Source organism: Pelobates fuscus, chromosome 8, assembly GCF_036172605.1.
Source record: "Pelobates fuscus isolate aPelFus1 chromosome 8, aPelFus1.pri, whole genome shotgun sequence".
NCBI lineage: Eukaryota > Metazoa > Chordata > Amphibia > Anura > Pelobatidae > Pelobates > Pelobates fuscus.
In genome coordinates, this window is record NC_086324.1 from 14,761,804 (window position 1) to 14,905,982 (window position 144,179).

The 144,179-nt window shown below is 41.4% G+C and overlaps 3 protein-coding genes across 3 annotated transcripts; all 3 read right to left on the reverse strand.

Annotated features, from left to right (window-relative positions):
* Nucleotides 1-11,937: 11,937 nt before the first annotated feature.
* On the reverse strand, nucleotides 11,938-30,170 carry LOC134571156 (sterol 26-hydroxylase, mitochondrial-like). The gene is made up of 9 exons (XM_063429282.1): nucleotides 29,753-30,170; nucleotides 21,942-22,132; nucleotides 20,933-21,132; nucleotides 16,701-16,898; nucleotides 16,456-16,619; nucleotides 15,183-15,349; nucleotides 14,319-14,400; nucleotides 13,677-13,877; nucleotides 11,938-12,161 (listed from the first exon to the last, which is right to left on the reverse strand). Exons 1-9 carry the CDS (start codon nucleotides 29,990-29,992, stop codon nucleotides 12,030-12,032), a joined length of 1,575 nt encoding a protein of 524 aa, XP_063285352.1. The 5' UTR covers nucleotides 29,993-30,170; the 3' UTR covers nucleotides 11,938-12,029.
* Nucleotides 30,171-38,374: 8,204 nt separating this feature from the next.
* On the reverse strand, nucleotides 38,375-61,437 carry LOC134571153 (sterol 26-hydroxylase, mitochondrial-like). The gene is made up of 9 exons (XM_063429278.1): nucleotides 61,023-61,437; nucleotides 54,705-54,895; nucleotides 52,388-52,587; nucleotides 50,685-50,882; nucleotides 50,409-50,572; nucleotides 48,265-48,431; nucleotides 48,024-48,105; nucleotides 47,064-47,264; nucleotides 38,375-38,988 (listed from the first exon to the last, which is right to left on the reverse strand). The coding sequence occupies exons 1-9, from the start codon at nucleotides 61,263-61,265 to the stop codon at nucleotides 38,851-38,853; spliced, it is 1,584 nt and encodes a 527-aa protein (XP_063285348.1). The 5' UTR covers nucleotides 61,266-61,437; the 3' UTR covers nucleotides 38,375-38,850.
* A 20,016-nt stretch (nucleotides 61,438-81,453) lies between these two features.
* On the reverse strand, nucleotides 81,454-103,634 carry LOC134571157 (sterol 26-hydroxylase, mitochondrial-like). Its single transcript, XM_063429284.1, has 9 exons — nucleotides 103,320-103,634; nucleotides 96,424-96,620; nucleotides 95,679-95,878; nucleotides 85,826-86,023; nucleotides 84,912-85,075; nucleotides 83,884-84,050; nucleotides 83,129-83,210; nucleotides 82,374-82,574; nucleotides 81,454-81,755 (listed from the first exon to the last, which is right to left on the reverse strand). The coding sequence occupies exons 1-9, from the start codon at nucleotides 103,584-103,586 to the stop codon at nucleotides 81,627-81,629; spliced, it is 1,605 nt and encodes a 534-aa protein (XP_063285354.1). The 5' UTR covers nucleotides 103,587-103,634; the 3' UTR covers nucleotides 81,454-81,626.
* Between the last annotated feature and the right edge of the window lie 40,545 nt (nucleotides 103,635-144,179).

The window sequence follows — 144,179 nt, forward strand, 5'->3', positions numbered from 1 at the left end:
TTTGCATGCAGGGGGTTGTTTGGATGTAGTGTTGTGTTTTAAATGCATATGTACATTTGTGTGTAGTATTGGTGTTTCAGCAAACTGGTGTGTTTGTATGTAATGTTTGTGTTTGCAGGGCTCTGTTTGCATGTTGTGTGATTTCTATAACACATATACACATACACATTAACACGCAGATACACACATAGGCACACTGACACATGCTCACACCTTGACACTGTCACGTTTAAACATTTCATATGAAGGAACACAACTGCAGATTTCTTATAGTTCGAATATTTATTAGAAGTAATTGGTATTGACTTTTATTCCAATATACAGGTACTGTAGCATTAAGCAATAAACGATAAATGAAGTCCACAGTTACATGCACTGTAGCTTTAAGGAGTAAACGGAACTGAAGCAGCAAGAGTCCTTTAGTAGTATTAGTTAATTAGATGATAAGAAGTTACAATAGCTGTTCCATTGACTTTAACTGAAGAAAGATAGATGCAGCTAACTGAGACAAGTATGTGTTGAAGTTAGCTGTAACGGTAGGCTTTAACGAAGGACTTTGGAGACAGGAAATAACAGCTTTAGATGCAACGTTTATCAGAGAAGTTTTACTTAGCTTCCGGCTTATAGAACACTGGTTCCCGAGATTCCTCAGAGGCAGATTATCCTGCATGGATAGAGTTCAGCTTTAGCCGTGGATGAGGAGAGGCGAAGGGAACTTGAAGTCTTCTATTCCGGTCCGGTAACAGCAGGATTTCACAACTAAGTTGCAGCCAGTTCGTGTGTACAGAACGTAGTTCATTAATCCAGCCTCGATCAGCTGGTGCGGTCAGATTAAATAGGGAGACCGAGTCATGAAGAGGTGTGGCTAAGCTCCGTGGAACCAGGAAGTAAGGGGATATTATAGTTAAGGCATGACAGTATCCCCTCCTTAATGAGCAACCTCTGGGTGCTATTGACTTGGTTTAGAAGGGTAGCGTTTGTGAAACTGGGAAACTAATTTGTCAGCATGAACGTCAGAGGAGTTTTCCCATGTATCTTCATCAACTCCATATCCTTTCCATCTGATGAGATATTGTAAGGAGCCACGATGGAACCTTGAATCCAGTATACTTTGAATCTCGTATTCTTCTTCACCCTGGACCAGTATAGGGTCAGGAGAAGTAGTGACATTCCTTTGGAAAGGGTCAGGATGATGAGGCTTCAGTAATGACACATGAAAAACAGGATGTAGCTTTAAAGTAGGTGGAAGTTTCAATTTAACAACATTACGGTTGATAATCGATAGTATTGGAAAAGGACCAAGGAAAAGAGAACTTAACTTCTTTGATGGACGGTTTGTAGAAATGTTCTTTGAGGAAAGCCAGACAAGATCACCGATTTGATAAGAAGGTGAAGGTTGTCGTTTTGTATCAAAAAACTTCTTTTGAGTGGAGGAGGCCAATTCAAGATTGTCATGCAATTTTTTGAATAAAGAGGACATATGAGAGATTTGATTCGAATCGGAGAGATTAGATGAAGAACTTGTCTGAGCAGGAAATGAGGAAGGATGAAATCCATAATTGGATAGAAATGGAGTCATTTTACTGCTGGTATGAAAAGAGTTATTGTATGCGAATTCTGCCATAGGTAACCAAGTTATCCAATCGTCTTGTAAGTGAGAGCAATAACATCGTAGATATTGTTCTAAGCATTGGTTGACTCTTTCAGTTTGTCCATCTGTTTGAGGATGATATGCAGATGATAGTTTACGTTGGATATGAAGAGTGGCACATAAGGCAGTCCAGAATTTGGAGGTAAATTGAGTTCCTCGGTCTGAAATGATTTCGTCTGGCAGTCCGTGAAGTTTAACTATGTTGTCAAGAAATGTTTTCGAAAGTTCAGAGGACGAAGGTAACTTCTTTAAAGGAATGAAATGAGACATTTTTGTGAAGCGGTCTACTACCACTAAAATGGTAGTGTGATGATGAGAAGGAGGTAATTCTACCAAGAAATCCATAGAGATGGATTGCCAAGGTCGTTCAGGAATTGGTAAATTCAATAATTGACCAAATGGTTGATGATGGACATGTTTTGATCTTTGGCATACAGAACAAGATTTAACATAAGATTCAATAGTTTGGTCTTGACGAGGCCACCAATAGTATCTTTTGGACAATTCAAGGGTCTTCTTTATACCTGGATGACCTGCCAGAGGAGAATCATGAATAAATTCGAGTACTTTAATTCTGAAGGATGGAGGCACGTAAATCCGGTCTTTGAAATAGTAGAGACCGTTTTTCTTAGATAATTTAATTGATTTAGGAAGTTCGAGAGCATCTTCACTGAGATCTTTAATGTCGTCAATAAGAGAAGATAAGATTCCAATGACTTTAGGCGAAGGAGGTTCAATCTCAGTGTCCTTATGGATCCTGGAAAGGGCATCAGCCTTTTTGTTTCTAGACCCAGGTCTAAAGACGATTTGGAAGTTGAACCGGGAAAAAAAGAGATTCCATCTTACTTGTCGAGCAGACAGTGTTTTATTGGAGTGAAGATATTCGAGATTTTTATGGTCAGTATAAATGATTAAAGAGTTCCGAGCGCCTTCAAGAAGGTGTCTCCAGGTTTCTAAAGCCACTTTGATACTTAATAATTCTTTTTCTCCTGTAGGATAATTCTTTTCAGCAGGAGATAATGATCGTGAGAAGAAGGCAACAGGATGAAGAGGGTCTTGAGGAGTTTTGTGTTGAGAGAGGACAGCTCCAATTGCAAATTCCGAAGCATCCGTTTCAAGGACATAAAGATATGAAGGATTTGGAAGTTGAAGAATAGGAGCTGTTGTAAACTTTCTCTTTAATTCGGTGAAGGCAGTTTGAGCCTTCTCGTTCCAATTGAAGGGATAATTTTTTCTGTTAAGTTGATTGAGTGGGTGAACTATCTCAGAGTAGTTTTTAATAAATTTTCTGTAGAAATTGGCGAATCCTAGAAATCGCTGTAATTCTTTAACTGTAGAGGGAACAGGCCAGTTGATGATACAATCGACTTTTGCATTGTCCATACCTATTGAATGAGGGGAGATGACATAACCTAAGAAGGTAATTTCTTTGACATGGAAAAGACATTTTTCAGGTTTAGCGAATAATTTGTGAGTTCTGAGTCTTGATAACACCCATCTGACATGTTTTCTATGTTCCTCAGGAGTGTTGGAGTATATGAGAATATCATCTAAATAAATGATGACACAGACGTCCAATAGGTCTCTAAAGATATCATTTATGAAGTGTTGAAAAGTTGCAGGGGCGTTGCAAAGGCCAAAAGGCATTACCAGATATTCAAAGAGGCCATACCTTGTTCGGAAAGCAGTCTTCCATTCATCATTAGCCTTTATCCTGACGAGATTATATGCCCCGCGAAGGTCAAGCTTAGTGTAGATGGTAGCAGTTTTCAATCGTTCAACCAGTTCATTGATGAGAGGAAGAGGATAACGATTTTTAACTGTTATTTTATTTAAGGCTCTGTAGTCAATGATAGGACGAATAGTCTGGTCTTTGTTTCTTACAAAAAACATACTTGAGGCAGCAGGTGAACTAGAGGGTCTAATAAACCCTTTCCGTAGATTTTCATCTAGATATTCTTTGAGAATTTGTAATTCAGCCTCAGAGAGAGGGTAGATGTGCCCAAATGGTACTGGGGCACCAGGTATGAGGTCTATAGGACAATCGTAAGCACGATGAGGCGGGAGCGTTTCAGCTTCTTTTTTACTGAAGACATCTGAAAATTCTGAATAACAAGAGGGTATGGTTGGTTCTTTAGAGATTTGAAGAATAGGAATTTGTTGTAAACATGTTTCTTTACAATAATGTGAGTTAAAGGTGATGGAGAAAGGAGACCAAGAAATTTGAGGGTTGTGGTTCCTTAACCAGTTGATCCCTATTATAACGGGATAGAGAGGTGACGGAATAACATCAAATACTAGAAATTCAGTATGTATGTGATTTGTGGTTACCTTTAGAGGGATGGTTTCATGAAGAATCGGTCCCGAGGATATAAAGGAGCCATCAATCACTTTAATAGGAACAGAGTTAGCTTTTTGAACACAAGGAATTCTATTCTTTGTTACGAAGGTTGAATCGATGAATACTCCATGTGCACCAGAATCGATGAGAGCTTCAGTCACAATTCTCACCTTATCCCACTGTAAGACAAGGGATACAGTTAAGAACGGATTGGTTGATGTTGAAGGGAGTGCACTGAAGATAGCAGAGGTATACGCTTGTCTACCGGCCTTTGTCCGTTTTAATAAGGGACAAACAGCAACCAGATGATCTTGAGAGGCACAATACATGCATAGGTTTAATTGACGTCTTCGGTTCTTCTCTGCAGGAGTAAGAGGACTTCGTATTACCCCTATTTCCATAGATTCACTTGGTAAGGAAGTCTTTTCTGGAGCTTTTGAGGGAGTGAAAGGCTTACGGTCTTTAGAATGTAAAAGGGCTTTTTCTGCCTTTCTTTCTCTTAATCTTCTGTCAATGCTGATTGATAAGTGAATTAGAGCGTTCAAAGTAGTAGGGAGTTCTGTTCTAGAGAGTTCATCTTTTACAGCTTCAGATAAACCAATTCGAAACTGGTTGCGCAATGTGATGTCATTCCATTGCGTTTCAACAGCCCATCTTTTGAATTCAGCAATATAATCTTCAACGGGTCTATTTCTTTGCTGTAGTGTTCTGATTGTTAAATCAGCTGTAGCTTGTTTATTAGGATCTTCATAGAGAAGAGACATGGCTTCAAAAAATTCATCCAGTGAGCCTAAGATGGGGTCATCATTGTCCAAAAAGGTATGGGCCCAGAACATAGGTTCACCTCTTAGAAAGGAAATAACTGAAAAAACCTTAGATCTTTCTGTGGGATAAGCTCTAGGTTTTAAAGCAATCAATAGTTTGCAGGAATAAAAAAACTCCTTATATTTGGAACGATCACCATAGAATTTTTCAGGGTTACATACAGCAGGATCACTAGCCGAGAGCAGAGTAGTATGAGGAGTACGAGTTTGTAAATCTCTGACATAGGTGAAAAGTCTTTCGTGAGTAACTTGCAGTTCTTGCATACCTTGGACTAGTGTATCAACTCTTTGATGCAGCGTAGCTATAGTAGAATCGAAATCTGCTGGATCCATTACAATGGCCTGGATTAATCTGTCACGTTTAAACATTTCATATGAAGGAACACAACTGCAGATTTCTTATAGTTCGAATATTTATTAGAAGTAATTGGTATTGACTTTTATTCCAATATACAGGTACTGTAGCATTAAGCAATAAACGATAAATGAAGTCCACAGTTACATGCACTGTAGCTTTAAGGAGTAAACGGAACTGAAGCAGCAAGAGTCCTTTAGTAGTATTAGTTAATTAGATGATAAGAAGTTACAATAGCTGTTCCATTGACTTTAACTGAAGAAAGATAGATGCAGCTAACTGAGACAAGTATGTGTTGAAGTTAGCTGTAACGGTAGGCTTTAACGAAGGACTTTGGAGACAGGAAATAACAGCTTTAGATGCAACGTTTATCAGAGAAGTTTTACTTAGCTTCCGGCTTATAGAACACTGGTTCCCGAGATTCCTCAGAGGCAGATTATCCTGCATGGATAGAGTTCAGCTTTAGCCGTGGATGAGGAGAGGCGAAGGGAACTTGAAGTCTTCTATTCCGGTCCGGTAACAGCAGGATTTCACAACTAAGTTGCAGCCAGTTCGTGTGTACAGAACGTAGTTCATTAATCCAGCCTCGATCAGCTGGTGCGGTCAGATTAAATAGGGAGACCGAGTCATGAAGAGGTGTGGCTAAGCTCCGTGGAACCAGGAAGTAAGGGGATATTATAGTTAAGGCATGACAGACACATACTGGCACATACACACACACACTCAGATACACACCCTTTGACACACAGATACAAGCACTTTGATACACACACACTGGCACATCCACACACAGAGATACACACTGACACAGGTATGTACACACACACTCAGATACACACATACATAAAGGTATAAATGCAGGGGTGTATACAGGGGCGTACCTAGAGCATTTGGCACCCGGGGCGGACCCTCCCCCCCCCCCCCCCATAATAAAAATGTAAGAAAACACCCACATATTTTTTCAATGTTTTCAATAATATTTATTGCACAAATTTGTAAACTGCTTGTACAATTTGTAAAATGCGCCAGTTTTGTAGAAGGGGGAAGACCAGTGCTTTTGTAGAAAGGGGCTGGTGAGAACCTTCTAGAAAACTCCTGCCCTGCCCCTTTCTACAAAGCCCCTTGTCTCGCCCTTCATATAAAAACCCTGCACCCCGATCACATAAATTTCATACACTCCCTACACATAAAAACCCTGCACCCCGATCACATAAATTTCATTCACTCCCTACACATAAAAATCCTGCACACCCCCTTAATAAAAAACCCTGCACACCCCCTTAATAAAAAACAAAAACGTGCACAACCCCTCTTAATAACAAAAAACCTGCACACCCCCCTTATAAAAACCCTGCACACCCCCTTTAACAAAAAAACTGCAGTGCACATCCTCCCTTAATAAATAGAATACTGCAACCCCCTTAATCAAAAAAACCCTGCACCCCCATTATTTAAACCTCCCCCTTTAATTCTTTAATCCACAGACCCTTTAATTAATCCACACCCCTCTTAATTAAAACACCCCCCTTAATAAATCCTCACCCCCCCTTAATTAATACACCCCCCTTAATCCTCACTCCCCCTTAATTAATACACCCCCTTAATTAATCCACACACCCCTTAATTAATACACCCCCTTAATTAATCCACACACCCCTTAATTAATACACCCCCTTAATTAATCCTCACTCCCCCTTAATACACCCCCCTTAATTACTCCACCCCCCTTAATTAATCCACACCCCCTTAATTAATACACCCCCCTTAATTAATCCACACACCCCTTAATTATAATACACTCCCTTAATTAATCCTCACTCCCCCTTAATACACCCCCCTTAATTAATCCACACCCCCCTTAATTAATCCACACCCCCTTAATTAATACATCCCCCTTAATTAATCCACTCACCCCTTAATTAATCCACTCCCCCCTTAATTAATCCTCACTCCCCCTTAATACACCACCCTTAATTAATACTCACTCCCCCCTTAATTAATACACCCCCTTAATTAATACTCACTACGCCCTTAATTAATACACCCCCCTTAATTAATACACCCCCCTTAATTAATACTCACTCCCCCCTTAATTAATACATGCCCCTTAATTAATACACCCCCCTTAATTAATACACCCCCCTTAATTAATACACCCCCCTTAATTAATACTCACTCCCCCCTTAATTAATACATGCCCCTTAATTAATACATCCCCCTTAATTAATACTCACTCCACCCTTAATTAATACACCCCCTTAATTAATACACCCCCCTTAATTAATACACACCCCCCTTAATTAAACCTCCCTCCCCTTTAATTCTTTAATGAATCCATTATCCACACCCCCCCCCCTTTAATTAATTTAGCCCCATCACATAAAATGACTACTTACATTTTATTGATGCCTTGACCGACTGGGTGCCTCACCGCCTGGATCCTTCCGCTGAAGATCCGTGAAGGCGGGCTGACGGCGCTGCGCACGACGTCATCACGTTGCGCGACGCCGCGGCCCGCAACACTCCTCCCCTCATCCATGTAGTAAGTCCTGCCGGGCCGCAAAGGTGCTGCGGCTGTGCGCAGCGTAATGATGGGGGCTGGGGGGTGACACATGACACCGGACGTCATGGCACCCCCCTAGTCAGTGGCACCCGGGGCGGGCCGCCCCCCCGGCCCCACCCCCTTAGTACGCCACTGGGTGTATATGTGTACAGTGCTAGAGATGGAGTGTATTTGTGTTGGCATTAAAATGCTGGGATGTATGCATTACCACACACTCAGATGCACACTTACACGCACCGACACATACATACATACACAAACACACACACAGGTACACATACACACTGACACACAAGTAAGAGCAGCAACGTTTCGACCTTCACAGAGGTCTTTTTCAAGCTTGAAAAAGACCTCTGTGAAGGTCGAAACGTTGCTGCTCTTTCTGTTCCATTAAAATCTGCCTGTGGCTTTCACACTTGAGTTCCTGGAAATGATTTTTTTTACTGTCTTCCCAACACACACAACGATCACTATCACCCTAAAATGCATAGTGCATAAGATACATTGTTCTTGTTCTAAATAGTCACACAAATTATTGTTAATACGTCACCTACAATTTCTCAGAATAGCCCCATCGCATGCCACACTCCCATTCATGTGCCTCTATAGCCAAGTTGAAAAATTGGGAGATATATGGAGTGTAGGGACAGGTTGTAATGTTTATTCCCCCACATATGAGCTCTATTTTAATAAAGTGTGTTGTTATATAAGGCAATTCACAGTTTATACACTATTTCAGAGTGATGTGTTTGTTCTTACATATTACACAGACCTAGTGTATTAATTGTTGGAATACAGCCTCATTTATTGCTCCTTATCTCACATTACAGAGCACTAGACATGTGCAATTCGTTAATTTACGAAGTGCCAAATTTTGGAAATGCCGAACCGAATGGAGAATTATTGAATTGCCAAATTGCCGAAGTGCTTCGGATTTCTGAAAAGTGGCAAAACAAGAGAGGGTGGGAAAATTACGTGAATGATGACAGGAATCTAACCCTAACCTTACCCCTACCCCTAAATGTAGATGTGTAAGTGGTTGTGGTGGTTAGGTGTAGGGTTTGGGTTAGGGGTAGGCATAGGGTTAGGGGTTACGGATACGGAATTGCCAAAGTGACGAATTATCGAATTGCCAAAGTCCCGAATTGATGAAGTCCCGAACCGAACCAAAGTGCCAAAGTCCCGAATTGCAGAAGTCCCGAATTTCGGAAGTGCCGAACAGAACCACATTTTTTTGCCCATGCACATCCGTACAGAGCACACTGCAACTGGAAGGGTTAAAGTTTGCACTGTCTCTGAAACAGCCAAACCTTTAACCTTTAATGTAAACCTTACACTAGGACGTGTTTTCAGATATAATTAACAAATATGATATAAACATCAATTAATTAAAAAAAAAAAAACACAACTACAAACCAACCTAAATTGTCCTTGTATGTTTTAAGTTTTTTTAATAGAATATTTTTTTAACAACTATCAATATTTATGACGTAAAGAAACCGGATAATCAGTAAAGATCATCAGAAGGAAGTAGTTATGGTATGAGGAGGACCCGGGTGCTGGCTTATCTTCAGGCTTTAAACTATCCCGGAATGGTTCAACTCCAGTTTTCAATATCGGAAAAGTCAAATCTAAATGAGACCAGGGTTTGTTCAGGGTAGACAGGGCCTGGAATACACAAGGAAGCTGTCGCTGGTTCTATACCAAATGAGGAGGTCCATTAGCCATAGGTGAAGAAAAGGCGCTTGACCGTCTCGGCTGGACCTTCTTACAACAGGCTATTCTAAGTTACGGCTTTCAATATCAAGGTAGTACACCAGATCTCCACACCCACTGCTCAGGTCTCACAAGCAGGGTTTCTATCCTCCCCATTTTGGGTTTCCAATGGTACAAGGCAGGGCTGACCACTGTCCCCCCTCCTTTACATGCTGGCGCTGGAACCACTCCTACAGCACATAAGGGCTCATCCATGAATACACGGGCCCATGATACTGGATCGACAGATAAAAATTAGCGCATTTGCGGATGATATATTACGGTACATTTCTGATCCCTTAGCGTCCCTACCGGCACTAAATCAGCTCATCAAGTCATATTTGGCACTGTCCTATTACTCACTTAGTACCAGCAAAACTCAGGCAATGCCCATAGGTATTCCAGCCTTAACACTGCAGTGATTGAGATCCACTTATGATTTTGATTGTAAGAGAGACAAAATCAAATATCTGGGGCTAATTGTTACTAAGAACCCCGCTGATTTGGCCCCTGCAAGTTATATAGCAGTATGGAAAACATGTCAACAACTACTGAAAAATTGGACCCCCTTATTCCTCACTTGGACAGAGCGAGTGATAGCATTCAAGTTGTCTTTACTCCCCAAATTATATCTCTTCAGAACGCTCCTAATAGCCCTTCCCCTCTCCTCTTTGAAAACGGTCAACTCTGACTTGAACAAATGAATCTGGCCAGGGGATAAACCCAGAGTGTCATGAAAGCTAATAGGCATGTGCAATTCAGGACTTCGGCAATCGGCACTTCAACACTTCGGAAATTCTGCAACTTCGGAACTTCGGCAATTCAGCACTTCGTAACTTAGGCACTTCGGCACTTCGGAACTTAGGCACTTCAGCACTTCGGAACTTAGGCACTTCGGAACTTCGGCACTTCAGCACTTCGAAACTTAGGCACTTCGGAACTTAGGCACTTCGGCACTTCGGCACTTCGGAACTTAGGCACTTCGGAACTTAGGCACTTCGGAACTTAGGCACTTCGGAACTTAGGCACTTCGGAACTTAGGCACTTAAGCACTTCGGAACTTAGGCACTTAAGCACTTCGGAACTTAGGCACTTAAGCACTTCGGAACTTAGGCACTTCGGAACTTAGGCACTTCAGCACTTCGGAACTTCGGCACTTCGGCAGTTTGACACTTCGGAAATTCTGCAACTTCGGAACTTCGGAACTTCGGCACTTCAGCACTTCGGAACTTAGGCACTTCGGAACTTCGGCCATTTCGGAACTTCGGCATTTCGGCATTTCGGAACTTCGGCATTTCAGGACTTCGATACCCCATACATCAGCTAAAGGCTGATACCAATGTACAGAAAAATTACAAAACGAGACTTACATCCATATTCCTCCAGAATAAACTAACCAGGGAAACATGGAGTATCTGGGATGCATGGAGATTGGGTAACCCAAACCAACTGTAAATGATTGGGAAATGGCAGCACCGTATGGCAGGGGCTGGTTGTTGCAATGTGACAAGGAACACGGTAGGATGCCAAATAAGCTACGGCAAGCCTCAAACAGTTGAATGGATAGTCTTTACTACTGTCTAGTTAGTATTATGGATGATATGTTGTCGATGTTACCCCTGTTCCCCCTTCCCATCCCCCCTGATTAAACATAATTTAAAATGGAAATCTTTTAAAGTTTGAGATGATCATGAATTCCAAATTCAATGACTTCCTGAAATGTTTGACATATATTAAAGGAATACACTGGGCACAATGTCACCTTCATCTCAATGTTGTTATGGTGTCTCTAAAACCTGGATGTCTTCTTACCATAACAGGTTAACATGCTTAACCCCACAAATTGTGAAGATGGTGTCTGTCAGCTCGTCCCCTCATCTTCGGTCCAGTCTGAGGCTGAAGCATTGCAGTAACCAGGTCAGGAAAATACACATGTAGGATTAATTCACCATATTTTTTTGAAATTCTTTATTTTGGTTGTGCATATATTAACACAGAAGTTCGCACTGCCACAACAGCTTATGCGACTGATCATTAAGCATTTTATAACATTTGCATGGCGTGACATGTCTTGCACATTTTTAGTTTTGATTGCAGTGGACAGGGTAATCTCTATAGCTTGGGGTACGTGCCTGGTATCTTGTGGGAGCTTGTCATCCCTGATGTGCACCTGGTGAGGTAAGGCTTGGGTTGAATATTAATTCACCATATTTAATGTATACATGTATACATTATAGTGTTCCTTTAACAAAAGTGTTTCTGCACTTGTTTGTATATGGAAATTGTGAAGACATTTCTGGTCGAGATCATGATGAAGATAATGGCATCCTCTTCAGGAATTGCAAATTTATGGGTTTATTTGGAGCCAAGGCTATCCTGGCCATGGATCTAATGTTTCCACCCTGGAAACACACAGGTAGGCTAAATTTACTATTTATAATATATATAGTATTCCTTTAACAGAGGTGTTTCTGTGCTTGATTGTATACAAAAATTTTTAAGAAATGTTGTTTAAATATTGACCAGAAAGGTGGTCATCATCATGATGGAGACAGTGGCATCCTCTTCAGAAACTGCAGGTTTATGGGTTTATTTGGAGCCAAGACTAGCCTGGCCATGGCTCTAATGTTTCCACCCTTGGGGTCGGGTTTCACCTCATACTTCTGCATAATCTGTCAAAGAAAGAAGAATTGACAAACACTCAGATATTGACCAGCGTGGGTAAACAGCGAAGACAACAACCTGGAATTAAAGGGTAATACCCACATAAATTTACAGAAAATAATCAAAAATATGTCATATGGTTTAAGATAAACCAAATTCTATACTGTATTCAAAATGACTCTTAGATAAATATCTGATGTCTTGACAATTGAAATTCTCAGAAGTCCCATAATAGATAAAATTATGTTTATCTAAATTATCTCAAAGTACAACATATATACACACACAGAATTATAAAGCCCAAAGAGCTTCCAAAACAAGTACAGTTTTAGTTCAGGACTAGAACCAATTGGGGTTAAGTTATAAAAATGTGATTACAGTACATCTATCCAAAAAATAAATATCTTCCACTGCACCAGAAAACATCTATCAAACTAAATCTGGCTTGGTTTCTGCTAATAAGCAATGACGGCAGATCCAGATAAAATATCACTCCACAACAAGAACTCTTATGAAACTTTTACCAATTACTGACTCAGGGAGTGATTACTTATTCCACCCAAGCAAGCTCCGTTATGTTCTCATTAAATTTACATTTGTTAGACATAATATGTTAAAAACCAAAGAGAATAATATGTCGCGAATACATACAGCTTCTAAAGGTGAATAAATGTACTTTATTTTTGGGACGTAATCGTGCTTGGAAATAGTTATCAGATAGACAGTAAGAGTTTGACGGAGTTCACTATATTAATCTTTACACGCCGCACCTTGTGGACAGGTATCAGTTTTCTTAGTGATAATATTAAGTGAAAGAGCAAAGTTGCTGTTAGTATGTGCGGATTGTAAAAGCAGCATATTGATTAACTAGACTGATCTCTGACCCAGAGACAGGTTTAACCAGGGAAGTTTCATAAAGAATGTTTTAACACAGCAGAGTTACAGCCTGCAAGATGTTGCTATATGGTTCAATATCATGTTTATTATACACACATATTTTGATTAAAGTGAACGGTCTTTGAAAACAACATGAAAAAACATTTATAAATCACTTAGAATGTCATTTAACCTTTTTTCATGTGGTGCTCTGTTTTCATAAAAATTTTTTTAACAAAATTAATTTGTAATTTGCAAAATACATCACATCCCATTTAAATAAGGCACAGCCATGGCACACAATGCAAATGAGGAGGAGAAATAAAAACATTGTGTCATTCTTTCCTCTTCTTTATGTACTTTCTCTATGCTGACTGCCAGGTCAAGGTAATCTTTCATGATAATGATTGACATGGAGCTAAGGATGGAGGAGGTGTGGATCTCTACATTTAATAAATAATTTTTTTTTCAGAATTATAAATATAAATATAAGGGATAAGTAAATCTAATAATGATTGTTTAAAGATACATTAAAACATTTTTGCAGATACAATATTGCATATATTATGTCATTGTGTTTCATGAGAGACATAACAGTTTAGGTCGGTATGACCTCAGCAATAAATATGGTCGTATTGCGTATTTACCCGAGATAACGCCAAATGCATTTCCAGCTCTGCTATCCGCCGTCCCACGCAGGCTCGAATGCCATAGCCAAAAGGGATTGAACTGAAAGGGTTATTCTTGACTCGTTCGTCCCGAAACCATCGTTGTGGAATGAATTTGTCGGGGTCAGGAAAGTTGGCCTCCTCTCGAGCTATGAGATAGTGAGACAGGGCAAAGAGGGTCTGCAACGGAAAGCCAAAAAAAAACATGTAAACGTGTCTGAAGGGGCAGCATGGCTTTGTACATTTGTCAATGCCTTCAATTACAAGGAATATTTCACAGATGGGAAACTCCCTATGGAGTGTCTCCATTCCCAAGACAGGGAAATGCCTAATCTCATCATACACTAATCATGAATAAAACTACTTTCACATTGTATTGCCACGCTGCATGTCTCTGCAGTATAGACCTCCTATAGTATGCTCTGAAATAGTTGTACAGCGGGAAGCAGCTGCTGCAATACAAATGCTTGGGGCTCCTTTAATGTGCTCGGGGGACCTTTTATGTTAACAGAAGGTATGAGATGGTAACAATAACTACTGGCATTTAATGTGATTCTACGTGGGAGATGCCTCCCTTGTTGTGGGTGTGCCAGTCACTGCACATTGATACATTTCACTTACTCCTTTTGGGAAGTAGAAATCCCCCAGGGTTATATCGTTCTCAACGGCAATTCTGGTATTGGTTGGCACAACGGGGTACATCCTACAAAGGGAGACCAGAATGGATCAATCCGTTCTCTTGTAAATATTACTTTTAATCATTCTTTGGATCTCTATCATCATAACAAAACATTGTGTCTGGGAATGTTTTTTAAAAAAACAATTTTCTATTTTTTTTTTCTTTCAAACATTGACTGAGAATGCTATGAGTTTATTCAGTGAAATCAGAATTGTAGTGAATTCAGATACGGATGCCAAAATCCAAGCGGAAATAGCTGATTCCGTACAATTCTCCTAGTTTGGCTATTTTAGCTTGAATTTTGCCATTCGTTCAGTTCACAATTCAGACAACTGTGAAAAATCCGCTATAATTTTATTACATCGAACCAACCCCCCAACAACTATTTCTCAGCAATTTAACGTGAGTTAAAATGGCCAAGTATTCAAACTAGAAAAATTCAGTTATGCTTCTAGTTCAGCCACTCTGGGGTAAATGTTAAAATTCCCTTTGAATTCCAGACATTCATGTTAGTAAATAACAAATGGGTTTGTAAAAGCATAATATGGTTATATGTTCTGGATAAACAGCTATCATGGCCAAACTGAGATCAATGAACCAGTACAGTAAAAGGCCGTTACAGGAAGCGGCTGTGGGAGGTGAACGACGTTCAGGTGGAGTTCCATAATGACTACAGAAAGATTTTAAACTTCAAGTTCACTTTTTTTGCAACAGTACATATTTAACTGAGGTAAAATATGTGATATTTTACCTCAGTGTTCCTATTATGGATACGGGCAGCGTGACTACATTCAAAAATAAACTACCTCAATGTTTCTTTAATTACAGCCCTCAGCAGTGGCATTTTCGAGATGTCCTCTACAGTGGGTATAGTTTCTCCAGAGACAATCCCTGTAACCTCTTTATAAAGCTCGTCCTGTATCCCCGGGTTTTGTGACAGATGGTACAGAGCCCAGGACAGTGTGTTGGAAGTCTGGAGAGAGAGAAAGGAATGTTATCACAGCGCCACCATGTGGTGAGGGGAATACAATGGCACATCTGGGGCCTGAAGCCATTGTCAGGTAAGAGGAAAGGAAATGGGAAGCGGGGGAGGTTACTACCTGCATCAATGGCAATGCCCAAAATGGACATGTCTGTCTGGAAATTGAGCATGTCTGCCCACTGACAGACTGTGTGGCTGGCCCCCAGCATGGTTCTAGTGCCCGCTAGCGCTCATGCTGTGCTGCCTGGGGACAATTCCGGCCATGAGATGTGTTTGGTTGCTACACTGGAACAGTCTTCTATTTGCTTCTCCAATAATGTTATAAGTTCTGGTGACTTTTGTGGAATCAGTTGCTTCTCACGGGATCTGATTGGATGTGCTCGATATGCATGTGTTCAAAGCATGGGTTCAGCATTATTCACCAAATATGATTAGAGAACTTTGTAAATTAAAGATCTTCAGTGAGGAAATACCTGTAATGGCTGCCAGTCTGAGACTACTAGAGGCGTGGTTTAGGCAAAATGTAACATTGCTGTTTCTCAGATATGCAAATGGTTTTCATTGCAAGAGGATCAGGGTCATTGCACCAAAATATATCAAGATAATGTGTTTTTGGTCCTTAACGAGGAGTCTGGGCCCTGAATAATTATCTAGAAATCAGATTTCAAGGATACGGTGTTCAAGCTCCATAACCAGTACAATAAACAGCAGTTGTTATGGTATTTGGAAGGTAAATTAAAACATTAATTTTCAAAAACAAATCTCTGAGATACTTCCACTTTCATCAAAACTATTTTTTATGTGTTTTTTAAATAAGCAATTATTATTTACATACAGTGTCCACTCCAGTCAACAGCACTGCCGTACACTTCCTTAGGCGTTATCTCTGATTTTGCCGAGGGTGTTCTCCCTGATGTACTGTGAGAGGTATTCTGTCTCTTGGGGTTCCCCATTTTTGAGTATAGTCTCTGATTAGAGTGGATTGTCGATCGAGCTGCGAGGAGCAGAACTAGAGCACGTCCATTCAGCTCCGCGGTAGGCAATGCCCCAAATTTTTTTTTTCCATTTTTGAAAATATTTAATTGTTATTTACTTACAGTGTCCACTCCAGCCAATAGCAGTTCAGCCACACTGCCATACACTTCCTTAGGCGTTAGCTCCCCACTGGATAGTAAATACGTTAAGTATTCACCCTTTACTTCTTCACCACGGTCCAAACGATCCTGTATGGTCTGCATCTTCTGGTCAATCAACTTTTTTGCTAAATTGAAAAATGGAAATTATCCATGTTATCAGTACAAGACTGTAACGAGGAGAGAATTATTTTAATAAAACTGCTCACCAAAGTTAAAGATATTGTCCCAGCTTTCTATGTAGTATTTAAAGAATGGCAATATATCTTTGCTCCAGCGTGGAAGGAGAACTATAATTATATTGTACTTCATCATGTCAGCGATGGAATTTATGAAGTTCTGAGTCTCTGCAGGTATCTGATTCTTCAAGCAACCGATCCGAGTCTCAAACAGAATGTAAGAAATACCTAAAATAAGTGAACAAGAAGTTGTGTGACTTCTGAAAAATAAAATTGCTACTCTAGATATAGTTCTTGTAAGAACATGAGACGTAAGAAAACATGTTCAGATGCTATCATTCATGACTGACCAATGTTGGACCCAGTGATTGCTGTTGGACCTACCTTAATGAAGCAGTCCAATCAATCAGATGTTTTTCTTCACTGGGTCAGGCCAGTACATCTCAAAGCTGTCCATAGGAGCCAATAACAGGCCAACATTTTATGATATCTCCAACATCTCTAATATCCTGGGTTAACATCTTAACACAAGGGAGTTTATCAGTGTCTCAGACAGTTCCACTGATGTACAGTGAATCATAGCTATAATGTCCTCAAATCATGGTCTCTTGTAGGATCCTGTGAACAGGTTTCATGAACACTAGTAATGAATAAAGACAAGTCTACTTGTCCTCCAAAATCAAAGAACCAACAGTCATAAAGAAAAAGATAACAATAATGTAAACATCAACCACTTTCCAAAATCTTACTGTAGACATCATCTTGTGTGATCATTGCAAAAACATAAAATGCAATGGTGAAAGGTTAGGTTCCATTGGTGATCCTAATGGTGTACTTCTTTATAAATATAATGTATTTAGCAGATCATATGAAATATTTATCTTGGAGAATAAGTATTACTATAGGTCAATATGTGCTAATCTTTCAACAATTCCACAAACCTAATCGCAGTAATTCACTAGCGGAAAAATAATCAGAGAATTGAAGATTTAAGCCAAAATAGCCAAACTGTTAAAATTCTTCAATTTAGTTATTATGACGAATGGCCTATTTGCCTTTCTACCTTCAAGCCCTTACAGCGCCATTTTGCTGCCATCGCTAGTGAAGAACTAGAGTGTATGTAGCTCATAATGCCACTTCCCTGGCTCGCAGAAGCAGGGCAGATGAATGAGGATCTCAGGACAGTGTTACTGTGGCGGAACCCGCCTCGCCACTGGGCATTGGAGAGGCCTGGCTGCCGGCCTCCTACCTGCTGACTATGGCCCCTGGTAAAGTTGTACTTTTGAATGCAATATTTGGGCATATTGTATTTTGTTGTGCGGCTACTGGCCCTTTAAGCACCGTGAATGGACTTTTATTGTACTGTGCTGGCCTTTTAAAAACAGTCTATGGACATACTGAAACTTTTTGGACACTTTCTCTTCCCCTCCCCCGGATCCATTGTTCTCCAGCAGGGTGTTGTCCCAGGGACACTGCCAGACCAGTGGGAACTGGCTTGGGCAGGAAAAGCCATGCCTGCAAGTGAAAACAAAGGCCTTCGACCTAACCGTTAAACCCCTGAACCTATTCAAGTGAATTTTGGATATGTTTGTCCCCAAGTTATACTGGTTAAAATAATATAAGTTTTATGTATGAACGATGTTAACTCACAAAGTTATAAAAATGTATAAAAAGTGTAACTTTTCAGCTTGGAGATAATTGAGTAGATACAGTAATTGACTCAATTATCTCCTAAGCAGAGGGGAGGAATATGCTGGGTGTGTTTCTATTGTCCCATTGTGTCTGATTGGCTGCTGTACTTGCATTGTATGTGTTGTAATGTGTTTATTGGTTGTTCTGCAAAACCCTGTGGGCCGTACTATGTTTTGTGGATTGTGAATAAAAGAGGCTGTATGTGCCAGTACAGTCAGTTCCTGCTTAACCCTCAAAGTGAAGTGTCGTCTCATTATTGGGGGAGGATTTATTGTATGCTGTTCCAGTTTGATTGCTAGAAGTATAAACCTATTCGCATGGTTTGTCCTATTCGGCTGTATACAGCATTCAAATGCTTGAGAGACTTTATATGTGTAGCAGACTGGACCCTGCACCAGAGTCTGCCCCAATTTCCTGGAGGGGACTGCTTGCTCGCCTCCTGCCCAGTGATTATGGTCCCGGGAAGAGGGGATCCTTTAAAGAACTATATTTGAGCATCATGGGGTTTATAATGCTGTCCCTGGCCCTTTAAATACTCTGGAGCAGTGTTTGTACTTTTAAACTGGCACTTCGAATGCAGTCGAAGTGCCGAAGTAGTCGAAGTGCCGAAGTCGTCGAAGTGGCCGCCATTTCGGGACTTCGACACGTGTTTGCGGCCATTTTAATTCCCGAACAGCTGTGTTTTGCCGTCGAGTGTCTGGAACTAAAATCGGACACTCGGGTAGGCGAACACCTCCAGACCTCCATAAATCCGTACCGAAACAACCGAACGTCCCGCCGTTCGGTAGACAGACTAAGTGAACTATGGGGATTCATCCGAACCTCAGGATATCCATGGATAGCAAGCCGTTCGGGACTTTTAATACACGAACAGAGACCGACCGCAAGGCCAAAACTTATGGAACTGTTTTGGGCATGAAAATGTGCCTGCGGTCGGTCATAAAGGACTTATACCTATCTCCCGAACGGCTGAACGGATTCAAATGATTTTTGGGTATGTTGGTATTTGGAATGTGCTGATTAATAATATGTAACTGTTTATTAGTATTGGATGTATGGTTTTAGAGTTATGAAAGTTGGGTAAAAAGTATGTTTTAAACTGCACGTATAATTGGGTTACCTCTCAGGCTAAGGGAAGGAGATGTGTGGGATGTAACCATTGTGTGATTGGGTAATGTACTAATTGTTGTGGATCCCTCCCTTGCATGGGAGAATGTCTTAAAAGGAGGTTGTGTGAATAAACCTAGAGTTTCTGTTTAACCCTCATTCTTGGGGGAGGATTTATTGTATGCTGTTCCAGTTTGACTGCTAGGAGTGTAAACCTATTCGTATGGTTTCCTATTCAACTGTCTACAGCATTCATGTGCTTGAGAGGATTTATATGCTTCTTCGGTTCGGGGATTGTGGTGTCTGGCAGAGTGCTTGGAGTCCTCAGGAAACTCTAGGAGCATCCTTTAACGGAGGTACCCAGTCAGGGTGCCAGGTGATCCGTTAGAATATGTTTCTCCAGTTCGGTGGTTGTGGTGTCTGCTGCAGTGCTTGGAGTCCTCAGGAAGCACTAGGAGCATCCTTCAACGGAGGTACCCAGTCGGGGTGCCCGTCGATCCGTTAGTTACATTTTAGATCCACGTTCTACCTTATTGTAACAAGCAGGAGTATAAAAGGGCAATGGAACAGCTATGTTAGTTCTTCTAAAGCCCTGCGGAATATGTTGGCACTATGTAAATCCCAATAAAAATAGTGAATGTGTAATGTGTTCAGTTACTCTTGGTCTCAGATAGCCTCCGCTAGCTGCCAGAATGTCTGATGGCATTTGGAAATGTAGCTAGCAATCCATTGTAAGATTACTCCTCCCTGTATTATGCGAACAAGTGTGTCATGTCTGTAAGTGTAGAAAAGCTGTGTGCTCATACAATAAACCAGTTCATTGGAGTTTGCTTTTACATCAAGTTCTGCCTTGTCTCTTTCTGTGCTGTAACTATCTATGGTCTGCTATAGGATAATCGCTAGCAGTTTTTAGTTAGATTGAATATCCTTTAATACCCTGAGCAACTCTGCAGTGTATCCTGCTTAGCCGGGGGATTAGTGACTCGGGTACCAGAGTCCTAGTGGTCAGGGTAGAAGCTCACCAGACGAGCTAGTGGAAGTTCCTCCAGGTGATACAAGGCCCAAACTGTTGTGCCTTCGGTAACAGAAACACCAGGACCATATTGCTTCCAACTTAATCACCAGCTAGGAGAGACGCATTCGCTAGTGGGAAAAGTACAGACTAATGCAAAGAATCCCATTATACTAGTCCTGAACTGGTCCACCTTAAGGGCCAGAGACGCCAGGGCCATATCATCTCAGTTGTGTTTCCAGTTTAGCAACTTATATGAGTAATTCTCTTGTCAATTCTCCACGATTTCCATTTCACTCCAATGTGTTTGCAATTTATTGTATACTAAAGTGTGAGTGTGTAATTTGATCTATACATTGGCTAGCCCTCATTTCACTCCAATGTCTTGCATTAAGGCAGCATGGCTGTATACAAACAGGTTAGTTTCACAGAGTATTTTAAAAACTACAACCTTCAAAGGCGAATCTGTAGAGGGCGTTTGGTAGGTCATTGACCATAACTCCTGAAGGAGATTCTTTTCTCATCTCATCCAGTCTGAGCAGAAAGTCTGTAACCACTTCATTAACTGATCCCGCGTACAACACCGCTTCCTGGGGCAGCAGCATTCTCTTATTCAGCACAGTCCGCAGCCTGTGCCAACGTTGGCCTTCCCTGAAAGCACGGAACATGGGGTTCATCTTATATAACCGTAAACAATCAAGCGGTAAAACAGAAGCAACAAAAATAATGGAAATTACCTAAAAGTACACAATAGGTTTACTAAATATTTTTTTTGTTTAACTAAGAATATTGGAGGTTCTGAGGCCGGGGGGATACATAGGATCAGGTGTTGTTACCTTAAAGTAAAAAAAACTATCAATAAAACACTACTAAACTATTCAAAATGATACAAAGAGCAATGTGTAAATTATATACACATTATCCATGTATAAAGTGGATATTAAGGGGACACTATAGTTACCCATACCACTTCATTCATTGATGTGGTCGGAGTACTGTGGCACTGTCCTCAGAACTGACATTTTTTTGTTGTTTTTTTTTTTTTAGAAAGAGCAATAATTACATTGCAGGGTTTACTCCACAAATAGAGCTGTCTTCCACAAATGATGTCCACGTGCCACACAGGACTTGATCCTTTAACACCTTGCTGTTTGATATAATGCTGGCTTGTATTGAAAGCGTTCAGAACTAATTGGCACCTCTGGAAACCAGCAGTTCGGTCTTTTTATATGACCTTTTTGTTTATTCTGCTGCCCTGAAACACAGTGATACTGGCGGCAGGGTGTTTTAGAACGTCTTAGAGATTCTTTATATTTTTCTTCATTTCTCTGAATGAAGTTGATCAATATTGAGAAAATGTAGCACAGCTAGAAGAACATGGTTTAATGGAGTTATCTTTTGAATTGGTTAAAAATGACGATTGTAAGCCAAAACGTGGCAATTTGGGAAAGTAAACTCACTCTGTAAATGGACCATAGGCCAGATCCCTCATATGTCGATGCATTTTCCAAAGATCCATATCATTTCTCATTGGATATTTTCCCTCCTGTCTCAGGATGGTTTCCACTAAATCCACGTCAGCAACATTCACCATTTTGTATGGGCCTATTGACGTTTTCCACACAGGGCCATATTTCTTCTTGAAAATCATCTAAAATGTTAAAATGCTCAGCATAGTAATGGTAAAAAGGAATGGGGTGAAGAGTCAGCGCTACGTAGCCACAGAGAAATATAGTTTAGAACGGCTGCACACCTTAAAAGGGGAGTTCCCCTAATCCCCTTATATAAGTAACATAAAACACGAAAACAGAAATGAAAAGGGTGCGCCTAACTTACATAAAAATAATATTATGCATAAATAAAATAATAATAAAATAATAGTCCAAAGTCCTACAATAAGTCCGAAGTGGTAAGTTCCACAAAGTATGGAGGATGCTTGAGGATGATGTCAGTCTTTACGCCTATGCACTTGTAGTTCGGTGATGATATGTGAAGATAAAAGCAGGAAAACAAAAATCCCAATGGTACAGTATGTCAGCAAGGTGAAAGGGGATAAAATAGTGATAATGAAAATTACTCACAATTTTCAGAGCTAAAATCCAGCTCTGATATTATATGCGTGAAGTGGAATGATCCCCACTCAAGGATATATAGGGTGACGCTGGTCAGCAAGTAGTGCAGGTGAAAAGTCCAGCGATGATCCAGCTCGGCCGATAATAAGAGAAAATAAAATATAGTGCTCTCTGTATGGCAGATAAAAATGCTAGAAGAAAATAAAAATATACTCACAGTATATAGAGCAGGCTGAACTGCTCGGTGTAAGCGTATGGGTGGTATAATCCCCACCTATGGATTCTTTGCGCTATTGCGTGGGTTTATAAATTATAAGTAAGGTCAGGTTAAAAAAGGTAAAAAAAAAAAAAAAAGGATATTTAAAGGAATATGGCAAACAAGATATTTTGGTGCCAAAAATTCCTTTATTACAAATATAAAATATAAAATATAAAATGTATAATATCTAGACGCGTTTCGCCTAAAGAGGCTTCTTCAAGTAGATAATAGAAAACATAACCTGACATACATGAACTTATATAGGGTACAATAGTATTAGTAAAATTTGAATATCCCGCCAAAATGGCGTCATTACCATAATTAGCATAAAACATAAAATATAATAAAAGTGTTTTTTAAACACAATAGGATAAAATATTATAAGAGGCCAATCTTATGGGACCAGAAAGAACAGGAAAAGAGGCTTTAATCCTGTAAAAAATGATATATTAAGAACGAATTCGGAAATTAGCATAAAAAAATAAAAATGACTTTTACAGGTATAGAAGTGAAGCTATAACCCAAACTAACTGAGTGGTAATATTGGTTTATAAAAACGAAGCTTGTAGCTTGATAAATTTAAGAAAGAAAACGGGTCATGTGACGCGCGACTAGAATACTTCCGCGTCACGTGACTGATGTTTAGATAAATTAACATACTCCCTGGAGGGGATAATGGGGATATAAACAGGGAGGGGGGATAAAACTTAGGCACAGTGAGGGAAATTATAATTGTCAACAAATTTGATTAAGGTTAACATCATATATGCATATCTTGGGGAAGGTTAACTAAACTGTGAAATACAAAGTTTATAAAAACATAATAAATATAATAAAATTAATAAAAATATATATGAAATGTAGTTAGTACATACTCATATAAGTAATATTTGTGTAGATAAACAATGATTGGAATGAGGAGCAGAAAGTAGTAGAAAAGTTATTGTTGCTGTGTAATAAAAAGTTATTGTTACTGTGTAATAAAAAAATTATTGCTACCATCATTAATATCATAAAGGATTAGAGGGGCATTTTTTATTTTTATAAAAAGTTAAAAAGGTCAAAGTCTATATTGAGACCTTTTGGAGTAAGGGTTTTTAGGTTATAGACCCACTCCATTTCTTTTTTTCCCAGAATCTTTTTGATGTCACCTCCTCTCCATGGGACATTACATATATCTATACCAATGCATTTTAAAAGTTTTGGATTTTTATCGTGTTTCAGAAAGTGCTTAGATACCGAATGGTTATCATAGCCTTTTGCAATGTTGCGACAATGTTCGGCCAGTCTTGTTTTTAGATCTCTAGTGGTCATACCTACATATTGTAAGCCACATGGGCATTCTAATAGATAAATGACGTTTTTTGTATTGCAGTGAATAAAGTGTTTTATCTGATAGTTTTTTTGTGTAATTGATGATTTAAAATAAGTAGTTTTAGACTTAATAATGTCACTGGTGCGTTTACATACTATGCACTTGTTGCATTTAAAAAAACCACTAGGTTTAGGTAAAAAAGTAAGAAGGTTAGGAGGGGGTTTATCGTATTTTTGTTTGGTATAGTTAGTTGTGAGGATGGACTTAAAGCTGGGTGCCCCTCTGAATATGACATGTGGATTATCTGGGATAACGCCAGCTAGAGTTTCATCCTGTTTTAATATATGCCAATGTTTCTTAATAATCTTCTTCATAACATTGCTTTTGTTATTGAAGTCGAAAATAATTGGCAAAGATGGTGCATCTTTAGTGTCTTTTTTATTTTTGTATTCAAGAAGTTCTGATCTGTTTTTATCTTTAATATTTTTTAGAGTGAGGTCTAAATTTTGTTTGGGGTAATTTTTCTCAGAAAATTTGTCTAACAGCGTCTGAGATTGGGCTTCAAAGTCTTGGGTAAGGGAGCAGTTCCTCCGAAGACGGAGGAACTGGCTTTTTGGTATGCCTTGGAGCCAGGGTTTATGATGGCAGCTAGTAACATCAATAACATTATTAGTGCATACTTTCTTAAAAAAAGTTTTGGTGTTAATTGCATCATCTTTAATAAAAATTTCTAAATCTAAAAAATGAATGGAAGAGTTACTGTATTCCCAAGTTAAAATAATACTTCTGTCATTTTTGTTTAGATGCTGTAAAAACTGGTTCAAGGAATCCTCCGTTCCTTCCCAAATAAAAAACAGATCATCTATATATCTAAAATATGTGACCAAGTTTGCCCGCCAGTCATGCCCTCCCAGAATGGCAGTGGATTCCCAATCTGCCATAAAGAGATTGGCATAACTAGGGGCAAACCTGGTCCCCATAGCCGGCCCCTAGTTATGCCAATCTCTTTATGGCAGATTGGGAATCCACTGCCATTCTGGGAGGGCATGACTGGCGGGCAAACTTGGTCACATATTTTAGATATATAGATGATCTGTTTTTTATTTGGGAAGGAACGGAGGATTCCTTGAACCAGTTTTTACAGCATCTAAACAAAAATGACAGAAGTATTATTTTAACTTGGGAATACAGTAACTCTTCCATTCATTTTTTAGATTTAGAAATTTTTATTAAAGATGATGCAATTAACACCAAAACTTTTTTTAAGAAAGTATGCACTAATAATGTTATTGATGTTACTAGCTGCCATCATAAACCCTGGCTCCAAGGCATACCAAAAAGCCAGTTCCTCCGTCTTCGGAGGAACTGCTCCCTTACCCAAGACTTTGAAGCCCAATCTCAGACGCTGTTAGACAAATTTTCTGAGAAAAATTACCCCAAACAAAATTTAGACCTCACTCTAAAAAATATTAAAGATAAAAACAGATCAGAACTTCTTGAATACAAAAATAAAAAAGACACTAAAGATGCACCATCTTTGCCAATTATTTTCGACTTCAATAACAAAAGCAATGTTATGAAGAAGATTATTAAGAAACATTGGCATATATTAAAACAGGATGAAACTCTAGCTGGCGTTATCCCAGATAATCCACATGTCATATTCAGAGGGGCACCCAGCTTTAAGTCCATCCTCACAACTAACTATACCAAACAAAAATACGATAAACCCCCTCCTAACCTTCTTACTTTTTTACCTAAACCTAGTGGTTTTTTTAAATGCAACAAGTGCATAGTATGTAAACGCACCAGTGACATTATTAAGTCTAAAACTACTTATTTTAAATCATCAATTACACAAAAAAACTATCAGATAAAACACTTTATTCACTGCAATACAAAAAACGTCATTTATCTATTAGAATGCCCATGTGGCTTACAATATGTAGGTATGACCACTAGAGATCTAAAAACAAGACTGGCCGAACATTGTCGCAACATTGCAAAAGGCTATGATAACCATTCGGTATCTAAGCACTTTCTGAAACACGATAAAAATCCAAAACTTTTAAAATGCATTGGTATAGATATATGTAATGTCCCATGGAGAGGAGGTGACATCAAAAAGATTCTGGGAAAAAAAGAAATGGAGTGGGTCTATAACCTAAAAACCCTTACTCCAAAAGGTCTCAATATAGACTTTGACCTTTTTAACTTTTTATAAAAATAAAAAATGCCCCTCTAATCCTTTATGATATTAATGATGGTAGCAATAATTTTTTTATTACACAGTAACAATAACTTTTTATTACACAGCAACAATAACTTTTCTACTACTTTCTGCTCCTCATTCCAATCATTGTTTATCTACACAAATATTACTTATATGAGTATGTACTAACTACATTTCATATATATTTTTATTAATTTTATTATATTTATTATGTTTTTATAAACTTTGTATTTCACAGTTTAGTTAACCTTCCCCAAGATATGCATATATGATGTTAACCTTAATCAAATTTGTTGACAATTATAATTTCCCTCACTGTGCCTAAGTTTTATCCCCCCTCCCTGTTTATATCCCCATTATCCCCTCCAGGGAGTATGTTAATTTATCTAAACATCAGTCACGTGACGCGGAAGTATTCTAGTCGCGCGTCACATGACCCGTTTTCTTTCTTAAATTTATCAAGCTACAAGCTTCGTTTTTATAAACCAATATTACCACTCAGTTAGTTTGGGTTATAGCTTCACTTCTATACCTGTAAAAGTCATTTTTATTTTTTTATGCTAATTTCCGAATTCGTTCTTAATATATCATTTTTTACAGGATTAAAGCCTCTTTTCCTGTTCTTTCTGGTCCCATAAGATTGGCCTCTTATAATATTTTATCCTATTGTGTTTAAAAAACACTTTTATTATATTTTATGTTTTATGCTAATTATGGTAATGACGCCATTTTGGCGGGATATTCAAATTTTACTAATACTATTGTACCCTATATAAGTTCATGTATGTCAGGTTATGTTTTCTATTATCTACTTGAAGAAGCCTCTTTAGGCGAAACGCGTCTAGATATTATACATTTTATATTTTATATTTTATATTTGTAATAAAGGAATTTTTGGCACCAAAATATCTTGTTTGCCATATTCCTTTAAATATCCTTTTTTTTTTTTTTTTACCTTTTTTAACCTGACCTTACTTATAATTTATAAACCCACGCAATAGCGCAAAGAATCCATAGGTGGGGATTATACCACCCATACGCTTACACCGAGCAGTTCAGCCTGCTCTATATACTGTGAGTATATTTTTATTTTCTTCTAGCATTTTTATCTGCCATACAGAGAGCACTATATTTTATTTTCTCTTATTATCGGCCGAGCTGGATCATCGCTGGACTTTTCACCTGCACTACTTGCTGACCAGCGTCACCCTATATATCCTTGAGTGGGGATCATTCCACTTCACGCATATAATATCAGAGCTGGATTTTAGCTCTGAAAATTGTGAGTAATTTTCATTATCACTATTTTATCCCCTTTCACCTTGCTGACATACTGTACCATTGGGATTTTTGTTTTCCTGCTTTTATCTTCACATATCATCACCGAACTACAAGTGCATAGGCGTAAAGACTGACATCATCCTCAAGCATCCTCCATACTTTGTGGAACTTACCACTTCGGACTTATTGTAGGACTTTGGACTATTATTTTATTATTATTTTATTTATGCATAATATTATTTTTATGTAAGTTAGGCGCACCCTTTTCATTTCTGTTTTCGTGTTTCAGCATAGTAATGGACTAAAAGTGAATTTCAAATTGAGAGGGACACTCCACTGCCTAAATAATACAAACATAAAATATAAATCACTGTTTAGTAGATATACCCCCAATGAAATCTGAGTTATATCTAAAACAGCTAGTAAACACTGTCAGCAAGCGAAAGTGTTCTGGAGCGTCCTTTTAGGTGACTTAGAGAATTTAAAGTTCAGCTATTTTGACTATCAAGTTGAAATTCACTTTGAAGTCTCACTTCAGTAAATAAAGCTGTCAATTTGGGTAAACGTGAAGAAATAAAGGCAAGGTATTCATAAGCAGTTGTACAGAGCAGGGATTCTCAAAATCCATGTTTTGTCAGTATCCCCACTGAAACAAAGTTAGGAAGTGCCTAAATCCTGAATATTTAACCCCTTAAGGACCAAACTTCTGGAATAAAAGGGAATCATGACGTGTCACACACGTCATGTGTCCTTAAGGGGTTAAAGTACCTTGAGGAATGTATTGGGAACCAATTGTGTAGAGAAATCAAATAATCAGACTTGGCAGAGCTGAAATCCCGTGAAGGTATAACAGTGTGTGACATATTTTAATTCATTGTAGAACTTATGGTTAACAACTAGATCGAAAATAAAACTCAAATATTTGTTTCTCAAGAAGTAAATATAACAAGCAAAATCAAACACAATTGCACTGCAAGATACAAACAGTGGCAAGGATATATTATCATGATACAAAAGAAATGGACTCATTGGTATGTTTTGCCTTTTTGTTGTGAAAATAAAAACAATAAAACAATCCACTTTACTGTGAACAAAAGAAAGTAAAAATTTAATAAATACCTACACAAACAAAACATGAATTATGTAGACCGGAATTGTACTTGAAGCCTTTTTAGCCACATATAGAAATGATTCATATTTCCCCAGGAAACTGCTGTACATCTCTGCATTCACACACACGTACTGATCTCCTGCACAAGTACACCCATGCACACCCCCTAACACTGGGACATCGGGGTATTTGAATGCCTCAATTCGCTATGGGAGCATGACAGAGATACTGTGTGCATCACTGGAGATGCGCTAATGGGTGAGTCTTGCCCAATAACGTTGGAATGTTTGCATGCTAAGCTGGCTGCCTGAGCCCATTTCATGGTTAAAATGTTCTTGTATGAGGGATGCGTTACCTAAGAGCAGTTTGCGCAGTGACTGTGCGTCCAAGAGTGCTTTCGCAATGTGCTTATTGAGGACTTGTCTCTGCTAGGTATGTCCATGCACACACAGACACTGACACAATGCACAAATGTAAACCTCATTCACACACTATTGCCAGTGGTAAGCATGCGCGGTGGTTGGTATGTCTAGTGAACAGTAGGACCACCTGTAGGAGATTATTGTCTGCTCTACCTTTTCAGGTAAATTGAGAAGTATGAGAAAAATCTATTTTAAATAGGTTTTTCTCACAAACTATACATTTGCTGGCAAAACTGCTCGCACAATGTATAAACAAACTTTCACCCACTTTAAAAAAGCGCATACGTTATAATAGTGATTACAGGTATGCTTTAACTAAGTAACCTTATTAAACTGACCACACATAATAGAAGTATGAAGATTCTGTGCAAGAGAAGAACGCACATATGAGAAAAAAAATAGAGCTTCTTTTTATATAACTGAAGAAAACGATAATTTGTATCACTGACTCAATCCAAGTTCATTGCCCTTCAGTTCAGGTATTGCTGGTGTCATTATCTGGTTCCCTGAAACTTAAATGATGGATGGCACTGCAATGCTCCATCTCTGTGAGCCTGGAACATAAAGGTTAAACGTACCTGTAAGTCGTGTGAATACAGCAGGTATCCTCTCAGGAAGACCCAGTAGATGTTGTTAAGAAGTGACGGTCCAGGCAGATCATCAAATGTCTTCAATTTCTTTTCCCCTTCTGCTACCCCCGCTGCAGCCCCTGTTATGGTCCTGCTCTGGGTCCCAGTCACCCTGCATGTCTGCAGCAGCAAGAAGCCCCTTCTCCTGCCCAGAGACTGCCAGCAGCGCAGGGATGCAGAGGTTAACATGTCTGGGTATTCAGAAGCTTTTCCTGATTAGTTACAAGGTGTTCCAGCAATCATGGCGTCTACCCTCTGACTGACAGTAAATAGAAACTCCTACTAGTTAAATAACATTGTCACCCCTCCCACAGTGAAAATGTCCCTTATTCCAGTGCACAGAATCCAGCGTTTACTGTGTGAGGAACCGGCACAATGTATTGTTTGTTTATTATTGTTTAATAGATAGAAGACATTCAGAATCAAACTTCTCCTCCCCTCCTAGCCCTCAAATAAAAAATGGTGGGGGTCTATTCACTAAATATTACTGTAGGTGAACGTTTAGGATCCAGTGATCATCTGTCAGTGTGGTTTAATATAAGAACAGTTTAGAGAAACAGACTTTTCTAAAATTAGAATATGTGTAAAGGAGTCATTTTCAGACTGGAGCAATTTAAATGGAGTCCAAGAGAAATGGGATTATTTAAAAGTTGCGCTGCTGGAGGCAACATAAAATTCCATTAAGCTTGTCAGTAAGAGCAGAAAAACTAAGAAACCACTGTGGTACTCCACAGAAGTGGCCAAAATAGTAAAAAACAAAAAGTTAAAAGTTAAAAAAAAAACAGAGTGAGAAAGATTGACAGATCTATAAGATTAGGCAGAAAGAGGCTAAGCAAGTTATAAGAGCTTCCAAATCACACACAGAAGAGAAAATAGCACAGTCAGTAAAAAAAAAAGGGGGGGACAAAATATATTTTTAGATAAATAAATGAGAAAAGAAAAGTAAAACAAGGATTAGTTAGATTAAAAACAAAAGAAGGAAGGTATGTTGAAGAGGATAAAGGTCTAGCTGATTGTCTCAATTAATATTTTTGTTCCGTATTTACAGATGAAAATGAAGGAAAGGGGTCTCAGTTGGGAAAAAGGACAAATGAGTAATTTGTTACATGTGAGTTTACAGAGGAAGAGGTTCTATCTATTTCAATATACTCCATTGACTACAATCCTCTGTTGCCTGTCACTCAGCCACCACTAACCCTTTTAACAATATTGGAATCCAAACTTAAAGATTGCGGTTTATTGATAAGCCTTCTATGTGGAACAGTGTCAAAAGCCTTACTGAAATCTAGGCAAGCAATGTCCACTACACTACCCGGATCTATTATTTTAGTTACCCAATAAACAAAAAAAAAAATCAATAAGATTAGTTTGGCATGATTTCCCTGAAGTTGTCTCTGATCTTGAAATCCATGTGATTTTAGATGTTCACCAATCATATTTTTTAACATGGTTTCCATCAATTTCCCCACTACTGAAGTAAGGCTTACTGGCCTATAGTTGCCGGACTCCTCCCTATTACCTTTCTTGTGAATGGGCACAACATCCGCCAACTTCCAATCTTCTGGGACTACTCCTGTTATCAATGATTGGTTAAATAAATCTGTTAATGATTTTGCTAGTACACCACTAAGCTATTTTAATAACATTGGGTGTATTCCATCAGGCCTCATTGACTTATTTGTCTTTACTTTTGACAGCTGAAGTAGAACCTCTTCCTCTGTAAACTCACATGTAACAAAAGACTCATTTGTCCTTTTTCCCAACTGAGACCCCTTTCCTTCATTTTCATCTGTAAATACGGAACAAAAATATTCATTGAGGCAGTCAGCTAGACCTTTATCCTCTTCTACATACCTTCCTTCTTTTGTTTTTAATCTAACTTTTTCTTGTTTTAGTGGAGAGTGGATTAATGCAGGGAGGGGAACTGTCAGGGAGGCAGGGGGAGAGTGGATCTATGAAGGGAAGGAAACTGTCAGGGAGGCAGGGGGAGAGTGGATATGTGCAGGGATGTGGACTGTCAGGGAGGCAGGGGGAGAGTGGATCTATGCAGGGAAGGGAGGGGGATTGTCAGGGATGCAGGGGGAGAGTGGATCTATGCAGGGAGGGGGACTGTCAAGGAGGCAGAGGGAGAGGGGATCTGTGCAGGGGAGGAAGGGGGAGAGGGGATATGTGCAGGAGAGGCAAGGGAGAGGGAATCTGTGCAAGAGAGGCAGGGGAGAGGGGATCTGTGCAGAGGGAGAGGGGATCTGTGCAGGAGAGGCAGGGGAGAGGGGATCTGTGCAGGGGGAGAGGGGATCTGTGTATGGGAGAGGGGATCTGTGCAGGGGAGGGAGGGGCAGAGGGGTTCTTTGCAGGAGAGACCCCCTTACTACGCCACTGCCAAGGGCAGAGTATAGAATACTTTATAGAGTCCTAACCTCAACATCTGAGGAAAGGGATTTAGGGTTGATTATTTCTGATGACTTAAAGGTAGGCAGACAATGTAATAGAGCAGCAGGAAATGCTAGCAGAATGCTTGGTTGTATAGGGAGAGGTATTAGCAGTAGAAAGAGGGAAGTACTCGTGCCATTTTATGGGGCTCCCTTTTTCCCCCTTCAGCAGACATTCAGACCCCAAACAGGAGGGTGAGGCTCCCTTTATCCTCCTCTGAGAGGAGCCAATTACAACAGCCAGGGCCATCTTTAGCGTGGGGCTAACAGGCAGCTGCCCAAGGCCCTGTTACGACTCATAAAGTAATTTTTATCGCCCATGAGCCAGGGGACCGCACACTAAGGAGGCCCATGCTCTTACGTCACTCGGTGGGTATGTGTCAGCAGGGGCCTGATCGGGTGCTGTGACCTTTTAATAGCGCGACTGGGCCCCCTTGAATTTCGGCAGCATGGAAGGAAGTGCAGCTGTGAGTCACTTCCTCCCACAGAGAACACAGAGCCACGCAGCAGGGTGGAGGAGGCAGTGAGGAGGAGGCTGAAGAGTCCAACCCTAACTCCCAACAGCCTCGGGCACCACGCCAGAACCGAGGAAAGCCACCCTTCAGCAAAAGTTAGGAAACAACCAGCAAAATGTAGGGTGAGTTTACAAATGTACATTTTGAATGTGTGTCAGTATGTCTGTCATTGTATGTGTCTGTATGTCAGTATCTCTGACAATATATGTGTTGGTGTATCTGTATGTTGTCATTATGTGTATCTGTATGGTATGTTGTCAATGTGTGTATCTCTATGTTGCCAGTAAATGTATCTGTGTGTGCATCTGTGTATCTGTATGTTATCAGCGTGTGTATCTGTGAATCTGCATGTGTGTCAGTGTGTGTGACTGTGTGCTGAGTATCTGCATGTGTGTCAGTGTTTGTATCTGTGTGTCTGTGCATCTGCATGTGTGTCAGGTTGTATATCTGTCTGTATGTGTATCAGTGTGTCTGTATCTGCATGTCTGTCAGTGTGTATATCTTTGTATCTGCATGTGTGTCAGTGTGTGTGTATCTGTGCGCGTGTATGTATATTACAGTGTGTGTATGGCAGCGTATGTGTGTCACGAATGCACCCTACTCCAAGAGTGTTTGTAATGTAGTTGTGATGGTAAAAGGGTTAAAGTTCACTATTTGTCTGCGCTAGACTGGAAATAATGATAAAAAATCCCCCTTAACACCACACACACTTAACCATAATAATATAAATATTACTATTTTAACGCTGCCACCACCAAGACAATTATAATTGGGGTGCTTTAGTCCCCCAGGTATCTTAATAATAAAAACTCACCAAATACAATTTAACACAATAATGCCCAACGGCGTAAGTTATGCAACTCATGTTTAGGCTTGATTAGAAGGCTGTGCTTGTCCTATTCTAAATATAATAAAAATAAGCCTTAATTATTATTCTGTGTTTAACCCCTTAAGGACACATGACATGTGTGACATGTCATGATTCCATTTTATTCCAGAAGTTTGGTCCTTAAGGGGTTAAGTATCAATGTTTCTTTTGGATATGACACTGGAACTCAAGGTTTGTTTATTTTTTTCTTGAAAGCTAATGATCATTAACATATCAAAGAAATTAACTCATTAATTAAGAGGTACAGGCCATATGGTTAAAGTCAGTTAGTTTACATTGGAACTAGACATCCAGGCATCTCAAGTGTAGAATTTCACACCTTGCAGAGCCTTTGATTAATCAAAAGATCAAGCCATGTTGCAAACCATCTGCCCCCTTTCACATTCCTATACAATTTACCCCTTCTGTCGTCTGACCTCTACCAAGTGGCCAATTCATATATGCACTACACAAATTACATTAAATGTCAATATTCTATTGTGCAACAATAGATTATGCACCCTCGGCGTGACAATGAGTATATGTGCATACATCTCAGCATTCGAACGCCAACACTACACACAAATATACCTCTGCATTCAAACTTCAACACTACATACAAACATGCTCCCGCATTGTAATGTCAACACTACATATAACACACCTCTGTGTTAAACACCAAAATGATACATAAACACACCACTGCATTTAAAAACCAACACTACACATAAACGCATGCTTGCATTCAAACACAAACACCACATACAAACAACAAACACACCCCTACATTCACACAAACATACGCCATACAAAAGCATGCTTACATTCAAACACACAAACACTGCTCAGTGCTACATACAACCCTGCAAGCATGGGAAAATGACAGATCCCCAGCTGTCCATGCATTGTTGATCCCCAGTTGTCCTGCCCCCCACGGGCCCCACCTACTGCCAGGGAGGGAGAGGGAGCAGGGTCCAGAGGGCATAAGCAATTGCTTGTCCAATCAATATTAAATGACAGCTTAGGGCCGGATTTGCTATACAGCCAAATAAGTCATAGACTCAGGGCAACACGACAAAATGGGATCTACGATTTGCCCATCCTTGCAATATTGTATTTAACACTAAGCAGTGTTTGTGTGTTTGAATGTAAGCATGTTTTTGTATGGAGTATGTTTGTGGGAATTTTGGTGTTTGAATGCAGACGTGCATTTGTGTGTTGTTTAAACACTGCCACACACAATGATACACATGCATGCACACAACTGACACGCATACAGATACACAGACACACACTAACAAACACGCAAATACATAGATACACACACATACACATCAACACAAATTTACACAAATAGCTACAGACATTGATACAGAGTTACACTTACTGACACAGTTACACACGGATACACACACTGACACATAGTTACACACACAAATCCACACACTGACAGATACACACAGATACACACACATATACACTTACACACAGAAACAAACAGAAATTAGAAATCAGTCTGTGTAATTAATTGTTAGCCAAGATACATTGTTAGCCAAGTTAAACAATTGGGAGATATATGTAATAGTGTAGTAATAAGTTGTAATGTTTATTCCCCCACATATTAGCTCTATTTTAATAAAGTGTGTTGTGATATAAGGAAAGTCACACTCTTTACACTATTTCAGAGTGATGCGTTTGTTCTTACACATTACACAGATCTAGTGTATGAATTGTTGGCATACAGCCTCATTTATTGCTCCTTATCTCACATTACAGAGCACACTGCAACCTAAAGGGTTAAACTTTGCACAATTTCTGAAACCGCAAAACCTTTAACCCCTCGTTTAAACTTTGCACGAGGATGTGCTTTCAGATATGATTAACGAGTGTGGAATGTACTTACTGATTTCTTTCTTTTGTGTATTTTTATTTATTTATTTTTATTAATGTTTATATTAAAATTATATTAAATGCTTTATATAATAGGCTGCCATTACTTGCTTTGCCCTTTACATTGCACCAGGGGTACATGTGGAAGGGCTAGGATGGGCAGTAAAATAGGCAATACAGAGTATTTTAGGAATTGCTGAATAATGCAAATTACACGAATCAATAAAAAACATCCTCATATATAAACATCCACTAAGCTAAAAATAAACACAATTACAAACCAACCTAAATTGTCCTTGTAAGTTTTATTTTTTCTAGAAAATATTGTTTTAACAACTATCAATATTTTATGATGTAAATAAACAGGATACGCAGTAATTGGAATGTTTAAAGGACCATTTTGAGCACCATATCAGGATCATCAGAAATAAGTAGTTATGGTGCAAGGAGGTCCCAGATGCTGCCTTATCTTCTGGGCTATCCATGAATGGTTCAACTCAAAAGTCTTTAATCTAGTGCTGTCAGCTCTCGGAAACTAGACCAAAACAGCAATTTTACATATTTTCATGGATTTCTGCTCCTTTTAGGGATATTAGAGAGTTATAAAGTATTTTTGAATTAATGGTATCCCTCGCCTTGGAATCCTCACGACTCGTAAAAGGGCAAGTATAATTCACACATTTTTTTCATTACTTTCCGTTTGCAATATTGTTAGCATGTAACATGAGAAAATTCCGACAATCTATATTAAGCATATGCTGTATCTACAATGGATTATGCTTCTAGAATTTCCATTAAATTACCCAGGATTCAAAGCTGCCGTCCAGCTTGAGAATACGACCTCTTCTTCAGGTTCTCCTTCTCTCTTGAGCAGAAAAAAACTCTGATACCCCTAAGCAGTTTTACAAGATTCCATGTATTATAAGGGAACATTTATCCGAATCAGCGCTCAGCATATTGTGGGAGAATGTGAAAAAATAATAGTAAATGTTCTGAGTTGGCATAAAATTAAACTTTTCCAGATCTACAATTTCTGCATATTTACAAGATCATACTGAGGACTTGTTCGGCATTTAAACTTGATTAAAACTATTCTTCAATTAATATCACCCCTTTGTCACATGACTGGTCACCTATAAAGAAAGCTGTTTGCTCGGTGGTTGGGACAGGATGTATAAACGAGGGGATATCTATTTACCTCCTTGGGCCTTTATACGTATACAAGAGATTAGACTTATGCATGCTGGAAAAAAAGATATTCGGACCAGTAATTTTGTCAGAAGAAAAAATGTATTCTGTGTCAGTTTGCATTGGGAGAACAATTTGGATGGACAGGAAGGGTGCAGAAAAATGTAGTGTATATTAGTATTCTGCCAAATATACACATAATATTTATAAGTATCTATAGCAATTCTGTATCCACTGAAGCTAATTCCGGTCAAATTTTGATCAACTGAATTCCGAGTTAATAGTATTTAACCAATTAAATTCAGTAAACATTTGGTTCATATTCCTGTTTTTGGAGTGTTCCCTACTTTTGAGTATTCCATTGTAACTTTTAAGTGTTTACTCCAGCTGATTCCTTGTTTATTTATGGTTTATTTTGTTATCTCATTTAGTGACTGTTAAGGACATCACTCGTGGCTTTTTTCGAGTGCCATGGGCAAATCACAAATAACTGAACTATCTCATTTCAGTTGGTTTGTGATTTGGCCATATGACCTTTCAGTGTTCAGATGGCCTGTCAATTGCCCAAAATTTTGGATGACTACAATTTGGCTAAAAACGAATGCACAAAGAGTATAAGGTTACCAAACAGGAGTCTGTAGGAGATCCATAGAAACATAGAATGTGACGGCAGATAAGAACCATTCGGCCCATCTAGTCTGCCCAATTCTCTAAATACTTTCATTAGTCCCTGTCCTTATATTATATCTAGGATTGCCTTATGTCTATCCCACGCATGCTTAAACTCCTTCACTGAGTTAACCTCTACCACTTCAGCTGGAAGGCTATTCCATGCATCCACTACCCCCTCACTAAAGTAATACTTCCTGATATTATTTTTAAACATTTGTCCCTCTAATTTAAGACTATGTCCTCTTTAGTTTTTCTTCTTTTAAATATAGTCTCCTCCTTTACTGTGCTGATTCCATTTATGTATTTAAATGTTTCTATCATATCCCCCCTGTCTCGTCTTTCCTCCAAGCTATACATGTTAAGATCCTTTAACCTTTCCTGGTAAGTTTTATCCTGCAATCCATGAACCAGTTTAGTTGCCCTTCTCTGAACTCTCTCTAAGGTATCAATATCCTTCTGAAGATACAGTCTCCAGTACTGCGTACAGTACTCCAAGTGAGGTCTCACCGGTGTTCTGTACAATGGCATGAGCACTTCCCTCTTTCTACTGCTAATACCTCTCCCTATACAACCAAGCATTCTTCTAGCATTTCCTGCTGCTCTATTACATTGTCTGCCTACCTTTAAGTCATCAGAAATAATCACCCCTAAATCCCTTTCCTCAGATGTTGAGGTTAGGACTCTATCAAATATTCTGTACTCTGCCCTTGGGTTTTTACGTCCAAGATGCATTATCTTGCACTTATCCACATTAAATGTCAGCTGCCACAACTCTGACCATTTTTCTAGTTTACCTAAATCATTAGCCATTTGGCTTATCCCTCCTGGAACAGCCAACTCCTGGGGTATACCATCTTTATCAATATTCAGCTTTTGTCACGTTCAACTATTCCTTTAGGCATACATTTATTTATGTATTCATTATTTTATTTTACAGTTCTTATCCAGAGAGCTTTACACAATCATATCAACAGATTTTAGATATTTGTACAGTCAAAGGGAAATAAATTCAGACATATTGCTACAAAAGAGGTAGAATTTTGACATTTTGAGCTCGTTGCATGTAGGACCAGCTTGTAAAGAAAACATTTACATTGAAACCAATATGATTGGACTAAAAAATGTACTTATTTTGGTGTGGGAATTTGAGGAATTGTTGAAATGATTGTTTGATAACAGGTGTTTTCATTTGAAAAAGAAGAAAAGCAAAACTCTACAGAAAAGTGTTGATCGTGGCTGAGCAGAGAAGTATTTTAAATGTTACAACATGGAAAACTTGATTTTAAAATTACAAAAATCTAAAACATTGCATTCCCTATAGACAAAAAGATATATTGCAACATTCTGGTTACGAGGTTCATTTATATAGCTAGAATGTTACATTTTTTGCAAAGGATAAACTGAGCATCCAATTTTGTCTGTGACATCTAATGGGAAAACTCCGGTGATTTCTGAGAAAAATGTCAACTGGTATTCTAGAAATGTTCACGAGGAGTGCGCGGCCCACTGATCTCTGACGTGAAATTCCAGCCTTATAGGCTTGTTAGGGACCAGGGCGAGTCTTGCTACGGATCTGATCTTTGCACCCTTGGGGTCCGGTTTTATCTCATACTTCTGTATTATCTGAGGATGAAACACAATTACATTTGAGATAAATGCATAAAGACCGCTGTAGAATTCATATTGCAGAATAGAATGGACAGTAACCTACTTCTTAAACCTTATATTGTTTGCTGCTTGTGAGACACCGACGTCATTATTAAATAACACTATAGGGAGACTATAGTCTTCTATCAACAGTTTACGTGTCCAGCTCCCCCTAGTGTGTTAAGTAAAAAAGCATTTGTACTTACCTAGCTTCCCTGCCGTGCTGCTCTACTTACCTGCCCCGTCTCTTTGGCTGAGATTATCTATCTTGACGATCTCAGCCAATCCAATGCTTCCCTGTAGGGGCTCGCCACACCACACCAATCTGCATATGGACTGAGTTTCACTCGAGTTAGTGTGTTTTAACCCTGCAATGGAAACATTGGTGTTTTTACTAAACAGCAAAGCTTTACAGGGTTAAAACTTTAGTGCCGCTGCACCCAGAGGACTTCATTGAGAGGACGTGTTCTGGGTGCCAGTAGTGTCCTTTAATATGAGGTATTCCACAGAGTGAGTTGACTGGTGACTAGTGATGTCCCGGACGGTTCGCTGGCGAATAGTTCCTGGCGAACATAGTGTGTTCGCGTTTGCGGCGGCGGGCGAACATATTGTCAGGATCGGGACAGGGATCCAACACGCAGAGTACAAAGAGTGGAAAGGTACGTATACCGGGCCTTAGAATGGCCGGACTAACGTACCGAGAGTAATAGAGAATAGTCAGAGACAAGCCGAGGTCGAGGGAACGAGAAGACAGATAAGCGAGAGACAAGCCGGGTCAAGGGATAACAGAGATAAGCAGGGTAGTACAACAAGCCGAGTCAAAACCAATAGAGCAAACTAGAATACCAGAGCACTGAGTGACTAGACAAGCTAGAACCACGACAGGGCAATGAGCTGAAGTGAGAAGTAAGCTTAAATACCCTGGCTCCGGATGGTAGACACGCCTCTGACAAGTACCGATTGGATATCGGACACTTGAGTGGCAGGTCGCTCGTGATAGCGTCATGACGTCACGTATTGAGCGTACCGCTAGAAAAGGACGTGGATTCCTCGCGGTCGGTGTTTAAGTGACTGGATGAACCGCGAGGAACGAAGGAAACAGCTCGTTTGGACGGATAAACTACTAAGTCTCTACCTCTTTTAGAGGTAGAGACCTCAGGTACCCTGACAGTACCCCCCCTCTCAGATACGCCCACCGGGCGGAAGGAACCGGGACGAGATGGAAAGCAGAGGTGAAATGCTCTGCGAAGGCGAGAAGCATGAACGTCCTCCTGAGGTACCCAACTCCTCTCCTCAGGACCATATCCCCTCCAGTTGACCAGATATTGCAATTTTCCCCTTGAAATTCTGGAATCAATGATGGAGCTGACCTCGTACTCCTCCCGACCCTCCACCTGAACAGGACGAGGTGAGGAAACCTTAGAGGAGAATTTGTTGCAAATAAGAGGTTTCAACAAGGAGACATGAAAAGAGTTAGGAATGCGTAAGGCAGGTGGCAGAGCAAGGCGATACGCAACCGGGTTGATACGAGTGAGAACCCTGTAAGGACCTATGTAGCGAGGAGCAAATTTCATAGATGGAACTTTTAGGCGAATATTCTTAGTGCTCAGCCACACCCTATCCCCAGGAACGAAGACCGGAGCCGCTCTTCTATGCTTGTCAGCGTGTCTCTTGAACAACGAGGAATTATGTAACAGAATTTGCCGAGTCTGATCCCATAATTTCTTCAGGTTGGCGACATGATCATCAACCGACGGTATCCCCTGAGAAGAGGAAACCGAAGGAAAAATTGAAGGATGAAAGCCATAGTTCATGAAGAAAGGGCTAGAGCGAGTTGAATCACAAACAAGGTTATTGTGTGCGAACTCCGCCCAAGGGATCAAACCGACCCAATCGTCCTGGTGTTCGGAAACAAAGCAACGTAGATACTGCTCGATCTTTTGATTGGTGCGTTCAGCAGCTCCGTTAGACTGAGGGTGATAGGCAGAGGAGAAGTTCAATTTGATTCCCATTTGAGAACAAAAGGATCTCCAGAAACGTGAGATAAATTGAGAACCTCTATCAGAAACAATCTCCGAAGGAATCCCATGTAGGCGAAAAACTTCTTTCGCAAAAATCTCTGCCAATTCAGGAGAAGTCGGAAGTTTAGGTAATGGCACGAAATGGGCCATCTTTGTAAATCTATCCACCACCGTGAGAATAACAGTCTGTCTCTTGGAAGCAGGTAAATCTACGATAAAGTCTATGGACAAACAGGACCAAGGTTTCTCAGGAATGTCCAAGGGGTGTAATAGGCCACAAGGGGATGTATGAGGTTGCTTAGTCTTGGCACAAGTCTCACAAGCTGCGACGAACTCCTCAATATCTTTTCGTAGTGAAGGCCACCAGAAATCTTTGGATATCAGAGAGTATGTCTTGCGAATACCAGGATGTCCAGCTACTTTACTTTCGTGAAAACATTGTAAGAGTTCCAGTTGGAGTTCAGGAGGGACAAAGTTTCTTCCCTCAGGAGTGTTTCCGGGTGCCAGATGTTGTGACTTCAAGATCTGGTCAAGTAGCGGAGAATGGATCTTGAGACTGGTATTAGCAATAATATTGCATTTGGGTACAATGGAGGACAAAAGTGGTTCAACTGAAGCAGACGGCTCATATTGGCGAGATAGCGCATCGGCTTTAGAATTTTTTGACCCAGGTCTGTAAGTCAGAACGTAATTGAAATGGGTAAGAAATAACGACCAACGAGCCTGCCTGGAGGACAAACGCTTGGCCTCTCCGATATAAGACAAATTTTTGTGGTCCGTTAGAATGGTAACAGGATGTAATGTACCTTCCAATAAATGTCTCCACTCTTTCAAAGCCTTGATAACCGCTAGTAATTCTCTGTCACCAATGTCATATCTGCTCTCTGTACCAGACAATTTTTTAGAGAAAAATCCACATGGATGTAATGGTTTATCAACACCCAACCTTTGAGATAGGACAGCACCTAAACCAGTCTCTGATGCGTCTACCTCAAGTAGAAAAGGCAGGGAAGTGTCGGGGTGAACTAAAATTGGAGCGGAAGCGAAAAGCTCCTTGAGAGTTTTGAACGCAAGAAGGGCTTCAGTAGTCCAATTCTTAGTATCAGCCCCCTGTTTGGTCATATTGGTGATAGGTGCGATAATTGAAGAATAACCCTTAATAAAGCGCCTATAATAATTAGAAAAACCAATAAATCTCTGTATGGCTTTAAGACCTTTGGGTAAAGGCCACTCTAGAATGGACTGGAGCTTATCCGGATCCATCTTAAATCCTTCCCCCGAGATCACATAGCCGAGAAAGGTTACCTGGGTTTGATCAAAGCTACATTTCTCCAACTTGCAGTACAAGCCATGTTGAAGAAGCTTGTGCAAAACCCTCCTGACTTGCTTGTGATGAGTCTCAATCTCACTAGAATGTATGAGTATATCATCTAGGTATACAATGACGCAATCTTGCTGAAATTCCCTAAGAACCTCATTTATCAGATCCTGGAATACAGCTGGTGCATTGCATAACCCAAAAGGCATGACTGTATATTCATAGTGGCCATATCGAGTATTGAATGCCGTCATCCACTCATGTCCCTGCTGGATTCTCACCAAGTTATATGCCCCTCTGAGATCCAATTTGGTGAAAATTGTAGAGCCCTTCAAACGATCGAAGAGTTCGGTGATCAAGGGAATCGGGTAGGCATTTTTAATGGTTATCTTATTTAGGCCTCGATAATCAATACAAGGTCTTAAAGAACCATCCTTCTTTTTAACAAAAAAAAATCCAGCCCCGGCAGGAGAGGAGGACCTCCTAATGAATCCCTTGTCTAAATTTTCGTGAATATACTCCTCTAGAACTGAGTTCTCTTTCGTAGATAACGGGTATACATGACCTCTGGGCGGCATGGTACCAGGGAGTAGGTTAATTTTGCAATCAAAGGACCTGTGTGGGGGTAAGGTATCGGCTTTCTTTTTGTCAAACACTGCCTTTAAATCTAGATACTGAGACGGAATTTGTGTCTCTGTAGGATTGTCAGAGTTAGTCGAGGTGTTGGTTAAGCAGAGAGGTGAGACCTTCCGCAAGCATTTCTCTTGACAATTCTGTCCCCATGAAACTATCTCCCCTGACTCCCAATTAATAATAGGGTTATGTCTCCTCAACCAGGAGTACCCCAGGACTATGGGAATAGACGGAGAAGAAATGAGCAGTAAGGATATGTCCTCTCTATGTAGGATGCCAGCAGTTAAGTTAATCGGTATGGTCTCACGGAAAATGACAGGCTCAAGTAACGGTCTACCATCGATGGCCTCAACAGCCAGTGGTGTCTCTTTTAACTGGGATGGAATAGCATGCTTGGCAGCAAAACCCTGATCTATAAAGCTCTCAGCAGCTCCAGAATCGATTAGTGCCATAGTCTTGACTACTCCCTTTTCCCATTTTAAAGAAACGGGTAACAGAAGCCTGAACTCTTTGTAGTTGTGAATAGAGGACAAAGTAGAAACACCCAAGGCCTGTCCTCTAGAGAAACTTAGGTGCGAGCGTTTCCCGAACGATTAGGACAATTTAGGCGTAAATGACCTCTGACTCCACAATACATACATAAACCCTCCCTTCTTCTGTACTGTCTCTCCCTCTCTGTGAGATGAGTACTGCCTATCTGCATAGGTTCAGAAATACGTAAGTCCTCGAACTCAGAATTTTGAAAGGTAGGCGCTAGTTTAAAGGAGGGTCTACGGGTCCTATCTCGAGTGTTCTGCCTCTCTCTTAGGCGTTCATCAATACGAGATATAAAGGAAATTAAATCCTCCAAATTCTCAGGGAGTTCTCTAGTAGCAACCTCGTCAAGAATTACATCTGATAACCCATTCAGAAACACATCTATATAAGCCTGTTCGTTCCACTTAACTTCTGCCGCCAAGGACCTGAACTCTAGTGCATAATCCACTAGTGTTCGATCGTCCTGTCTAAGGCGCAACAGTAATCTAGCTGCATTGACCTTTCTACCAGGAGGGTCAAAAGTTCTTCTAAACGCAGCTACAAAGGCATTATAATTATAGACTAGTGGATTATCATTCTCCCATAAAGGATTGGCCCATCTCAGAGCTTTCTCAATGAGTAAAGTAATAACAAATCCAACCTTCGCTCTATCTGTAGGATAAGAGCGGGGTTGTAATTCGAAATGGATGCTAATCTGGTTCAGAAAGCCACGACACTTTTCCGGTGACCCGCCATAACGTACTGGTGGGGTAATACGGGAAGAAGCACCTACAGTGGCTACCTCTAGACCTGAGACTGCAGGAGAAATAGAAGGAGTACGTGTCTCCTCAGGTGGGTTACTAGCACGAGACAAAAGTGCCTGTAGTGCTAGAGCCATCTGATCCATCCTATGCTCCATGGCGTCAAACCTGGGATCAGAAGAACCAAGCTGACTGTTTGTACCTGCAGGATCCATTGGCCCTGTCGTAATGTCAGGATCGGGACAGGGATCCAACACGCAGAGTACAAAGAGTGGAAAGGTACGTATACCGGGCCTTAGAATGGCCGGACTAACGTACCGAGAGTAATAGAGAATAGTCAGAGACAAGCCGAGGTCGAGGGAACGAGAAGACAGATAAGCGAGAGACAAGCCGGGTCAAGGGATAACAGAGATAAGCAGGGTAGTACAACAAGCCGAGTCAAAACCAATAGAGCAAACTAGAATACCAGAGCACTGAGTGACTAGACAAGCTAGAACCACGACAGGGCAATGAGCTGAAGTGAGAAGTAAGCTTAAATACCCTGGCTCCGGATGGTAGACACGCCTCTGACAAGTACCGATTGGATATCGGACACTTGAGTGGCAGGTCGCTCGTGATAGCGTCATGACGTCACGTATTGAGCGTACCGCTAGAAAAGGACGTGGATTCCTCGCGGTCGGTGTTTAAGTGACTGGATGAACCGCGAGGAACGAAGGAAACAGCTCGTTTGGACGGATAAACTACTAAGTCTCTACCTCTTTTAGAGGTAGAGACCTCAGGTACCCTGACACATATGCGAAGTTTGGTCTGCCCCCTGTTCGTCATCATTGAGTAAACTTTGACCCTGTACCTCACATTCAGCAGACACATTCCAGCAAATCAGCAGCAGACCCTCCCTCCCAGACCCTCCCACCTCCTGGACAGCATCCATTTAAGATTCATTCGGAAGCTGCATTCATTTTTTTTTTCTTCAGTGCATATAAATGTTACAAGCAGATACTCACCCCAGACACTCTGTATTACTGCAGATACTCCCCAGACACTCTGTGTTATTTGTGATTTATGGCCCCCACCCACTGCGCAGGGGTGGGGGCCGGGGTGGGGAGGACAGTAGGTCCCCCCCCATTATTTTTATGGCCTCACCCACTGCGCCGGGGTGGGGGTGGGGGGAGGACCCAGTGTGTATCAGGGACCCTGAGGACAGGTGTCAATCCATATCTGCCAAGTGACCCTATGTAGGGGAAACAGTCCCTATTCTGCTCTGTGTCAGTGTGTATCAGGGATCCTTAGGATAGGTGTCAATCCATACCTGCCAAGTGACCCTATGTAGGGGGAACAGTCCCTATTCTGCTCTGTGTCAGTGTGTATCAGGGATCCTTAGGATAGGTGTCAATCCATATCTGCCAAGTGACCCTATGTAGGGAGAACAGTCCATATTCTGCTCTGTGTCAGTGTGTATCAGGGATCCTTAGGATAGGTGTGAATCAATATCTGCCAAGTGACCCTATGTAGGCGGAACAGTCCCTATTCTGATCTGTGTCAGTGTGTATCAGAGTCCCTGAGGACAGGTGTCAATCCATATCTGCCAAGTGACCCTATGTAGGGGGAACAGCCCCTATTCTGCTCTGTGTCAGTGTGTATCAGGGTCTCTGAGGACAGGTGTCAATACATATCTGCCAAGTGACCCTATGTAGGGGGAACAGTCCCTATTCTGCTTTGTGTCAGTGTGTATCAGGGATCCTTAGGATAGGTGTCAATCCATATCTGCCAAGTGACCCTATGTAGGGAGAACAGTCCCTATTCTGCTCTGTGTCAGTGTGTATCAAGGTCTCTGAGGACAGGTGTCAATCCATATGTCAAGGTGTCAATATGTCATATGTCAGGTGTCAATCCATATCCATTGTGATTTAGGAATGTTAGGTGATTTATGCCCTTTATGGATTAAAACCAGACTCTGCATCAACTGCGTAATTTTCCATGGGAGTTTTGCCACGGATCCCCCTCCGGCATGCCACAGTCCAGGTGTTAATCCCCTTGAAACAACGTTTCCATCACTATTGTGGTCAGAAAGAGTCCCTGTGGGTTTTAAAATTTGCCTGCCCATTGAAGTCTATGGCGGTTCGCCCGGTTCACCAGTTCGCAAACGTTTGCGGAAGTTCGCGTTCGCCGTTCGCAAACCGAAAATTTTATGTTCGCGACATCACTACTGGTGACCCAATCACTTTATGGGTATACAACTGTCTTGTTTTATTCCCCACTGGCAGAATATCCCAGGGCGATGCAGTGAAAGTTTAAAAAAAAAGAAATAGGAAAAATAAGAACCAACTTTTATTTAAACATGTGAAAGGTTACAAGCTCTTAATAAGCAAAAAGGTAGAAGTTGCTTTAAATTTAACATGCTGGGTAGTGGCTAATGGTGTCTATGCAGTCAGTGGTGTATTTAGCCCAAAGCAAACTAGGCATTTGCTTTGGGCGGCAATAACCAGGGGGTTACTTCAACGTCATCTTTACCCTGGAGAGAGCTTCTTTATATATATATATATATATATATATATATATATATATATATATATATATATATATATATATATATTTTATTTTTTAATTGAGCAATGCAAAGATTATCAAATTATCTTTGATAAATCTTTCTAAAAATACAAAGAAGGCTCTTACACCTAACATAAATTTAGCATTGTATCACTATAAATATATAATAACTATGTTTCAGTTTAGGAAAGCAAAATTATCATTATGATCTTTGTGATCCCCTCCACCAAGAAGTGGGTTGTGGCGCTCACTTACCCGAGATAACGCCAGGTACATTTCCAGCTCTGCTATCCGCCTCCCCACGCAGGCTCGAATTCCATGCCCAAAGGGGATTGCACTGAAAGGGTTATTCTTTACTCGTTGGTCTCGGAACCAGCGTTGAGGAATAAATTTGGTGGGTTCTGGAAAGTTGGCCTCCTCTCTGGCAATTTGGTAATGACCCAGAGTAAACTGAGTCTGCATATAAAATCCAGAATAATACATAGTGTCAGTTCTCAGGAGTAACATGATTTACACATTTGGCAAAGACTTTAAACACCTTCAAGTCCACTAATAATTCTGATATCTCAAGGAATCTTGTAAGATTGTAAGAAGCTTCATGGAAGGATCCACACATTGACACATTTTATGGAACACTAATTGAAACATAGAATGATGCAACATGCAGATCATCAGCATTGAAACATAGTGAGAACAAACTGAACCTGATTGATGACAAAGGTGAACATCAGAAATATTTCACTCGTTCCCATGCCTCACTTTGTGAACTTTGCCCAAGATGTCTATAAATATATTGATGTAATAAGTAAACACAAGGGCCTCAATTTAATATTGTTGGATAATCTTTTCAAATTATTTAATATTTTAAAATAACTTTTAAAATAATTTTTGTTAACATATTAAAACATCAAAAATATCATATATATAAAAATGACTAAATATCTACAAAATATCAGAACACTACAAACTTAACATATTTGTCAAAATATTTAATCACTTTAAAAGTTTATCCAAAAATGTTAAATCGTTTGGAAAACTTATCAAACTATATTAAATCGGAGCCGTTTTTAGTGTTGTAATTCCTTAACCATTTGTCTCTCTTATTGTTAGTATTTTATGGGAACTCAACGTTTTTGGGTGTTTTTAGAAATGAGCATACCATTACAGTTATGGGTGTACCAGTCCCTACAAAATATATGCACATTTTATACTTACACCTTCTGGGAAGCAGTAGTCTCCTACGACCATTGGTTTCTCGACCACGACTCTCGAATTGGTTGCTACAGCAGGATAAATCCTAAAACCATAGAATAGAGTGAGCCCAACTCCTTTGATACATATCATAAATTAACAGTCCTAGTAATTAAAACAGAAATCAGTAATCACAACATGGGATTTCACCGTATATTTTCTGCAGTTGGATATTTTAGATGATGAAGAGCCCAGAGGAGACTACCTCAGTGATTCTCTAATCACAGCCTTCAACAGTGGCATGTTGTTGATATCATCCGAAGTTGGTATCTTTCGTCCTGGAATTACTGACGATACCTCTTTAAAAAGCTGATCCTGGATCTCTGGGTGTTTTGACAGTAGGAACATAGTCCAAGTTAATGTGTTTGATGTCTGGAGAGAGAAGAGGACATTATAATAGCATATCTCATTGCCATTAGGTGGCAATACAATATCACACTTAGCAGTGCTAGAAGCAGTCATTTTCAGAGTATGAAGATTATCTCGCACCACAACTATTCAGAATGGAGTTTTATAACAACCACACTCTTTAGAAATCAAGTAAGTGTTTTTTTCAAACCCAGTGTAAGTTGTCCTAATTAATATTTAAGAGTTTCCATGCTGGACCAAAGGAATATAATTTTCCAGCTCATGATCAAATAGTTCTGACACTATTTGTGTCCTTACACTATTTGTGTCCTTACACTACAGTATTGGTGTCTTTACACTATTTGTGTCCTTACACTATTGGTGTCCTTACACTATTGGTGTCCTTACACTATTTGTGTCCTTACACTATTGGTGTCCTTACACTATTGGTGTATTTACACTATTTGTGTCCTTACACTATGTGTGTCCTCACACTATGTGTGTCCTTACACTATTGGTGTATTTACACTATTTGTATCCATACACTATTTATGTTCTTACACTATTTGTGTCCTTACACTATTGGTGTCCTTACACTATTGGTGTATTTACACTATTTATGTCCTTACATTCTCAGTGTCCTAACACTATTGGTGTTCTTACACTATTGGTGTCCTCACACTATTGATATATTTACACTATTAGCGTCCTTACACTATTTGTGTCTTTACACTATTGGTGTATTTACACTATTTGCGTCCTTACACTATTTGTGTCTTTACACTATTGGTGTCTTTACACTATTTGTGTCTTTACACTATTTGTGTCCTTACACTATTGGTGTCCTTACACTATTGGTGTATTTACACTATTTGTGTCCTTACACTATGTGTGTCCTCACACTATGTGTGTCCTTACACTATTGGTGTATTTACACTATTTGTATCCATACACTATTTATGTCCTTACACTATTTGTGTCCTTACACTATTGGTGTCCTTACACTATTGGTGTATTTACACTATTTATGTCCTTACATTCTCAGTGTCCTAACACTATTGGTGTTCTTACACTATTGGTGTCCTCACACTATTGATATATTTACACTATTAGCGTCCTTACACTATTTGTGTCTTTACACTATTGGTGTATTTACACTATTTGCGTCCTTACACTATTTGTGTCTTTACACTATTGGTGTATTTACACTATTTGTGTCCTTACACTATTTGTGTCCTTACACTATTGGTGTCCTTACACTATGTGTGTCCTTACACTATTGGTGTCCTTACACTATGTGTGTCCTCACACTATTTGTGTCCTTACACTATTGGTGTCCTTACACTATTTGTGTCCTTACACTATTGGTGTGCTTATACTATTGGTATCCTTACACTATTTGTGTCCTTACACTATTGGTGTCCTTACACTATTGGTGTATTTACACTATTTGTGTCCTTACACTATTGGTGTGCTTATACTATTGGTGTCCTTACACTATTTGTGTCCTTTGCTGTTTTTTGATCTTCACATATATTTTTTATCATAGAGGATTCAAGTGAGCTGTTTATCAAAATATTTTTTCAAAATATTACAGTATATTAAAATATACTGTATATAACATATATAAAAAATATATATGTTTATAAAAATAATTATCAAAATATTGAAATTTTTTTTGGAATATTAAATCCTAAAGGTTTTACAAAAACTATTAATGCATTTAAAATTCTTATCCAGAAATAGTGAAACGAGGCCTTAGCTAGATAATCCTAATGGCTGCTTTTTGTATTGCCATCAGTAGTGAAAATTTGATTTAGCTGCAGATCCTACAACCATTGCAGCTCCCCTCCACACCCCCATGCAATGATTGTAGGATCTGCAGATAAATTTGAGAATGAGTTAGCTCCTACTTTATCAGTTTAAAATAGTTGTGTTCGTCTACATACTCTTTTATGTATAATACTGAAAGAAAGAGTTTCTTTAATATAATTTACGTACTGTATCAACACCAGCCAATAGCAGTTCTGTGACGCTGGAGTAAACTTCCTTAACGGTTAGTTTACCGCTGGAAAGCAAGTATGTCAGGTATTCACCTTTCACCTCTTCACCACGATCCAAACGCTCCTGGATCGAATTCATTTTGTTGTCAATCAACACTTTCCCTACGCAAAATAGAAGCGAATGATCAACCAATGTAGATAAATGCCAAGCTATCGGGAAATAAAGCACAATGTGGAATGGATAAAAAAAAGATTTTACAACGATAATGCTCACCAAAGTGGAACATATGATCCCAGTAGGCTATATAGCGATCCCAGATGGGCAGAAATGATTTGGTCCACTGTGGAAAGAAAGTTACCAAGACAGCGTACTTAAGCGCACCACCAATGGAATCAATAAACCCCTGGGTATCTGGTGAGATTTCCTTCTCCAGGCAGCCAATCCGAGTCTCAAAGAGTATGTACGATATACCTAAAATATATCATTATTATTGGCATTTTTATAACATCAACACTTTCAATAAAAATGATAGAAAGGGCACATTTTAAAGTGAAAAAGGCCCTGCTCAAAAGAGCTTACAATCTATGAGGGTTTGAGATAAGCAGATATATATCCATTGGTGTCCTGCCAAGGGACACTTGCTGGGGGGGTTGTCTGAGGTTGTCCAGGATTTGAACCTGGGTTCCTGTTTGCAAGGTAATGGTAACTATGTTACTTAATTCCGACCAGATTTCTCCAATGTGTGAAGAAAGTGTCTCTCCACCCTGGGTCGGGATCCAAGACTGGGAGCCCAAGCTATATTCAGTCCCCATCGGTTCGAACAGACACATCATATTTGTGTGATACGGGATACGGCATTATTGTAATGGATGTGCTTTACATAATTTATATTATTGTTTTTCTGAAGGAACTGTGTGGCAGCATCTATTTTAAAATATATTCCATTAGAATAGAAGAATGGGCCCCTAAGCTTATTTTACTATTAAAGCATTAGTCTAATGGTGTGTGGTATTTGTGATGACTAGCCTATCGTAGCAGAATGGGCAGCTAGACATACTGGGTTTAACATTACCAGCACTGAATGCTCTCTATGAATAATCAACCACCTACAACATTTTGAGTCACCGAGCGCTCTCTTGGATAATGATGCATATTCTAGACATAACCAGTTGGTGTTTAGAACATTCTGATACTAATGCCTCGTTTCCACTGAGCGGATCGGTTCGGGTCGGTACAGTTTGGAAGGTTTAGAATGGACCAGCCCATTCTGTTGAGCGTTTCCACTGCAAGTCAGACCTTTCATGGCCATGCAGGGTTTAGAAAAAATGCTTTTCCTGTCCACCAATCAATGGATTGTATAGTAGCTCCGCCCTAACCGAACCGTTCCATTTCTTATGGCCCTACATCTGAAGCAGGACCCTGAATGGATCGGTACGGTTTGCTTGTATGGACCACTTTCATAATGGAAACACCCAAAATAGCGAACCGTACCGAACCGAACCGATCCGCTCAGTGGAAACGAGGCATTAGTATCCTTCAGTTAATTAGTGCTAAAACAAAGGGAACATTTACTTTTCACATTTCAGACCGTTCTGACCTAGCATGAGTCCAGGACCAAACTGTCAGACATCTCGACCAAAGAGATTGGTCAACGCTGCACAGTCCCTTAGTTTGGCATCCTATATTCCTGATCAGTGATCTGTAACTCCTCAAAGACATTTTGAGGATGTCTTCCACATAGATTAGATTTTTGGAGACATTAAGAATTTGCAAACAAGCCAAAATATCCATGAGTCACTTTCGTTTATTTTCATATTTTTGGGTCTCCCTACACCTAAAGGTCTCCCTACACCTCTAACTACCATTTCCTAGTGTTTAGTGCTAAAGGGATAACTTTACATGTACTGATTAGTTAAAAGCAACACTCCCCTCTTTCTGTATGGTGCGCACATATCGAGTATATGACATTGTATTACCTTCAAATGCAAATCTGTACATTGCCTTTAGCACATCCTCCACCATGACTCCAGATGAAGAATTCTCCCTTAATTCATCCAGTCTCAGCAGAAAGTCTGAAACCACTTCGTTTATATAATCTGTGTATAAGAGCGCCTCTCCTGGTTTCAGCATTCTAGTATTTAGCACGGTCCGTAACGTCTTCCAGCGGTGGCCTTCCCTAAAGCACAGGTCAGGGTGTTCAATAAAGATATAAACTCTATCACCAACCAATAAAGCAACAAAAAAATCCCATCGGAATGCAGATCAGTCTGCAAAGTATGGGTTTAATTGGGTGCGTGTGCTATACTTTTTTATTTTTAATTTGTGAAGTTATTTTTGAGTAATATGTCCATTTTCAGTTAAAGACTTATAGAGAGATTAAGGGTCAGGTGACGTGCACCCCTGGGTACCAGACAGCTCCCATTATACACGGCAGCTCCTTTCTCCATTACGATCAGTTAACCTCTTTATTGTTAGCGCTAGCTAAACCGCTTGTAATTTAAGTTAATGCTAATTAGGCCTCTGGTTATACCAGTCAATTCCTCTTAAAGTGTCTCTGTCACCAAAAATTCATTTCATCTAATCTGTTTCTATAGAGCTTCTTGTGTCTGAATATATTTTTACTTATTTCTTGAGCACTCTAGTTTAATTAAATACATGAATAAAAGAAGGGACTACTTTTCTTCCGGTATAGCAGTTGAGTTGACAAAACATGGAGCTTAAAGCCAGGTTCTGTTTCAGTTAACCAATCAGATTTACCCACAATCCATCAGTAAAAACCAACCCTTCCACAGGAGCTTAAAGTGGACATCATATATAGACAAATGAGAACAAAATGGCTGTTCCCAGATATAGAGATCCGGCACAAGGAAGAAAAAATTATAAATATAAATGGAGTGAAGTATAATTATTAAGATACAGGGGGCATGAGAAAAAGACAGGTCTACTTTAACTAATCATTTGCAGCCTGGATTATTTTATTATTTATACTCTTTAAAAAGACACTGTAACCAATCCATCTCGCTAAAAGTCCCTCTATTCAGTGTTAAACTATTTATTAGCAGTTTAACATTAAATAAGGGTCCCTGTCCTCCCACAGCCGGCCCCCGCTGGAGGTGTGGCTAAACAAAGATTTATAATTTCCTATTAGCCATACCAATTCATACCTGCAATAGGCACTGTAATACAGCACCAGGGAACTCCAGACACTATAACCACTTTAATAAGATGATGCAGTTACTCTGCTTATAGTGTCTCTTTAGGTTTTATCTTCTATCTAGCCAATAGCAGCCCAGGAATCATATCTCTCTTCCCCTATGTACAACCTGTTAGCTGTGTCTGTTTGCCTTCTCCGCCATATTGTACAAAGCCCTCAGACCTCTCCTGGTTTGCTCCTTCATTAAAAAGCAAAAAAAAAATACCGTATCCACATTCCAGCTAGTCTACACCCTGTTTTCTTCACATCCAACTTGAGGTTATGGGTCTCCTTGTACTACAGTCTATTGCTGGTGTCCCTAGACAAAGTCACCTCTGTAGGGACAATCATTTCACCACCCAACCATCTAGATATAAACGTATATCCAACTAATCTGGAATTCCCTTATTTCTGCCACTATCCATTCATGGATATTCTGAATACTAAGACTTTCTTTAATATTGTCAGAGCACTGGCTTGGTCAACACCAAAACTGTATGTGTATCTAAACAACAAATAATACTGAACCGGAAATCAGGTTCGCAATTTAGGCTAAAATTGGCAAGCTGTGATTAAAGTACAAATTATCTTTCAGGACATTCTTAAATTTCAATTCTAGATGATTTTAGCATTCAAGATCGGTAACTCTCTAAAAACACATAGAGAGTAAAAATACAAAGGGCAGCTCATAGCGTAATTAATGTGATAATAAATAAAAGGAAAAGATTGACAGGGTATTCACCAAAGGGACAATTGTTGAGAACTGAAAGTAAATTTCAAATTTAAGGTTAGAAAATCAGAATTGGAAAAAATTATCCAAGTCAGCTTTGCTTCTCGTTCAGTTATTTCAGCCTTAAATATGAAATTAACTTTGAATTCCTTAAAATTCTCACTTTAGCAAATCACCCTGTGAGTGTATTTTTGCATTGTAACATGTATGACATTTCACCAGAGCAGTTTCCTCTTTTCTGTGAAATTCTGTGGATGTTCTGTGTATTTAGCTTTGTACGGCCGTGACGTGTGTTTTCTGGAATGCCTACCCTGGGATTTTCCAGACTCCAGGACATGGAATGTATACAGATTGCATTTTTTGTACTCACACTGTAAATGGTCCGAGCTCCAGATCTCGCATACGACGATATATTTTCCAGAGCTCCATATCGTTCCTTATTGGATAGTTCCCTTCCTTCCTCAGGATTGTTTCAACTAAATCCACATCGACAACATTCACGACTTTGTATCGACCTAAAGTGGTTTTCCAGATCGGGCCATATTTCTTCTTAAACACTCCCTGAAAAAGAGTTGTCCCATTGGGACTTTAATTTCAGAAGGTTCTAATAACAGATTATAATTGATTCACCGAACCGGCAAACAGTTGCGGAGAACCGACAAAAGAAACTCAAGTTTTAGCCCCAAATAACCAAAATGGGAAAATAGCCGAGTTTGTGGATTTAACCCGTTTGGCTATTTTGAATTTCATTGTTAATTCCCAATTCACAGAATAAGTCTGACAGTTTAATTACTTGACATCAGAATGTATTAGCACGCACAATTTAATTGCTATTTCATTGTTTCCTAAGGGAACATTTTCATTTATTAAAAGTTCTTCCATTATTCAGATCTTTTTTATTTGTTATTTTTTTTTTTATATTTAATATTTTTATTTGTGCATAGCTGTTTTGACATACATTCTCGGGGTGCCCCAATAGCAATCCTCGTGTTTCTATTTATGTTTAACAGTAGGAGCAGTAAGAAAATCGGCACAATTTTTTTGTAATAGCAATTAACAGGTAACTAATAGCGTAATAGCAGGCTAATTTTCTCAGACAAGTGAGCAGAATATGTAGCTTATCACCATTGCCCTGAGCAGTGGGTTGGTGTCAGTGTATAGAGAGAAGTAGCTAGTAAGGACCATAGACAGAGAAAGGCATATAGAAGACATGGAAAGTATTGGAAAACATTGTCCTAGCTAATGACTGATGCAGAGGGGTTATTTAACTCAGCTGCTTCTCTCTTATGGCAGCAGACTTATGTGACAGCCCCCCCCCCCCCCCTCTCGGTTAACCAACTTCAGTCCTTAGCAGAATGGATGTGTCATCCATCGGGCGTTCTTCACTTGCATGGGGACCTCTCCAGCCCCAGGCTTGTTCGAGGGCCGGCATCTGTGTACCACAGACCTGGTTTCTGCAGCAGTCCAAGTCTATTCCCTGCCAGGAGTGATCGGAGGGTCTAGGTGGTGTTCGCCGCGGTGCGCGGGCGATCTTCCGACCTTGTGGGCGATGCGGGGTATGTATGTCCCTTGTGGCTCTCAGCCTGGGAAGGCGAGCTGTAGGTTTCGTGTGTTTCCTCGCTGGAGTGCCGCCTTGAGTAGGTCTCCTCTCAGGCAGTCGCGCTGAGTTCCCGGCTCCTTTACGCTTGCTTGCCTCAGTAGTTTGGGCGCGGTGCTTTAATCGGAGCCAGAAACAGTGGAATATGGCATCCAGCTTTTTCAGGATGTCTGCCATGTGGTCTTTGGTCGTTGCTTGCTTGGGACTCACCGAGTGTAATTGCGAGGGAGTGGCATCCGCCATTTTGCAGCAGCTGTATTTTGCTCAGCGTCTGTATTTCACCACTTGTCACCGCTTAGTCGGTCTAGTAAGCTTTAAGTGGACTGGGTTAACCCCCACCAGTCTGGGGGTGGGGGGTAGGAGTGCTGCGGTTCCAGACCCCGTGTAGTAGCGCGGGTGGATCGGTTGCCTCCCCCACTGCCTCATCCCAGGTAGGCCGCAACAGAGCTCCTGGGCTCTCCGGGTGAGTGAGTGCTGGCTTGCGTTCGGGTTTTGCAAGCCTGGGTCTCCTGACCTTTGTTATGTGGGTTGCTGTCCGTGGAAGCCCCAATATCAGGTAAAATACCCCAAAATCTAGCTTTGTTTCAAGAGCTCTGGCTTTCCACGTCTTGCCGGCTCAGAGGTCAGGCTCCGCCCCTCTATTCAGATCTTTTATTCAGATATTGAAACATTGATCTCTTATTCAGTTTGTAGCAGTTGATTAAGGGTTGAGCCAGTTTAGTAAAACCTTGAACATATGAATAAATCAGTATATACTTTACTGCGATTTATTCACACTGAATACAATGTTTTCTTCTGATATCAGGGATCGAGGAACTGTTTAGTGCACTAGCCTTTTATTGGGTTAAAGGAACTCTGTGTGATGCACGTAGGAGTATAGAAATAGGACAGTAGAGGGCAGTAGAGAGGAGAAGAGCAGCATTAGGGATGTTGAGTAAAAGTATTGTGACAGCAGGAGACAGCTATATAGCAAAGGGGAACTGGTGACAAAAGGTAACAGCGTGGGACAGCACTGATATAGCAAAGGAGAACTGTTGACAAAAGGTAACAGTAGGGGACAGCACTGATATAGCAAAGGAGAACTGGTGACAAAAGGTAACAGCGTGGGACAGCACTGATATAGCAAAGGGGAACTGGTGACAAAAGGTAACAGCGTGGGACAGCACTGATATAGCAATGGGGAACTGGTGACAAAAGGTAACAGCGTGGGACAGCACTGATATAGCAAAGGGGAACTAGTGACAAAAGGTAACAGCGTGGGACAGCACTGATATAGCAATGGGGAACTGTTGACAAAAGGTAACAGTAGGGGACAGCACTGATATAGCAAAGGGGAACTAGTGACAAAAGGTAACAGCGTGGGACAGCACTGATATAGCAAAGGAGAACTGGTGACAAAAGGTAACAGCGTGGGACAGCACTGATATAGCAAAGGGGAACTGGTGACAAAAGGTAACAGCGTGGGACAGCACTGATATAGCAAAGGAGAACTGGTGACAAAAGGTAACAGCGTGGGACAGCACTGATATAGCAAAGGGGAACTGGTGACAAAAGGTAACAGCGTGGGACAGCAATGATATAGCAAAGGAGAACTGGTGACAAAAGGTAACAGCGTGGGACAGCACTGATATAGCAAAGGGGAACTGGTGACAAAAGGTAACAGCGTGGGACAGCACTGATATAGCAAAGGGGAACTAGTGACAAAAGGTAACAGCGTGGGACAGCACTGATATAGCAAAGGAGAACTGGTGACAAAAGGTAACAGCGTGGGACAGCACTGATATAGCAAAGGGGAACTGGTGACAAAAGGTAACAGCGTGGGACAGCACTGATATAGCAAAGGGGAACTAGTGACAAAAGGTAACAGCGTGGGACAGCATTGATATAGCAAAGGAGAACTGGTGACAAAAGGTAATAGTAGGGGACAGCATTGATATAGCAAAGGAGAACTGGTGACAAAAGGTAACAGCGTGGGACAGCACTGATATAGCAAAGGAGAACTGGTGACAAAAGATAACAGTAGGGTACAGCACTGATATAGCAAAGGAGAACTTGTGACAAAAGGTAACAGTAGGGTACAGCACTGATACAACAAAATACAGCAGGTGAATACGGCCCAAAACAAAGGGACAGTGCTGATACAAATGAGAGCCTGTGACATTAATGGATTGTAGGTGACAGCATACCAGGGATCTTAAGCTGACTGAAGAAGTCTAGATTATCAGCGAAACGCGTTTTGGCACTTTGTTAATGCACTTTTATAGTTTTTGTATGTGAGTATTAATAAATATTGTTAAATTTTTAGTACCTCCATAGTATATTTAATATCTCCATAGTATATTTAATATCTCCATAGTATATTTAATATCTCCATAGTATATTTTCATAGTATATTTTATCAGTATCCAGATCCAGCACCTTCATCCACTAGCATACAGCTGTGGGCAGTGTTATCCCATAAGTGACACCAAGCTTACATACCTAGAGTCAGGACCTATCTGGCTCTTATCCTGGTGACACATCCAGATTGTTTGTTTATATCAGATTGGTTTAGATGTCTGCACTATTACTGCCCTTTTTTCTTCTCCCTTTTGAGTGTAGTGTTTCATGAGAAGAAAGGTGTATTGCTACCTGCAAAGGCAAACCTGTGCGAACATTGAGCCTTATTGTTACCAGGCTCTGCTTCGTGTGAGTGCTCCTAGTTATTGGAGCTATACCTCACTTGTGGACATTGTACCATCTGCACTATATTTTGCCTATCTTGTTTTGGCATATGCTGCTCTCCTGCGGATGTATCATTGTTATTAAAGGGTAATATACCACATTTTAGTGCATACGTTTTAACCCCTATCCAGAAAGGAAAATGTCAGCTTTTTACTTCCTCAGCTCCCACCTCTGTCACATTTAGATTGTAATTACAATGCATTCCCTCCCTGACTTGGCTTGAGGCCTCTCTTATCATATAACTCTCTTGTTTACAATACCGCCTCCCAGCTGCTTCCTATCTCTGGAACTCTCTAACACGCAATCCCCATTTCCATACACTGCCTTCAGATTACAGTTCATCACTTTACTTGTTTCTTCATTAACCACAACAACCATTTTCCAGTGATCAATCACTCTAACCAACGCATTTCTCCTTATTATTTGCCCGTTATTTGGGCGAAACGCACCTGCTCTATACTGAAGTGGTTATTCACCGAACAGGAAATTCTGGAGAAATAACTAGGAAACTACAATCTGCAAGCCAAAATAGCCAAGATGGGAAATTCTCCAATCTGGCTGTTTTTCTACTTTGACTGTTGTGGTTTATAATGTATAAAAATCCCTGGTATGGTACATTAACCCATTAGTTCCCCTTGCCCATTTAGTATGGATGTTTACATGCATGTATCTCACAATCTGTATTGGTCTGTTACTATCTGGTCTAAGAATAATAATAACAAAGTATTTAACCAGGAAAGCTACATTCAGATATATTCTGGTTTCCATATATGTAATGGTACATTTTATTGTTACCCTTTACTCAACATATCCAGCTCTGTGATGTGAAATGTGTATATATATTAGGACCACTGTTAGTGGGGTTTTGTGTGTACATATATCAGGACCTGATGAAAGTCTATATGTGGACACTTAGACACCGAGCTGCCCATGCGATCACTCTAAATGTTTATTCATTTTTTTCCTTTTAGTATGGGGAATCCCATGTCTGTACATAATACTTTATATATTGTTATAATAAACATGTTGTAGGATGTATTTTAAAATGTGGATACATATGACAGAACAGTGAGATAATGTTGGTAGTGGGACAGAAAACCCAAATCAACATTTAGCCCTCTAGTCTTAAAGGACCACTCTAGGCACCCAGACCACTTCAGCTTAATGAAGTGGTCTGGGTGCCTGGTCCAGCTAGGTTTAACCCTTTTTTATATAAACATAGCAGTTTCTGAGAAACTGCTATGTTTATATAAGGGTTAAGCCAGCCTCTAAATCCTCTAGTGGCTTTCTCACTGACAGCCGCTAGAGGCGCTTGCGTGATTCTCACTGTGAAAATCACAGTGAGAGCACGCAAGCGTCAATAGGAAAGCATTGATAGCATTGCTCTTGCCGCGCATGCGCATTCAGCCGAAAGGGAGGATCGGAGGCGGAGAGGAGGAGGAGAGCTCATCGCCCGGCGCTGGAATAAAGGTAAGTTTTAACCCTTTACTCTCCCCAGAGCCGGGCGGGAGGGGGTCCCTGAGGGTGGGGGCACCCTCAGGGCACTATAGTGCCAGGAAAACGAGTATGTTTTCCTGGCACTATAGTGGTCCTTTAATGTCAACAAATTGGACCATTCTGGCTTCAAACTTTTTTCTTTCTTGGGTATTTTTAAAACCCCCTCTCAGTACTTTGATTTGTAGGTCCTTGATTGAGTGGTCAGGCTGGGCACCATGTTCTCACAGGAGTGCAGGAAGATCCTTCTTTGTGGAGTTTAATGGGGTGTCTGTGTATATATTTATTACGCCATTTAGTTGCTGGGTGGTTTTTGGAATGTTTAACAATGTTTCCACCTAGGATGCTACATTGGGGAAGCCATGCAGTAATTAAATATAACGTTTAAATCAGTGCTTGGATTATTATACTAAACCTTAATTGTTTAAAGCTGGCTAGGGGTAGGGAGTGTTATATGCCAAACCTCCTAGTGATAACTGCTGTAGCTGTACCTTAGTAGTAAGGTGACCTAATTGTGTTTATATTCATTAATGCTTTTTAAAGATCAAGCACACAGTTAATATTCAGTAAAGGGGTTTTCTTTAAGTTTTTTATTTTGTTTATAAAGTGTCAATATATCCGGCAGCACTGTACAAAAGGTAAACAAAACAGAACCTTCACAGAATACGTGACAAATGGAACAAATACCCTGCCTATATGGACGTCTCAATATAAGTAGCACTCAGTGTGTACAGCAAACATGAACTATTGGATTGAATATCAGAATGATCAGGTGTAAGGTAGATAGACTTCTCAGATCACTTATGGCATTGGCAAACTTGCACATAACAGGTAATATATTCTGGTTCCCTACAGGTGGAAGGGGGTACTTACTTGCAATTCATGTGAGTACTGCCAGTATCCTTTCAGGAAAACCCAGTAGATGCTGGTGAGGAGGTTGGGTCCAGGGAGATCATCAAATGTCTTGTATCTCTTCTCCCCCTCTGTTACCCCAGCTGCAGCTGCCCCTGCTGTGAGTCTGCCCTGGGTTCCAGTGATCCTGCATGTCTGCAGCAGAGAGAGTCCTTTATTTCTTCCAAGAGGCAGTAAACAGCGCAGGGAAGCAGGGGTTAACATGGCTCTAGGGTGCCTATGGCTGTGTTGGGGTGCTGAAGCGAAAGGAGAGCCTTTACATAGCTGTAGTTGTAAGTCTGTTATAACATACACAGACACTGCATGTGAAACTCCCACTGGTAGATTTGACACACCCAACAATACAGTGAGCTGCCCTTAACCTTGACTTTCTCTCTGTACTGTATGCAACGTTGGATCATTGCTGACACGGTGAGTTTTATTCCATCTCATAGATAACACCAATAGTAAATCGCATTCCTTGGACGTCTCAGAAAAAACTAAGAACTGACGCAGTGTACTGAATTTATATTTTATTAGAAGAATGTGAAGAACGCTGAGGATGGAGTGGAACCAGTGATCGGGGGAAAGACCAAGATATTCATTTATAAACTACTTTACCAGGAAGGATACATTGAGATTTCTCTCGTTTTTAAGTATGTCCTGGGATATGAGGACATTCTGTGATCGGCCTGAGAAAAATGTTCGGAACAAGCTGAGAATAGAGTCACACAGTCCACACGATTCCGTTAAATGATCAGTTGAATTCCTTGGCAGGCAAGCATTGGCCTTGGGGGTCAAGTAAAAACAAATGGTCTTTTTTTGCAGATGAAAGTCACATATCGGTGTGTAAGGTCCTCCTCACATAGAGTTTAACCAATAGAGTATGCTGATAACGCAATGGGTGACATCACATATTCCTACTTTTATCAGTATGACCTATGTACGATGAGAAATCTCGGAATGGGACTCAGACCAAGTTTCCTGCAACTTAGTTGCCACTATTGACGATCTGAATGTCTCATATCCCAATGGGCCAATAATGCATGAAGCTCATTGAGACTCCAGTCAATGCACAAAACCACTTTTCCTGTCTGATATCTCACTCCTGCTGTACTCTGCCAGCAGACACCCCAACTCACCTTCTGCTACTTTTAAAGAAGCCCAATGGGACTGTGATGTTTGACCCACAGGCCCTGAACAATACCCCCCACCTCACTGGTCAGCCATTCCAATTTGCAGTATCAAAAGAAACAAAGAGTTTGGGATGGTTTAAGATTATACAGCCGCTCCTATCTCTTGCCATGAATAGTATTTTTAGGGGCAGTTTAGCCAATGTAATTTAACACGTATAATTACAGCTGGTTGTAGTGTTTGTGTTACTAGTAGTCTACAGACCCTATAGGTGATGGGTTAATTGCTGATAGAAACAGTGACTGTGTACTATATTAGTCAAAAATAGCAGTACAAAAAATATATATATATATACAACCAGCAGTTTACAACTAGACAATGTGAAAAGGGCCTGCCACATCGAACATCTAGTTTCATACCCCTGGGAAATTAAAATATACACCCTGTTCCAAATTATTATGCGGAGTGTGAACCTACGCTAAGTGCAAACATGGTATCCATGGTGGTTCCTTTCTGAGGTATATAAAAATAATTTTGAATCAAATAACCTTTACTTAAAAACTTATAAAAATAAATAACTAATAAAGTTGGTTTGGTATAGCTTATGTTTACATATTTTTTTTTCTAAAATGTTGTCTTCTCCCACTACTTCCCTGTTGATGTCCAGTAATATGAGCCATGAAGTAGGTTTGCTATTGCATGGAGGACACCCCAAAATATACCTATACCCAATGTTCAGTATTGTAATGGAGTTTTGCCAGTTAAACTAGGAATTATGTAGAATTGGCAAAGAAACTGTAACTGTTTTGACCAAAATTTGCCAAATTAAAATAATTATCAAATTCAGCAATTTTGCAATGAATCTATTTTGTAAAATTTCTGTTGTCAAAACTTCCACAATTGCAGGTTTAGTAAATAGATCGCAAACATTTGTATTGACCTGTAATGAACTCCTGGTACACGACTAGCTGCAATCTGAAGATGTGAAGGACAACTGAACGAACAGTAAATTTATCTCTCTGCCATTGCTGATTAGAGGTTCAGTGTTCCAAGGCAATGTTTTATGTTATATTTATCACGATGAAAGAAAACACCTGTGCAATATATTTAGTAAACTTCATTCAATGACAGAACTCTTTCTTCCAATCCATAAACCCAGTATATTTTAATATATTTTAACCAACTGAAGCTTATACTCTTCTTGTTTATGGCAGAAATGTGACCCCGACTGCGTGCCTCTGCCAATCGATGCTCCAAGTGCTCGCCGAGGACTCCAAGCACTCCAAAGACACCATCAGCACTGTAGTGGAACACCATAACCACCGTAGACTCCCACAAACTGCCACAGCTTGGTTGGGGATCTCGCCGTCCTCCACCCACCCTGGACCCAAGACCAGGATCCAGCTTCCAGTGGGTAGACCTATCCTAGTCCAGAGAGCGTAGCAGGAACAGCTCTTTTAAAAGTTAGCGATTGTGTGAAAAGATTGTGAAGTAGCAATCCCCAGAGTGTATGTAGTTTTCCAATCCCCCAAACATAAGCCAATACTTCATGAAGGGGTAAACGAATCTCAGTTTAATGGGAGCCACACTTGGCCTTATATGACAATCCCCATGCAAGGGGAACGCCCACATTGACCTGATGGTAGACTGATTTGCAACTTCACAGACCAATAACAATAAGGTTACAAGGCACGGCACTCGCACACACAGCACACAATCCCATCCCCTAGGCATGGGAGATAATTGGATCAGTAACTGTACTAATTCTAATCCAATTATCTCCAAGAACAGAAAAAACATACTTTTTAAAAACACCCCAAAAGTACCCTAAAAATACATAAACCCCCTCAAATATTCCTGATAGCCCTGATCTGGGTGACCAACATATCCAAAAATCACCCAGATCTGTTCAGGGGTTCAGGAATTTCTTGGAAAAGTCTTTTTTTTTTTTTTTTTTGTGCATGGTTTGACAAGATGATATACATTGCCACAATAGCAAGCATAATCACAGCAATATCACAGGTTTCTACATATGTGGCAATGGAGTGTAAGCACATTTTTTAGCATTTTTAAAACGTGGTAAGTCAGTCTAGTGATTCGACATACAAGTATCAGCATTATTAAGCATTATTATCAGTAGTGTATTTAAGCTATAAACAGGTTTGAACAGTTATATCCTTAAGATTACATAGCTATGTCTAGACGCTTTTTACTGTAGGTGTTTAGGCTATTAGGCATGGAAAACATAGGCTAACAACATACTATAGGTACATAAACATTCCGAGTGCAGGCTAGCACCGCCCATCCACTGAGTCGGGTTACGGTATAGTCACCCTGCTTCGGTCTATCAACAAGCTTTAATTCTAATGTGCAATTAGGTCGGTCATTACCCTGCCTAGCTGGCTGAAAGTGTGAACACGGTTCCTTGTAGGCATGGCATTAAATCGGCGACATATTGTCATCAACTAAACATGTAATGTATGCAAACCTAAAATATAAACTAACGTAAGGTAGCATTAGTTCAGGTGCTTCTGAGGGGTGCATACTAGGCAAGACCTGGTCAGCGGTGTCTGCAGGAGAAAGTCCCGGCTTGCGAGTATGCATGGCTCACGTGTCAGTCCTCCGACCTGCCCTCTCCTCACGTTGGAGGGTTGGAGCCTCACCAGTGTGGCCTGTTCAGCCGATGCCCCACTTGTGCGTGGGTGTTGCAGGTGATGCAGGTGTCTGGCTGGGAGCTGTTATGGTCGACTGCTTGCAGAGTAGTACAGTCTCTTGGGTGAGTGTTCTCCAGGGTGCTGGGTGTATTGCGGGGACTCCTCGGTCGGTTCCGTCCCGACCGGCTGTCATGAAGGGGCTGTACCTGCTCGGATCCTCCTGCCCGGGTTGTAGCGGAGAGCACTTCCCTGTGTCCTCGGGTCCCTTTCCCATACGTTGGGGGGACCGTGGGCCCTCCGGAGCCTCGTTCTCCCGATGCTCCTGTGGATATGTGGACGGTGGGTCGGATTTCATTCCGGTATGCTCCCCTGCCCAGAAGGAGACTTGTTACTCCGAGTGGTCAAGCGAGATTGCAGTCGGGCTTGTAGGGGTGGACAGGAACGTATGCTCTGTTGTGCTCGCTTTGCGCCGGCCATTTTGTGCCCACCCTGTGGTTGCGGTGAGGAGTGATTGTCACGCTTGATTTTGGCTGGGATGTGTAGGCGCCGTGCCAGCCTGCGCCAGAATGCCGCAAAGATTTTATTTAGCCTTGCTGTGTAGTCAGCTTGATCAGTGAGGATCGTGTTTGGCTCTCTTGTGCTCTCTCCGGGTTGCTTGGGCGTCATCCTCGCCTCAATCCCAGGTGCTTTCCAAAGCCGTTGTGTGTCAGGCTGTAGTGCGGGGGTAGTCGCCCCCAGCGAGGACCGGGTTGTCCCCCACCGGTCCAGAGGGGGGGGGGGGGGTTGCAGGGCCGTGCTGAGTGTTTGCTTGCGAGCGTGGCCTGTGTCAGGGGATCGTCCGTCTCCCCCAAGTTGCAGGCTCCGCTCCAAAGTAGGCCTCGTGGCCGGTTCAGGCATGTTCAGGTGATTTCGATGCGGGTCAGGGATCATTGTGTGCCCCTTGTGGTCCTGTCTCGTTCTCTGGGCTCCGTTTGGTGTTAGCACCAGTAGTTCGTGCAAGATTGGTGTTTTTGTGCCTTCTATTGCAGGAGCTCTCAGAAAGCACGACCGGCCATCTTCGCTGTCCGGCCCCGCCCCTCGAAGTCTTATTTTTGACCGACTACACGCATGGTCCCATGCCGAAAACAGATCCAGAGAATTAGGGCTAACAGTCGGTCTCTCTGTCTGGAGTACAAAAGTACATACTTCACATGAACAGAGCCTTTTAACCCCTTAAGGACCAAACTTCTGAAATAAAAGGGAATCATGACATGTCACACATGTCATGTGTCCTTAAGGGGTTAAAGTGCATGGGCCAGCAGGCCCCTCCAAGAACCCGTGACTCATCACAAGAAATATGAATTCTAACATTATGGGGATTATATGCACAGTATAGATAACAAACAGATTAACGCATATATATATAGATAGATAGCTCTGTTATTATGAGCATTGTCCTTGTAAAAAGTTGAATACATGCTATTTGTTCAATTTGTTTTGATTGCCTTTCATTAGAATTCTGTCCTTTAAGGAAGGTTCTGAACATTCGAATACAGTAAATTGCAGAGAGCCCTTAACCCTATAAAAGTCAGATTCCATAGAGAGAAGGTTTCGATTTTCATTTAAAAAGGGCTGGTGGACAATTGACGTGGGGCCACTAGTGGTTTATGAAATTTACCACATTCTTCTGCTGTAATTTAGGTGCACAGGGCTGTCTGCCAGTAAAGTAACGCAGGAGAGAGACAGCAGGCGGGAATTGGGCTAACATCTTCCTATTGGCTTCCTATTCGCTAATGTGCAATCCTTTTGTGCTCGTCCATGATGTCATTGCTAACCAGGACTTCGCTGGGTCAGTGGGATATTTTTCTGTGGATTGCTGTATTGGGGGCTGGGATAACTTTCAGACTATGATGAATATCATATTATGTTTATTGGGAGAAATACAATGATTCAGTCTCAAATAAGGACATATATTTGTACTTGCCCCATGACATAACTCCATCATTGCCTGTTGCTGTCTAAAACCAGAAGTGAGGAAAGTTGACTGATACAATGTTATGGTCAAAATTTACCTTCTTACACTTTAGTAAGCGTGAACCAGTAACGAATTGCAGAGTCATATATTCCAGGAAAGGGATGTCTTCTGCTGAGATTGTTTAGATAAATTCCATTAAATTGAACCTGACACCACTTACCTCCGCTTCTGCTCCCCTGCCACAGAGGTCGGTGTTACGTTTTTGACAGATTAGAGAAAAAATTATTTTAAATACGTTTTTCTCCCAATCTTTACATTAAAAAAAAAACAAGCATTATGAATAGATGACATTTTAGGAGTCTTAGGTGCCCTTTAACGTGGGTTAATAAAGCAAAACCCCAGGAAGTTCTCGGAAGCTAGTAACTGTCACGTCCTGCTCTGTTCTGTGGAGATGTCTGGCCTTGGCTTCTGGCAGGGCCGCCATCAGGGCATGACAACCGCAACGGTTGTCATTGGCCCGGCGGTCCTCCGGTCGTCCGGGCCCCACATTCAGTGGGAACATACCGGGTCGCAGGGGGCCCTGCGACCCCGGTATGTTCCCACTGGGCCAGCCTCTTCTCCTGGGGGGTCCAGCAGCCGGTCACCTCAGGGCCCCCCAGAGGCTGGCCCTGCTGACACTCGGCGGGCGTGCGAGGGAGCACTCTCCTCTGAGTGCTTCCTCTTCAGCTCCCTCGCGCACCGTACTGATGCCGGAGCCGGGAGAAGAAGGAAATTGACGGGGGTAGGGGGAGAGATTGACATCCATCACACACACACACAATGCACCCCTTGCACACAGAAAAACACACAATGCATTACACACAGACACACATACACAAGCAATGCATCCCTTACACACAGCAACACACAATGCACCCCTTCCACACACTCAGTGCATCCCTTACAGACACACACACTGCATCCCATACATACACAAACTCACCTTGCAGCCCTTACACATACAAACACAGATTCACACAATGCATTCCTTACACACATCAGGACATCCCCCACACACACCCCTGTGAACAAACTAATTGGTGGAACATGAAGGTGGACCCTGGGACCCAGACCTTGAGCTGTGTAAAGGGCCCTCAAAAAATGGAGCTGCTTCTCGTTCTCCCAGAACATTGATTTTTGTGACCACAGTTACAAACCGCCTCCAGAGAGCCTGTTCTACACCAGACCAGTGGAGCCAGACGGCAGCTGAAGCCCATCATCATCCTCATCTGGTTGTAAGTAGGCAATCTAGTATATTATTCGTGGCACTAATCTCTAATTTACCTCACATTAATGGGACGCTATAGTCCCCAGAACCACTGCAGCTTAATGTAGTGGTTCTGGTGTCTATAGCCTGTCCTTGCAGGCCTTTTAATGTAAACACGGCGGCACTGCAGCACTGTGTTAGTTAACATGGCAGATCATATGGGGGGCGGAAAACTTTACTTTTGCCTAGGGCGGCAAAAATCCTTGCACCGGCCCTGCAGACACTGCATGCCTGTGGGCGGACTCGGGGGGGGGGGACTCGGGTGCAGGCGCCGGGGGGCCCAGACCTTGAGCTGTGTCAGGGGCCCCAAAATTTCTGATGGCAGCCCTGGCTTCTGGTATTCAGTACTCTTTTTGCTATTCTTGCTTGGTTTTCTAGTCTATGCTGGGATTTCTGGGTTCATTCCTATAGTTCGTCCCTGGATTTCCCAGTCTTCAGGTTTCATTTAAATGTTTGTTTTATTTGCCACACCCGTATGTTTCCATCTTTCATTATGTTTCAGTGTTCCTGCAGGCAGCTGCTCATTGCTTCTGTCCTTTCTTGCAGGTAAGTGCTATATATGTGTTCTGAATTTGTGGCTGTTTTGGCATACATTAGGCAGTTTAGGACCTGCCAGATATGGGGTACATTGGCGTTGTTGGCAGGCTTATGCAATGTATGATCATATAGTGTGACTAAATCCCCATAATTTCCATATGTAGTACTTAGTTAATTCTCCTCTTGTTTTGCCTATGTTAACTTGTCTTGTTTTAGTTTGTATACCCAGTCCATGTACAGTCCTGTCCAGTCTTGCCCAAGTTATGTTCATGTTTTCCTCATGTCTTGTGTATATGTTCTGGGTTTAGCTTACTATCTTTCTCTGGTTCTGGGTTCTATTAGTTCTGTCTTGTTTTTCATGTTTGGTGCCTATCTCTAGTCTTGCCTTGTTTCTAGTACTGAATACAATCTTGCTGCAGAGCCTCCCTATTCAGCTCCTGGGAGGTCTGCTAATTTCCATGCTCCTAGTTCCTGGTATCGGCTTAAGCTGATTCAGGGTCTTGGTATGTGCCTGCACAAACGCTGGTGCTCAACACCAGGGGGCGTGCGGTTACCCTGCACCAGACCCTGCTAATCCACCTCCACGCTGTGACTCCTACTCTGAACATCAGGCATACTGGGTCCCGGTCCTGCACCGCCGCCCGGACAGTGTCTGGGTCCCGGGCATCGGACTGCCACCCTGACAGTAACAGGCAGTGCTTGATCTAGGTCTCATGGCCCGGTGCTGGAAGCTGGGTGGATGGAATGAGAGAAGTTGAATCGTCAGTTGTTATGGTAGCTGTTACAGATTCTATGTGCGACATATAGCAAAAATAATGCTGGTCCACACTGACATTGAATTTTTCCTCCTATTTGATGGCATTATTACATTTCTGGGTTTGAGGCTGCACACACGACAGGCACAGTACAGTATGACAGCTAAGTAGAGACGGGATACAATTAATAAATAAAAATGCAATTCCATTCATAATGAGTGGAGCATGAACTAGAATGGGAAAAAAAAAAACTGTCCTTCTAAAAATTGAAATACACCTTCCATGATAAATATTTTCATTCAATATTGTAGAATGACTTGTGAACTGCAATAATAGATAATAGAGCATCAGTTGCTACCTATATAGCCGTAGGTATGTAATAACGTTAGAAAAACGTGAGTTGGTTAATAAGAGTGGCATTGACTCTTTATAAAGAATGGTGTATGGTGGATCCGTAGGGAAAAAGAATATCGACCTCACGTTCGTTAGAGAGAGGCCGGTCCAGGTATTTCCCAGTCTAGTCTATACATAGCTGCTTTTAAAATTTTCCCTGTGAACCGAAAGTGAGTTTATAATCCAAAAAGTGACTTCCTCGAGATGCTGTAAACTATGGCCTTGATGCAATACTGGTGGATACGTTTTTCAAATGATTTCATGTTTTTGGTTAAGCTTGTAAAATATTTTTTTTCAAATTACTAAAATAAAACTCCATCTATAAAAAATATATATTAATATATCAAAAACTGTCAAAATATGACAACATTATTTGTCTTAATATTAAATCATCTTAAAAGATTAACCAAAAACATTACATCACTCGGAAAGCTTATACAAAAATATTAAATAGTGGCCATAACAATATATATTTGCATAAATATCTGATGGGGTTTATTCAGAGCTATGTAGGACACCCTATAGGAGGTTAATCATATAGCACAATACTGAATGGTAATCACATATCATCTTATCGAGTAAGTACATCATACAACATACAAAGTGGGAATCCCCCATTACATATGATCACAAGTCATATATAACAAAGAATACACTGCTGATTAACATTCCACAAAAAGCATTCAGTACATCAATAAATATTCTAGGCATATTATAGCATAAATAGTATTTCAACAAAGCATGATTAAATATCAGAAGTTCCACACTTAATATCAGAAGTTCGAGTTACAATAAAAATTAAAAACATACCAATTTTCTAACTCCGTTTAATAACAGAATATTATATTGTCTAAGCACTGGAATTAGTGTTTGTTGGAGCCATTTTATGAACTTGAATTGCCAACGTTACCTACCACCACTTTCTCCAGCTTAAGGAATGTCTGGAATGTGACTCTTGGCCAAGAATCGTACAAGATATCTTATATAGCATAAAATGTAACCGTGTTTCCAGTTCATTTTATGAGACCCATTACTTTGTAAAATAATAGCCAGTTCCATCTCCACTGTAGATTTTCATACATGTTACATATTTGTTGCTGTGGCAGACCCTATCCTAGCTCATTCGGTTGCCTGTACTTATTCTGGAGTTTCCCAAACATACCCTCATGTAGCAGACTGGGTCCGCTGTATACCCTATGAGTAAAGCAGAGCATTCATTCATTGTATTGCCCTGTTAGAATTACATTTTAAAAATGATCTGTATCGGATTATGGTTCTTCTTAGACTTCATAGAATTTAGAAATACCATTCATCGAGTTGTTGACGATGTCATAAAGAATTATGAACTATTGACCACATTTGGTGGGACTGTGAGGGAATACATGATTTGAAAAGAAAACTGTTTCTAAAGGAACCAAGTCAAAAGGGTAATTCAGATGTGCCTAAAGGCGTATCAGCTACACCTCGCTGACAAGGCCCAAAAAAGGCCGAAACAATTGTCTGGGGTTGCTGTATCTCTCATTCAGAGAGAACTTGCTGGCATTTTGGTTCTGGACTGACCTTATGGTTGGGATTAGTCTGATATGCCCTGGACCTGGTTCTCTCTGTAATGGCTCAAGTGAGCAAAAACTACTTTGAGACCTGAGCAGGAAGTTACCGAGGGGCAATCTACGGAGTTCCTCTAAGCTTTTGTCTGTTCTCAGAAATGTCATATTCTCTGTTTTTGTTTGAGACAATTAGTATCTGGTTTCCTGAGGTTTTGTCAATTTTCCCATAACTCTTTCTATTTAATACCAGTATTACCTCTCAAAATAAGACTTATTATATTTAATCACTCACATGCTTTTTGCTACTAAGATCGGCATAGCGTGTTCATTTGGCGAGAAATCCAATACAACACGGAACAGTTTTATATCACCGGCAGGCCATTTTATTCCTCATTATGATTTATGGTTTCCCAGGATGAAGAGTAAAGGCATTGGTGTATCCTGGTTTTGTGCTGCCCTAGGCAGGACAAAACTCAGGCGTCCCCCTCTCCCCCCGCGCCACCCCCACCCAACCCTTCCCCCCTGCCCCGCCTTCTAAATACACACACACATTAACTGACAGATATGCATACACTAGGCTAGCTGACACACACACACACACACACACACTAACAGACACACACTCACTCACTGACACACACACACACTAACAGACACACACACTCACACTCACTAACAGACAAACACACTCACTCACTAGCAGACACACATACACTCACTCAATAACAGACACATACACACACACTAACAGACAAACACACACTAACAGACGCACAGACACACACACTAACAGACACACACACTAACAGACATACACACACACTCACTCCCTAACAGACACACACACACTAACTAACAGACACACACACTCACTAACAGACACACACACTCACTCACACACACACACAAACAGGAAAACACACTCACACTCACTAACAGACACACACACACTCACTAACAGACACACACACACTAACAGACACACACACACACTAACAGACACACACTAACAGACATACACACACTCACTAACAGACACACACTAACAGACACACACACTTACTCACATTAACACACTCACTTTTTTGTATTTAGCCCCCCCAGCCTCCTTACCTTTGGGAATGCTGGGGGGTTCACTTTCTCCCTGGGGGTCCAGTGGCTGCTGGGCAGTCGGTCAGGCGGGCGGTCAGCGAGGGAGCACGTTCCACTGAGTGAGGCTGGGAGCCGGAAAATGACAGTGCTCCCTCGCCGCCCGCCCGGCCGCCCAGCAGCCTGCCTGGTTTGTCAGTTAGCCGCAAGGCTAACAAGGCATTTGCCCTGGGCATTTGGGGGCGGCTTTTTTTGCCGCCCCCTGGAAAAAGCCGCCCAAGGCAAATGCCTTGTTTGCCTCACAGCTAAAACGTCCCTGAGTAAAGGCATACTGTTATAATCACTTATTGAATTATTTATTTCATTTTGCCCCTGTGGGATAAGTCCTGTGCCGTATCCTAAATGTGTTTTTGTTTAGTATTGTATGTATTTATATGGGGGTGTCATTTATCTCTTTAATAAGCTTATTATATTTATATGTTTGTCTTTGATGTGTTTGTTTGATGTTATTGTATGGAAAAAAGTTTTTGTTCTAAATTAGATTTTTTTAAAAACAACTTTGATCAATATTGCTGAAATTGACAGATTTTATTATCAGCCAAACTGAATGAGAGAAATTGGAGTATCGTACACAGTACTGGAGACCGTATCTTCAGAAGGAAATTGATACCTTAGAGAGAGTTCAGAGAAGGGCTACTAAACTGGTTCATGGATTGCAGGATAAAACCTACCAGGAAAGGTTAAAGGATCTTAACATGTATAGCTTGGAGGAGACACGAGACGGGGGGATATGATAGAAAAATGTAAATACATAAAGGGAATCAACACAATAAAGGAGGAGACTATATTTAAAAGAAGAAAAACTACCACAACAAGAGGACAAAGTCTTAAATTAGAGGGGCAAAGGTTTAAAAATAGTATCTGGAAGTATTACTTTACTGAATGGGTAGTGGATGCATGGAATAGCCTTCCAGCTGAAGTGGTAGAGTTTAACACAGTGAAGGAGTTTAAGCATGCGTGGGATAGGCATAAGCAGGCCCGGACTGGCCATCGGGCACACCGGGCAAATGCCCGGTGGGCCGCGATGGCCGTGGGGCCGAGGCCGGCAGGGGAGATCACAGGATCTCCCCTGCCAGCCCCAGCAGGGCCAGCGCTACCCGAGTGCCGGCCCTGCTGTGTGTCTCCATGGGCCGGTGGGGAGATCAAAGATCTCCCTCACCGGCCCAGAGACACTGACAGGCGGCTGCCGGCTGTGGGGTGTGAGGGAGGCAGCAGAGAGGACCGGCGGAGCTCTATCCAGCAGCTCCGCCGGGTCCTCTCGCGAGGTCTGAGCGTTGCCGCGGTTACCGCGGCAACGCTCAGATCTTGCGAGAGTGAACTCTAGCCGGCAGGTTAGAGTTCACTCTCACCACTGGACCACCAGGGAAGGAAGCTGCAGAAAGGATCCCCCCCAGGCAGAACGGCTCCCCCCCTCCCATGCTAAAGGTAAGAAGGGAGGGGGGGATATAACTTTTTTTTTTTTTTTAATTATTAATAAAAAAAAAATGTAATAAAAAAAAAATCACACTAACAGCCCCCTCACACACACACACATCACCCCCAGACACACACATCACCCCCAGACACACACAGCCCCCCCCAGACACACACAGCCCCCCCAGACACACACGGTCCCCCCGACACACACGGTCCCCCCGACACACACAGCCCCCCCGACACACACGGCCCCCCCGACACACACAGCCCCCCCGACACACACAGCCCCCCCGACACACACAGCCCCCTCCCCGACACACACAGCCCCCCCAGACACACACAGCCCCCCCCGACACACACAGCCCCCCCAGACACACACAGCACCCCCAGACACACACAGCCCCCCCAGACACACACAGCCCCCCCAGACACACACAGCTCCCAAACACACACAGCACCCCCAAACACACACAGCACCCAGACACACACAGCCCCCCCAGACACACACAGCCCCCCAGACACACACAGCACCCAAACACATACAGCACCCCCAGACACACACAGCACCCAGACACACACAGCACCCCCAGACACACAGAGCCCCCCCCAGACACACACAGCCCCCCCCGACACACACAGCCCCCCCCAGACACACACAGCACCCAAACACACACAGCACCCCCAGACACACACAGCACCCCCAGACACACACAGCACCCCCAGACACACACAGCACCCCCAGACACACACAGTACCACCAGACACACACAGCACCCCCAGACACACACAGCACCCCCAGACACACACAGCACCCCCAGACACACACAGTACCACCAGACACACACAGCACCCCCAGACACACACAGCACCCCCAGACACACACAGCACGCAGACACACACAGCACGCAGACACACAGCGCACGCAGACACACAGCGCACGCAGACACACAGCGCACCCAGACACACAGCGCACCCAGACACACAGCGCACCCAGACACACAGCACCCTCAGACACACAGCACCCTCAGACACACAGCACACATCACCTTCAGACACACACATCACCTTCAGACACACACAGCACCCTCAGAGAGACAGCACCCACAGACAGACAGCACCCTCGCTCACACACATGCACATATATAAAATAACCCTCAGTGAGTTAACAGACAAAGAAAATTAGAAACCTAGAATGTGACGGCAGATAAAAACACCCTCACACACAGCATCCCCCTTAAATACACACACACTGCGCCCCTCACACATACAATACGTCCAAATATATATATATATATATATATATATATATACACACACACACACACTACAGCACCCCTCACACTGCACCACCACACACATTACGCTCCAGATACACGCTAGATCCCTTACCCTATATGCACTCTTAATCCTCTATATATATATATACACACACACACACACACACACACAATCTCCTATACACACTCTGGGTCCTTTACACACTAGATCTCCTACACACCCTCTCTACAACCCCTACACACACTACATCACCTATACACACACACACACTACAGCCTGTATGCACACACTCGCTACATCCCCTATAACACTATGCCCCCTATACACACACTATCTACAGCCCCTAGCCACACATATTACACCACAAACACAAATTAAATTGACCTATTTACACAATACCACACCACACTCTACACATACGCAATTTCACAAGCAGGCTCCAAACACATGCACCATACACTTTCCTGGCCCAATTGTCCTCTGGTATCCCACTTGTGGAGACACCGGAGACAATTTAAAAGCAAACACAGCGCAAGCCTTTTTCTAATGCCAGAGCTCTTCAGCAGGGCTCTGCGCATTGAACCAACTTGCTCACTTTGAGATGGGGTGTGCTTGTCATTAGTGATGACAAAACACACCCTCTCTGGCCCCGCCCCCTTCTTAGGGGGCCGCTCTGATTGAAAAATGCCCGGGCCTAATTTTTTTCCCAGTCCGGCCCTGGGCATAAGGCTATCCTAACTATAAGATAAGGCCAGGGACTAATGAAAGTATTTAGAAAATTGGGCAGACTAGATGGGCTGAATGGTTCTTATCTGCCGTCACATTCTATGTTTCTATAATATATAGCGCTAGCATATACCATAGTGTTAAATTTAAAAAAACTGAAAAATATTCGTCCTGCTCAGACAAGCTTGCTTTCATGGAAGGAATGAAAAAGGCTAGTATCTTTAAAAAGTTATCACCGGGGTAAATGCTTTTTAACCTTTGCATCTATATTATCACCTTTTACTCAGTCATTATCAGATTAATACTTGGCTAGTGCAGGGTTTTATTATAATACATGCGATTTGTAGATAACAATTATCGCTTTGCTAATAATTTTCTAAAATATTTTTACATCTGTATAAGTGTTATCAATGCTGTTCTGTTTGAAAATCACTTTTTTTCAGAGATTTCCCTCCTCCATTATTATGATTAGTATTAGTATTTAAATCGGGCAAACATATTCCACAGCACGTTACAATTAGAGAAAGGGGAAGGCGTGAAGAAGACCGTGCTCAAATGACCTTTCAATCTATGAAAATTTGAGCCCATTCATTTTACAAAACACATTAAATTCTCATCTGACGTCACTGCTATACAAAGCAATATTGAGAAAAATATAAATGGACGGCTCCCTGCCGCGATCTTTATATAGTAATATCCCAAAGAAGAAGGGGAGTGAAGTTGTTTTTTTATTTTTTAAAACTTCAGAAATGATTTCAGATACACAAATACAATGTATTGGGGAATTCCTCTAATTTTATGAAAAATCTGCTTTTGACAACGGTTCTTTTTGAAGATCTTGAGAATGGGCACCAAAATGGTCCTTGTTTTACCAGTCTCTTTCTGTCTTTTTTGGGGAAATCACTATTTCTTTCTTTCTTTTTTTTTTTTTTAAACGTTTTTATTGAGCATAGGCAAAGGTTACAGGCAATACATCGATATGGTTGGTGGATACATCGGGAGTAACAGTTGGAGTAACATTTGTAACAACGAGTAGTACAATTGGCATCATACATAGTAAATGACAGGGAGAAGTTAGGCAATAGCTCGCTCATATCTAAGAATAGTTACTTGGGCGATGTACCGGTATTTCCGGTCCTTCCGATGGTGGCAGTCGATGAGTCGGTGTGTCGAAATTGTCAATGTTGTGACCTCCTACTGTGGGAATCACTATTTCTGTGTGGAGGGCAAGACTGGGTAAGAAGATTGGCACATTGTTCATTTTATTTCTAGAACTATACACAAACATTAGCACTAGGACATTGATGTACAAAGGTTAAAGGAATACTATAGCATTAGGGCTACAACACCCTCAATGTTTTCCCGAGTTTTTTTGTCATTGTTTGTGTTTAATAGCAAAAAAAAAAAAAAAAAAATATGCTTTGGTTTGTAAAAATAAAAATCTCTCTTATGTAACTATAAACATTGTGTCTGATTTAGAACATTTCTACAGGAGTGAAATATCCTGTGTCTTACTTTTGCAGAGATTGAAGCAGTTTAGATTTTGCTAGAATTAAGGTAACACCCTTTCAGTGTCAGATCTATAAAAAAAAGTCAGTGTGTAGCTTACACTATTGTCACCAAAACAACTTTAACTTAATGAAGCAGTTTGGGTGTATAAATCATGCCCCTGCAGTCTCACTGCTCAATTCTCTGCCACTTAGGAGTTAAATAACATTGTTTATGCAACTCTAGCCACACCTCTCTGCACATGACATGACACAGGCTTCCTAAACACTTCCTGCAAAGAGTCATATGATGTTTACACTTCCTTTATTCCAAATTCTGTTTCATTAAGAATTTATTTTCTCCTGCTCGGTTAATAACTTGCTAGACCACGCAGGAGCCTCCTGCAGGGTCTAGCTATTTCTTTTCAGTATGTTTGTATGTTGTTTATTTCATTTTTGTTGGTGACACATTTTGTCCATGTTTTAAATCAAGAAGAGAATAATAATATTAATAGGAGTCTGTGAGAAAGGATGTAGAAAAATAAGGTGGTGGAAGAATTTTATTTTGAAATAATGAAAAGAACTTAATTTAAAAATGTTGCGTGGACAATATCTCGCTTCTTCTTTTAAGTTCGCTGAAGAACATGGAAAATTGTTAAAGGGACAGTTTAGGCACCATAACAACTTTATATAAATGAAGTTGTTATGGTGCCAGAAGACCGCTGGGCACACTCTTACCTCAGGGGGCTAAGCCATTCTGAAATGGTTTAAGCTGAAAATGAGCCTCCTGCACCGATCTCAAATCAGTGACCCCCCATTCTTAAAACAGGCTTAAATAAACAAACATTTTCCAAGCCAGTTTAATGAACGAGGAGTCACTGAATCTGCAGTGCCCCTCCCGGGTGGCTCTCCACACTTCCTGAAACTGAAAAGTGAGAAACCAGATGCCGCCTGGGGGGAGATGAGATTGGCACTGTTCAAGACCAGTTTAACCCCCTGAGATAAGAGTGCATCCACGGCGCTCTTGGATTTAGATGAAGTTGTTATGGTGCCTGGAGTGTTCCTTTAAGAACATTGCAAGATAATTTATGCAAAGTGATGTAAATATAAAGAGTTAAATAATGTGTCCTGCAGATAAGTTTCTGCTAGAAAAAAAGGGATAATGATTTTACAGGTCCATGAAAATGGAAAAAATGATTTTGTCGTAACAAAGATTTCGAAGAGTTTATTAGACTGTGATGGGGTTTTTGGACTCACAAATCAAGGATTCGTGAAAAGGACAAACAATTACAGATGAAAGAATTATTTATAGACCAACACAGAGAGCACATTTCTAAGAACTGTGAGCTTTGGGTTTGGTTAATTGGTTACTTTTTATGTGTCCTGTTACCATTTGCCAATTGGTAAACAAAATGTTCCTTTCATGAGGTCAATAATAGTGAGAATCAACGATGGAATTGTAATTTTACTTATTTTTTTTTCTTGTGAATCTTTATTTGTTGTGCAGAAAATATTACAAAGAATCTTGAAATGCCACAACAGCATCTGCAAGACCGTCTAATAACATAGTAAACCAAGTAGCATAAAGCGTATATAACAGGTAATGTTGCGTTTGGTGGCATTTCGTTTATGCGAACAATTTTTTGAAGGTTTCATTAGCGTTAAGCAAACATGACTAAGCACTTGGGTTAAGACTAAACATTTAGAAGCTACTGACTAGTTTCTCGTGTTAAGTTACTCTCCCCCTCCTAATTAAGAGAGTGCAAAGCAGCCTTTAATTTACCACTTACCCCATAGCTAGCAACCTAGACCCTCCTACCCAGCAATGGCACGAAAATTAACCTGAGCCCAGTTAACGAAGGTCCCATACTAGTTACATACCCACCCTGATGTGCCTTGGTTTATGCTACAAGTAACGTCTCGATACTAAGCCTATGGGCACTTACTGCTATAAGTATGCACCCCCCCCAACATATATTTGACCTCCCCCTCTGGAATGAGCGAGAGAGGGCTGAATAGGCTTTCAAACATTAAAATTGGGTAGTCCCTATTTGCGTGTAATAATTGTTATTATTTGTAAAGCCAAACACGTGATAATGTAATCACCGTGTTGCACCCACAAAAATAAAGAATAAAAAAAATATAACATTTAGTTAAAAGAGAATTACTAGGCATGTAGAAAGTGAAAAGAAAATAGGCATTAAATGACTTGTTAGTTTGACTCTTAGATGCTTACATTGACTCTCTGTTAACCACTCAAATTTTAGACCTATCTGTATCACTGCACCCTATGAAAAATATTAACAATAAAAAGAATAATTATAAAAATGAGTTGCTTAGATAACATTGCAAAGACCAGATGGCGTCTGCATCCATTAAATACAAGTATATGTCAAGCTATGAACTCAGAACTTGGATCAACCAATCCCCACAGGTGGCAAGATTGGTGCGCGGCGAGGAGAGCACATGCAGACTGTACCGTGTCACCAGAGCTGGGACTCCCTCCAGCCCAGAGCTTGTATAAAAGTCAGCATCCATAGTCCACAGATTTGGAGACTCACAGGTACAAAGTCTTTCCCCCACCGGGGCAGTCGAAGAATCTAGATGTTCAATTCCTCTGTCTGCAAATTAACTTTGGCCTGTGTGGTCGATGCGAAGAGGCAATACCTTGTGAGGCTCTTGGCCCAGGTAGGTTCACAACAGAATAGGGTAGTGCTTGTGGACTTGATTTACCCTGAGGGGGTGCTTTCTTCCTCGCCAAAATGCTTCTCAGTCTGTACTCTGATGGCTTAGTTAGGGAGACTCTCACACATTCCTGTAGTTTATGCCAGAAGGTCCTTTCAAACGCTGTATTCAATGGTGCTGCAATACGGATGCCAGGATGGACGCAGGCCCTGTGAGTTCATTTGGAGTGCAGTCACCATCTTGTATGGTCCTATTAGACGAAGTGCATCTAGTGAGCAATGGGAGCAAGAGGTCAGTGTAGCAAAACCAGCTCGATTGGGTTCAGTGGGGACCGAGATTTCTCCTTCTAGTCCAGAGTGTAGATCGGAGAGCAGTGGGACCATGCAGTGAACTTAATTGCGAGGAGATAGGGCACCTATCTGCAGATCCGTCCCCAGAAGGTGGAAACAAAGATTTTCGGGCTCCCGTGGAGTTAAGACTCAATTAACTCCAAGTACTCATCCAGGGATCCTTGACGTTGATAGTGCACAATTAGGAGTTAACACGAGTAACTAAATTGCCCACTTTTTAATTTTCCAGATCAGCCCATATAAATAAGTTGCATGGTCGGATTTGCCCAAATAAATACATGTATAGCCCTCACATTATAAGACTTTGAGATAAGCGATAATGTACCTAAACTTGTTAGTAAACCAAGTCATCAGTTATTTGCAAGTTGATAGCATTTTCATGGATCATTTGTTGTTTGCTGAGAAAAAATATCTCCCTACACTATTCACTGGATAATTGCAAATATATCTATAGGTTACGTTCCTCAATAACAAGAAGAATCTAATAATACTTATTTAGTACATTTTTATGTTGAAATTGAAGTTTAGGCATTTTTGGGGGAGCCTAGTTCATCTGAATTTTAATAAAACAATAGACAGCCTACCTTAAGTACGGTTAAATTTGAATATAAAAATACCCACGGCTGTTAATAACTCTTGGTTTATAATTGAGAATATAACAAGATTATTCCGATTGACTTACAAGGGTAAAATTATGCTTACAGATGCATATTCAGGCCTTTGCAGACATTAGATAGACTCAGCCTAATGGAACATAGCAGCAATATTTCGTTATTGGCACAAAAGGACACATTAGGCAATACTCTGATATTTAATGTAGCTGTTTTTAACTCCAGCCAGATAAGTGCAGGTAACTATTATGTAAACGCATTAAATCACATGAGAAACTCTCCGAATACTCGATTTTCGACTGAAGATTTTCGACTGAAGAACACTCACTGTCCTTGAAAATTACATTATTTAAAAGTTATATTTTTCCTTCTAAAACTGTTTTGTTTTTAAATATTTAATTTGTCTCAACTGCCCCATTTATGACTCTTCCGACGTTTTATTTTATTTGTGAAAGGTTCTCCTCTGTAATACATTCAAGATTTCTGCTAGAGTTGATCTGTTGGTAAATCTGGCAGATCCCTTGACTTGTGTCTTGTGGTATAGTTACAACTGGCAGGAAGTAATGAAGCAAACATCAGTCCTTTTGCTGTCCATTTGAATAATTCACCTAATCATGTGCTTTCTCTCCCGAAATTGCAAGTTGATTGGCTTACTTGGAGTCAAAACAATGCGAGCTATGGATTTGATGTCCCCACCATTGGGATCCTGTCGAAGCTCAAACAGCCGTATTATCTGAAGAAGACAATAGAAGTAAACATAACTTAAGGAGATGTAACAAAAATAAGAAAACTTTGCACTGACATAGTTATTTACTAAAGTGGGAATTCAAAGTGAACTTCAAATTTAAGATACAAAAAAATAAATAATCTGCATATTTCAAGTTGGATTTTGAGAAGTCCACCTCGGGCACAGAAACTCAGGAAATCACGTTTCCTTAACTAACCCAGAGTTCCCAGTTTGATATGTAAATGAGCATAGACAGGTGTCTTCTTTCAGACCTCATGCTACATTTTCACAGATAGCTTTAGGAATATACACTTTTTTTTTTTTTAAACCAAAGAATGGGCTCTGATCCAAAAGGATCAATTACCAGAAACCAGCCATGGACTGCCATCATCAGCATGGTACCAGTTCTTGTGTGGAAGTTGAAGTCTCTCTGAGAGCATATTGTTAGGTTCCAAAAAGAGTGTGGCGAGGTCTAATATGACACAACTCCTGACAGTGCAATTACAATAAAAAAAATAAATGGCTGTGCATCGCCTGCATATCTCAAGTTGGTCTTTGAGGGGCCCTTCTTGGACAAAGAAACTAGAGAAATCGTGTTTATCATCCATGATGCATGAAAATTACCCGTGATAAAGCCAAGTACATCTCCAGCTCAGCAATACGGCGCCCCAAACAAGCTCGGACCCCATACCCAAAGGGAACAGAACTGAATGGATGTTGCTTCATCCCACCATCCCTCAGCCACCGTTGGGCCACAAACTTCTCAGGATCCGGGAAATTAATTTCATCTCTGCTTATCGCGTAATGAGACAGAACAAAGAGAGACTGCAAGAAAAGGAACAAACATGTGAGAAGACTCCAGAGTGGGACATTTCCATATGGTTTTCAAACACAGACCAGGACCTCAGCTAGAATAAGGCGCAAATTATTGATTAACAAAATGTTCTTCATCCGATAGGAAACTTGTCACGATTAGCCAAGATAACTATAAATGAGTAAAAATAAAAACAAAACATGGTGTATTCTCTTCTTTCACAACACAAATGTGTTAGACCAAGCCCTTTAATAATATCAAACTATTTAATCAGGAAATATATATTTAGATTTACTAGTATCAACTATAACCTGGGAACAACATGTTATTATTTCCCAACTTAATTTGTCACTGTATCAACCTCGGAAGGTGTTAGCTGAGTCCACGATGACATGAAGGAACTCAAGATTCTGACATATTCCAGTGATTTCACTGGCTTGCATGATTTATAAGGAGCAAATCTAGAGAAGCCGTAAATGTTTTAAACATTGTTTTTTTTTCATCTCTAATCCACACTCTGTCCAAGATATCTACGTTTACAGTAGAGACATATTGTTTAATTTACATTTTTGGGAAACTGATAGTCTCCGATCACAACTTCTTTCTCGTTTACAATCCTTGCGTTTGTTGGGATGACAGGATAAAGCCTACGAAGAAAAGGAAAAAATAAAATATACTTCAAGCGTCAAAATGATGAGTACTGTGTTTAGTTATGTTACTATGTAGTCGTGTTCCATATAGATACTACTGTGAAAGCGATTTGAGCCTGTCCCTCTGAGGCTCTAATCCATGTGAGTTTGACTATTTAAGACATCACTTAACTATATTATCCTTTGTGGATTTACACGATATTGTGTTTTATTCTTTTGTTTCCCTTGTATGTATCAAATGTACATCTGAGTTTCAACCCTATTTTAGGGTAAGTGTATATTCTTAGCACTCCACTCACTTGATTAGTAGAGTCTGGATGTTATATCCGGATTTTACTAAACTCACTTTGGTTCAATACTATATTTAGTGGGGATAAGAGAGCACCCACTAGAGTGTGTAGCTGCTTTTCTGCACTCAACTATATCTGCAAGCGCACTTTGCACAGTAACCACCAATTTGTGTTCCATATAGAGTCTAGAGCATTATATTTATATCCTACTACATATTTTTCTTTAATAACTCATTGTTTGGGTGTCATTAGAAAATATTCATAAACAACTACTAGGACCTTTTATTTCAATTGCAGCATCTCACATGGAAACAACATTTGGAGAATATTTTTTACAATGGATCTATCAATGTGGTAGTCCAGGTTTGATCATAACCTACCTCAGTGTCTCCTTGATTACTGCTCTTAAAAGGGGCATTTTTGGAATATCGTCAGCTGTGGGAATACGATCCATGGGGGCAGCATTGATCACCTCTTCATACAGAGATTGCTGAAGTTCTGGGTCTCTTGCCAAATGATAAAGTGACCAGGACAGCGTGTTGGAGGTCTGAGGAACACAAGTAAGCTTAATGGATGGTCATAAATGTTTTCCTTTAAATATATTGTATTGTATTGTACTTCAAATGGTTTATTTGCACATACAGGGTGAGTCAAAATTCACACAGGATTTGGCAGGTAAGTAACTTATTTGTTAGTAGTTCGATTTTTTTTTTTTTGGTCTTGGGAGATTCATCATGGGTAATTTCACAAAGAAACAATGAAATATTGCAGATGACTTAAAGTTAGGAAGACAATGGAAGCGCCTCTAGCGGCTGTCAGTGAGAGAGCCACTAGAGGCTGGATAAACCCTTGGTGAAACATAGCAGTTTTTCTGAAACTGCTATGTTTACAGCAGCAGGGTTAACACTAGATGGACCTGGCACCCTTCATTGAGCTGAAGTGGTCTGGGTGCCTATAGTGGACCTTTAACTAATGTTATGAGAAAAGCAATCAAAAGAAACGGCAAATGGAGCTCATTTAAAAGATGCCACCTTTCGTACCTAGTCAAACCAATCTCCATACGTTAAGCATTCATTGTATGTAATATCAATGAAATTGGTTAATTAATGAAAAATGTATTGACTCCTCAAACCCTACTCTGAATTTTGGCCCAGCCTGTATAAGGTCGATAAAGAGCAATCTGTGGCAGCTCTCGAGATCCGTGTCCTTGTATTATATTAACAGCTGACGAATGCTAAGGGTATGGGAAACCAATTAATTTAATTGTTGCCAAGGTTATTGAGAGCTGATTAGTTTATGAGCTGATTGCTCATGGTTCAAAGTCCGGTTCTTGCTCTAGGACACTGTATTGTGAGACGTTACCCCATGTTAGGAATGGATAAAAGTTTAAGGACTATTAGTAACTTACAGTGTCGACTCCAGCTAGAAGCAGCTCACAGACACTGCCGTACACCTCATCATTGGTCAGTTGCCCACTGGAGAGCAGGTACGTTAAATATTCTCCCTCTATTTCTTCTCCTTTCTCAAGCCTGGACTGTATCTCCTGCATCTTCTTATCCACCATCTTCCTGCCTGGAGGAGAGATTGATCGCCCTTATACAGATTAGATTTGGGAATTGCAACCAAACATTGGGATATTTGTTTCTTATATCCAAATCAGGAATGAACAAATATCCATATGTCAGAATTCCACAAACAAATTACACGTTTCATTTCATGCATTCATTCTTGATAATTCATTTAGTTAAAAAGAAAGGAGGTCTGGGTGATTTCTTAAATCCCTATAAAGTGTGCTTGAGTCATTAAGAATCTGAGCATTTGAAAGGCCTGAGCAGTCAAATCGTGCCCTTCACCTATGGGAGCTATAATCCCTTCCACTCATCATATTGCTGAATGTGGATACATAGTGAACTATAGGAAGGGTCTGCCCAAAGTCAGCCACCCAATGTCTTCCAGCAATGAGCTGTGCGTGAGGGGTTAAAAATCAGAGCAGGTGGGCAGCTACAGAGCCCATCCACTCCCTACGACATACCATGGGCTGTGGGATGAGGGTAAAATAAAAGGAGGACCTATCAAAAACTTGGCAGTTGCTCACTCTTCACCTGCTGGGAATTATTAGCGTATATAAATGCATGACAATAATGGCAATCTCCACAAAAATTATTTTAATTGGTGGAATGTTGCCAATAAAGAAAGTAATGTTTGTAGGGAAATAGAGGCAAATAGCAAGTGCTCTCCTATAAAACATCTTCCCCGATTTACAAAAACAGAACGATCACAAAGAAGTGAACAATTGTAAATAACATATTAACTTATACTCACCAAACTCAAAAATATTATCCCATCCTTCGAGGTACAGATCCCAAAATGGCAGAAATCGCCTTGTCCAAACGGGCAGGTATGTGACATAAACCGAATTCTTAAACATCTGGCCAATGGAATCAATAAACGTTTGAGTCTCTGGAGGAGTCTGCTTGTCCAGGCAGCCGATTCGAGTTTCAAACACAATGTACGAGATTCCTGGGACAGAAAAAACAAAGTGATTTGCATTAAAAATAAAGGTAACCATTCATTAACACTAACAGGGTTTATTCACTGAAGGGGGAATTGTCAGTTTATTTCAAATTTATTTCAAATTTAAAGCTACAGAAATCGAACTAGAAGCTCAGTTTTCTTCGAGAAATTTTCTAGTTTAGCAATGTTGGACTTAACATTTGAAATTCACTTTCAATCCCCATTCATTCTCACTTTAGTAAATACGGTAACTCTGGGTTTGAATTCATAACGACTCAGGTGAATAGCCTTGAATTAATGTGGGTGATGACGCACTCATAAAAATATGAGCAAATAAAGGGGTGTTTCAATGCATTGCATGTGCACACTGTACGGACACGTGATTGGCCAGTCACCCAGCCATTCTATGGACACTGACTAAAGTTCCTGAGCTTGCAAAAAAACTACATTGTGTGAGAAAGCCCATTATATGGCGTATACTTGCATGTCTCAAGTTTAGTATTGATAATAAGACTGAAAGGTTGTGGACAGTCCCCACCTGTGACCATTTGTGACCATGCAGGACACTTGAGAGTTTGCTATACTTGTGTTCTGTCTACACATAACTTGTACTGTCTAAGTTTTAAAGGGACATTCCACTTTAGCTTGCAAAAGAGCTTTGTGTGTGAAGACTACATGGGTGTTTAGCTCAGTGGAACTAAACTCAAGAGGCAGCAATTGCCCAGAGCACCTGCCTTGCAAAGACTTCTCATGGAGTTACATTGGGGAGGCTGTGATTGGACAGCCACGTAAAGTCTGGGTTGGGGAAGAATATTTTTTAAATATACAACCCATGAAAAAAATGCATATTTAAAAAAAAAAAAGCAAGTTTTAATTGGCGATGTATTTATTTAACAGTGATTTTTGGGGGCTTTGGAGTGTCCCTTTAAGTACAGCTATTTACACCTGACGTGTGAAGGTCCCTGCCCTACAGACTCAAAGGCAACATTAGCCAGAGCATTGTGTCATGTGAGCCATCATTTCGATATTTTATCAAATAAATCAGATTGCAAACAGGATTTTATTTCCTTATTTCCTTCCTGTTACTGTGTTCTGAGATTGCATGTTTTTAGGAAGGAGCCTTCACATGCTACATTCATGTTAGATCAGACATTTATTTTTCATTTCTCACGGTGGAAAAGAAATGTGGTTGTGTCTCTTTTTTTGAATACACAAATACATAATCGATCAGAACGAGGCAATCTGTTGTTTGTCATGTGAGTTAACATTAACAAATGTTCGGTTTGAAAACAGATTGCCTGCATTAAATCAAACAGTACATATATTTATATCTACTTTTTTTTTTTATATATATTTCAGATTTGTTTTTATTTGTTTTATGGAAAAAGAAAACTAAAAAATATTATTTAGTGAACAACCAGGTATACATACATTTAAGATTTGCCTATATTGCATTTCATTCACTTTCAAAAAAATAGAATAAGATATACTGACTAAGGTAGTGATGGCTAACAACCCAGATATTAGTAAAATATCGAATGATGTGCTCAGAGCCTTATGCCAGCACTTCACTTGGATACTAATACATTCTCTTTAAAGGGAAACAACGTTGAAAATGCACGCTATAGTATAGGGCTGGGGTCAGCAACCTATGGTACGTGTGCCATGCTTGGCACTATAGGGCTACCATAACTAAACAGGCTCTGACCTATCAAGAAACCTAGTGGGACTTTGGTGATCTCAGATCACTTCCTCATAGCACTTTTGAAGATTTATCCACATTGCAGTAGAGCAGTCCGCAGCAGCGATTACATCTCCTGTCCCTGACCTACACTTTGCCAGCCTGGTGTCAGGATCGGGACAGGGATCCAACACGCAGAGTACAAAGTGTAGTAGGTACGTATACCGGACCTTAGAATGGCCGGACTTAACGTAAGAAGTAAGTAGAGAATGGTCAGAGGCAAGCCGAGGTCGAGGGAACGAGAAGACAGGTAAGCGAGAGACAAGCCGGGTCAAAGGATAACAGAGATAAGCAGAGTGATACAAACAAGCCAGGTCAGAACCAAAGAGACAATAGACATACAAGAGCACTGAGTGACTAGACTGGCTAGAACCACGATAGGGCAATGAGCAAATGCGGCAAGCTCTATTAAATACCCCGGTTTCTAGGAGGTAATCACACCCCCGACGAGTCCTGGTTCGTGTTCAGGGTTTGAGTGACAGGTCGAGCCGGCCTGGCGTCATGACGTCGGCTACTGAGCGTCACGTCATAAAAGGGCGTGGATCCCTCGCGGCCAGCGTGTAATCGACCGGAGGGACCGCGAGGAACGGAGGAAACAGCCCTTCTGAACGGGAAAACGTCTAAGTCTCTCCTCTTATCAGAGGTAGAGACTACAGGTACCCTGACAGTACCCCCCCCCTCAGAAACGCCCACCGGGCGGAAGCATCCGGGACGAGATGGAAAGCGGGAGTGAAAAGCCCTGCGGAGGCGAGGAGCATGAACATCCTCCTGAGGTACCCAAGTCCTCTCCTCAGGACCATATCCCTTCCAGTCGACAAGATACTGTAACCTCCCTCGAGAAATTCGAGAATCGATGATGGAGTTGATCTCGTACTCCTCCTGGCCCTCAACCTGAACAGGACGGGGAGAGGAAACAGTGGAGGAAAATCTGTTGCAAATTAACGGTTTCAGCAAGGAAACATGAAAAGAGTTAGGGATGCGTAAGGCAGATGGAAGTACTAGACGATACGCAACCGGGTTAATACGAGCCAGAACCCTGTAAGGGCCAATGTAACGAGGCGCGAACTTCATAGAAGGAACCTTTAAACGAATGTTTTTTGTACTCAACCATACCCTATCACCAGGAACAAAAACAGGAGCCGCCCTTCTGCGTTTATCAGCGTGTTTCTTGAACAACATGGAATTATGTAGGAGAATTTGTCGAGTCTGATCCCACAACTTCCTCAGATTGGCAACATGAACATCAACCGACGGTACCCCTTGGGAAGGAGAGACCGAGGGAAGAATGGAAGGATGAAAGCCATAATTCATGAAAAAGGGGCTAGAACGAGTGGAATCACAAACAAGATTATTGTGTGCGAACTCTGCCCAAGGAATCAAACCGACCCAATCGTCCTGATGTTCGGAGACAAAACAACGCAAATATTGTTCAATTTTTTGATTGGTACGTTCAGCAGCTCCGTTAGACTGAGGGTGATAAGCAGAAGAAAAATTCAATTTGATGCCCAATTGAGAACAGAAAGATCTCCAGAAACGTGAAACAAATTGGGAACCTCTATCAGAAATAATTTCGGAAGGTATCCCATGTAAACGAAAAATTTCTTTAGCGAATATTTCCGCCAATTCAGGAGAAGTCGGAAGTTTAGGCAAAGGCACAAAATGAGCCATCTTAGTAAACCTATCGACTACAGTGAGAATAACAGTCTGTTTTTTAGAAATAGGCAAATCAACAATAAAGTCCATGGCCAAACAGGACCATGGTCTTTCTGGAATGCCCAAGGGCTGTAATAGACCACATGGAAGAGTATGAGGTTGCTTAGTCTTAGTACAGATCTCACACACTGCAATGAAATCCTTAATATCCTTTCGTAAAGAAGGCCACCAGAAATCTTTAGAGATTAAGGAATATGTCTTGCGAATACCAGGATGCCCCGCCACCTTACTCTCGTGGAAACACTGTAAGAGCTCCCTTTGGAGTTCAGGGGGAACGAAGTGTCTTGCCACAGGAGTCTGCCTAGGTGCCAGATGTTGCAACTTCATGATACGGTCAGGCAGTGGAGAATGAATTTTAAGACTTGTGTTGGCGATAATATTGCACTTGGGAACAATAGAGAACAACACTGGCTCAGACACAGTAGAAGGTTCATATTGGCGAGACAAAGCATCGGCTTTATAATTCTTAGAACCAGGTCTGTAAGTGAGTACGTAATTGAAATGGGTGAGAAATAAAGACCAACGAGCTTGCCTGGAGGACAATCGCTTGGCCTCCCCAATATAGGACAAGTTCTTGAGGTCCGTCAAAATAGTAACAGGATGTAAGGTCCCTTCCAATAAATGTCTCCATTCTTTTAAAGCCATGATAACTGCTAGTAGTTCCCTGTCACCAATGTCATATCTGCTCTCCGGGCCAGATAGCTTTTTGGAAAAAAAAACACATGGATGTAATGGTTTATCCACACCTAACCTTTGGGACAGAATAGGGCCTACACCTGTCTCTGAGGCGTCTACTTCGAGTAGGAAAGGCAGAGTAGTATCAGGGTGAACTAAAATTGGTGCGGAAGCAAAAAGTTCTTTGAGGGTTTTGAAAGCAAGAAGTGCTTCAGTAGACCAATTCTTAGTGTCAGCCCCCTGTCTGGTCATATTGGTGATAGGAGCAATAATTGACGAGTAACCCTTAATGAAGCGCCTATAATAATTGGAGAATCCAATAAACCTCTGAATGGCCTTGAGACCCTTAGGTAAGGGCCAGTCTAAAATGGACTGGAGTTTATCCGGATCCATCTTAAACCCTTCCCCAGAAATCACATAACCAAGAAAGTTTGTCTGGGACTGATCAAAACTACATTTCTCCAGTTTGCAGTACAAGCCATGTTGAAGAAGTTTGCGCAAAACCCTTCTGACTTGTCTGTGGTGAGTCTCAATGTCCCTAGAATGTATAAGAATATCATCCAGGTATACAATAACGCAGTCCTGTTGAAACTCCCTAAGAACTTCATTGATCAAGTCCTGAAATACTGCCGGCGCATTGCAGAGACCAAAAGGCATTACGGTATACTCGTAGTGCCCATATCGAGTGTTGAACGCCGTCATCCACTCGTGACCCTGCTGAATCCTCACCAAGTTATATGCCCCTCTGAGATCTAACTTGGTGAAAATCTTGGAACCCTTTAAACGATCAAAGAGCTCGGTAATCAAAGGAATCGGGTAGGCATTTCTAACGGTTATTTTGTTCAAACCTCGATAGTCAATGCAAGGTCTCAGTGTACCATCCTTCTTTTTAACAAAAAAAAAACCAGCCCCGGCAGGGGAGGAAGATCTCCTAATAAATCCTTTGTCTAGATTTTCACGAATATACTCCTCTAGGACTAAGTTCTCTTTAGTAGACAAAGGGTATACATTGCCCCTGGGAGGCATGGTACCAGGGAGTAGATTAATCTTACAATCAAAGGACCTGTGTGGGGGTAAAGTATCGGCCTTCTTTTTGTCAAATACCGCCTTTAAAGGACCACTCTAGTGCCAGGAAAGCATACTCGTTTTCCTGGCACTAGAGTGCCCTGAGGGTGCCCCCACCCTCAGGGACCCACTCCCGCCCGGCTCTGGAAAGGGGAAAGGGGTAAAAACTTACCTTTTTCCAGCGCTGGGCGGGGAGCTCTCCTCCTCCTCTCCGCCTCCGTTCCTCCCCGTTGGCTGAATGCGCACGCGCGGCAAGAGCTGCGCGCGCATTCAGCCGGTCACATAGGAAAGCATTCATAATGCTTTCCTATGGACGCTTGCGTGCTCTCACTGTGATTTTCACAGTGAGAATCACGCAAGCGCCTCTAGCGGCTGTCAGTGAGACAGCCACTAGAGAATTAGGGGGAAGGCTTAACTAATTGATAAACATAGCAGTTTCTCTGAAACTGCTATGTTTATAAAACAATTAGTTAACCCTAGCTGGACCTGGCACCCAGACCACTTCATTAAGCTGAAGTGGTCTGGGTGCCTAGAGTGGTCCTTTAAGTCCAGATACAGTGGAGGTATTTGTACTTCTGTAGGGTCGGTAGACTGAGTGGATGCATTAACTATGCAAAGCGGTGAGACTTTCTGTAAACACTTCTCCTGACAATTCTGACCCCATGAGATTATCTCCCCTAACTCCCAATCAATAATAGGGTTATGTCTCTTTAACCAAGAATACCCCAGGACTATGGGAACAGAAGGAGATGAAATGAGTAACAGAGATATGTCTTCCTCGTGTAAAATACCAACAGTTAAGTTAACGGGTATGGTTTCACGAAAAATCACAGGCTCAACTAAAGGTCTACCATCTATGGCCTCAACGGCCAAGGGCGTGTCCCTTAACTGAGATGGAATAGTGTGTTTAGTGACAAAAACTTGGTCGATAAAGCTCTCAGCAGCTCCGGAATCTATCAATGCCACAGTCTCTACTACTCCCCTCTCCCAAGTTAAGGAAACGGGTAGCACAAGCCTATGATCTTTATAATTATGAGTAGAGGACAAAATAGAAACACCCAAGGCCTGTCCTCTAGAGAAACTTAGGTGCGAGCGTTTCCCGATCGATTAGGACAATTTAGGCGTAAGTGACCTCTGACTCCACAGTACATACACAGCCCCTCCCTTCTCCTGTACTGTCTCTCCTCTTCTGAGAGATGAGTATTGCCTATCTGCATAGGTTCTGGAAAAGGTAAGGTTTTGATCTCAGGACTTAGAAATGAGGGAGCTAGTTTGAAGGAAGGTCTACAGGTTCTATCTCGAGTGTTCTGTCTCTCTCTTAAGCGTTCATCAATGCGAGAGATAAAAGAAATTAAATCCTCCAAATTCTCAGGAAGCTCTCTAGTAGCAACCTCATCAAGTATTACATCTGATAATCCGTTTAAAAATACGTCTATATAAGCCTGTTCATTCCACTTAACTTCTGCCGCCAAGGACCTGAACTCTAGTGCATACTCCACAAGAGTTTGGTTATCTTGTCTAAGGCGCAACAGTAATCTGGCTGCATTGACCTTTCTACCAGGAGGGTCAAAAGTTCTTCTAAAAGCAGCTACAAAGGCATTATAATTATATACTAACGGATTATCGTTTTCCCACAACGGATTGGCCCATCTCAGAGCTTTCTCAACGAGTAAGGTGATAATAAATCCGACCTTCGCCCTATCTGTAGGATAGGAACGGGGTTGTAATTTGAAGTGGATACTGATTTGGTTTAAAAAACCTCGACACTTCTCAGGATAACCACCATAACATACAGGTCGGGTAATACGAGAGGAGGCACCTACAGTGGCTACTTCTAAACCTGAACTTACAGGGGAGATAGAATTATTACGCATCTCTTCTGGTGGGTTATTAGGACGAGATAATAACGCCTGTAGTGCTAAGGCCATCTGATCCATTCTATGTTCCATGGCGTCAAACCTAGGATCGGAAGGACCAAGCTGACTACTTGTACCTGCAGGATCCATTGGCCCTGTCGTAATGTCAGGATCGGGACAGGGATCCAACACGCAGAGTACAAAGTGTAGTAGGTACGTATACCGGACCTTAGAATGGCCGGACTTAACGTAAGAAGTAAGTAGAGAATGGTCAGAGGCAAGCCGAGGCCGAGGGAACGAGAAGACAGGTAAGCGAGAGACAAGCCGGGTCAAAGGATAACAGAGATAAGCAGAGTGATACAAACAAGCCGGGTCAGAACCAAAGAGACAATAGACATACAAGAGCACTGAGTGACTAGACTGGCTAGAACCACGACAGGGCAATGAGCAAATGCGGCAAGCTCTATTAAATACCCCGGTTTCTAGGAGGTAATCACACCCCCGACGAGTCCTGGTTCGTGTTCAGGGTTTGAGTGACAGGTCGAGCCGGCCTGGCGTCATGAAGTCGGCTACTGAGCGTCACGTCATAAAAGGGCGTGGATCCCTCGCGGCCGGCGTGTAATCGACCGGAGGGACCGCGAGGAACGGAGGAAACAGCCCCTCTGAACGGGAAAACGTCTAAGTCTCTCCTTTTATCAGAGGTAGAGACTACAGGTACCCTGACACCTGGTCCCCACTGGACCCCAGAAGATGCCACCCACACAGCAGCTACAAATAATACAAATAGTCCACACACAAACACACACAGTCCCCACAAACACAACACCACTGACAAACCACATACACGCACACAACCCCATAAGTAGCCTCACATGCAAAACTACAAGCAGCTCCACACATACACACACCATCAAACACAATACGTCATCCAGGACACAACCACACACTAACACACTCGGAAAAATCGACCTTAGACACAAGAGACAGCCACATTACCGAACGAAGAGAAAGAGACACATAATACGACTGCAACCAACCACCAGCCAAGGCGACACCCGCATGACATGCCAACCCCACACAACACAAACACCAGGGAACATTCCGAGAGACTACAGCGAACAAGTACGGACCAAACAAGATGAGACAGCGTAACACAAACGCCCCCACACTACCGACATGCACACAGGAGGCACGGGCCGCAATAACGGCCCCTCTCCCACACAATAAACAAAAAACTAAACCAGACTCGCACACTAGCAGAACAATCAGAAACGTAAAAGCAACAGCACGACCAAAGAATGAGACACACCCCGACCCGTGGAAACACACAGTGACAACCCAAGGGCACAAACCCACTCGAAACGCTGGACACTGTGCTGCCCACGGGACCGCAACAGACCCTGCAAAACACACAACATCAAGCAAAAAACTAAGACAAGACAGCAGGGGCTACGACTGAGACGTGCGGGAAATACGCCGACTAAGAGACGGCAACCCAGACGCCCAAAACGCAACAAGCACTCACACCACACACCCATACAATACTCAACCACACACAGCCCTAAGAACGTTTCAAGCGCACACAGCGCGGGCAGACCCCTCTATAGATACGAAAAAAGCGCTGCAACATGCGACAAAACCCAAAACAAGCACCGGAATACGCACGCCATTCATCGAACAACACACACACACAATCCGAACAACATGCAACACGCGAACTATGATAGTTGATAAAGATGCAATTGACTTGCTCAAACCGCCTCTGCGCAGGCAACTAAACGTTACATCTGATGCAATGAGAAACATGCCTCTGCGCAGGCAACAAAACGTTATGATTGTTGCATTGAGAAACACACCTCTGCGCAGGCAACTAAACGTTATGTTAGATGCAATGAATAAAACGCCTCTGCGCAGGCAACTAAATGTTCCGATCTACGCAATCAGAAACACGCCTCTGCGCAGGCAATCGAGTGTAATGTTTAAGTGCAATTGTAAACCACGCCTATGACATGATACCAATAAAAATATTTAAAACAAACACAATACGTGACATATCATGCACACACACAATTCCACAAGCAGCCCAAATTCAGAGGTATCATACACAATACCATAAGCTACATATGAACATATACAATATAAACGCCCACATACGCACAAATACAACCCTACAAAGTAACTGCAACATCCATAAATAACACAAGCAGGATACAGCAACATGCACACCTCGGCTGAATAAAAAAAAGGATTGGCTCGCCAAGGGACTTTAATATCTTGTTTTGGCACGGTACTTCTGGAAGGTTGCCTACTCCTTGTATAGGGCAATACTAAATGTTAACCCATATAATTTATACGTAGCTCTTTCCTTTAGCGGCAGATACAGGAGAACTGTGTCCAAGCAGTGTGGAGTCTGCCATAGGATGTACAAAGTAGATATCGGTGCTGTGCCCCATTTATTGTCTTCTCTCCCCTGTCTACTCCATTCCAGGAATATGCCCAATAACTATAGAGTAGTGGAAGGCACAGGGATTCAATAAATGGTAGCCAGGTATTATCTGTAAATCAATATATACAATAGAGGCAGGGTTTCATCAACTTGTACTTTGAGTACCTTCAAAAGCAAATTTGTAGAGTTCGTTTGCTACGTCGTACACCATGTCGCCTGATGGACTCTCCTTACGCGAATTCTGAAGTCGGTCCATGAAATCAGAAACAATCAGATTGATGCTCCCAGCATAGCTCTTGGCGTCAGCCGGCTTTAACATCTTTTTATTTAACACTGTCCGCAGAGACTGCCATTTATGCCCATACCTGGGGAGCAGAATTTACTGATTTAATAAATAAATCTATATATTATATATATTAATAATCCTACACTCCATGCACATATTATTACTTTTACTGGCCCGGAAATCCCAATACAAATACATTTAATTTATTTCAAAACGGTATGGATAGGGTTAGTAAATAAGAGTATACGGTATCAATAATTATCGAGAAAATGAAAGCGATCAAAAAATGACGTGTCAACTCATTGTCTGCAAAAGTAAACAAGCATGAAGCAAAACTGATTTAAAAAAAATAGATTGCAGTGTAGATAAATAGAGGTTAGCTGCACAGCCGGATCTAGAACCAAAACTGAACATATTTGTATAAATTGTAAATTAATGCTGATAGAGATTGAAGCATATTGGGAATTCTCTCTTCGATTTCCCCCTCCCCTGTTTTATTACAAGATCCAGTACAATATATGATTATTTTTGGTTGCCGAGTATTTCTTGGCCTATTGTAGTTTTTAATTATTGGAGCCTGAGGTCACCTGATGCAAGATAATCCTGACGAGGAGGTTGACTTACTGTGTGAACGGTCCATAGGCAATCTTCCTCTTATCCCGATGTGCTTTCCACAAGTCACTCTCGTACACATTTCTCTGGGGATGTTTACCTTCCTGTCTGACCATTATTTCCAAAATTTCAGGGGCGGCTACGTTTATCATTTTGAATTTTCCCAAAACGGACTTATAGAGTGGTCCATATCGCTTCTTATATATCAGCTGTTAAGATACAAGATGGAGATGTTTGGGGCAATTTGTACGTCTGGCTAAATACTGAGTACAAACCAATAATCTTAATAAGTTAAAATCGCAAGCAAATGCATGGATCAAAACCTAGACCGGGATTCTATTAGCACAGTAACGGTTTGCTCGGCCTACTGAATAGCAATTTTCCTATAAACTTCAATAGAGGAATTACTATTGCGCAGAAGAGCAAATGCTTATCTGCTAAGAGATCCGGTCCCTTCTGTGGCAAAATGTTTATTTACCTTCCTATGCCCGTTACAACCACGGTGATGGTTTAACAAACTTCCTCATGCAATCCCACAACGCGTCGCACATGTATGTTCATCACATGAATCGAGTTATTTTCTGACCAAATCAATTCTTTCGGATGTGGATTGAAAGAGTTTGATTCGCACCAATCAATTTGTTTATGAATGAAACACAGTCTATTACATTTATGACCTGCTAACTGTCACCGGAAGAACCGTTATATTGAAATGTTACGGTATTTTGAATGTATTTAGCTAGTTTTACACCAATTCTACACGTATCTATCACACGAGATGTAATATTATGCACATGTTTTCCGGTAGTGTTTATGATCAAATTAATTCCTTAATATATATTATATATAATTTATATAATAATTTAGATTTAAATAGTATCTAAGCATAATATATATTCATATGTCAATTGATGAAATACGCAAGTGTTTCTAAGTTAAATGCTTCTTTAAAAAAACACTGTTGGTACCATAACCACTTCAATTATCCACAGTCCTGAATCCCTAATATACAGTTTACTCACCGTTCTCTGTTCCCAGCAGCCTGAAGCCTGACCTTGGCCTATATGTAACATATAGAAGAGACAGCGGTATGTTCTGCTTCACAAGATACCAAGGGTATGCCAGTGATTTTCTGAATGTGTCAATGGCAATCACTGCCCCAATCTCTGGCATGAACTGGTATGGCGTGAGGCGGACGTGCACTTCCAGCAATGTCATATGGTCACTGGAGGACGGGCAGCAGTCTTCCAGGGACCGAGAATCTCTTCTAAATGGTGAGTAAACCATTTATTTGTGATGGAGGACCTGGCACCCAATGACTACAGGTACCATATACACTTAAATACACTGAAGTTGTTATGGTGTCTAGAGTGTCTCTTTAATAAGAGCTTAAACCGTTTAAAAAATGCGCGTCATGCCATGCAGCAAAGAAGAGACTGCATTTACTTAATTGATAATTGTGGAAAATTGACAAAAGAAATGTTTTTATGCCAAAATAATCAGGTTAGAACAATTGCTGAATCTTAGTATTATAGGAATAAAATGTGCTTTTTTTAATTTATTTATTTGTTAGCTCTCCATAATTCTTTATTTAGTGGATACATACCAACAGTGTTACTTTGTTTCTTACTGATAAAGATTTCTAAAGCGGCAATAAATAGCCTCTCATCTACAGGGTGCGACTCTCAAATGCAGGAAATTCCTGAAATGTATTGTTTTAGCAGCAGGAAGGGCAGATAACAAGAAGTCTATGGGATTCCAGCTCTGTGCAGCAAAAAAACAACAAACTAACCAAATAGCCATTACTGCTCCTTAGTAATGGCAACAATTGGAGAGCTGGTTAATATAAATCCTGAAACTCGGTTCCCCCAGTGCCCCCGTTCCACTTTTCCTAGTAGTCTAATGGCCATCACTCAGACAATCACAAGCACTGCCTTGTGCTGTCGTACAATCTTTCCAGGACAAACTTTCTTTAAGCTTTTTTTAAGCTACAAGGAGATGCTGATTGGCGAAGCGCAGTGTATTGCCGCGCATGCACAGTAACCTCCCAATGCTTTCCTATGGGAAAGCACTGGATTAGCTGAGATCATACAGGTGGCGTGGGAGAAAAGCTGAGTAAAATAATGTTTCTACTACGATTGGAGGGGGGCCAAGGACCTAAATAATTAGTTTAACACTATAGACACTATAGCGTCATGGATACATGTTTATATTTCTAAAACGATAGTGTTCCTTTAACTATTTCATCATATTTAATCGTAATAGGCCAGACATCACTTTAACGTTAGACATACAAGTTTGTATTTCTAATGTTAGAGTGTTCCTTTAAACCAGATGTCACCATACCTCCAAAGCGTCCCTATTTAGGAGACACAGTCCCTATTTAGGGCACAAATCTCTCTGTCCCTCTTTTCTATGAGCTCCATATTGTTGGTGTGTCTGAGTGTATAACAGAGCTCCACATCAATAATACTCCCTGTAATGTGTCTGAGTGTATAACAGAGCTCCACAGTAATAATACTCCCAGTAATGTGTCTGAGTGTATGACAGAGCTCCACAGCAATAATATTCCCAGTAATGTGTCTCTGAGTGTATAACAGAGCTCCACAGCAATAATACTCCCAGTAATGTGTCTTTAATCTACAATAAATGTGTCTGAGTATGTAACAGAGCTCCACAGCAGTAATACTCACAGTATCTTTAAACTACAACAGATCAGTGGCAGATCCGAGGGAGGGCAATTTGGTAATCCCCCCCCCCCCCCCCCCATACCCCCAGAGAAAATAGTGAAGCACCGAGGCTGGTGGGCCAGCACACTATCGGCAGCACAATTACAGAGTAACCGGCAGGAGGGGACGCACTCCCCTCCTGACGGTCACATAATGTAGCGTGGCCGAGCAGGCAGACGGGGGTAGAGGGACACATGGGGGCTGGGGGGTGGGGGAAACTAATAGGACACCTGGGGGGGGAACTAATGGGACACATGGGGGCTGGGGGGGGGGAACTAACGTGACACATGGGGCTGGAGGGGGATATAGGGACACGCAAAGGGCTGGGAAGGGGTATAGGGACACATGAAGGGCTGGGAGGAGGTAATGGGAACATGAAGGGCTGGGAGGGGGTATAGGGACACATGAAGGGCTGGTAGGGGGTATATGAATGCATGGAGGACTGGGAGGAGCTATAGGGACCTATGGAGGGACTGAGTGAGGATAATAAGGCACATGGAGGTCTGGGGGGTAATGAGACACATGGAGGGCTGGGGGGAATGGATTGAGACACATAGAGGGATGGGGGGGCAAATGAGACACATGCAGGGGGTGGAATGATATGCATGGAGGTGCAGGGGAGTAAAAAGACACGTGGAGAGGCTGGGGAGAAAAAAAAAGACACGGAGGGGCCTGGGGAGAAAGAGACAAGGGGGCTGGGAAAGGGGAACAGGAGACACATATAGGGTCTGGAAAAGGGGAGAATGAGACACACAGAGGAGCTGTGAGGAAAGAGATACACAGAAGGGCTGGTGAAAGGGAGAATGAAGCACACAGAGGAGCTGTGGAGAAAGAAAGAGACACACAAAGGAGCTGTGGGGTAAAAATACACAGAGGAGCTGTGGGGAAAGAGACACACAGAAGTGCTGCGGCCTGGGAAAGAGACACACAGAAGGGCTGGGGAAGGGGAGAAAGAGACAAAGGTGGCTAAGAGACACATAAAGCAGCTTGGTGGAGAAAGACACAAACAAAATGCATCTTATTTTGTGTTTCCTGCTCTCCCTGTAATTTAGAGTTGACCGGTGAGAGAAAGACTTCGTAATAAAGGGACACTATCGTCACCAGAACTACTACAATTTAATGTAGTGGTTTTGGTGTCTATAGCCTGTATAGGCTGATCACTGTAAATGCTACCTTTTCAGAGAAAAGGCAGTATTTACATTGCTGCCTAGGAACATCTCTAGTGAAAGTCACTAAGACGACCACTAGAGCTGCTTCCTAGTCCAGTGCTGCACATTGTGCAGCACTTATGTTGAGCATCTCCACGCTCTGCATAGAGGCGTTGAACGCTCCCCATAGAGATGCATTGGTGCGGTGAAGCACTTGGTTTTGCCACACATGCGTATCAGCCTCCCAATGCTTTCCTATGTGAATTAAATTGGCGTTGTCAGGCAAAGTGAAGGGCACACTCTTGTTACTTCAAAATAAGCAAGATAACGTAATTTTTTTTACTGTTCTGCAATAACATACATTCACAATGTCAGCCCAGTTGCGAAACTTCAATTAATATGTCAAGGTAGTTGGACTGAAACATTGATTATATGCAAATGCATGTCTGCTTACAACAAATCCACTCTTTTGTTTATTTTGAAGCCCTATGAGTGCTTTCTTTCACGTTTGAGTGATAGTTTTCAGTTTTAAGGTTTGTTTTTCCCGCTTCCATATCTGTGCACTATGCTGGCGCGATGCATTATGGGGCTGGTATAGAATTATTTTCCAGGGCTGCTTTTCATTCCCAGTCCGGCCCTGATGCAGGCCCGCACTATCTAAGCGCCAGCCCTACTGTGTGTCTTCACAGACCCGAGGGGAGAACAGAGATCTCCCTTTGAGGCCCACAGGCACTTTGCTGGGCAGCTGGCAGGGTAGGGATAGAGGACCCGGGAGCTCAGAGAGTTGCTGTGGTTATCATGGCAGCGCTCTGGATCTTGCAAGAGTGAACTCTATCCCCAAGGGAGGGATATCAAATATATTTATTTTAATAAAAAAAATTAATATATATATATATATATTTGCTTTAATCTGCCCCACCGGGGGGTAGGTGGGGCAGATTAAAGCAAATATATATATATACACACACACACACACACACATACACACATACACACACATACACAATAACTTCCTACACATTCACATACACTGCCCCCCCACACACACTGCCCCCCCACACACACTGTCCTCCCACACACACTGACCCCCCCCACACACACACTGCCCTACACGATACACATTGACCTACACACACAAAAACACACTGCCCTTCACACACACGCACACTGTACCTCTCACACAACACACACACTGCACTCTTCACACACACACTTCACCCCTCACACATACACACTTCACCACTCACACACATTGCACCCCTCACACAAATACACTACTGCGCCGATCACTTACTACAAGCCCTATCCCTATTACAGCCCCTGTCATGGCAGATCAAATGTAAGTTGTTAAACTGTTCTTAAACGGTTTGACTTCTTACTCTGGGAGGGCGTCACGGCACTCCTGGCACCATAACCACTACGGAGAGCTGCAGTGGTTATTGTGCCTGGATTGTTCCTTTGAAAATAATCTACCAGTGCCCGTCCTGAGATTAGGTTCTGGATCCGCCCCTGCAAGAGATAGGATTAGAAATATGTCTGTGTAAATAAGATACATTGTGCATAAACTGTTATTAGTAAGTCACCTAAAATTTCTCAGAATAGACACGCTCCTCTTTGTCCATTTGAAATGTTGAGAGGTGCACTCTTTATTGACCAGGTCAGAAGGCCTTAAATGACATTTGTACCAGTCTGGCATGATGCAATAATTCACAAACTTTACTCTATCGCATGCAAACACTGCTGAACCCTAAGACCTCTCATACAATCAATATATGGGCTATTACAAGGTCAGAGATGAATGATATTCTATACTACAACCTATATTACAAAGTGTAAAGAACGGGACTAGTGCAGGGTCTAAAACAGGAGTGCCCAAAAGGTAGATCCCCAGGTGTTATAGAACTACAACTCCATAATTCTTTGCATGGCTTTGGAATGCCTTTACAATGGCAAAGCATCAAGGATGTTGTAGTTTTAAAACATCTGGGGATCTACCTTGTGAGTTACTCCCTAAAAGAGAGAATTGTTGGGAACCCGTGAGAATAGAGACACTTTTAGTCCAAAACAGCTGAACTGAAAAACATTCTGAAAAACATGGGTATTTGGTCCAAACAAAATGGTATTTCTTGCTCTCAGGATTATAAAAAAACAAAAAAATAATTATATATATATATCGCTTCTGTGTGTACTGCTCAGTATAATCATTGTGGGTATGTACTAAATAAAGCGTAACACTAGACGTTTACTAAGAATTAGGGAGATATTTCGTTTTAAACGTTTGACGTGGTCCGATGGAGAGTAAAACAGGTAAATAAAATAAACGCACATCACCGTAAACCAACGAGATTGTGTATGCAAACAGTGACTTGTATATCTTACGGATATCTTAAAGTTCATGAAATAAACAAAACAAAAAACAAAAATTAGGGAGATATTTATCAAGGCTCGAACCTGGTGCTATTCAGCGTGGGAATTAATAGAATTCCTAGCAACATACTTTGCCCCAGAATAGCAGCGGCTTTGCCTTGTTTTATAAACATCTCCCTAATTTTGGTTTCTCTTCTTGGGGAACATCTATCACAGCAAAACAGGTCCTGTTCTAGACAAAGTGCTAAATACGGAGAAATCACCATAGAAACCAATAGCATGTTTCGAATATTTACGAACTGCATTCCTGTACATATATTCCTAAACTATAACGATATTAGCACATTGGCCGATCGGACGGTTTATTCGCTATCTTACAGCAAACGAGGAATGTTGGACACAGTGTACTTAATTGAGACTTTTTTCGCACACGGCTACTTTCAATTTTTTTTTCATTTTTACAATAATTATTATTTTTATTTTTTTAAAATTTGTTGGGTTAGTTTTATTTTTACTTTTTTAGTTAGTTGGTTAGGTTTATTATATGGTTTTAGTTAAATAGTTGTATTATTAATTTTTTTAGTTAGTTGGTTAGTAAATGCTTTCCTCCCCCCCTCTCCGCCCCCTGCACCCCCACTCCCCCAGGTGTTTTAGATCAACTTACTTGTAACTGGTGAGTATGCAGAATGTATCCTCTGAGAAAGAACCAGTAGAGGTTCTGCAGCATTGAGGGTCCAGGCAGATCATCAAATGTCTTTAATTTCTTTTCCCCCTCTACTACCCCAGCTGCAGCCCCTGCTCTGGTCCTGTTCTGGGTCCCAGTCACCCTGCATGTCTGCAGCAGCAAGAATCCCCTTCTCCTGCCCAGAGACTGCCTGCAGAGACTGGAGACAGTAGATAACATGGCTGAGCTATGCATTATTTGTTTCATGGGGATAGGAGCAGACAAGGATGTAGAAGGATACTTGTACTAAGAAGCTCCCTCCCACTCTTAAACCTTTAACTGTTTAATGGAACACAGGATGGGCTGAGCTAAGCCAACATGGTATCCCTGCAGCCAAAGTTCAATGTTTCTCTCATACATAGAAAATGTTGTGTTTACCCAGTGCAACATTGTAATTACTCTAAATACTCAAAATTCTATTTACGTAACCCCGTCCAGCCCAATCCACTCTATAAGAATATTGCTTTGGTTGTGATACATTTGTGAACATCTAAACAATATTCATTTATTTCTACAATTTGTATTGCTTTATTTACAATATGTCTATAATGTATTACATGCTACGCAGGTGGACTATGCGGGCTGGCTTAGGTATTTACTTAAATGAAACTTCTTCAGAGTTTAGTAAGTACTGGTTTTGGTCTGCAAGGCCACCTTTTCTGTTCCTGCCTCCCAACTAGAATTAATTCCTTTTCTGCTCCAAAATACGCAAGTAAATTATGATATGACTTGGTTTGTGGAAAGTTGACTATTGAACACAGAGGTGACGGGTGGCTTGGAAAATTAAAAAAAAACGAATCTCAAAGTTGGAAAATCTTTAATATAAATCGAAATTAGAGCTTTCTCAACTTGGCTATGTTTGCTTTAAACTTACAAAATCTGGTGAACAGAATGACACAAACATGAATGGTGAAAGGCAAAATGAAGCAATAATCCACCCACACTGAACATCACTAACACAAGGTGTACAGATGACCCTCCATCCCCCATGAGCTGTATAATATAAAGGGACATGTATTTACTCATCTTCTTTCCAGCCCTGGTTCTCCCTTGGTCACATAATGTCATCCTGCAGGCGTACCTCCAGAATGGGAGCCCAATGGGTCACTGTCTGTGTGTCAGTGTACATATGGGTCAGAATCTGTGTGTGTGTGTGTGTATATGTCAGTGTGCGTGGGTCATTCACCCTGCACATTACTGGGGGCTCTGTAATATACTCACACACACTGCACATTATTGGGGACTCTGTAATATACTCACACACACTGCACATTATTGGGGACTCTGTAATATACTCACACACACTGCACATTACTGGGGGCTCTGTAATATACTCACACACACTGCACATTACTGGGGGCTCTGTAATATACTCACACACACTGCACATTACTGGGGGCTCTGTAATATACTCACACACACTGCACATTACTGGGGGCTCTGTAATATACTCACACACACTGCACATTACTGGGGGCTCTGTAATATACTCACACACACTGCACATTACTGGGGGCTCTGTAATATACTCACACACACTGCACATTACTGGGGGCTCTGTAATATACTCACACACACTGCACATTATTGGGGACTCTGTAATATACTCACACACACTGCACATTACTGGGGGCTCTGTAATATACTCACACACACTGCACATTACTGGGGGCTCTGTAATATACTCACACACACTGCACATTACTGGGGGCTCTGTAATATACTCACACACACTGCACATTACTGGGGGCTCTGTAATATACTCACACACACTGCACATTACTGGGGGCTCTGTAATATACTCACACACACTGCACATTATTGGGGACTCTGTAATATACTCACACACACTGCACATTACTGGGGGCTCTGTAATATACTCACACACACTGCACATTATTGGGGACTCTGTAATATACTCACACACACTGCACATTATTGGGGACTCTGTAATATACTCACACACACTGCACATTACTGGGGGCTCTGTAATATACTCACACACACTGCACATTACTGGGGGCTCTGTAATACACACTGCACATTACTGGGGACTCTGTAATACACACTGCACATTACTGGGACTCTGTAATACACACTGCACATTACTGGGGACTCTGTAATACACACTGCACATTACTGGGACTTTGTAAATACACACTGCACACACTGCACATTACTAGGGACTACCTCAAAAACTACCACAACAAGAGGACATAGTCTTAAATTATAGGGACACAGGTTTAAAAAAAATATCCTGAAGTATTACTTTACTGAGAGGGTAGTGGATGCATGGAATAGCCTTCCAGCTGAAGTGGTAGAGGTTAACACAGTAAAGGAGTTTAAGCATGCGTGGGATAGGCATAAGGCTATCCTAGCTATAAGATAAGGCCAGGGACTTATGAAAGTATTTAGAAAATTGGGCAGACTAGATGGGCCGAATGGTTCTTATCTGCCGTCACATTCTATGTTTCTATGTTTCTATGACTTTGTTATAGACTCATACACACTGCATATTACTGGGGACTCTGCAATACACTCACACACATTGCATATTTTTCTGGGACACTGTATATTATTGTGGGGCTATGTAATTCACTCATACACACTGCACATAACTGTGGGACTCAGCAATACTCTCAAAGGTTTCCCAACAGTACCTATAGTAGGTCCTAATTTTGTTTCCTGGTGTCCTGCATCTGGGGAGACCCAGGGACTGTCGTCTGATAGCACAGTGTGAGCATGTCTTTAGACAGTTTTGCTATTTGAGACAGGCACTAGGACCAAGCAGATAGCACTTCAACCGTTCTTTGCATGGTCCTTTATGTTGGGGTCTGTCAGCCTGGTGTACTGTATAAAGCTATATAAATTCAAAATATCAGAACACAGTGTATGAGGATCGCTGTGATTTAGTGAACACAGAACTACAAAACTTTCTTAAAAACACAGAATATTTATGTCCACTCTTAAAAATATCTCTCCTGTTTGTGTGTTTGCATTTTTTTTCTTAGAATTTATTATCACTTTTCGTTTTATAGGACATGCATCTGCTCTTTAAGTTAAACCATAAACAAAGTCCAAAGGTGTGTTCCACTAATGCTGACATATAAAATGTGCTGAGAATATCAGACATATGAATGTTGGGTTTTCAAACCATGTACCGGAATACGTCTGTTAGTACACTTATTGTACAGCGCTACGGAATGTGTTGGCACTTTATAAACAATAATAATAAACAAGTAGATTTGGATCATCTGACTTTTTTTGACAGGCCACTTTAATTTCCAGCATGTGACTCTGATTTGATTCAATTGTTTGTTGTAAACTCATCAGAACCCTAATTATTATAATTAATTTGACTGGCCTGCTTAACTTGATCGCTGTCACCGAGTCGATTAAATGTCATTTTAGTTATGGAAAATATTCTTAAAGTAACCCATGACCTAATGGAACACTCTACTCTGCTTGCAGTATGCTCTCTGGATATACTGAAATAGGGCTCGCAAAAGCCGTAGATCTGAGGTCTGCAGCTGTTGCAGGCCCTTCCCTTTTCCCCAGCTCACACTTGTAGTCTGCCCTGATGAATTGACCAATCAGAGGCCAGGGAAGTGTTTACAAAAATGCTGATTGCTATTGAAATTCGACATTTTTATAAGTTGTGGAAAACCCCCAAAATTTCAGATCTCAGGAACCGTGAGTGCTTTGTGTTTGTGTTTCTCTAAATTTCAATACATAACATTTGTGGTAGGCCATAAAACATTGAAACCTATGTATTAGTTAAAATTTCACCAGATATGTTACATTTTGGAATACAATTACGGTAAGCAAATAGACAGAATAAAATGTACAGCAATGCAGTCTGGTGGACCTACTCACTTCCTCATACAATATATATCCCAATCCTCACTGGTCGAAGGGCCAACAACAGCGGGTTATGCCTGACGCATTTTACATTCTAAACATTTATATGTGGACTAACTTATAGGAATATAGAACATGCTGTACATACCACATGCTATGAAGTGTGAACTATTTGTTGGGAGATTTGGTGATTGTAGCGTAAATGTAAAAATTAAGAAGCAGAAAGACATTAAAGCAATTTACTACAATGTTTTATCAAAACTTGTGTCATTGTTATTGGTTGGCACGATTAGACTCAACATATTGCCCGTCAGCCATTACCTTCATCCTATGGACCAATCCCAATGCCGTGGCAGCATGAGAGATCATTATATTTAGTATAAATAATTTACACAGTGCCAACTATCTACACAAAGAATAAACTTGTGTAACCGAATAAGTGGAAAACTCTGTTTTAGTTCAGATACAATGTACGCATGAAACAGATAAAGAAAGGTAAATATCGATCTGTATATACTCTGGCCTTGACCGTAATCTCTCTAATCTCAAGGTCTCTGTGACTATCAGGCTATTGCAGTCAATATCTCACAATATCTCACAGTGAGCTTTGTCTCTTAACACACAGCTATACTGCTGAGCCAGGGACCCTTGATCCATTGTATAGATTAGTTTACAATGTCAGCCAGATATTGTCTGTGACTTCTTGCACATTCCTTGTCCTCTCCTTTCAGAAAATCTAAATCAGACTACTGTAGTTACTTAGTAATGGCAGAGTTTGTGTAGCTTTGGTTTAACTCTTACCCGGTGCCCGCAGTCTTTCCAGCCTTCATGATACAATTAAAGGACCACTATAGGCACACAGACCACTTCGGCGTATTGAAGTGGTCTGGGTGCCAGGTCCAGCTAGGATTAACCCTTTCTTCTATAAACATAGCAGTTTCAGAGAAACTGCTATGTTTATAATAGGGTTAATGCAGCCTCTAGTGGCTGTCTCATTGACAGCCGCTACAGGCGCTTCCACACTTCTCACGGTGATTTTCACAGTGAGAAGACACCAGCGTCCATAGGAAAGCATTGAGAATGCTTTCCTATGGACTGGCTGAAAGCACGCGCGGCTCGTGCCGCGCATGCGCATTCAGCCGATGACGACGAGAAGGAGGAGGAGAGGAGGAGGAAAGTCCCCCGCCCGGCGCTGGAAAAATTTAACCCCTTCCACCCCCTAGAGCCCGGTGGGAGGGAGGCCCTGAGGGTGGGGGGGGGGGGGGGGGAGGGGGGAGAGGACTAGAGACCCCATAGAGCCAGGAAAACGAGTATGTTTTCCTGGCACTATAGTGGTCCTTTAAAGCAACTGACATTCTCAGCCAATTAGTGCTGTTTAAAGTTGCACAAATGTGATATATCCAAAGCAGAATAAGACCTTCCACTTGGCTGTATTGTGAAGACTAGAAGGACTGCGGGTACCTGACAGGTTCGAGGTATGAGTCAGACTATTAATAGGAGGATGGTGCCATGGGACTCCTGGCACCACACTTTCTCAAGTGGGCTGTAATTTTGTTTGGTGCTTATAGTGCATTTTAATAATTTTTTTTCCAGAAAGCAGTTATCCTCTAGCATGTAAGCTCATTGAGTAGGGCCCTCAACCCCTCTGTTCCTGTGCGTCCAACTCATCTGGTTACAAATACTTGTTTGTTAGTCCACCCATTGTACAGTGACTAGGTGACTGTGTGTGATTGTATGGAGGTATGTGACAGTGTGTATGGCTGGGTGAATGTGACTAGGTGACTGTGTGTTATTGTATGGAGGTATGTGACAGCGTGTATGGCTGGGTGAACGGGACTAGGTGACTGTATGGATTGTATGGAGGTATGTGACAGTGTGTATGGCTGGGTGAATGTGACTAGGTGACTATGTGTGATTGTATGGAGGTATGTGACAGTGTGTATGGCTGGGTGAATGTGACTAGGTGACTGTGTGTGATTGTATGGAGATATGTGACAGTGTGTATAACTGGGTGAATGTGACTAGGTGACTGTGTGTTATTGTATGGATGTATGTGATCGTGTGTATGGCTGGGTGAATGTGACTAGGTGACTGTGTATGATTGTATGAAGGCATGTGACAGTGTGTATGGCTGGGTGAATGTGCCTAGATGACTGTGTGTGATTGTATGGAGATATGTGACAGTGTGTATGGCTGGGTGAATGTGACTAGGTGACTGTGTGTGATTGTATGGAGATATGTGACAGTGTGTATGAATGGGTGAATGTGACTAGGTGACTGTGTGTTATTGTATGGAGGTATGTGACAGTGTGTATGGCTGGGTGAATGTGACTAGATGACTGTGTGTGATTGTATGGAGATATGTGACAGTGTGTATGGCTGGGTGAATGTAACTGGGTGACAGTATGTAACAGCTAGGGAATATGCACAGGGGATGACAGGTTAGTATAAGAAATAAGACTCTCTGGTAAAAGAGATCGAGTGGGTTTATATTACCATTATGCATGTCATTTACAAGCTGGTTGGATGAGCAACTAAAGAGAATCCACAGAGTAAATTTGCCTTCAAACATAATATGCCTGGGTACACTGCACCCCATAAACCCCCCTTAGCTCCTCCCTGGCACTAAATACAATATATATATATATATATATATATATATATATATATATATATATACGTACTTGGCTAAGATGTGTTGGGGACATGTGTTGATTTATTTGAAAGTAAAGTTCATGTATTGTCTTAGTATCTTTCAGTTGCTCAAATGTATCCTTCCAACTAGGAATATGTTAAAATATGTTTGTCCTCCTCCCTGCTCAATAATGCCCAAGGGTCCTAGGGAACCACCATCAAAAGAGACTGCCCCTGTTACTAGAATTCCCATTCTCTGTGGGCTATATTAACCTTACTGACATGGTACTGCTTCCTGATTCCCTTGCTGGCCCAATTAGCCCTAATATCACTGCAACCAAGTCAATTGTGTCTTCTCTTAGTCACCACTGATATCCTTCTGGCAGAGAATATTCCAGGTGTCCTAGGAAACATCCACCAGATTGATTCAGGCCCGGGTAAGTCCTTTTGTGGCCCTATTGGCAAGAGTTTGCATCTTTGATGCAGCAACTACTCGTTCTATTGTCTCAGCCGTTGGGAGTTTTCTGAAATTTCTGTTGGACCTTACCTGCTCCGCTCTAGTACTAATAATATCATATAAAAAACAAATATTAATAACAAGAAATCTCAAACAAACAAAAGCCCAAACTGACTGACAGTGAGCTGACACGCACGTTATTCTGAGAATTATTCATCTAACGTCATGTTCCTTTCTATATATAACGGAATATTTCCGGATCTCTGCGGGGAAAGAAGGAGAACCAACCAACTGAATTGGAAGTGTTTGTGCTTTCAGAGACAGTTTGCTTTGATTTTCTTGTTAATATATTCTAAGAGGCTATTTCAGGACCTGAGTGTGAAAATGTGTCAAGCTTGGATGAAATTACATTGTCACCCAATACATTCTGGAGAACATAAACCAAAAAAATGACATATAGTGATACAGAATGGAAGAATGTATGTTATAGAACGAACATATAAATGAAAAATAAATAAGTATTTCTTTTCATCTACATTCTCCATTTTAGAAATCATGCAGGACAAAGGTTGAAACCACATGTCAATACTATAAAACCTCTGTTTAGAAACAATACATCACAATGTTATAGCAGTTTACATTTTATATTGAACCACAATAGTAGGAAAAATAAATCCATGTTGAGAATAAGAGTGTGACGGAGCTCCTGTCCTTCACCAGGTCAGCTTCCTCTCTGCTACCAGGGACTTTAGAGCACTTCAGACCCGATGCTGAAGCTTGACAGGGGACTCTGAGGACCACTTCCACTGGACCAGACTGCTGCTATCATCTTCCAGGCAGTGGTCAATACCTCTGCATGCCTTGCTTCCAACTACTGCTTTAACTTGTGGCTCTCAGGACTAGCACTTTTCTCAAAACACCCAGAAATCAGGTCTAAGTACTGGTACTCCTAAACAAGGAAACCATCCAGGACGCACAGTATCTGATGGAATTGACTAATTATACTTTATATTTGAACAAGGACTAACCTTTGGTTTGAAGCATGTGGTGAAAACCATATAAATAGAAACATACATACATAACTTGAATCAAGCATTGAATATATAATACAATCCGAACTTTTCAAATTATGGAAAAACTTAGATATACAGTTGCTGGCCAGTTTTTTTTTTTGCACTTTCCTAATTGGCATATTGTGAGAATACAAATCATTGCATTTTCCCAGTTTCATCAACAGGGGGTCATCACAAATCTGGAAAAAATCCTTTTTAAAACAAGGGTACCCCAAACTTGTAAGAATGGCAAACACAAACTAGGGGGGAAAGCATTTCAAAGGACCCCTGTGTACCTGCCTTTTCAAACAGAACCCCATTCCAGGTCAGGGTCCATAGTCTGTGGGAATAGTGGTGTCTGTTACAGAAAGAAAAAAAGTAGTCTAAGGGTAGAAGAGAGCAAATTAAATTGGAAAGAGCAAGACAGCAAAAGTAAAACCGAACAAGAATAAAACCCACCATCTGGGACTTAAAGGGACATTCCAACCACCATAACCACTACAGCCAGTTTTAATGTTTGGTTTTACGACTGCCCAGGTGCCCTCCCTAAGTAAGTAGCCAAACTGTTTAAGAACAGTAATCCTGCTGCCTCCCTCGCTTCCAGAACTATCTACCATTGAGCTAAGCCCGGGCCATGCAGCAAGGTGCTCATTGGCAGGAGCATATTGTGACCTATTGATAAAAATTGTAATTTAAAAGGCCAACGTATGTTTTCTGCACAGTTTGATTTCTAAATACATTTATTGCAGTGTAAAAGAACATTATTTGATGTCTTATTGCTGTGGAGCTCTGTTATACACTCAGACTCACCAATATTATGGAGCTGTTGGAAAACATAGAAACATAGAAACATAGAACCATAGAATGTGACGGCAGATAAGAACCATTCGGCCCATCTAGTCTGCCCAATTTTCTAAATACTTGTGCATGTGCAAAAAATGTATATATAATATATAATGTCTCTTAGGCACAAAACCAAATAGTGTTAAAATGTGCAACCAGGCAACACAACCTCAATGTGGGGTAATATATTTTGAATCTGGATAGAAAAACTCCGGAGTATGGTAACAATATAGGAGGAAATGAAACAAAAAGGAAAAAAAAAACGTATAGTGTAGTATTTAATACAAAAAGACAGAAATATATGGTATAACTGACACTCACAATGTAAACTGGACTGGTGGGGGCTATCCCAGTCCACACGCAGGCACTGACCTGTTCATAGTCATAAGACCCAGCGGGCCCTCAAAGTTGAATTCCAGCCACACACATTACAAGATGGCTGCGAGGCGAAGCTTCCTACTGAGCCACCACATATAGTACGAGCTAGGGATGTGCATGGGCAAAAAATTTGGTTCGGTTCGGAAATTCGGGTAAGTAAAAAAACGTGTCTGCTTTGACAGTTCGGGCCAAAGGTATTCAGTTCGGTTTGGGCACTTCAACACTACAGAACCTCTGCACTTCAGAACTTGTGGTGGCAGTTCTGGCACTGGGAGGCGGGAGCCCTACAGATGTGTAAGTGGTTGTGGTGGCAGTCCTGGCACTGGGAGGTGGGAGCCCTACAGATGTGTAAGTGGTTGTGGTGGCAGTCCTCGCACTGGGAGGCGGGAGCCCTATAGATGTGTAGGTGGTTGTGGTGGCAGTTCAGGCTCTGGGAGGAGGGAGCCCTACAGATGTGTAAGTGGTTGTGGTGGCAGTCCTGACACTAGGAGGTGGGAGCCCTACAGATGTATAAGTGGTTGTGGTGGCAGTCCTGACACAGGTAGGCGGGAGCCCTATAGATGTGTAAGTGGTTGTGTTGGCAGTTCAGGCTCTGGGAGGAGGGAGACCTACAGATGTGTAAGTGGTTGTGGTGGCAGTCCTGACACTAGGAGGTGGGAGCCCTATAGATGTGTAAGTGGTTGTGGAGACAGTCGGAAGGAAACAAATTGCACATGTCTAGTAGGAACCTCATGTGAATATGCTGTGCAATTTTGGGCACCTGTTCTAAAGAAGGATATCATGGCACTAGAAAAAGTGCAGAGGCGGGCTACAAAATTAATAAAAGGAATGGAACATATCAGCTATGAAGAAAGGTTAACAAATTTAAACCTATTTAGTTTAGAAAAACGTCGCCTGAGAGGGGATATGATAACATTATACAAATATATTCGGGGCCAATACAAACCATTGTGTGGAAATCTATTCACAAACCGGACTTTACATAGGACACGAGGCCATGCGTTTAGACTGGAAGAAAGAAGATTTCGTCTAAGGCAAAGGAAAGGTTTTTTTTACTGTAAGAACAATCAGGATGTGGAATTCTCTGCCTGAAGAAGTGGTTTTATCAGAGTCCATACAGATGTTCAAACAGCTACTAGATGCATACTTGCAAAGACAGAATATTCAAGGATATAATCTTTCAATGTAGGGTAATAACTGCTTGATTCAAGGATAAATCTGACTGCCATTCTGGGGTCAAGAAGGATTTTTTTGTCCTAGCTTGTTGCAAAATTGTGCTTGACACAGAACGAACTTCAACCTGTTATGAGAGGCCCTAATGTAGAGCTAATGTCCTGGAGGAGAAGGAAGGTGCTGGGGAAGGCATATATACAACACAAACCTGACCCCAAAATGGGACATTCCGGTACCAAGTTGCGATACAGGCATCGAGGGATGCGGTACCACCGCACAGAGACCTCTACAAGCCACAGTCCACACACCCATGAGGAACTCCTAACCATGGAGAACCAGAGTGAAAACATAGAATGTGATGGCAGATAAGAACCATTCGGCCCATCTAGTCTGCCCAATTCTCTAAATACTTTCATTAGTCCCTGGCTTATCTTGTAGTTAGGATAGCCTTATGCCTATCCCACGCATGCTTAAACTCCTTTACTGTGTTAACCTCTACCACTTCAGCTGGAAGCCTATTCCATGCATCCACTACCCTCTCAGTAAAGTAATACTTCCTGATATTATTTTTAAACCTTTGTCCCTCTAATTTAAGACTATGTCCTCTTGTTGTGGTAGTTTTTCTTCTTTTAAATATAGTCTCCTCCTTTACGGTGAAAAGAGCCATGTACAAGTGGATTGGCTCCCATACAGGCCTGGGGACGAAGTTTTGGGGACCTGCTACATTGTTGACTAGTGCCTACGTGGCTGAAAGAACACCGCCATAGCTTGAATTACTTGGTGACAGATGGTGGGAACCACACGCCTAGCACAGATCCAGACTTTCTTTTAGGGCCCACTTAAACCATGTTAAAGGACAGGATTGTTGAAAATCTAAGAACAAATGGATTTCAAGATCAGAGACAACATGGGTTTACTTCAGGGAGATCATGCCAAACTAATCTTATTGATTTTTTTTGACTGGGTAACTAAAATAATAGATCAGGGTGGTGCAGTAGACATTGCTTACCTAGATTTCAGTAAGGCTTTTAACACTGTCCCACATAGAAGGCTTATCAATAAACTGCAATCTTTAAGTTTGGATTCCAATATTGTTGAATGGGTAAGGCAGTGGCTGAGTGACAGGCAACAGAGGGCTGTAGTCAACGGAGTATATTCGAAGCTTGGGCTTGTCACCAGTGGGGTACCTCAGGTATCTGTACTTGGACCCATTCTCTTTAATATTTATATTAGTGATATTGCAGAAGGTCTTGATGGTAAGGTATGTCTTTTTGCTGCTGATACGAAGATATGTAACAGGGTTGATGTTCCAGGAGGGATAAGCCAAATGGCAAATGATTTAGGTAAACTAGAAAAATTGTCAGAGTTGTGGCAGCTGACATTTAATGTGGATTAGTGCAAGATAATGCATCTTGGACAAAACCCAAGGGCAGAGTACAGAATATTTGATAGAGTCCTAACCTCAACATCTGAGGAAAGGGATTTAGGGGTGATTATTTATGATGACTTAAAGGTAGGCAGACAATGTAATAGAGCAGCAGGAAATGCTAGCAGAATGCTTGGTTGTAAAGGGAGAGGTATTAGCAGTAGAAAGAGCGAAGTGCTCATGCCATTGTACAGAACACTGGTGAGACCTCACTTGGAGTATTGTATGCAGTACTGGACTTCTTCAGAAGGATATTGATACCTTACAGAGAGTTCAGAGAAGGGCTACTAAACTGGTTCATGGATTGCAGGATAAAACTTACCAGGAAAGGCTAAAGGATCTTAATATGTATAACTTGGAATAAAGACGAGACAGGGCGGATATGATAGAAACTTTTAAATACATAAAGGGAATCAACACAGTAAAGCAGGAGACTATATTTAAAAGAAGAAAAACTACCAGAACAAGAGGACATAGTCTTAAATTAGAGGGGCAAAGGTTTAAAAATAATACCAGGAAGTATTACTTTACTGAGAGGGTAGTGGATGCATGGAATAGCCTTCCAGGTGAAGTGGTAGAGGCTAACACAGTAAAGGAGTTTAAGCATGCGTGGGATAGGCATAAGGCAATCCTAGATATAAGATAAGGCCAGGGACTAATGAAAGTATTTAGAAAATTGGGCAGACTAGATGGGCCGAATGGTTCTTATCTGCCGTCACATTCTATGTTTCTATGTTTCTAGGTGGTCTTAGCAGCAGGACCTTAGTCGGGGTACTTGCCATATTATAGCGCTTATGACAGTGTTTTCTGTTTAGTGTTTTATGATCGTCTGTTCTCCCGTTTTACACTCATACTCAGTGGTACTGCTGCCCCCCCTAATGGCAGGTAGCTAAGAATACAGTCTATTATAATGTACCATTGACGGCTAGTTTCCCATCATTTAGCATGCAATTTTAGCACATATTGTTGTAATATAATTCATTGGAATGGTTTTTTATTGTTTGTGGGTTTTTTGTTTTGTTTTTTCTGACTCGCACGAGAGGCTGTATCTTTGTCCCAAACAATTCTGTACTAACGCTGTTTTTACATGGCCATTTCAACCTTACTAATTGGACCCTGTACTGGGTTTTTCTGCATTGCCACTAAGACGATTCTATTTCTCTGGCTCTGAATGTGGTATTAGCACTATACTCCTGAACGTTCTATATTTGACTAAAGCATAGTCACACGTTTTTGTGGCCTACGTATGTTTTTTCCCCGTAGCTGGACAAGTCACCTTCCCAGACAGGTAATATAATAGTCTCATTCCTCACGTTATCAGTATTTAAGTGTAGCTATTCAGAGATAAGTCATTGCTTAAGTCGCAATACAGCTGCAGACAGCTTTTGCTAATTGGTTTTTCGATGAGCTTAATAATAGGTATGACTTCTTATCTGTTCACAGAATACCATGCACTCGAATTCCGCATGAATGCTCCGGCCTTCCACCAAGGTGGCGCTCCGTGTTAGGGATGGACACCGCTGAATCCACCAATGCAGTATCAAAAGAAGAGGAACGCAGGCAGCACTCCAGGACAATGAAGGTAACTTTATTCGTGGGTTTACCTCCTCACCAAAAAATAAGTGCGACGCATGATTAAGGCTCTGCTGAGCCGAAACGTCACACTTATTTTTTGTTGAGGTGGTAAACCCACGAATAAACTTACCTTCATTATCCTGGAGTGTTGCCTTTTGAAACATATCTGTTTACGACTCCCGTCTAAAGCATTTTCGCTTTTTTTTCTGAGATATACATAAACTTTCCTGCTCCCCAAATGTGCATTTTGTATATTGTAGTAGCTCGAATAGAGGATGTTTTTTAAAAAAAAATTCTATTTATACATTGGTTGGGCTGCGGCACACTATATGCTGTACTGAACGTGATATACAGCTTTTATACTGCTTGTTTGTTGTATTTGCCTACAAAGGATATGCTTATTATATGCTGTGAAATGTTTTATTCATATTGCGCTTTTAAAGATAAAACAATACAAAACAATTTAACACAAAAAAAAACCTTTTCCAGCCACGTACTAACCTATTTAACAGAACATATGAGGACACATTACTTATTGTATGTAACAGCTGTACACAAGGACACTAAGAGCAGAAAATGACTGGTCTGTACAGTTGGATCAGAAAGGGTTGGCATCTGGAGAATATGGAATTAATAGAGCATCGACAGTAACAAATGATATAAAATGATAATAAAATAGTAAACAAAACGAATGAAATAAAAATAGAACCTTATTATACATTAGTGGTTGATTTAGCATTTCATACCGTGTTCCGTGTACCGTGCTTCACCCACTTACACCAGGATCATAAGTCATTTTAAAAGAGCTTGATAATCCTGTGCAATTAGTTTAGATGGTTTTGGTCATTTTTAGCTTCATGTGTGACAGTCTTTATTGTAGTTATAATAACTAACTTGTAACTTTATTAACTAATTGTATTAAACATATAATGAGCTATACTTAGAATAACAAGATTTAAGAAGAAAATTGTTACAATAACAGGAACTGACATACTCATGCTAGCTGTGCTGTAAAAGGTCACTAGATGGTGCTACAAGCTGTAAAATTGAGACATACTACCGTCCCTTTACAAAGCAACCTGTTCTACAATAAAAGTTGGACATGATTGGGTCAGACAGCAGCTCATCAGCCAATCAGGTTCTTGATAACACATCTTTGTATTCTCCCCATATTCTCCCTATCAATATATACATTTTTTTCTAACGTCTTTTTTCCTGATTTCCATTTGTCTAATTTCAGGTTACCTTAATACCTCGTTATATTTGATAATGATCTATGGCCATTTGAAGTCATACCTAATGGCCGAGGTTGTTTTTGGTTTTACAGCCTCGTAGCCTGAAACCCGAAATGAACAAATAAATAAGGTATGTGTAACCAATATGTACTATGAGAGTGTTTCAAATTCATGAAAGTTTCATTTCTAAAATTGGGAACTACTGAGGCGAGAACATTTCACATCACATAATTACATTTGTGAACATTCTAAAGCCAGAACCGGCTTGTTTTTAAATTGTTTGATGATCTGATAGGAGCTGTCCGTACTGCTTACTGAGCCATCTCTAAAATGTATACAGAGTATGAAAAAAAATGATTGGATGATGCTAAAAAATACCGCCCTTCCCCCAATTCAGGCCCTATACCTACAATTAATCGTAGTGAATAACCCACTGCAGTCTTGCGCTATTAATGTAATAATGGCACTCCAGATGTTGTGGACCACATCTCCCATAATGCTCGTACAAGGCCTAATACTGGCATAGCATAAGGGCAGATGTAGTCCACAACATCCGGGGTATGCTGAAGGTTGCCCAACCCTAATCTATTGTTAGTGGGTTTGGAGTGTCCCACCCACCCACCCATGGCACCATTTCTGTTACTTTATTTTCCTCGGAATCTCATCTTGAAACCTTTTCTCAATCCATCTAATGCTGGGGATAGGAGACATCCCACCCATGAAGACCCCACCACTTGGACTGCATTCTAATATGAGAGATAAGTTATGTATCTCAGGTGGAAATATTCCCATAGTCAATAGAAGAACCTCCTCTCCAGTTAATTTTTACCAGAATATTCGGATACATTTAGATAACGTTTCCTTTGAGGTGCATCATGCGATTGCGACTGACTATGTATATTAATTAAAAGAGTAAATTACATCTAAAAACCTGCATGAATAGTACTCATATAAATAAGGTTAATTAAATTCTAAATTTCATCACCCTGACTCAATGATTGTGATCGAATCCATCGTGGCATCGAAAGAAAAACATCGCCAGCATTCTTTTATATCCTGTAGTACAAACAAATTGGTGTATAAACAACGTGGAAGTAAATATAAATTAATTAAATCAAACCTGATGTGGTTTATTGGACGGGTTAATTTGTTTAAGCCATTAAAGACTTCAAAGGAGCAACAAGTTTACCTAAAGTAAAACTGATTGCTAACGAACGACTAATGCAAAAATGCTGAAATATCGAAACGGTAACGAGATGAAGATGTTGATTACGAAAGACAGATTGTAAGCAGAGGAGCGCTGTTCCTTATTTCTCTCAGTAAATTGGAAGGAGGAGTTAATTGCAGGATCCAGAATTCAATGACCGCTAGTTTTAATATAAGGATAATGCATTAAATTGGACATTAAAGGGACTCTCTAAGCACCATAACCACTTCATCTCACTGAAAAGGTTATGGTGCCTGGAGTTCCCTGGCACTATCCCACTGCTCAGTATTAGAGTGTTTTAAATCAGTTTGGCATTAAATGAGGGTCCACATGCTTCTGCCGCCTAGACCCCTGAGCGTTTAGATAAGCCGGAGTGTGGGCCTGCATTTGATACCAATTCATATCAGCGATAGGTGGCAGAGGTTGACTTAGAGTGATGACATGATGCTCTCAGTCAGTCACTGCTGCTCATTAGTGCAGAAGCAATTAGCCCGAGAGTAGAAAGGTGCCAGAGATCTTAGTTCACTGATCGTCACTGATAGCATACAATAGGAGGATAACATCAGGGGAATCCAGACACCATAACCACTTCAAATCCCTTGAATAATTATAATAAAAATATATATAATTGTACAGAACAGCATAATTTGTTGAGGCTTCACTAAACAAATATTGCTACAGCAATAATACAGTATTTGAAATGAGAATTTTAAGTATTGCATAGATCGCCTACACTAAGTCTCCTGTGTGAGAGAGGGGCTTAGAACCGCAACGTTTTGCAAAGAACATATTGCTGACCCCTAAGACCTCCCCTCAGAGCTGTCAATCAGGCAACTGGCTAATCCAAATTTCTCCATGCTACATCACAATTCTAATCTGAAATATTTGAAAAATTAGTGTAATGAGCAGCCTTATTAGTTAAGCCATAGGAAAAAAGCTAAATAAAGTATTGTTGCAGGATTGTGTAATTCTTTTTATTTGTAATTCTGGTACCTCAAGACTTAAGCAGATCTGTCTTCATCAAGACATCAATACTTGTTCCGGAATACCCCAAAATCCTGTTCTGAAAATTCTGCTAGTCCAATAAAAAGATATTAAATTCGACCTAATGCTGCTACGTATAAATAAAGGATTATAGAACATTCCCTACCTCTCTCGTGACATCACAGATTCCATTAAGCTACCTGTCAGTCAGATCTGTATTTATTTTCCTGACTGGCTGAGTCCCTGTATCCCGAGCAGGAAGGTTCGATGACGATGGAAAACATGCGCCGGGTATTATGCTAGGGAGGGAAGGGTGAGGCTCTGTCTCATAGAAAAACGAGTAGAAACGCCATGTAGAATTTGGGAAATAATGGCAAACATGACAAAATATTTAATTGTTTAATTTTCCCTGCATACATTTTTTTTTTGTCAAAGTTTTACTGGGTTCTTCACTAACTTTGGAATTCAAAGTGAATTTCGAATTTAAGGCCAAAGTAGCAGAACTCGAAGCACAGCTGACTTATAGAATTTTCCCAGTTTGTTTATTTTTACCTTGAGTTTGAAATCCATTTGAGATTCTCCCTTTGGTGAATAACCCTGTTATTATTTTATTATTAATTTATTTGTTATTACAGGCGGCGCCTTTTTAACGAATGAAAGGTTTGGCACATATTGGTAAGTAGTGTATTAGTTGCATGCCTGGGAAGTGGAGGGTTAAACATTCCATTGAATCATGTCTTGTAACAGCGTAGGTCAGTGGCGGCTGGGGACATGTAAAGTTGGCGGGACCCCACACTGGAAACATGAATATATTTAATCAAGTATAGGAAGAAGTGAATATGGTACTAGCAGCTACAAAATATATTGGAAATCACATACATAGGGAATAAACCAGAGACATAATCTTAGTAATCAGTGCAATTAATTGGCCATTTTGAGGTTTAATTCAAATTACAGGTGTCTATTGGCCTGCCTATTAAGGGCTATGTTTGTCCCGCTGTGCCTGTGGCGCCCTTTTGAGCTTCTTTAACAAACAGTAAGGGCAGCCGATGACGATGAAGATGAACATTCACGTCTGATTTGGCTTTTTTTCTACTCTACTCTACACAAAAAATAATAGTTAAAAGCCCAACAGAACAAAAGAAAGATATCGTTTTACATTTTATTGTTTATTTGCTTGTTTATTTTAATTGCAATAAAACGGGTGGTGTTCTGCCCCAGCTGTCCCTATGGATGGGCCTCCACTGGTATAGGTTCTATCTTTAGATTTTGCAGCTGGGAATTATCCTCGTCCCCTAGATTGGATAACCATTCCATTTATCGCCGTCTCACACGCAGGCTTAGGGAGCTTAGCAAGGGTCAGGTAATGTATTTTAATGAAACAGTTCCTGTCCGTCTCTGCGTCAAGGCGCAGTTAACCCATTTTTACAGGGGTGGGTGCCGTGAGATGCGCTGTGACGCTGTGCCTCCTTGGCATGGAAGGGGTTAACAGTAAGCATCCTGAAAACTCAGGTCTTAAATGATTAAAGTAGGATTAGCACAATCCCCTAATCTCTTTACAGAAGTACAAATTGGAACAACGCACTCAGTGTGGCGGCCCGTGTTACACTATTCCTAAAGGAAGCTGCGTTTCCTAATGAGAGTCTGTAAACGAGACCCAACCATCTCCATGTAATGAAATGAATGTCCACATCTTGGGGTCTATTCATTAAACACGGATGATGTAAAAGATCGACAATAAAGTAACAAAAAACTAGCCTTAAGCGCTCCGTAAACATTCTTCAAATCAGCTGTTTTATCCCAAATTTGGAAATTGTGATTCAAGCCAACAGATCTGACTGTTTTCAATAAAGTGAGAATTGTCAGGGATTCAAAGTAAAATTCAAAATTAATTTAGAATTTGAGGTCAAAATATCCAAAGTTTTCATGCTTAAGTGTTACATTATTTTATTTAAATTCCTAACAATTCACACTAGACTTGATCCAAACTGCAATTCATGTGAATTTGGGCCAATCGGGTGAACATATGAATTCTTGATTTTGGAAACACTGGCATTGCATCTCTTCCTGAGTTGTGTTTCAACGCTGTTGTATACAGCAAACATAAACTTCAAGGAGGTGATTTTTTGTTGACCTCATTTGCATATTACATAGTTACACAGTTACACAGTTACACAGTTACATAGTTACACAGTTCCACAGTTACATAGCTGAAAAGAGGCTTGCGTCCATCAAGTTCAGCCTTCCTCACATCTGTTTTTTGCTGTTGATCCAGCCCAGAATCCTTTGCAGTAATAACATCATTGCAAATGTGTGATTTCTGTGGGAAAAGCAAGTCTTATGGCTTGACTGGTGTGCAGATCTGTGTTTAACAATGTATTACCTATACACTGACTTCAGGTAGAAAGGGGTTTTCCATAATTTTATTTCACACTTTAACTTTCTTGGTATGTGCGCACGCAAATTCTAATAAGCCAAACAGCCACATAATCGAATTTCTGCCGTCTTGAATATGTAGTAATTGTTAATTAGACTGAAATGAATTGTTCCGATGTGCTCAAGACTAACTCTTTGGTAAATAATCCTGATACTGGAGTATGAGTACGTTCCTTGATGGTTTATAAAGTATAGACTTGATGAAGTCCGGATACAACATTAAAGAGATAGTCTAAGCTCTTTATACATTATTGCAGTTTTCTGGTTTACAGGCGTGTCATATAATCTTAAAGGACCACTCTAGGCACCCAGACCACTTCAGCTTAATGAAGTGGTATGGGTGCCAGGTCCAGCTAGGGTTAACTAATTTTTTTATAAACATAGCAGTTTCAGAGAAACTGCTATGTTTATCAATTAGTTAAGCCTTCCCCTTTTTCCTCTAGTGGCTGTCTCACTGACAGCCGCTAGAGGCGCTTGCGTGATTCTCACTGTGAAAATCACAGTGAGAGCACGCAAGCGTCCATAGGAAAGCATTATGAATGCTTTCCTATGCGACCGGCTGAATGCGCGCGCAGCTCTTGCCGCGCGTGCGCATTCAGCCGACGGGGAGGAACGGAGGCGGAGAGGAGGAGGAGAGCTCTCCGCCCAGCGCTGGAAAAAGGTACGTTTTAACCCTTTTCCCCTTTCCAGAGCCGGGCGGGAGGGGGTCCCTGAGGGTGGGGGCACCCTCAGGGCACTCTAGTGCCAGGAAAACGAGTATGCTTTCCTGGCACTAGAGTGGTCCTTTAAGCAAAAATGAACACATCTACCTTTTAGATAAAACGTGCATTTTTTAAGGTTAGCGTTCCTTTAACTAATGAGTCCTGGCTAATTAGCTATTCCAAATGAAATACCAATAAGTACTGTAGCTATTATATAACATAGCAAAATTGGCACGTCTATATGTAGATAACTTAAAGAAACACACACTGAAATATCCATATGGAGCATAACTGGTTAAGTACACACCTGTAATCTATTGGAATCAAAGATACACACCTGACCTTCAACCTGTGATGTAATTGTAATTGTGTCGTTTACCTTGCGATATCGGCCTATTGAGCGCCACATGGTATGATTAATAAGTAAACCATGAGAGAGACCCAGATTTTAGTTGATAATATTTTTTTTTCTTTGATGGTATTACCAGCAGTATGTATAATCAATTTATCTGTTTTGCAACAACGCTCCAGACAATATTATCGATACATTATGACACTGGATTGTGATACAGCTCTCTGTTACTAAACAAATTTACCTATCGAGCTCACATTTCATCGAAATGATTGAATTCAGTAATGAATCTGACTGTTGATTTTTTGTAGTTTATTAATGATGGCTAATGCTGTAGTGGTTATGGTGCTTGGCGTTTCTTTATAATGCCGTCTTCTTTGACTTTCCTTTACGTTTAATGCAAATTATTATAAATATGTTGCTTAAATTTTAGCTGCCTCGCTAGCTAAAACAGTCTGATCACCAAAATGCAGGTTTTAATACATTTTCTCTCTACGGTAAAACAGACACCTTAATCAACCGGATTTGGGGATAGAGCTCCACATTGTTATTCCTGTATTGTGTCCTGTACTGGAGATACATTTTTAGATTTTTTTTGTTATAAAATATTCCGCAAAGCTTCACAAATGCTTTATCCCAAGCAGGTATCAACATGTTTTATGTGTGTTAATCATGTTTGCATGTTCTCATCACAGCAAGAGAGGCCCTGGGAAGAGAGAAGGCTCCTGTCCCCCTCCCAAGGTCACAAAGATACGCCTCTGATTGTAACGGTGAGAAGATTTTATGTTGAAAGGATGTCTGTGTGTTACGAGGAATCTTCTCTCTCCGAGAAAAACAAGTGCTGAGCCTCGCAGTGTGAGACTAGTTGGGAAAACAGCAATATAGACAGCATTGTACAGCTCTATCCCATCCTGCTTCCAAGGTTCACTGATTGACCCTCTGTACGAATCCTTCAACCCCCCCTCCCCCTCAAAAAGGAGTTATTGTAATCACCAACATTCTCAGTCCTGGCAACAGGATACAAAAATTACACTACTATCACCATTTGGTCCCAGAGAGGGGACATCGCTGTCCTTCAACTTGAAAAATAACTATGTTCCCCTATGTCATGACAGCAACAAACTGCCCCTTATGCCCTCTTAGGGGTGTGAACTTGTTTTTGCATTATTTGAATTTCCGCAGTTATGTATAAAATTCCAACATATTCCACAGCACTAATTACCTACAAGTAATTACAACAGGAGAAGCCCAGCACAAAAAAACTTAGAATCTAACTAAACAGGGGTAACAATTCTGAAAGGGGAAAGAAAAAAATCCCTCTTTTTAAAAAGAAGGGCCATTGCTGGCTGTACTATAATAAAACGTTTCTATACGTTGTAAAACATCGAGAAGTTGATTGGTCTGTGGCTATGCCTTTCCAGAGAATTGGGTTTTTAAAAGGACACTCCAAGCACCTAAAACACTGTAGCTTGCTGAAATGCGTTGTGTGAAGAGTGTGAATTTTTTTTTTCATTTTACAAACAAAATGCAGATTTCAATAGAAATAGATGATTTTAGAAATGAACTTGGTCACACCCCCTGGCTGTCAAGCAGACAACCGATCCTGTTACTTCCTGGTTTGGTTAGCTCAGTGGAACTAAACTCAATTGCCCAGTGCACCTGCCTTCTCATTGAGCTGCATTGGGAAGTCTGTAATTGGACAGCCACAGAAAGTCTGGGCGGGGATGGAAGGGGAGGGGTTGAAAAGGCTGCAGACAAGAGATCTGCAGCTTTTGCTGGCTGTTTTTAAATATATATCCAGTGAAAATGTGCACATAATGTGTAGAGTGTCCTTAATGGCCGGGGAATGGCCACTACCCAATCTGCAGGACTGTTCCATCTGTACAGCAAAGTCCATTGGGGCCTGAAGTATCCAGGTACTTAAAGAGGTATAAGACGGAATACCTCCTAGTATGAGCAATTTTGGATGAGAAAAGGTGCGAATGCAATAGATATACATCCCACTGTCCGGTCCCGATATTGTATATTATTTCATCAGTCGACAAACCTTGGGTGTGGTTAGCAAGATTAGAAAGGCTGTTTGAAAGGTCAGTTTCAGTGGCTTCATCATGACTGGTCCTCTCTTGTGTGGTGACAAATCTAAGTCAAAATATGACCCTTGGTTGTTGGAATTATGCAACGTTCGGCGATAAGCGCAGGAGCTGTAGCGACATGTGTCTTCTCTGCTCAGTGGTCAAACCCCACTCGCTCTTTAAGGATTTCTTAAAGGCACAAAGAGTTTGGGAAATTTAATCCCACAGGATGGTGCAGTCCTAGATAGATCTTGCAGGTGAGTGTCAGGGTTACAGGTGCAATCACAGGCCAAATACAGGTCATCGGTAGAGCAAAGGGGCTGGGATGCTTGGCTGCTAATGAAGATATACTGATCACATTACAATGTATTCTCACAAACGTCTCACACCTGGACTGTTCTGACCAATTAGGAACTAGACGTGTATATACTACTTGTAGACCAGAAATGTTTGTGATTTTTGTGTATATATGATATAACACGAGAGGGTCTATTTGTTACGTTTATATTTACAGCACACTGTTCACTATTAAGGTGTATAGTCTTATTTTCACTTTATATATACAGTATGTATTAAGGCCGTTTGGCCTGTATTTGTGGGAGGGGCTTAAATTAATTCACTCCCCTATATAAGGGACACCCCTTACCTGACTCATATCGCTTGAGGTCAGCATCAGAATGATTTCCACTTCCAGGTCATCCAGACGCCATTTTACCTGATTACTCCATGAGGTTTTCTAAGCAGAGCTGTGTCAGGAATCCAGCCACAGGCTTTTCCGGCCTACCACCTTCTTTCTTCAATCCATCGCCGTGGATGGTGCCCAAGTGACTCTCAAACCGTAAGTCGACCTACCCGTTACGCCAGGCATCAGTCCCACGGCACCATTCACGGGTCAGGTCCTCACTTTACGGCTGAATTTTGTCTAAGTCTGTTCTAAAACTATTGCATGTTCATGCATATCATTTGTTTAAACCCCCTACCAGTCTTTGGGTGTACTACAGGCTTCTTAGACATAATCACATTTCATGTACAAACAAACGAACCACTGCATTTTCGCCTACACACTGACCCCTACCGGTCATTCAGTGTACTACAGGCTTCTTAGACATTATCGCATTTCATGTACAAACCAACGAACCACTGCATTTTCACCTACACACTGACCCCTACCAGCCATTCGGTGTACTACAGGCTTCTCAGACATTATTGCATTTCATGTACAAACCATCAAACCACTGCATTTTCGTCTGCACACTGACCCCTACCGGTCATTCAGTGTACTACAGGCTTCTCAGACATTATTGCATTTCATGTAAAAACCAACCAACCACCGCATTTTTCACCTACACACTGCCCCCTATCGGTCATTCAGTGTACTACAGGCTTCTTAGACATTATCGCATTTCATGTACAAACCAACGAACCACTGCATTTTCGTCTGCACACTGACCCCTACCGGTCATTCAGTGTACTACAGGCTTCTCAGACATTATTGCATTTCATGTAAAAACCAACCAACCACCGCATTTTTCACCTACACACTGACCCCTATCGATCATTCGATGTACTACAGGCGTCTTAGACGTTTTTTGCATTTTCATATACAAACCAATAAACCACTGCATTTTCACCTACACACTGACCCCTACCGGTTTTTGGTGTACTACAGGCTTCTTAGATATTATCGCATTACATGTACAAATCAACAAACTCTTTTTTCGCCTACACACTGACCCCTACTGGTCTTTTGGTGTACTACAGGCTTCTCAGACATTATTGCATTTCATGTACAAACCAACAAAACACTGCATTTTCACCTACACACTGACCCCTATCAGTCATTCGGTGTACTACAGGCTTCTTAGACGTTTTGCTTTTCATGTACAAAACAATAAACCACTGCATTTTCACCTACACACTGACCCCTACCAGTCATTCAGTGTACTACAGGCTTCTCAGACATTATTGCATTTCATGTACAAACCAACGAACCACTGCATTTGCGCCTACACACTGACCCCTACCGGTCATTCAGTGTACTACAGGCTTCTCAGATATTATTGCACTTCATGTACAAACCAACTAACCACAGCATTTTTGCCTACATGCTGACCCCTACCGGTCAATCGGTATACTATAGGCTTCTCAGACTTTATTTCACTTCATAAGCAAACAAACTAACTACAGCATTTTCGCTTTTATAATGACTCCTATCTGTCAAACGGTAGGATTAACCCCTTAAGGACACATGATATGTGTGACATGTAATGATCCCCTTGTATTCCAGAAGTTTGGTCCTTAAGGGGTTAAAGGGTATTTTAACATACAATCAGCATTTCTGACCCCTACTGGTCAACAGCAAAACAGTCTTCACATGTCATATACAATTTACCAGCCAATATAAATTACACATAAGATTGTTTTAAACATAACCATAAACCATAAATTAAACTAGAGCACGGGCTCAACTTCAGGTTTAATTCACAATAATTTACATTTCACATCAAGACCAACAGTGGTTCTATCAACACTGCCACCTACAGGTCTGTCAAGTACATTGACAATTTTCATGGGGTTTTACAAACCCCAAAACACTGACACCTATAGGTCAACAGACAAACAACATTTCACATACCAATCAGTATCCAACTACACTGCCACCTATAGGGCACTCGGCAGATCTCCAGTGCACTTGCATTTTGCAACACCATGTTCACTGACCCCTACCATTCAATAAGACATCCAACAATTCACATAGCAAGCACTATATCAACATCTGGTATAAATACATATATTATTACACAATAGCAGACGCATCTGTATATACGTAACTGGTAATATAGTTCACATACATTTTTCACAGCTCACGCAACAGACTTTCCCCTAGCAAGGGGACATACAACATACAAGGTGGAGACAGACCACATTTTCACTTGTACATACGGCACTTAATGGGTTTAGATTGATACATATTTAACCAGTATGGCTACGATGTTTAATATTTACACATCACAGCACTTTACTTTTCACATATACTGTACGTATTAAGATAAGCTTGGTCTATGCCATATTTCCTTATGCCATACAGTTTTATCCATTCAGGTTACAGTTACTACTAAAAAACCTATAGGGATTGTCAGGTTCAATACCATACTACCAAGTACATACACCTGCTCACGTAGTTATTCATCTCTTACCTTCCCTGGAATAGTAATAGTATACTGGCAATTAGGGTTCTAGGGCCCAATAGGTATTACCCCTTTTTTCTCTGCATTATGCTTCGGTTAGTGGTCCCGCGAGGCCAACACCCCGCCTCACACTCGGAGGCATACACCCCTCGGGCCACTCGTGAGCTAGCCGCCTCGCATTGTATCATAGAGAGGGCCTCATCTGTCACTCCCCTTCCTATTTTCTGGTTACTGTCACCGAGAGGCCAACATCCTGCCACAACGTTCGGTGGCCACTCAAAATCCCCTCGCGCCAAGCATAGATAGAGCCTCTCAAGCCACTTGGCAACTAGCAGGGCCTCACCAGTCACCAAAAAACACCAAGCCTAATCGTTTCGCCTGACGGCTTAGCTAGCAAGCCAGTGCAAGAACCTTGGGTACAAATAATAATTGCAGTCTTTATTGTTATTTAAGTATTTCTCACAAAGATGGTGAAGAATCACCTCTTCCTAGCACCCCGGCTAGAATTGATACACCTTCAAGCAGAGGAGATGTTGCTAGTCCAGCAGCAATCAGATCCTGGACGATCCCACACATTACCACCGACCTAAGGAGGTGACAAATCCCCTACCCTGCTACAGCAAGGAAAGCAGAGTTATTCAAACTCCTCCATACATCAACGGACAACACGGAGGCAGGGGAAGGCCCAGCTACATCAACTCGGGTGACACCCAGGCTATACTAGCCTCACTCTTAAACTCATGAGCCAAAAAATTTATGACAGACTGGCAATCTCGAGTTGGTCACCACAGCCCTCACAAGGCTGGGCCTCACGCTACTGTACAACCAGCACCAACCAAAACTCGGTTACCTGGTACAATCAATTCTTATGACACACAAGACGTTAACCCTGCACGTATGATGTCAGCACATTGGGGAAGCAAGGCATATATATGTATGATGATGTATCTGTGGTGGTCAGATCCAGGGATTCCAGGTAAATCGGGAACTGACCATCCCTTGGTTGGGTTGGCAATTGGAATATGTAGAGATGTTTATTTGTGCAGGTACCCATACAGAAGGGATTTTGTCCCAAACAAATGGACGAGCGCTCTCAGGCTCCAGGTACCAGCACCTCTGAACTACCAGAGACCATTGATATGAGTAGTTGCATTGCATATAGACTGTTGCATATATGTTCAAATGGTTCAGGGCACATGACAAACCATGTGTCCCAATACAACTTACAAATAACGTACTCACCATCTGTACACACCAATGCATTTTCAACACTACTGACTCATCACCCTTCCAGACTTGTAGTAGATTTACTAAAGCTCTGGAGCTTCAAAGGGCTCCCATACAGGTATCATAAACACACCTTCAAGGAATATAGCATGCACTCACTTACAGTCAGCACAACAAAACCATTGGCTGTAAACACACTCATAGCCAAGATTTGCAGAGGGGTCTTCCAATCTCCACCATTTACAGCAGGGCACCAAACACAAACACATTGGTATTGTCACAAGGAATCTTCCCTTAAACAAAGACTAACCATAGACCTATTTGCACCACAAACCTCCGCTACCCCAAGTCTCAACTCCCTCATACCCTCCGAGGAGTTTTCTTACTATACAACACCATTGATCTACCTTTACAGCTATCACTCAACCATGGGTTGAAGCTTGGTTAAGTAAGACCAATATCATCAACGCAGTAAACGGCTACCATCTACCCTACACACTGGCACTTACATGGCATAAATTGGGCAATCCTTTCCCTGCTCAACTTTCGAGCTACAGATTAGCCTACTATCGATATTCGCAGATGCTCTGTGCTGGTTATGATAACATATCCAGAGGTCTTACAGTCATACACTATCTAGAAGACTTCTTGTTGATCAAAGATAACATATTTTTCACTAGAAGCCTCACGGCAGCTTAGTCTGGTTGACCACTTGGGCGTCCCAGTACCCCATAAGAAACAGAAGGCCCAGACACTATCATCACATTACTGGGCATATGACTTGAGTCGGCATCCATACACGCAAGTTACCACAAGACAAATAGGGAACATTCTCATCTACATCAATCACTACCTCCTGCTTAGTACTTACAACTGCAAGGAACTACAATCCCTACCAGGTTCCTTAATTTTGCCATGCCAATCATACCACAAGACCATGCTTTCACATCCAGAGTACTTTCCCCTTTTTTCCACACTTCCAACATGATGATCAGAGGATGTCCCTAGACACCTCAGCAACAGCAGACCTGCACATGGGGGGGAATTTCTTAACCACTTGGCATGGTAAAAGCATGTTCCTTCCAGGATTGTCTGAGACTTCTCCAACCAGATGGTCAGACGCGGCGTCTACCACGGGTTTGGCAGCGATCTACCGGGAACGATTGCTTTGGAGCTGTTGGCCATGGCATCCAGGTTTGGACATTTTTCCACCACCTCAGCCCCTTTGGGAGATCTACCCCATTGTAGCAGCTGCTGTGGCATAGGGTAAATCATGGTCAGGGTCATCAATCCGTTGTTACTCTGACAACTAGGCACATGTCATATCATCAACAATCGCCACTACTCATCCATAAGGTCATGATATTTTTGGGGAACTCACTATATATATGTATACATCCCTGCCGATAATTGTCTAATTTATATTCCAGGCATGTTCATCATACGCTTCCTACAGCCGCCCATACAGTCACGGCCACGCTTTCGTTCCAGAGACAAAATCATGGATTAGACATACTCATGCAGCATAGCATGCACTATCCCACCTAGCACTTTCGTCCCATACTTGTAGAACACATAACACAGCTTTTCACCTGGCTTAAAGAATCTCATTGGAACACGACATAGCTCAACCTGTGTCATAACATTTCTCCTAGGGTTTGCTTCTTTTTGCCACCTTAAACTTAAACTATCTCACACACCATTAATTATATAGTTTACAGGCATTCAACAACACAGGATAACCTATGGCCAAAACTACCATAACTTCATGCTATCATACCAGACAAGAATATACTCAGAGGTTTTCAGGAATCCATTCTCCCACGTTCCTCTCAGAGATTACCAATAGCCATCCAACTTTTCATCCTTATCGGACCTATTAGATCTACAACCATTCAATTATACTACCAAGTCGGCCATTACCAGCCATGCACATTGCCTTTTATGCCTTTCTCAGGCCAGAGAATTCACTACCATCACCACCACTCAGACAGATCATTGTCGTCAACGATCCCACGTACGTAAACACATATTTCATTACCTATTGGCTCTACCACATTCCGAAACGAGTCAACACGGACCAACAGTAGAGATAACATACTATCCTACCCACAACAAATGGTGTTCACTTTCGGTCCTAGATTCCTACCTTCAAAATTCTTCCAGGAATTAAATACTGTAATGCATTTAAGGAAATGTCTGGTTAATTTGTATATATTTGTTGACTGTATTAAATCTTTGATTATTCATTTTTGCCCTTTTTATTTACAGGCCTACCGTATCGTCGGTCTCGGCACACCACAACCGACTTGCTCACTTTATACTATCCTACGCTTATGCTGGATCCTTACTCCATATACGGCTATTGCCCCTTACACAAGTATTAAGGCCGTTTGGCCTGTATTTGTGGGAGGGGCTTAAATTAATTCACTCCCCTATATAAGGGACACCCCTTACCTGACTCATATCGCTTGAGGTCAGCATCAGAATGACCCTCCCACCCACTCCTCATTTCAACACTTTCTCTTTTCTTTCCATTTACTTTACTTCTTACTCCTTGGTGGGCCCTCTTTATTTACAGGCCTACCGTATCGTCGGTCTCGGCACACCACAACCGACTTGCTCACTTTATACTATCCTACGCTTATGCTGGATCCTTACTCCATATACGGCTATTGCCCCTTACACAAATATATGTATAAAGTACAATCCCAACATCTGTATATCTACTGTATGTTGTTTTTAAATGGTGATGAATTTTTTTGTTTGTTTATTTAATAATTTTAATTATTTGGGTAGTTTTAGGCCACACTGTGACTGCATGGTAAAAATGTTCTGTGTTTTATGTTAGTGTTGGTTGCCTTTTTTTGTTTTCCTTGTTTTATGTTACCGTTGGTTGCTGTTTCTGGTGTTCTCAGTTTTGTGTTAGCATTTGTTGCTGTTTCTGGTTTTCAATGTTTTATGTTAGCGTTTGTTGCTGTTTCTGGTTTTCCTTGTTTTATGTTAGCATTGGTTGTTGTTTCTGTTTTTCTCTGTTTTATGTTAGCGTTGGTTGCTGTTTCTGGTTGTCTATGTTTTATGTTAGCGTTAGTTGCTGTTTCTGGTTTTCCTTGTTTTATGTTAGCGTTAGTTGCTGTTTCTGTTTTTTTATGTTTTATGTTAGCGTTTGTTGCCGTTTCTGGTTGTCTATGTTTTATGTTAGCGTTGGTTGCTGTTTCTGGTGTTCTCTGTTTTATGTTAGTGTTGGTTGCTGTTTCTGGTTGTCTATGTTTTATGTTAGTGTTGGTTGTTGTTTCTGGTTTTCTATGTTTTATGTTAGCGTTTGTTGCTGTTTCTGGTTTTCTATGTTTTATGTTAGCGTTGGTTGCTGTTTTTGGTTTATCATATGATGACTTGAGTTCTTTATGGGTAAGAAGCTTTGATTCACCCAAAATATGCTGCGCTTTACGTTATGCTTCCCTTAAAGTTGATGAGGTGACAGAGATTATAGTTCATTAGCAATATTTGCACTATGTTTTGTCCTCTATTATAGGTACACTAGCAATATCCCAAAACATCGCATCAATTATACTGTCTATGTTTTATGTTAGCGTTGGTTGCTGTTTCTGTTTTTCTATGTTTTATGTTAGCGTTGGTTGCTGTTTCTGGTTTTCTATGTTTTATGTTAGCGTTGGTTGCTGTTTCTGTTTTTCTATGTTTTATGTTAGCGTTTGTTGCTGTTTCTGGTTTTCTATGTTTTATGTTAGCGTTTGTTGCTGTTTCTGGTTTTCTATGTTTTATGTTAGCGTTGGTTGATGTTTTTGGTTTATCATATGATGACTTGAGTTCTTTATGGGTAAGAAGCTTTGATTCACCCAAAATATGCTGCGCTTTAAGTTATGCTTCCCTTAAAGTTGATGAGGTGACAGAGATTAGGCTGGGGACAGATAAAGCTTTTAATGCTGTGACGGGATGAGTGGGGAGGTTCCGCTAACTCCTAACAAGTGCTGATAAAACGCTAGTTAAAAACAGTCCCTGTACAAGAAATTCAATCCGGACACCGAGAAGAGGATTTAAATCTGTTCCCACAGTCACACACTTGACAGACCAGGCACAGGCATTTATTAGTAAATAACCCTAAAGGATTGCAGTGACAGGTTTTGGGGTTATCGTAAGAAGTAAATGGGCAGCTGATGTAAAATGTAAAATAAAACTTTTTCAATTGGCAACAGAATTGTACATTTTAGTCCATAAATTCTAAATTCAAGAAAATGTTCCCACTCTATTTTCGGGCTATAAATTAAGATTTTTCTGTCATTTTCTCAAATTCTATGGTTTAGGGAATATACCCCAATCATTTCTTGTAAGAATTATAAAGACAGAATGTTTCCAAACTTGGCTCCAAAAATCTGCCACCTGACTGGCGCGGTGCAGTGAAGCCTGCTCTCAGTTCTCCTTTAAGTCCTCTGTACGGATATATTATGCATACCTCCCAAGTGTGCCTATTTAGGAGAGACAGTCCCTATTTTGGACAAAAAGTCCTCTGTCCCTTTTTTCTATCATAAGGTCCCTCTTTTGCAGGAGCTCCATATTTTTGTTTGTGTGTGAGTGTATAACAGAGCCCCACAGCAATAATACTCCCAGTAACGTGTCTGTGTGTATAACAGAGCTCCACAGCAATAAAACTCTCAGTAATGTGTCTGAGTGTATAACAGAGCTCCACAGCAATAAAACTCCCAGTAATGTGTCTGAGTGTATAACAGAGCTCCACAGCAATAATACTCCCAGTAATGTGTCTGAGTGTATAACAGAGCTCCACAGAAATAATACTCCCAGCAATGTGCCTAAATGTATCACAGAGCTCCACAGCAATAATACTCCCAGTAATGTGTCTGAGTGTATAACAGAGCTCCACAGCAATAATACTCCCAGTCATGGGTCTTTAAACTACAATAAATGTGTTTAGAAACCAGGCTGTAAATAGGATACATTGTTCTTGTTTTAAATTACATAAACTCTTATTAGTAAGTCACCTAAAATGTCTCATGGCACGGCCCCCCACTCAATCCTCTAAAATAAAAGTGTTCCTCTTTGTCCATCTGGAATGTTGGGAGACATGTTTGTGACACAAAAAGCAGCTGGTACGGGGGGCGGGGCCGGACCGCCATGCGGAGCAGTCGCAAGATGGTGCAGCTCCTACTGAATCTCCGGTTTTACCGCACAAAGACGATTTGATAAGTGCCTGACAGCGACGATCCAGTGCAGCAAGCCACCCTGGTTCCGAGGAGAGGCTTGCTGCAAAGTTCTAGTCCCTCGGAGGGGCGCTCTCCGTCGCCCACGATGGGGACCGCTCGGGCGGTGAGTAGAGCAGACGGCCGCTGCCCTGCTATCCTGCCCACCAGCGGTCAGAGCGAAGCACAAAGCTGGGTGGAACTGGCCCTGTCCTCCCCCCTCTGGACCGGGGGGGTGATCCCGGTCCCCACCCGAATCCTGCCGGCGTGCAGCAACATCAGCACTCCAGGCTGTGACAGAGGCCCCAATCCTCAAGGGCCGTAATCAAAATGGCGGAGACCGCATGTCGAGCCACCCGAGAAGCACTCACCTCACAATGGCAGCAGGCCGGCATGAGCCATATGGGAACTGGCGGTCACCTGCAAAGACCCATCTGGAGCCTGGCAAAACTGGCGGAGAAGCCGGAGCCACCTCAAGCCAACACAACCAGCACCACAAGCAACCACTCACCTAAACACCACCACCGGCCCAACTCAAAGAGGAAGCAGTGAATCTCCAGCCGTACCGCGCAAGACACACATGGACACGACGAGACTACGGGGACTTACCTCCCGCCCGAGACAGGCACTTGAAGGAACCGCAAGTACACCAATAGGGGACCTTCACTATACCTAACAGCGGTTCCTGGGCCCTTATCCTTCTGCCACTTTTAAGCTACCCAATGGGGTCTCCTGGCACAAAGCCGTCGACTATCACCTTGCCGGACTGGGGGCCACCCGGGATGGAAAGAATCAAATTGCAATTACACATGTTTTAGCAAAGATGCCTTAACATATATACACTAGACGTGCTAGATAACTTAGTGCCTAGGCTATATTCTTTAATTGCAATAATTAATCTAAGAGATCTGTTAATCTTAATATGAATATAAAGCGACACATCTGTGAATCAAACTACTACTACTTTAACTTGTCTGTATAAGCGTGAGAAAATATCCTGTTTATATAACTACTAAAAAAGTGCAATGTCATTAATGCCATGTAACAATGCGTGTTTGCAAACTTGAATGCACCAGCTATTGTGGCAGTGCAAATTCACATGCTAACCTTATGCACGAACAAAAATAAAGAATTTAAAAAAAAAAAAAAAGCAGCTGGTACAGTGGTGGCTCGTCCATAGGGACGCTTGGGGCAGAGCTCCACCAGTTTATTTACATGTGGGGAAAAAAAATGATTTGCAGTAGTTTAACAACACTAAGATTATTTTTCTGGAAGGGAGGGTGGTAAGCCAAAGAATATGGGGGAAAATGTCTCTCTTCAATTCTGTAATAGGTTTAAGTTCTGCAGGGCCCCTCCATACTCATTGGTAGCTGTTTGGAGAAGCTTAGTTGAGAGCACCTAGTCATGTAAAAAAAATGGGTCAAGTTTGTAATCTGCCCTGTTTCAGCAGGTTTTGCACATGCCCAGAGTCCTTTAAAAAGGAATTTCATTGAGTTGTCTTTCAGGTGCCAGCTCAAAATAGCATACACTAGGTTTGGGCCTACACAAGTTTCAGCCAGTTCCTCGCCCTCTTTGGCTCTGCGTTGTGTTGTATCTATTTGTAGCGCATGGTTTGTCCCCTCTGGTTATTGATTACTATGATATCAGGTTTCCTTGTCACAAGTTGCTTTATATTATTCTCCTTTCTGGTACCTTGATACCAGATACACACACAGGGTTATTCAGTAAAATGAGAATTGTCAAGAATAAAAGTGAATTTCAGATTTAAGACCAAAGTATTTAAACTGGAAGCATGGCCGACTTGGAGGATTTTTTTTAAATTTGGCTATTTTGGCCTTAAATTTTAAATTCCTTTTGAATGTACTTAGAATTCATGACAATTCTCCCTTTACTGAATAACCCTGATGGTCTAACCCAGGGGGCAACCTTTGGCAGTCTAGATGTTGTGGACTACATCTCCCATAATGCTCTAGCAGCCATAGTGCTTGAAAAGCATCATGGGATATGTATTACACAATATCTGGAGTGCAGGCAGTTGCCTACTCTGCTGATCAGTCTAATGATACATTGTAGCTGCTCAGGGAGAGGGTTCAGCACACTTTGTATCTAAAGGAATATGGTCGTGCCAAGTTTAACCCTTACATTTCCCTGAGTTGTACCCAAGTGTAATTCGAGGCACCCCACATATTCCTGGCTCAATAAATAGTGTTATTGATGGGATTCTTTGAGACACAGCAATGCTTAGCAATGAATGAAGGAATGCAGATTACAGGTTTACGCCGGACGCATCGTGTGTGCCCGCTGATCCAGCAGCGAGAGGGTTAATATCCTGGCAGGCGGAGAGCCCCTGGCATGAAATGCACAGGGTGAAGGGAGGTTATCTGGAGCCCAGGATACCACTCTATGGGAGACAGTGTTGGAAGAGTGTTAGATTGAGAGCAGGAAGGGAACGTAACCCAGCGCTTTCAACCAAAGACCTCAAACCATCAAACACACGGCTCAATACTTATATATCTGATGTCTGGGGCGCTGAGCGGATACAAATTAAATTGTTACTGCTAGATCCGCTGTGATAAAGGACAGACGTGGTGGGGTGTTCAATATCATTATTAATCATGTAACAACTTACATCTAGTCTAGTGCTTCCAAAGAATTCTGGGAGTTGTAGGCCACCAATATCTGTCCTAAAATCAAGTAACAATGCACGCCTATGTGAATATTATGTATATATTTTGCAGAACACTTGTAATCACATTTTACCACCATTTGGTTCACAGATCAAGTGAGAAGTACCCAATAGAGGGGAGACATAAGGAACAGTACAAAAAAATTGTATATTTATTAATTTATAGTTTATATTAATTATCTCTTTTTTTTCAGACAGAACTCTGAATCATGAAACAAACAAACCGCGTCCATATGGTGTTTCACAGTTACGGAATGCGGTCAGCCCGCTAATGGCCAGAAATTCGGTTCAAATCCCAGTTTGTTTGAAACTGAAAGAAAAGTCTAGTAATTAGTAGTTTGAGTTTGGCTACAATTTTCTATAGTCAGAGCTAAAGTATCCATCACAGCAGTGAGCTTAAAGCGGGACTCTTTCTGTGAGTCCAGGCAGAGTGAATACAACACATAAATACCCATAACGTAATAAAACAGGTTTGTGAAATCCACCCATTTTCCTAGACTTACAAACTGATGATGGGCAGTGCCTGTAAACCACAAGTTTGATATGTTGCTGATAAGAAAGCATATGAATCTCACATATTCCCGGGCATCCCTTTACCATCGGCATGAAGAAATGGTACATGTGCAGTAATACAAGGTGACTCAGGAAAACCCTCTACTTATATGATCCTTCTCCAACGTCTTACCAGAACATTGCAAATAAAAGACGTTCACATAGAAAACACTCTATTTTGGATCCAAATCTCTCTTTTCGAGATGCCCCAGATTTTTGATATCTATCAGGGATATTCACTATAGTGATAACTCAAGGTGAATTCAAAGTAAATTTCAAAGTTAAGGCCAGACTAACTGAATGAGCAGCAGAACTGGGAGAATTTCTCCAGTTTGGCAATCTCGACCTTAAATTTGTTTTTTTTTAATTCTTTATTTTTTCTGTGCATGGAGATGACAAAGAAGAGTAAAGTGCCACAACAGCACGCATACAGTATGTTTCAATATTCACTACTTGGCATTACAGTTCTGCACAATTTGTTTTTTTTTTAGTGATGTTGTTAACATTTAGGTACAAGTTATTTACTTTCAAAAGCATGAGTTAGGTTTTGCACATTTTATGACATTTACCACAATATCGCTGGCAACAATCTTATAAGCTAAGTCCTTTCTCCGTAGCATGGGCATACGAAGAATACTGTATCTTTGGCTATACTCAGGTAGTTAGAGTGTGTGTTAAGTCGTGCCTTGAGTTAGTGAAAGCCTATAGGAGGTAGGTGTTCACTCCGTGTAGGTTACATGCTATGCCTATTGATGGTCTGTTAGCTATGTCATTGTGCTGCGTCACGGTGTTATTAGGTCGTGAGTATCAGGAGGGTAGTGGGACGATAGGAAGAAAGCTTTAGTGATTATGATTCCCTCGTTTCCCTGGGTATTATGTGGGGGTAGGACTGGTGCGTATCTTTATCAGGCGGACCCATATGTGTATGTTGGGTTTAACAGGTGTAAGGGTCGCTGAAGTCGTGTGACAGGTAGCGTCAGGAGCAGACGTGTGTCCGGTTAGAGTGGGCATCGTGTGTAAGAAAAGATCAATTGAAACTTAAACTAAATGGCTTCTACTGAAGTCGTTTGCAAACATGTTCGCAAGTGGTGTAACAGTTTAAAACAAAACATTGCACCTTCTTGTTTGGGGTGCCTGGTGCACGTGATGCTACGTTCAAGTGGCAGTGTCCCATTCCCCTCCGGGGACGAAAGGTGGTATGTCAACGTCCCATATCCTTTGAGGTTGTGTCACCGGATCCGGCCCTGGCAGGCCTAGGTCTCTCAGGAGTTGCAGGCCTTCAGAAGGGTTTGTAGCTTTGTAGGTTTTGCCTTCCTTTGTGCACATCAGTGCTCTTGAGTTAGTCCACCGGTAAGGGAGGCCAGCCTTTTGTAGTTGCTGTGGGTTGGACGCATCGTTTTCCGCCACAGGAGCGTAGCTTTGCTAAGATCCTGGTAGAATGTGAGTGAATGAGACTCAAACTAGAATGGGGTGTTCCCCCGCAGCGCTTGTAATAATCTTTGTTTGTCCGCAAAGGACCTGCAGCATAAAATCACATCTCTAGGTTGAGAATTTGGTGTTTGCAGGGGCGTCGCGATGCGGTAAAGTCCGTCATGGGCAAACAATTTAGCGTGCTTGGTTGGGAGAATAGCTGTTATGAGTCGCCTGATGAGGTGAGGCAGTTCTTCAGCTGGTACAGTGTCCTCTATTCCCCTAATTTTGACATTGTTTTGTCTGCTTTTGTCTTCCAGTGCGTACAGTCTAGCTGCGATTTGGGAGTGAGAGGTTTGTAGCTGCTTAAGTGCTCCCCCCTGTGTGGCCATGTCTCGTTTCGTGTCTGCATAATCCTCCTCAGATGCTCGGAGGCGTTCTGTTATGGCCTGCATTTCGGCTTTCACCAGGTTTAGTTCCGCAAAGAACATGTCCTGGAAGTGTGCCAAGAGGTCGTGAATGTCCCGCTTTGTAACCGGTGGTTCTGGGTCGGGTGTTACCTTAGTGCTTTTCTCGAGTGTAGTGTCCACCACTGGGCCTGGTGTAGGATCCCGTCTGGGAGACGTAGGCTCCCTTGTGCGGGGTGTCAAAGTTAGCATCTGGCTGATGTCATGATTGGAGGCTGTGGCGGCGGCCGGAGTCAGTTTTTGGGACTTGCGGCCCATCGGGGATTCTGTTGTGGTCCCGGTCTCAACCACTGACTGGGGGAACGAGTCCCAGAAGTCTCCGTCCCCGTAGTCTCCGTCCCAGTAGGTGATGCGTGGCAGTCGCGGGATTCCCGCTCGGTAGGCCCGAGGTACCTTGCGCCGGCTTTTTGCGCCTGTCGGGCATAAAAAAGGCATCCACAGGTCCGTAATGGTGTCCCCTGTACGAGGGTGCCAGTATTAGCTTTGATTGCCCGGTAGTTTGCCGATTTTCTGGCGACGGTCGAGGAGCTGGATGAAATGGCGTCTGCTCCTCTCGACCTTAAATTTTAAATTCACCTTTTATTCAAACATGTATGAATGAATAACAGAGCTTCACAACAATAAAACGGCAAATTATTTGCATTTTAATGACATTAAATGTGTGTACAGATCAGTCTGTGTAAATAGTATACATTGTATAGTGCTATGTGAACTATTGGTGCTTTATAAATAATGGTTAGATTGTCCTGCAAAACTGACAGAATTGTGTTTCTTAGAAGATTCATAATTTAAATTTTTATTTTAAAATAAAAAAAAATAAACTTTCTTCCCTGGCTGTGTTATGTGTCACCAGTAGGTGGCACTGTCTGAGCAGTGCCAAGATGACCATAACCTTTGTGAGCATTTTGCATATTAAATGCCAGAAGTCTGCAGCCAGAAGAATATTAATTACTGTTAGCCTGGGGGTGGGTTTAGACGTGCAGACAGTAATCAGCGGGCTCCCATCCATCAGAGTATCTGAGTTAGCTCTCCCCAGTGGAGGTCCCTGCAAGCATTGCTCTGTTTTTATAATATTATTCCTCCTTTGTTTGCTCAGACACTCCCTTCATCCTAATGCTAATATCCCTACAAATAAATTAATAAAAAGAAAATATCTGTCTGACCAGATCATCCAAAACAGGCCCCTCTCATCTGGGTAAACCTGCAGCAATGTTCCCAAAAATAAATCTTTTTTTCTTTAAAAATAGCAAACATGGACAATTGAAAAAGAAATGTTTAAGAGGGAGGAGAGGTCCAAACAATGGCGATTAGGTCGTTCTCTAAACAGTGAGCTCACAAACATTTAGCAAGACAGTTGACAACTCACTCGTTGAATAGAACCTTAAAGGAACACTATAGGCACCAAGACCACGTCATCTGATTAAAGTGGTCTGTGTGAGTGTCCCTGTCCCACTTAGTCCTGTAAAACATAGAAGTTTCAGAGGGTTAAGAGTGCCTCTAGTTACCAGGGTCGGACTGGGCATGAAAAGCAGCCCTTGAAAAAAATTCAATACCGGCCCCATAATGCATCGCGCCAGCATAGTGCGCAGATATGGAAGCGGGAAACAAAAAACCTTAAAACTGAAAACTATCACTCAAAAGCAATCATAGGGCTTCAAAATAAACAATTATAAACAATTGTAAGCAGACGTGCATTTGCATATAATCAATGTTTCCGTCCATTTTGTTGATATATTACGAAAAGTCTGGTCATTTGGACTGAAATTGTGAATGTATGTTATTGCACAGCAGTAAAAAAAATGATGTGATCTTGTTTTTTTTTTTTTTTTTAAAGTAATAAGAGTGAACGCTTCACTTTGTCTGACAACTGGATAAATATCAGTCAACACCAATTAAATTCCCATAGGAAAGCATTGGGGGGCTATTGCGCATATGTGGCAAAATGCTGCGTTTCACCTGACCAATCAATGCATCTCTATGGGGAGCGATCAGTGCCTTCATGCAGAGTGTGCAGCACTGGACTAGGAAGCATCTCTAGGGGCAGTCTGAGTGGCTGTCATTAGAGATGTGCCTAGGCAGCAATGTAGACACTGCCTTTTCTCAGAAAAGGTAGCATTTACAGTGCTCAGCCTACAGGGACAGGCTATAGACACCAGAACAACTACATTAAACTGTAGTAGTTCTGGTGACGATAATGTCCCTTTAATACGACGTCTTTCTCTTACCGGTTGACTCTGAGTTACAGGGAGAGCAGGAGACACAAGTGAAGATGCATTTTGTTTGTGTCTTTCCCCCTCCCCCCAAGCTCCTTTCATGTGTCTCTTAGCCCAAGCCCCTATGAATAAAATAATAATAAAAATAAAATATATGTCTGACCAGATCACTTTCTCCATTTACCCAGTCCGTCTGAGTCTCTTTCCCAGGCCCTAGCACCTCTGTCTCTTTCCCCACAGCTCCTCTCTGTGTCTCATTCTCCCCTTTCCCAGTTCCTCTGTGTGAGTCTCCTGTTTCCCTTTCCCAACCCCTCTGTCTCTTGGACCCTACACACCTCCGTGTGTCTTTTTACTCCCCAGCCCCTCCATGTGTCTCATTACCCTACATTCCACCCTCTTCAGTCTACCATGTGTCTCAGTAACCCCCACATGTGTCCCATTTGCCCCCAGCCCTCCATGTGTCCTATTAGCCCTCCCTCCCAGCCCTCCATGTGTTCCTATGCCCCTTCCCAGCCCTCCATGAGCCCTATACCACCTTCCAGCCCTGTATGTGTCTCATTAGTACCTCAATGTGCCTCAGTAGCACCCCCATGTGTCCCATGAGCCTCTCTGTGTGTCCCATTAGCCCCCAGCCCTCCATGTGTCCTATTAGCCCTCCCTCCCAGCCCTCCATGTGTCCCTATGGCCCCCTCCCAGCCCTCAATCTGCCCCAATAGCCCCCTCCCAGCCCCCATGTGTCCCACTAGCCATCCCTCCCAGCCCTCCATGCGTCCCATTAGTTCCCTCCCAGCCCTCTATGTGTCCTTATACTCCCTTCCCAGCCCTCCATGTGTTTTTATATCCCCATCCCAGCCCTCCATGTGTCCCGTTAGTTCCTCCCCCAACTCTCCCTGTGTTCCATTAGTTTCCCCCCAGCTCTCCCTGTGTCCCATTAGTTCTCCTCCCAGCTCTCCCTGTGTCCCATTACTTCTCCTCCCAGCTCTCCCTGTGTCCCATTAGTTCTCCCTGTGTCCCATTAGTCCCCCCAGCTCTCCCTGTGTCCCATTAGTTCTCCTCCCAGCTCTCCCTGTGTCCCATTAGTTCTCCTCCGAGCTCTCCCTGTGTCCCATTAGTTCTCCCCCCAGCTCTCCCTGTGTCCCATTAGTTCTCCTCCCAGCTCTCCCTGTGTCCCATTAGCCCCCCAGCTCACCCTGTGTCTTATTAGCCCCCCCAGGAATTCCTGTGTCCCATTAGCCCCCCAGCTCTCCCTGTGTCCCATTAGCCCCCCCAGCTCTCCCTGTGTCCCATTAGCCCCCCAGCTCTCCCTGTGTCCCATTAGTTCTCCTCCCAGCTCTCCCTGTGTCCCATTAGCCCCCCAGCTCTCCCTGTGTCTCATTAGCCCCCCAGGAATCCCTGTGTCCCATTAGCCCCCCAGGAATCCCTGTGTCCCATTAGCCCCCCCAGCTCTCCCTGTGTCCCATT

What these genes read in the sequence shown, in the direction of transcription:
- LOC134571156 (XM_063429282.1), bottom strand. Translation starts at nt 29,992, where the DNA reads ATGTTAACCTCTGCATCCCTGCGCTGCTGGCAGTCTCTGGGCAGGAGA. An exon ending in ATTTCTACTTCCCAAAAGGA is followed by an intron (nt 13,878 to 14,318) that starts GTAAGTGAAATG and finishes TTTCCGTTGCAG; the next exon opens with ACCCTCTTTGCCCTGTCTCA. An exon ending in TGCATTTGGCGTTATCTCGG is followed by an intron (nt 12,162 to 13,676) that starts GTAAATACGCAA and finishes TTTCTTTGACAG; the next exon opens with ATTATGCAGAAGTATGAGGT.
- LOC134571157 (XM_063429284.1), bottom strand. Translation starts at nt 103,586, where the DNA reads ATGAAACAAATAATGCATAGCTCAGCCATGTTATCTACTGTCTCCAGT. An exon ending in TGCATACTCACCAGTTACAA is followed by an intron (nt 96,621 to 103,319) that starts GTAAGTTGATCT and finishes GTATCTTAACAG; the next exon opens with CTGATATATAAGAAGCGATA. An exon ending in CTACAAATTTGCTTTTGAAG is followed by an intron (nt 86,024 to 95,678) that starts GTACTCAAAGTA and finishes TTTCTGTCCCAG; the next exon opens with GAATCTCGTACATTGTGTTT.
- LOC134571153 (XM_063429278.1), bottom strand. Translation starts at nt 61,265, where the DNA reads ATGTTAACCCCTGCTTCCCTGCGCTGTTTACTGCCTCTTGGAAGAAAT. An exon ending in AGTACTCACATGAATTGCAA is followed by an intron (nt 54,896 to 61,022) that starts GTAAGTACCCCC and finishes ACTCTTTTTCAG; the next exon opens with GGAGTGTTTAAGAAGAAATA. An exon ending in TATTGGCTGGTGTTGATACA is followed by an intron (nt 48,432 to 50,408) that starts GTACGTAAATTA and finishes TTCTCTCTCCAG; the next exon opens with ACATCAAACACATTAACTTG.